The sequence below is a fragment of the Euprymna scolopes genome, chromosome 9, assembly GCF_053919585.1.
Source record: "Euprymna scolopes isolate OS-2025 chromosome 9, ASM5391958v1, whole genome shotgun sequence".
Classification (NCBI taxonomy): Eukaryota; Metazoa; Mollusca; class Cephalopoda; order Sepiida; family Sepiolidae; genus Euprymna; species Euprymna scolopes.
The window spans coordinates 82,810,038-82,954,216 of record NC_136490.1 but is presented as its reverse complement, the minus strand read 5'-3'; the positions used below and the strand labels follow the sequence as shown (position 1 = coordinate 82,954,216).

At 35.6% G+C, this 144,179-nt stretch overlaps 4 protein-coding genes across 4 annotated transcripts in view; 2 read left to right on the top strand and 2 right to left on the bottom strand.

Annotated features, from left to right (window-relative positions):
• LOC145284734 (juxtaposed with another zinc finger protein 1-like) overlaps window positions 1-2,964 on the top strand; it is a 111,842-nt gene extending 108,878 nt beyond the window's left edge. The window contains exon 7 of the mRNA XM_080133677.1: window positions 2,357-2,964. Coding sequence (XP_079989803.1) covers window positions 2,357-2,858 — 502 coding nt within the window. The 3' untranslated portion in view covers window positions 2,859-2,964. The remainder of the gene's footprint in view (window positions 1-2,356) is intronic.
• Window positions 2,965-41,410: 38,446 nt separating this feature from the next.
• Window positions 41,411-121,904, bottom strand: LOC145284997 (uncharacterized). The gene is made up of 3 exons (XM_080134088.1): window positions 121,786-121,904; window positions 84,732-84,872; window positions 41,411-41,926 (listed from the first exon to the last, which is right to left on the bottom strand). The coding sequence occupies exons 1-3, from the start codon at window positions 121,829-121,831 to the stop codon at window positions 41,700-41,702; spliced, it is 414 nt and encodes a 137-aa protein (XP_079990214.1). The 5' UTR covers window positions 121,832-121,904; the 3' UTR covers window positions 41,411-41,699.
• A 3,855-nt stretch (window positions 121,905-125,759) lies between these two features.
• On the bottom strand, window positions 125,760-126,194 carry LOC145284608 (uncharacterized). The gene has a single exon (XM_080133516.1). The coding sequence runs from the start codon at window positions 126,192-126,194 to the stop codon at window positions 125,760-125,762; it is 435 nt and encodes a 144-aa protein (XP_079989642.1).
• Window positions 126,195-130,983: 4,789 nt separating this feature from the next.
• Window positions 130,984-131,658, top strand: LOC145284606 (uncharacterized). Its single transcript, XM_080133515.1, has one exon. The coding sequence runs from the start codon at window positions 130,984-130,986 to the stop codon at window positions 131,656-131,658; it is 675 nt and encodes a 224-aa protein (XP_079989641.1).
• The last annotated feature ends 12,521 nt before the right edge of the window (window positions 131,659-144,179 follow it).

Sequence of the window (144,179 nt, the reverse complement as noted above, 5' to 3'; positions counted from 1 at the left end):
ATTAATTCATTCATGGTGGGTAGTGGTGTTCTTGATAGCTTTGTCACTGACGTTTTCCCTGGAGGACAACTTTAGTAGTGCTTAGCTCATCTCGCCATTTGTTTACCATGGTCTTTGATGATCTCTCCAGAGGTGAACTTAATGGATGCGATCTTGAAGACAGATACCAAAGGTTTTCTTTATCTCATCTGGTGTTGATACTGTCCGCAGCTGTCTTCACATAACCTAAGCCAGTAGTCATTGGTGCACTTGCAGAAGATCGTCTTGTTGCAGGCATCTCTGTATGTAGCTAGTGTCTTCTCACAGTGTCTCTTTTACTCCTACTCCAGAAGAGATGCTCCTTTTGCAGTGATGGCAGGTTCCATCTCCTCTACCCCAGCCTCAAACCAGTCTTTGTTATTCTTTGTCCTTTTCCCAAAGGTGTCAATGAGAGCCTTGTACACAATCTCGTGGATTAAGTCCTATCGCTATTAAGATGATGTATCGACACAGATGACCATTCTGCATCAGCACAGATGATGTATCGACACAGATGACCATTCTGCATCAGCACAGATGATGTATCGACACAGATGACCATTCTGCATCAGCACAGATGATGTATCGACACAGATGACCATTCTGCATCAGCACAGATGATGTATCGACACAGATGACCATTCTGCATCAGCACAGATGATGTATCGACACAGATGACCATTCTGCTTGGAGCGATGGATCAGCCTAAAATGGAGATGCATCTTGTTGCTGACTAGAGAATGGTCAATGTCACAGTTATCACTGTGGCAACTGCATGTAAGGAGCATGTGGTTCAGTTTAAGTTTCTAGGTGATGACAAAATTCAGCTAGTGGCAATATTTGTATCTGGAATGTCTCCAAGACACTTTATGGTGTAGCTTAATGGCAAAGAAGGTGTTTGTAATGTGCAGGTTTTTGTAGGAGCAGAGCTCCAGTAGCCATTAGTTGTTCTCATTGAGCTTGCCAATGCCAAAGTGTCCAATGCAGTGTGGCCAAAAGCTATAGTCTGCATCCACTCGGACGTTGAAATCTTGGAGCAGGTTTTCTTTTTCTGGGGTTAGTCTGATCCTAGCCTCAGGCTCCTTGTAGAAGACATCTTTAACCTTAGCAAGATGTGTGTTGGATCCAAGAATGTGATAAGGTGCATTGATAGGATGCGCTCCACTGATAGAATAGTTGTGCACTGCAAAGCTGACTCCATGAATCCAGTGCCTATGTGATTCCAGGTTTTATGGGAAGAATGGGTAGGATGTTTTAAGATTGCCACTGTTGACTAGACGTTCTCTTGGGGGACAGCAATGTCAATGTTCTATTTGGCCAGCTCACAGCTGATGATGTTTTTCTAACATGTTTGAAGGTCATTGGAGAGGCTAGAATGCATGGTTCTAACATTCCAAGTTTCCATCCGCAAGGCTGATGGTTTCATTTTCTCTTCCTTTGATTTTTGTCTGGTGTTTTTATAGTAAGCCTTCTGACTATCTAAGCTTTACACACCCAATGAATCAAGGAAGTTGTGACTTAGTTGTACCTTATTGCTCAGGGGCTACTCAAGCTAAGGTTGGCAGTGAATGCAGAGTAGTTTCCAGAGATCTTTCCCAGAGTCAGGAGCAAACCTTGATGCCCAGCTCTATACCAATTGGGTATAAAACTTAGCTTATAAATAAGGCTTAAAACTGGGAACTTCTGACTCGTGTTGTTTCTACACTGATAAAGCAAAGCTGGAGATCTCTCCAGGTGCAGGAAACTTAGGTTTGGCCAGTTACTAGGGTCCCCCTCTTGGCAGTTGGTTAGTTACAGCCTCTGACAGAAAGGCAAACCAATACAGTTGGTGCCAGTGCAGCTGCAGGAGTTGTCAGAAAGATGGTGCAGAGCTTCAGTATCTGCCTTTTGGGACTCTAAACACAATATTTGTTGGAATTTACTCTTAGCTTTGCCTTTCCATTGATTGAACGTTAGGGTTATGCCTGTCTTTATTTCTTATTTGTTAGAATTTTTGTTCAGATACTTTTAATGGCTTTAATAGGATATTTAATATCATTTTGGTATTTAAAATTTTGATACTAAAAATTATTATAAGATATTTCATATTATATATTATAAAGATATTAGAAATATTATTATATTATATTATTATAAAAATATTAGAAGCATAGAATTATTTCAATTCTATAAATGTTTCTAATCTTTTTCTGATATTAACGTTCAAAGCTAGAAAATTGTTATGAAAATTATTTTTTCTTTTCACTAAAGTTAAATTTTCAGAATTCACCAAATTTTTGTTTACATTTGATTGATCAAAATTCATATTTTCCAAATCTGTTCATAAATCTCTTTTCAGGGTCAGGAAAGGATACAGATGTCAGTGTGGAAAGAGTTATAAAACTTCACAAGGTTTAAGAAATCACAGTCAACAGTGTTCTACGTTGGATATTCTTTCACTATCTCAACAGCAGCAGCATCAAACGCAACTGCCACAAAATTGCACTCCTCATCTGCAACAACCTCTTGTACAGCAACAACATCATGTAAGACCAACACACTTGGCTGTGACCCCCTCATCAAAGCCCTCCTTAGCACAACTAACCTGTAATAGTGGGGCAACAGCATCCATGAATACACCCCCAATAACGCCAACCAACCTGTCTACAATGAATCCTTCATTAGCAGCCGCATTCTCTCAATCAGGAATCACACAGGCTCAACTAATGGCCCAATTGCCACCACAGCCACAATCATCATCTTCATCCTCCTCTTCATCGTCATCATTGGCGCATATGCAACTTTTAGCCCAGCCGACCACTGCTTTGGTAACCACTGCCACAGCAGCATATGAACAGTAAACCAAAGAATGACCAGTCACAGTTCCCATCTTTTTTTTTTTTTTTTTTTTTTGTGATCCCCATGCTGTCCCTTCCCAATGTTTTCCAAATTCTCTTACCCCCTCTACTCTATACACCTTCCCCTATATACGGTGCTCTTTTAAACAGCACACTGCGTTGTTTTCAGCCTCCTTCTTTGCTCCTGACTTATTTTGCCCTTTCCTTAGTTGCTGTCATAATATTCTTCATACATGCTTAGTTACACTATGTGCATAACACATCTTTATATACTACACTTATATTGTTAACATTGATTTTTTTTTTTTTTTTGCATTACATTTTGAACACGTTTCTATATGTACAAATGTGCTGCTTAGACCTGAAATGAAATATTTCCATGTAGTTTCTTTTTTTTCTTACAAATCTTTTGTCTTTTTACTCTTCTGCTTAATTTGTCTTCTATTAAGGTAAATGCACCAACAATCACTCAATGGCAAACGTCATTTAATGTGAAAAATTAAGAAATGACAAGTTTTATAATCCTGTTTGAAATTCTATTTAGAAACCGGATATATAAACAGATAATTTTAAATTAGACATTTTGATTTTGAGACCTTATGGAGACTACATGGATAAAAAATTTTATAGTTAGTATCTAAGTATTTATTATAAGTGATATTGACTTGAAATTTATTTCCAAGAAAGATTTCTAAATTTGGAATTTTTTTTTTTTTTTTTAATGTTTATAAAAAATTTTATGATAAAGATTAGAAAAAGTTCAGAAAATTTTAAGAATAAACTGGATGAATTTAGAAATAGTGGTGAAAGAATGAATTTACAAAGGAACTTTTAAAGTCTTAAATATTTGAAGCCTTAAATATTTAAGTGCATGTTTTAAAAGTTGAAATAGGATTAATTAAAATAAGATGCATATGTTTCACAATTACTAGCCATAAATTCATTTTTTGCAACTTTTTCTGAGGATAAGAGTTCATCCGGGTGCAGATGAACAAATTGGGATGAAATGTTTAAGATTGTCTGAAAAATATTTCATGGCATTACTTCATGTAATAATGTCCTTACCATAAAATAAACTTCTGATTAAAAGAAATATCTTATTTAATTCTGAATTCATATTTTTATTGTTTAACACAAAACAAATGACTTTATAAAACTACTGATCTGTTTTTACAGTTGCCATTACGGAATATATTCAGTATATCAGAATTACTGCTTATATAAAAAGTATATGACTAGAAAATCTCTTTAGAAACATCCAATGCTAGAGTTTTGATAAAAAATATTTCTTTATAAATTGAGATAATTTGTTGACCAGATAATAGAGCAGCTTGCATTCCGATTTTTATGCAAACTTAGTAAACGAACATTACAGCTAGAGATATGTGTGAAAGCTAAACAGAAACTGCACTTTATTTTCTAACGCCTAGAAATTGCAAAATTTGGGCAATGTCTAAAGCACCATCCATATATAACTGAAAACAAAGATGACATGACTAAGCAAGATTAGATAACTTATTTTATTTTTGGGTCTGTTTTAGATTCCAGTTGGTCTTTTATCTTCTATTCAGTTTATTAATCTGAAACAGTTTCTATAACCTAGAAATCATTAAAGACAACTATTTTCTAAGACCTTTGTAATGCCTTAAATATTAACAATGCAGTTAGAAAAAAAAATCCATTGTTTTGGCTTTGAATCGCAGATTTTGTGTTTGAAAAACTGATTCTTGGTATGTTTATTTTCAGATAAGTGAATTTTCATATGAAATAAAAAGAAACTTATGCTTTGTTATAACAATGGATTTTTTTATTCTGTTCATGAAATGTGATATCAGTCTGATCATTCAATACTTCTAAATTTTGTGAAAATTAAAAATATTTACATTTCCTTAAAAATTCATTTTATATGGTAGAACACATTTTAACAAATGAGTTTATATTTTTATTTCAAGTAGTAAAAATATTTATTTTATTCCTTTAGTTTGAACAATCCATGATTATCAAAGTGATTGCTGATTCATATTCAAAAAAGCAATGCGATGAAAACTTCTGCAAACCATAACTTTATAACATTCAACATCAAATATCTTAAGAAACTTGTATGTCGAATCTGGTGCCTTTTACCAAAAATGGTGACTTGTTTATTGCTTGTTAATATTTATGTTTGCATCATTATAGCCTTACAATCTTAAAACAATTGTTTTTGTTTGTCTTGTTTAGCTTATTTAAGTTTTTCTGAATTTGAATATTTTTTTAAAGTAATTCAGTTTAGATTCTATTGGTCAGTTAAAGTTTCTTACTTCAATATTCAAACCATTATCATACTTTTCTATAACAAACTATACAAAAGAATTATAAGACTGAGAAAATATTTATTGAACTAAAATTTTCTTGCCTTGGGCACAATTTTCTTCATTATTCAATTTTTTAGTAATTTTTTTTTTTTTTTTTTATTACACTTTCACCCCAAACAAGGCAAATTGCCACTTTGGTGTAGGGGGCTACTATCAGGGGCAACAACTACTGGGGTACTATGTAGGGATTTGGGCAGCAAGGTGTCGGTTCACGTTACACTTGAACTTCTGCACGTCAGTACTGTTGGGGAAGCAGGGACCTGGAATGGAATTCCAGAGTCAGGCGGTTCTGGGGAAGAAACTATTGGAGTAAAAAGATTTTTTACATCTAGGGATCTCTACAGTGTGGGGGTGGAATTTAGCAGCCTATCGGGTTTGTCGAGGGTGCTCACGTCGTGGGGGCACAAGTGATTGCAGTTCGTCAGAGCATTCACCACTAAAATACTTGTAGAAAAGGCAGAGGGATGCAACATTTTGTCGATGGGACAGAGGCTGAAGCTTAGATGCCAGTTCAGGGCCTATCAGGTTTGCGACTCTCTTTTGAACCTTGTCAAGGAGCGAGAGACTAGTAGCAGATGCACCAGCCCAGATGTGGCAGCAATACTCCATACATCGGCGAATGGTGGCCTTATAGAGGTACAGGATACTTTCGGGTGTTAGTAGTTTTCTAGCACGGTAGAGAGAGCCCACCTTTCTTGCAGCGGCCCTGGCAATGCCTTCAATGTAATTGTTCGAACTCATGTTTCCTGTGGACTCTCAGATAAAGAGTCGTTGGCCATTGCTATGGGTGGTAGAGAGGGTTTCTTGTAATTATTGAATGAAACTAGTTTAGTCTTGGCAGCATTGAACGCGACCAACCACTTTTGTCCCCATTCCACTACAGATTGGAGGTCTTCCTCTAGTGTTTCTGCCATTTCTTTAGAAATGTGTTCATTCGTCTTCCTGTCGTGCCTGCCATAGAGTGTAGTGTCATCAGCATATATACCCATCTCAGAGGGAATGTTGTTGGGGAGGTCATTTATGAATATCAGGAACAATAGAGGTCCAAGGATAGAACCCTGGGGCACCCCCGCATGTATATCATATTGTTTAGATGTACGACCGTCGAGGACAACCTGGATTTTTCTCTTATCTAAGAAGGATTTAATTATGTTAAGTATTCTACCAGTGATACCGTATGATCTAATCTTCCTGAGGAGACCCTCATGCCATACCCTGTCAAAAGCCTTAGATATATCTAGAGCTACCGCTCTGCCCTCCCCCGCTTTGTCCAGTGAATGGTATATACGTTCAGAGATCACAGTTAGGATGTCTGCTGTGGAACGGGCTTGTCTAAATCCATATTGTTTGTCAGTCAGTAGTTTAGCATCTGTAAGATGATGGACTAGAGCATGGTTAATTATGGTCTCAAATATTTTGGCGAAAAGTGGGAGGAGGCTAATGGGGCGATAATTTGATGGGTCAGTCCTTTCGCCAGAATTCTTGAATACTGGTACAACAGAAGCAGTTTTCCAACAGCCCAGAAAGCAAGCTTCATTAAGTTATTTGTTGTAGAGTTTGGAGAGAACTGGAGCTACTTCGGCTGAGCACTTTTTTAATAGCACAGCTGGGATAAGATCGGGTCCACATGCTTTTGAGGTGTCAAGGTTTTTTATGATAGCATGCACCTGAGCAGGGGTGGTTTTCAGATCGTCTAGTGTGGCGTCTGTCCGCATAGGAAAGTCAGGTAGGGGGTGGTTGGAAGGGTCCAGTGTGGAGTTTGAGGCAAACCGACTGGCAAGCATGTTAGCCTTGTCGGTTGCTGAGGAGACAACCTCGTGATTGTTGGTTAGTGGGGGAATTGTTGATTGCTCATTATTTACTACACTGTTGTAGATTTTCCAGAAGTCTCGACTTCCTAGTTTTTGTGCTTCGATGTGCTTTTTAGTGGTTTCCGTAAATTCTCTCTTAGCTGTCGCTATTTCTTTCTTAACGTTATTTCTAGCTTCTATATACTTCAGTCTGTTTGAACTGGACTGATGTCGGTTAAACCTACGGTATGCATGCTGCTTTTGAGCAATGGCAGTTGCACAAGTCGACGTAAACCATTGGGGAGAGTGGAGCTTACTATAGAATTTCCGCATGGGAACATGCGCTTCGATTGCAGTTTTGAACCAGTCAGTGGTCTCGTTTGCACATTGTTCAGCAGGGAGAGAGAAAATATTTTTCAATGGAGCATCTCTAATTAGTTCCCTGATGGCTTCCCAGTCAGCCTTATTATAATATCTCGTTGTTTTGAGCACTGGCTCTTCAGTTTTGGGTCTAGAGTTTAGGGCGATTTCAACCATTATCACTGCATGATCAGCGTTCCCGAATGGGCTGTGGGCCTTCGTTATGCAGTCATCGGGAACTGTGGTCAAAAACAGATCTAGAAGTGATGCGTGTTGTTCTTCCTGGTCAGGGAAACGGGTTGGAAACGTAACAATTTGTGATAGGGAGTGAGATATAGCGAAGCTATGGGTTGTGCTGCCCGCTGCATCTGTGTGAGTAGAGAATCCAAGCCAGTTTTTGTGGTGGACATTAAAGTCACCAAATACATGTATTTGTGCGCTAGTGTCAAGGGACAGTGCCGTGTCTATGCTGTCAGATACTTTGTTTATTATGGAGCAGTCCTGAGTCAAGGGAGAGCGGTAGAGAAAATAATAGTAGCTAATATTGTGTTGCATGTTTAGTCTAAAGCACATAAAGGCTTGATCATCTGTTTCTAGGTTTGTTTCTCTAGTCAAGGGAAGGGTATTACGAATGTAAACTCCAAGTCTGTGCATATGTCTGTCAGAGTCCTTACGGCAGAGTGGGAGATATCCAGGCATGTTAAAGTGGTTAGAGGGAATGGAGGAGTGTAGGTTAGTCTCACTTAGTGCTAAGATATCCGGGGTATTTGTTAAGAGAAATGCTTCAACATCAGCTAAGTTAGTTCTAAGCCCACGGATATTTGTGAATGAGAGCCTCAAGGGAGGAGGCAAATTGAATTTGTTTGTCCCTAATCCTGGTTTAAGCTTATTTTTAAATTGTACTGTCGTCATATTTTTTTTTTTAAGAGTTTCGGTAAGGGGGAGCTAAACAAGAGGTTATGCAGAGCTTCAGACATGCATCACAAGTAGACCATCAGCTGACCTTTCTCCAATTAAGATTGTGGCCTCAGGAAAGCCCACCGGGGATGAGTGCAGGGTCCCTTTCCATGCGCATCATGGCACTACAAACAACCCGATATTATTCAACTGTTGATGGAGCAGCCGCTCTAAGCGCTACCAAAGAGTTAGGGCACCTGTACTACCAGTCGGGAACAGCAGCCAGGAACTGTCAATCCGGTACCCTCAACCCATTAGAAGAAGGTCAACCCAATCTAATCGCTCAGGCATATCTTATACTCAAGCACTCCCAAATGTTCAGTTTTAGGGGTGGGGCGTGCTGGGAATGGGGAAGAACGGCGTTCGTTGCCCTAGCCAGGAAACAAGATCTACCGCTGGGTGTTTCTGTCGAATCACCGAGATAGTGTCTCTGTGCTTAACTAATAGGCAAAGAAGGAGTATGGAAGCCGGGCGATAGACAGAGCCTATCTACTCCTTAAGCAATTTAGGTTTGCAAACCGGTGAATTTGTTTGAGTCACCAGCTCTAGGAAGGTTGTCATCCAAGACTGAAGAGGCCTCTCTCCCCTTTGGTTTAGTTTCAGAGTTTTCCTTCTCCTAGACGGATGATCTGGGAAGACCTACTGGGTCCGTCAGCCCTGAGAGGGTTTTCTCCGCGCCTAAGTTCTAATCCAGGTATTTCTGCGACCCCGCGTGGTTAGTGTTACTGGGTTAGTTTGTGGGGGATTATATCTCTACTGATTAGTTACACTCCTCAAAGTGATTTAGGGACATGCTATTTACTTGTTAATGGATAAAGGGGGTGGGTGAAGTTCATGCAGTGTAAGCGTCTATGATTGTAAGAGGGCTTGTTAGGGAGGAGATAATGTGATTTTAGTCTTACCCTTTTTTTTAATTTTATTTATGTTAGCTTAGGTCTAGGATAATGTTACAGTATGAGTAGGTATTAAGAATTGAGCTACGAGTTGTGCCCGAGCTATTTTAGATGATAGGAGGGTTAAGATGTAAGTGCAATATAGTATGGATAAGACAGCAAGTTTTGAGTCATGTGTAATTAGGTGAATAGATATATGGGCAGGTTTTCAGTAGGTGCGAATAGAGTTGAAGTTGTAGTTATTTTCTAGTAAGAGTCATGGGGCATTTTGCATAACAAGGAGTGTCGTTTCAATAACGTATTAATCGTTGCAAAACTCGAGGAGACAGTTGTGTAGTGTAGATCGCTTTGTTTCTGAGTACTTTGGCTGTTAAGTACCTGCCTCTGTGTGCATAGGCTGTTAAATCCCTTACTGGATAGGAATGAGCTGTAATGCATGCCTTAGAGGTAGAAATGTATAGATGTTTAGTGATGGCTATTAAAACATTTTGCATGTGAGGATTAGGGGCTGGAAGTTAGCGATTCCACTACAGATGCGGGGCAATGTGGGAGTTTAGTGGCGGATAGGTTGGAAGGAGTAGATTGTTAGCGTTCAAGAGAAGAGGGGTTATTTATTTACAGATAGGTTTCCATTAGGATTTTTGAGTTACAGGTAAGGTTTAGTTTGAAGAAGAGGGAACTTTTTTTTTCTTTTTTTTTTTTTTTTTTTTTTTTTTTGCATGCAGGTAAGACAAACGCAATCGTCTTGGAGGTAAAATATATAAGATTTCGTAGCTAGCTATTAGGTTTTTTCCTCCCAGTTATAGGAACAGCTAGTTCGTTGGGATTTGGAATTGTAGTCATTAAGGTCAGGCGCAGAGTGTTGCATCTACTCAGAAAATTAGCCCTAGTATCACAGCTGGGATTATGTATATTGCAGTTACAAATATAGTGACAGTTAAATTATGAGCCACGTGCAGTGGTTTGGTATGGTATGGGTATCATGGAGGACACTTTAAACAAGACTTTTTTTTTTCTAAATTTGCAAACTAATTAAGAATATATCCATAATTTTTTTTTTTTTTTTTTTTTTTTAATACCTTTTACATTTTTAGTTTCTTGAACATCTTAATATCTGTCTGTTCATCTGAAAATGCTCATTGTGTACGTCAGTCTTCTGTTTCAAACTTTTTAGAACTTCAAACTGAGTGAAATTATATATATATATTTTTTTTTTTTTGTTCATGAAAGAATTATCTCCCTACTCCCCCATTTAATCTATTTTCTGGATTTTTAAACAATCCTTTTCATTTTGTGTTTCGGATTTTTTTACATCATAATTTTTTCTTTGCCCATTTTATCTAATTTTGACTGACTCAAGATAGTATAAAAGTCTGAATTTATACCTGATCATTAAATTTTTGGACTTTGATCACTTTCACTGGTGATCTATGATTTTGTTTTGTTATCCATCTGTGGTCTTGTAGCCCCAGTGTGCTACATTTTGATTGGCTTTCTTCTTGACATGTATCTACATTGGTTTTTCTCTTGCCACTGGGTTTCACACAACTTGATTTCTCTTGAGAAATATTAATTAATGCACTGAATATTGTATCTTCCTTGAGCATTTCTTTTAACTGAGGTATATATGTACACCCCCAACCATTTTTTTTGTGTACCAAGAACAACATGCTATTGTCCAGGGACATTTCATTAGCGATTTAGTTGTTCATGAGATTTTTTTTCTCACACTCTTATAGATTTTCTTTGAGATTTTGAAAACCTAAATATTATGACTCTTATAGTCATGTTCCTGACATGACACTTATAATAAATTTCAAATCACTTTGTTTCTAAATTTGCAAAAAAAAATATAAGTTTAATCTAAGGAACGTTTACATAAATAGTTTTTTTTTATATTTTTAAACTATTAAAAAGTTTTATTTCATTCAAAAAATTAAGAAAATAGAGCTTTGATAATAGATTTAAAATAACTTTTAAAAATTAAACATCTGGAACTTTTCATTCTGAAACTTAAATTTTAATTATCTATATTAAATATTTTTGTTAATTGTAAATAACAAAGACCATTTTAAACAGTCATCTTATTTCATAACTATTAAAAATCAGCACTACAGTAATATGTACAGAGATCAAGATTTTATTAATTTGAGATTGAGGAATTTTAAATAATTGTCTATACACAAACAGTATAGTTTCTATTCAATTTTCTAGAGTAATATTCCTAACAATATCAGCATATAATTCAAGTAAGCAAATAGTTTGTGCAAAAACTGCATTAAATATCAACTTAATCTAAACAACTATTAAAACTGGTGATCATTATAACATTTGTATTAGTTTATAATTAATGAATAACATCCTAATAAATTTGTATTAGTTTATAATTAATGAATAGCGTCCTAATAAATTTGTATTATAATTAATGAATAGCATCCTAATAAATTTGTATTAGTTTATAATTAATGAATAGCATCCTAATAAATTTGTATTAGTTTATGATTAATGAATAGCGTCCTAATAAATTTGTATTAGTTTATAATTAATGAATAGCGTCCTAATAAATTTGTATTAGTTTATAATTAATGAATAGCGTCCTAATAAATTTGTATTAGTTTATAATTAATGAATAGCATCCTAATAAATTTGTATTAGTTTATAATTAATGAATAGCATCCTAATAAATTTGTATTAGTTTATAATTAATGAATAGCATCCTAATAAATTTGTATTAGTTTATAATTAATGAATAGCATCCTAATAAATTTGTATTAGTTTATAATTAATGAATAGCATCCTAATAAATTTGTATTAGTTTATAATTAATGAATAGCATCCTAATAAATTTGTATTAGTTTATAATTAATGAATAGCATCCTAATAAATTTGTATTAGTTTATAATTAATGAATAGCATCCTAATAAATTTGTATTAGTTTATAATTAATGAATAGCATCCTAATAAATTTGTATTAGTTTATAATTAATGAATAGCATCCTAATAAATTTGTATTAGTTTATAGTTAATGAATAGCATTCTAATAAATTTGTATTAGTTTATAATTAATAAATAGCGTCCTAATAAATTTGTATTAGTTTATAATTAATGAATAGCGTCCTAATAAATTTGATTTAAATAAATATTTAAACTGCCAATAATGAAGCATTGTCTTGGAAAATCTCATCAGTATGCCCTGTATTTAAGAATTCAGGTGATCGGTCATCTCCCTCTCAGTACAGACCAATAAGTCTCTTGCACATAATGAGTAAGTTGCTGGAATCTGTTAATATAGAGAAGTAGTCAACCATCTCAGTAAAAATAACCTTAGTGACGTGCAATATGGTTTCTGCTCTGTTAGATCTACAGCAGATGTGCTTACAGTTATATCTTATAGGATTAGTGAATCTCTTGATGGAGGCTTCCTTTCTAGGGCAATTGCTCGACATATCAAAGGTCTTTGATAGGGTGTGGCATAAAGGTTTACTTCACAAGATCTCCAGCTATGGTATAGCTGGAAATGTCTTAATTATTAAATCATTTCTTTCTAATAGGTTCATAAGAGTAGTGGTTGAGGGGCAAAAATCAGAAGCTCACAGTATTAATGCTGGTGTTCCTCAGGGGTCCATCCTGGGCCCAAATCTCTTCTTGATCTACATTAATGATCTTCCAAATCACATCCTTACATCATTCATACACATTTATGCTGATGACACTACTATCTATGGTAGCATATCAAAGGCTGTAAACGACAAGTTCTCTCTTATTCTCTCTTGTCTGATCTTGAGCAAGTGGTACAATGGGGAAAGAGGTGGCTGGTTACTTTTAATGCATCTAAAACCAAGCTTTTATCTTTACATCATCAATGCTCTGATCCACATCTGGCATCAATTGAAATGAATGGCTCTCATCTTGGGGAGGCCTCATGTTTTGGCAAGTTTCTGGCTTGACCTTTACTCCTGATCTAAAATGGAACACGTACATCAAATCCGTTGCCAGGATCGCTGGAAAAATGGTGGGATCCTTCTATCGATCCAGTAGATATCTCACTGCTGATGCAATTCTCTATTTATATAAGACAGGTATGCCCAAGGATGGAGTACTGTTGCCACATCTGGGCAGGAGCTGGTAGAAAGGACTTATCCTGTCTTGATAGAGTTCAAAATAGACTTTGTAGCCTCGTAGATGTCCTTTTCTCTTCCTTGCAACCTCTTTCTCACAGAAGAAATGTTGTGAGTTTGTCTCTGTTTTATCGTTATTTTCATGGCAAGTGCTTATCTGAGCTCCAATCTTGTCCTCCTCACCAAACTTTCACGAGAAACACTTGTCTAGCTGAAAACACTATCAATAATTTCCCCCACTCTTTATCTGTGCCTAAACCTAAACATAGATTCCATAAACAAAGTTTCTTTCTTAGAACTGCATGCCTGTGGAACTATCTTCTGTTTGCCTGCTTTTCAGCTTACTACAATATGGTTGTCTTCAAGTCCAACGTAAACAAGTTCTTGATGAGCCGTTCCATTTCAGTTAACAAATTTACCGAATTTCCATTACTAAGGATTACTATATTGTCCAATTGACTACTGTACACTCTTTAACCCTTATCCTTCAGTGGCCTCTGGTCCTTGATAAGTAGTGATGCCTATGTAAAAAAAAAAAAAAAATCTAGATGAAAAAAAATTTCTTTTTGTACATTGTTCTTCAAAAATTTAGGTTGTTTACAAATTTTTCAGTCGATAGTTTGTATTAACATTTAAACAAACTTTCTAAAATATTTAAGTTATTTTTGACATAATGAAAAGTTTCTTAATGGAAATGAATAAATTCTTAAATATTGTTGTGAAAATATTTGTATACATGCCTAATCAGTTTCTCAAGTGCTACACTTTGTTGTTTCACAGTGCACAGCCACTCAATGACATGTTCAACAAGACTGTTTCTTAAATAAACCACCCAAACTGAAACTAAATTTCACATATGATGTGACAATTATATGCAACTCCAGTTTAATTCATAATGAAAATTGAATCCCATATATATTTTTTTTATTAAACTTATCATTTATTAACATAACTGAAAAGTTATACACATTCTGCAACAATATTTAGGTTAAAATAAATGTATGGTCTGGTTTGTTATATATTTTGTATGAATGTCTTTGTGAAAAACATGCTTTGTTTTATATTTTGTAAACTGCAAACAATTCTTTTATTAGCTGCTTGATCGCTAGTAAGCATAGTAATTAATATGACTCTGTAGACCATAGTGTAAACAAAAATGTGACCTTAATTTATATGGTACTGCTGTGAAGATATTCTAAGTCGAAGGAAGAGGATGTATTACTTGGGGAGGGGGGAGGTCACTTCTCTCTCACACTGAAATTAGAATCAAAGAGAAAATGGTTGACTGGATAGCTGAAATATAAAATTTGCTGAGCATGAACTGAACTTATAATTTCTGTAAACATGCAACAAGAATTGAACATAAGCATTTATAAAGTAGAAGCCTATCTGCAGTTTTGTTTTCTGGTCAATTAAATAAAAATCTGATTTGATACCATGGGCAATCCCTAGAAATTAGACTGTTGTCATTATCTCTAGTTGACATTTTTGCTATAAAATTATGACTTATTTATAAATTGAGAACTGCTTTTCTCTTTTCTGGAGGATAATAACTTTACCATTCATTAGGTTTATTTATTTATTTTTTCTGACAATTTTCATTGTCAGTATAAATCTGATTATGTGTGGGGGGGGGTAGCATTTAGTAATTAGAGGTAAGATTTTCTCAAGTTCATAGCGATATCCATAATTTCAACTTGCATATATCTGTTCCCAAACCAATAGGGAAACATTTGAGAACAAGTCTTATAAGTTTTCTGTACTGCACAGGGCATGGTTTAAGTATCACCCTCAATTATTAGAAGCAATAATCATGTAGCAAACATCTTTGTAAGAAAAAAAGAACATTTTCACAACCTTAACAATGTTACATATCGAGTGATCAATGAAAATATTCTAAATTATTAGGAGGTAATGATGAAAATATTGCAACAGAGTTTGTGTAATAACACATCTTTTATGCAGTTTTTGATCACAATTTATGTAAATTTAAATTAAAAAATTCTAAATGTAAAATATTCTAAAATGAAACTTACAATATAAAATCTTTTGTTTTTTCATTTTCCAAGTTTTAAAAGACGTTTTTTTAACTTCTTCCAGAAAATATTGAAGGTTTTTAGTATTAATCTTGCAGTTATTTAAGTTTTACACATTTTTTTTTTTTTACAACTACAAATCTGTTAATACCATAATTATGATCATGTATTGTTGATTCTCAATTCAGAAAAAAATGAATTTTTACATCTAATTCTTCAACATATTTTTTAATTCATCCTATCCTTTTTCTCTGCAATTTTTTTAGTAAACATGTTTTTTTTTATTTTTATTATTTTTTTTTTGCACTTCACTGCCATTTTCCCCAAATATTAAATTCCTTTCTTTGGTGATAAACCTGATATTTCTAACAATGGTCACTGATAGTGTTGACTCCTGCAGGTTGTGTCGTTTCTTTTTAATTTTGAAATTTGAAAAATTAGAAATGAAATTATGTCATGGATAAATTTTTAAAAATTATTTTAATTTTTTTTCATTTCTCATTTACCTTAAACGTCAAATTTTGAAGAAACTTGATATTTTTGCTGGAAATTCTTGTATCCATTTTTGTTTAGCTTTTGTTGAAATTTCAAATTTGAAATGTGACAAAATTCTTGAAGAAATTTTACAATTTAAGATTATGAAAATTATTGAAGTTTATGTAGTAGTGATCTGCTAAGCAACAAACATTGCTTCATTGCAATGTACCTTTTTATTTATATATGTATATTTATATACATATATAAATAAGGCTAGTGTAGACCAAATGATAATTCGTCTTTAATGAATTGCATTACAGAATTTTTTAACTTTTGTATTTTGTGATGTAATCTTCAGGTTGATTGACCTAGATTATTCTCTCCTAAAATAAAGGTCAATTCATAAAGAAATGTATTTTAATTTCTCTCTCTCTCTCTCTCTCTCTCTCTCTCTCTCTATATATATATATATATATATATATATATATATATATATATATATATATATATATATATATAAATATATATATATAATGGTCCTGGATATGACCTTAAACTATATTCAGTGGTGAGGCCCCAGCTTGCAGGCTTTGGGGAGTATGGAGCAACCCTTTAATTGCCATTGCTCCCAGGTCCACTCTGACCCGGAGTGGTAGTACCTGTTAGGGTCCCAACTATGGGTTAAATAGAAACCGACTTGAAAACAACAAATATATTCTATTAAAAAATTTTTCTTCAAAATCTTTGGATTCGGCATTAAATAACCTGAAAAGGGTTGATATGCCGTAAAACAAAAACAACCAACCAACCTATATATATATATATATATATATATATGTGTGTACACACACACACAAAAAAAAACATGTCTGGTCACTTAAGTTTGTCTAAAACGACATTTTAAGCAATATTTTTCTTTTGTTAATTTGCACTCCATTACTTTTATTTTTTCATTTTACTTTTATTTGACAAACGTTAGTAACTTTTCAAAAATCGAGGGAAATCCCAACAAAAATATACTTTCCTAAAAATATAAGTACATACTTCTAATCTGAAACAGCTTAAATATTTATTGGATGTATTTCTTATGTCACTAAAAATCAATAACACAATTTTTTTTCTCCAATACATGTAAATAAAATGATATTGTCTAAATAAGTAATCATTATAACTCAAATAACATTTCTGCTTTGTGATGTCATCTATTAGAAAATCGCTTTCTGAAAAGAAAATATCCTTTATATAATGTATATTTTACTATAATTCATGAAAGGTAATTCTTATTCTATTTTCTTTATCCTACATAAATGAGTTACTTCCCATATTCCACAAAGCCAACCTTGCCTGCCCACCGGCATTCAATGCGTTAAACCACAACGTTTGAATTATTCACAATTCGTGCATGAATAAAAAAAATAGAAAAACAAAGTCAAATATTGCACTATTTTTACATTTTTTAATCATCTGAAATTCACTCAAAACAATGCAATGACCTCATTTTATGTACTTCGTGTAGTTATCATTGCATCCACTTTTTATTGTCAAAATCATTATTTTTCAATACTTAAGGTCTATTAGTCCAGTTACATTTTTGAAGTTATTTCAATTTTCCATTGAAGCTATTATAATTGTGTCTGGGTAAAATTTATTTTGTTAAACTAATTGCAGCCATGTTTATTACTTTCTTTTTAAAACTAACAAAATATTTCTGAATTAAACTGAAAACAAAAAAAAAATTATGCATTTTCATATTTTATGCATGTTTTTTTCATTCTCCCCCAGAATGTACATAGTTGGAAAAAAAAAACTTATTTGATCTGGCTTGTGTATGTGATGTAATGCTTATAAGCTCAGCTTGGTTTGAGCAATGTCACTTACCACTTGTGCCCAGAGGAAGAGAAGCAACAAAATGGTATTCTAATTCTTTATATTCATCTTTTTAAATGAGTATGTTATAAAGATCTTTGGTGCTATAAGAAAACTTGGCCTTCCTTCCCTTCCCTCTCCCTGCCACTGCCAAAAACAAAAAAAATGTAAAAACACTTAAAAATAAATGAAAACATGGAGAATCTATTTGGCCAAACTAGAACCACTTGCCTTTTTTTTTCTCCAGATGTCAATCAATCTTGAAGGTAACTTCCCCCAACAAGAATTGATCAGCGAATTATTTTTGATCAAAATCCATGCAATTTTTTTAAATTTGCTTTTCAATTTTTTTAATTTTATTTTTTGTTTTATTTATTTTATTTTTTTTAAGCATATTCTCCCACATTTTTTAATCTTTGTCCTAATTTTATTGTTTCTTGAATGTCATTTTTACTTTTCTTCACTTAAAACTTCTGCCTCACATTTTTTCTCCGATGTTTTAGTGAAATCAAAGCATTTAAGTGAACTTTAGAAAAATGCTTTTTTTATTTTTAAATCAAAATTTAAATATTTACTTAAACAATCAAAATAGGTGATGTTCCAATTTTGGACACATTCTTTTTAACACTTGAAAATTTTTTTATTAAAAGAAAATGTGTGGGGATGGGTATAGTTTTAATCTTCCAAATATTAAAGTTTGCAGAAATGAGATAATTCTTTATTTTGCATCGTTATATAAAAATAAACAAATATAATGAATAATTAAAAATTTTAATTTTGATGCACTCACCCCTTTTAGAATTCTTTAGAAAATCATTTTTGTTATCGAATCCAATTAGGATCTTCTGAAATGCATTTATCTAGAAAGTTCAGAAAATATTGTATGACTTTGTGTACAACTGAGATATATATAATATGATAGTAAGAATAAAAGATGCCTCATCTACAAATATTGGTATTCCCGGTGGAAAAATAAATCAACGAAATAACATTTAAATGTGTAGATATTTGCCACCTCTTAAAAAATTGCTTTAATAATTTTGCTACTTTAGCATAAATTTTCAGTGGATTTTTTATTTATTACAATTTTCCTTTCCCAGTTTTCAGGGTTTCTTGCACATCTAATTTCTGTCATAACTTTATAAAAAAGAAATTAAAAAAAAAACAACTTTCTTGCCTTTCAAGGTTTTTTTTCTGCCCTACTTCATCCAATGTTACTTTGCTTTTTTTTGAATCTCTATATTTTATACCCACTTTCTCATTTATGTAGAACAAACTTGTATTTTTCCAAAAGCAGTTGTGATATGTCAATGAATTTCATTGTTGTAAATGGATTTTTTTTTTTTTTTTTTTTTTTTGTCGGACACATGTGTCGGGGGGGGGTATATCAAAGTGGGCTGCTCTTTTCTGTACATGTTCTGCATCTCTGATATATATCACAATTTTTCCTTTTACCTTCATTGCCAATACATATGTATATCCATGAAATCATAGACATCAATAAAATGTGTTTTCTGTTTTAAAGAAATTGTTTTTCTTACATCCTTCCCTGTCCAAAATTATTCAATAGAATTTTCCAAAATTTTCTTAGTTTTAAATATCTTATTTATTTGCAGTTTTTTTTTTTTTTTTTCAATTTAAAAAAATTTATTTTTACTGTTGAGTTTTGACAAAAATATGCACTCTTAAATGCAATTTCCTTCCAGCAGTTTTCTTTCTTTCTTTGCATCTGAAAATGATTCTGGATCTTTAAAAACCATTTCAAATCATATTCGAATCTTATGCATTTAGATTGACATCAACAGGTTTTGATGGATAAATCCCTAAAATGGTCAACATCATTTTTTGTTTTCAATATTCAGTCAAAATTCTTTATATCATGTTGATCATCAAAACTGATAAACTTTAAATTCTATTAACCATTCGCACCCTTTTATTTTTCTTGAATCTGCCATAATTTAAGGTTTTGTAAAATGTATTAAAAACCATCTTCTATATTTTTATAAAGTAATAGGGTTCGTGTGTTTCTGTCTGTGTGTACAGCTCTCCACCATCAACGAAATATAAAGGAGGTAAGAGGGTAGATCTCTCCTGGTAGAGAAACATTAGAACCCATTTTAGGATGTTTCTGTTATAAGAGACATAAGAATCTTTGCCTTATTTCTTTATATACTATTCTACAAACAACCCCCATATCGAATGACTTATGCTCATTTGCATATCACATTATATTAAATCTCTTTAACTAATTACCTCGACCTTATTACATATTGGAAATATTCTAATCATTTCAACTGTACTATTTACAAAATCTATTTAACATTTAATCTATCTTCTATCTATCTATATCTATATCTATCTTCTATATATCTATAAAAACAGAGATGTGTGTGTGCCACAGACGATTTCTGATTGGTTAATCCAATAATCACATCTCCTAAAAAACAATCGTTTCTACGCTCTTACCTTTACCATAAAATATTATGGCTTTATTTATTGTCCATCTTGGAAGGGTTTGATTTTTTAATAACTTGTTATTTACAAATTAAAAAAATACGAAACTATTATACGAAACTAAACTACACGAAATACGCGCACACATGCACACACACACGTTCACTACCGTCACGTTGTTATGGCAACCAAACCCGCTGACTTCTTTTTCTCATTTCACTCGTGGTCTTAAATTCATTTCGGGTTTGTATTACTGTACACATAGATTCGAATAAGTTGCCAAAAAACAAATATATAACAAATAAATGTTATCAAAGGCAAATTTTTCGTGTTTTTATTCAATTTAACATGTTTATTCAGCTCGAAAAGCATACAGTGTTTACCGATGTATTGGAAAATTCAAGATGGCGGCCGATTCTCTCTTTAACACGGTAAGTTTGGAAAAAGGTGTAATAAATAAAAAACCGGTTAAAATACTGTTAAAAACTCGCTCAATATAGGTTACCGTGACATAGGTTGACATATATTCGGCGGGTTTTTAATAGTATTTTGTATAGTTTTTTATTTATAACACCTTTTCCCAAACTTACGGTGTTAAAGAATGTGTGAGACGCCATCTTGAATTTTCCAACACATCGGTAAACACTGTATTCTTTTCGAGCTGAATAAACATGTTAAATTGAATAAAACACGAAAAATATATCCAGTTTTTATCGGTTTTTTACCTTCTCTGCAGAAGTACAAAAAAAAACAAACAAAAAAAAAACGGAAGGTACTTTTACAGAATGTTAAACTAACCCTAACCGATGTTTTATGTTTAGTTTAGGAAAAGTCAGAAGAAATAAAAGTCATTATTGCATGAAATATACGTATTTAGTTGAAGTATTGTTTATGTCAATTCTTTCGAAGAAATTTAGCAAGAATACCTGTAAACCAGGAAATCGGTAAAATGTCATCATGGATGAATACTTGTCTATTATAATTTCTACCCTTGACAAAAACTTAGCCATAACAAAAGAGATTTATTGTTCAGATTGTTTTTGAGATTGATTTCTAAAAAGATATTTTATAAATAAAATCGACTTTAAAATTAAAGACTTAAATTACAATAATTGAATTTAAACATTCTTATTTCAATATTTGGCACATAACACCTGCAAAAATGATCACAATGTCAGGATTTCATTTTATTTCAGAATCGATGGCAAATACTAATATTTAACATTAGTTTATCATTTAAGCCGATAAAAAGCCCTTTTTTTTCCGAGTCATAAAAGGATTTGGAGTTTCCTAATCAACCTTTCGGGTGCAGTTGCACGCTCTCAAAATAACTGAAGTGTTGGCTTTAAAAAAAATTGGTTCATTAAAACTAAACAGGTTTTAATAAAAAAAAAAATTTAAAAAAAATCGCTTTGGTAATTAGATATGTCGTATGGTTATCCCTAATCGCTGAATAAAACCGCTAACGAGTTGAATGATTACGACATAAAATTAAACTCGGGTTCCTGAAACGGAAACTTCGTTTGTTTTTGTTTTTTTCTTATCAATATATTTACATTGTTATTTTGTTTTCATTTTCAATCATTCGAACAGTTTTCTTTTTCAAGTAATCCAAGTTACAAAATTCCCACTGTTTACTATGCTAAAATCACAATGACTAATGTATACCTATTAACCCTTATCCTTGAGTGGCCTCTGGGCCTTGATAAGTGGTGACACCCATGTAAAAAAAAAAAAAAAAAAATTACTCGAACAGTTTTCTTTTTATAATGTACAGTTTTAAAAGTTTAAAAACGATATAGTTTTTACTTCAGGAAAATTAATGGGTCAGTTTTTACGATGTGCCCTGTTAAAATACTGTTAAAAACTCGCTCAATATATGTTACCGTGACATAGGTTGACATATATTCGGCGGGTTTTTAATAGTATTTTGTATAGTTTTTTATTTATAACACCTTTTCCCAAACTTACGGTGTTAAAGAGGGTGTGAGACGCCATCTTGAATTTTCCAACACATCGGTAAACACTGTATGTTTTTCGAGCTGAATAAATATATTACATTGAATAAAAACACAAAAAAGATATCCAGTTAGGTAGAAAAGTAACTTATCTTGCCTTTGATAACATTTATTTATATATTTGTTTTTGACTATTTTTTCGAATCTATGTGTACAGTAATCTTGCCAGGATGCGGAGGAAAATGAATGAAGGGGGAGGGGAATAAAATAAAAACATTTTGGAAACAGAGTAAGTTTGAAAGAATTGCTTTGCACAGAAAGAAATTAATGAAAAAATAAAATAAAATTTCTTTTCTTTCTTGATTTTTTTTTTAGTTTTTTATGAAAAAGGAAGTCAAAATTAAGACTATAAAAAACAATTTTTATTAAGAGCGAACCTCAGTCGTCAGGTCTGTAAAAAAAAAAGACGTGGAATAATAAATGTTTTCTAATACAAATTGTTTTTACTTATGTGTTCATTTGTCTCTTTGAAGTTCGTTTGTTTAATATATCGGTTTGCAATATAATTTTGTCATTCTGTCAGACTCAAATTTTAAATCTATATATCTATAAAAGTGAAAGTGTGTGTGTGTGTGTGTGTGTGTGTGTCTGTGTACATTTCTCTACGAAATAACTCTGTCAATTTTTAGTCTACAGACTCGAAATTTGATATACAGGGTACTGAGATTTGGAAAAATCTATGTGATCGGTTTTTAGCCAGAAATTTGGCGATTAAGGGGTCAAAGTTCAACGATTTGAGCTTTGAGAACTCTACCAAACTTCTCCGACAATTTTGGGTCTACACACTTTAAATTTTAGATATAGCTTCCGTGGACATGGATCCAACTTAATAACTTGATTTGAGCCCAAAACAATAAATTTTCAGGGGTCATAATAGGGGTCAAAGTTTAAAAAATTACCCCCTTTTTTTTTGCTCAGCATACACCTCCAAACACCCGGGAAACGCCGGGCACCCATGCTAGTATTTTATATTGTTGTAAGATTCCTTCATAATCATGAAAGAGTCTACAGAAAATCATTTCGAATAAAATTTATTAAGTCATCTTTGATTTGAGATATTAAAAAAAAAAAATGGTGTAAATGTTGAAATACAGCTGAAGTACATTATAAACTAATCAGGGAAAATAAATCCCTAGGAAAGCTTTCCAGATATACAACGGGATGACCAGAAGTATTCACATACCTAAACAGATGGCAAAGACAAATATGGATATTGTTGGAGAAAAGTGCATTCAAAATGACAATCAAGTGTAAGCAACAACTGAGCAGGACAAGAGATGTTTGAAAATACTATGAGAAATTGTTGAATATGCAGTTTTCATAGAACCAAGAAAATCTAGAAGTTGCAGAAGCAGGTTCAGCTATAAGAATTGAGAAAAATGGTAAGAGTAGCTGTAAAATAAAGATAAGTGTTGTTTTAGAAATATTTGATGCAAAATTCTTGAAAGAACATGGATTTTACTTTGTGGATTTGAAGAAAGCATTTAACCGTGCCAAGAGATATCTTTTAAAAAGTTATATGTAAGAACTGCTATCCACGTGTTAATTTATAAAATTCTGTATATTTTCCAACCAATTAAAATTGCATGAGTTATAATCAGCTTGTCAAAGGAATTTTTAATCTAAATATTAAAAAATCTTTTTTTTTTTTTTTTTTTCTTTGTTCTTTTTCTCCTCCTCCCAAGTCATAGGAAAATGCTAATCTTAGAACACTTGATGTGTGTTTTCGAAAAATATGCATTTTGTTTCCTTCTACAGTTTATTACTTTTATTCTGACCAAAATGTTTCAAATACATAATCCCACATGGAAAGTAAAAAAAAGATTACTCATAAAATTATCTCCTACATCACATTCACTTCCTTATTAGCAGTATTACTCAGCCTTGCTCGGGGGTTGCTTTGATGTCTTTATGCTTATTTTGATATATTTGGTAATTCCAATATTTTATATTTTTTTTAATCCTAAAATTATTTTAGTAAATTTTGGTCATATTGACACCTTACTGATCAACGTAGCCCCCACACAGTGGATGCAACATACCAGCAACAGTTCAATTTCTCTTCCAGCTTGAAACCAACTACTTTGACGAGATTTTGGGAGCCATGATTTCTTGAACCATATGCGAAAGAAACCACAGGATCAACACCGTCTATCTATTCATAAGAATTTATGTGGTTGTCGCTGTATAGTTCTACAATTAGTCAACTGTGTCGAAAAATTCCTTATCTTATGTTGCTGAGCTTGTTCTTGGTTGTTGGGGCCTATGTTTTGCAATTTCTTCAGGATCAGTTGCTTGCTCAATAGATGTTCAAAAACAGAAACATAATTTACTTTTTCACTGCTAAAAAACGCATAAAGTTTCAAGTCTTATAAAATTCTTTACCAGTTAATGAAAAAAATTAAATTTGCGTACGGAGTTTGAACCTACAGACCACGTCATGCAAAAAACAAAAACAAAAAAACACGCTATCAACTATCCACAGAATAATTTTCACGGCCTGTTCTATTATTGTTGCTAAGCGACATGGAAAACAATGGCTTTACTGATGAATTAAAACAATGGTTTCGATTATCGGTAATATTCTGAGACAAAACTTAACTAAGATCACTTTCAAACTGATACACTAAAGTTCTGTAAATTTTAAAGAAAATCTGTTCAGCCGTTTCAGTGTCTGTAAGGAACAAACTCTCTCTCACACATACACACACACACACACACACACATAAAGTTGCATTTATATAATTGTAGAGACAATTACTATAAGTCACGCTTTATTATTTCAGTTTTTCCATCAAATTCGATTACATGTTACCTGGTGTCTTGACTATATTCGTGAAATAATGGAATATCGGAATGGCAATGTCATCTGTTTAATCACCATTCAAAATGTGCAAAAGTACATTAATGACCAACTCATATTATTCACAATGGCATCTTTGTAACTTTAAGTTTGTTTTTGAATAAAACAAATCGGATAGCTACCAACTTTCAGCAACTGTTACTGTTCCTGACCTTTTGGCCATGATCACAGTGTAGTATCTGTTTCGATACTACACTTCACCTTTTCTGACCTTGATCAGTGGAGGAGAAATCCTTCTAGACTGAGGCAATTTTTTATTTTTGCTCCCTTTTTGGGAGCTGGATTTCTCCCACATTAAAAATTGACCTTATGTCTAACTCTTACCTCATGGGAAGGTAAGTAAATAGGAACTTTCAGCAATTGTTTCCATTCTACTAAAAAAAAAAAATTGCTTACTTTTTCAAGGTTTTTTCTTTTCTCGTATAAGCAACTTTAATGTTTTGACAAGCATTAATTTAGATTATATATATTTTGATGTTTTATCTATCTATAATTAATGGTTCCTATATTGTGTTAAATTCTATACTAGGTAGCTGATTGTGCAGTAGTGCATATGTTGGGTAATAATTAGGGCTATGGCAAGAGAATATTCTTTTCATTGTTTTGACTTTCGAGTATATATCAGTTAATCTCTTAAGTGTTTTTAAATATTGATGTAGTTCTCGATTGTGTCGGAGAGTCAAAACAATAAGAATATTCTTTTGTTATAGCCCTAGTGATAATTACCTGAGCAGACCTGGTATAGAATTTAACACAATATTGGAACCATTAATTATCTCTACTTTAATATAAAAGTCACTTTGTACGTGTCAGTGTGTTCCCTATTGACTCTGAAATGTTTGGGTCACTTTTTAAAATTTTTTGCAAATGTATTTTTTTCAGTGGGGAGTCTGTGGCCATGAGCACCAAACCACGGATGTTATATAGTCATCTAGATGTTTGTACAAAACATGAATATTATGTACTGGGTGTATAAGGTGTGTATAAGTAACGTGTTTGTGAGCGTCTAGTATTCATGTATGTTTATATGACCACCTGGTTTTTTTCTAGTGTTACGTCTATACTTGTCAATGTGTGATGACGTGTGATTATCTATATAATGTTCGTTGCACGTTATATATTTGTTATGGTCTAGTGGGGATCATGTATATACAGCTCAACAAATGCGGACATATAACAATTTACAGAGAGTTCTTTACGAGATGAATAAACCTCTTTCAGGCCAAAAATGGGAACATATCTTGTTCCATCAGTTGGTCTTCACTGACTGTAAGCTGCAAAAAGATTTCCTGAGGAAAAGCAATTGACACTTGGGTTATTTTATGTAACTTTATCCCCACCCCCTCCTGTTTTTGGAGTTGCACATTGCTCTTGGTCCCTACATGTTGTCCTGCATCCGCTCTCCAACTCTACCAACCTCTGACTCAATCTCCCTCAAACTATTAACTGGTATGTTCACTGACTCCCTCTTCTCTCTCTAACTGCCTATGTGTATCTTTGCTTAACTCTCTGATCCTATGATCAATCTAACTATTGCTTTGTAGCACAAAAGAACAGTTACCTGTCTATGCATTATTTATGAAAACTAAAATTCCTAATTTTGTTTCTAACATTCCATAGTTGTTTAGCTTGATGCCAAATTTCATCACGGCTAAACATAATTGTTTTTCTGTCCCCAAATTCCAAACCCTATCAAAATCTTGTTTTCATTAACATTATTCTCTATTACATTTTTAGCATTCAAAACCTCTAAATTTCTAATAACAAGATCATAATAATTGTTAGGTCATCCAGCAACACCTGGCAGTTCATAACATTGTTAGATGTCTCCAATAAGTATCAATAATCAGTCTGATTTGGAACAGTATACAGACAACACAACACAAGTGCATTTGAGAAGTTCTATCACTATACAAACATATGGAGCACATTTGAAATTAATGTTTTTGTTTACTTTTGATTTTTAAACATTAACTTGAGTTATTATATAAAAATAATTTTATAAAATCAACAGTAGGTTCTCTACAGTGCAATGTATGCTGCAATGTATTGTGGACTGTCACTAGCATGTGAAGCTTCCTTCCAGTGCACCGTTGTGGGTTCCCAACTAGAGCAGGCAACCAATCGATTTTATTAAAAAATGGGTGATGTCATCAATTTTAATGACAATAAAAGTATTGGAAATGAGGAACATTCATTGCTCCCCATTCAAATTAAATCTAAGACAATGACAAAATCGTTAGAAAATGACCTCCAGACAGTAGTGGAATGGGGCCGCAAATGGATGGTAATATTTAATGCAAGTAAGACTAAACTGCTCTCCTTTAACAATTACAAGACGACTCTCTAACTGCCTATATCCATGATAAGTAACACCCTACCTGAGAATCCTTCCTTCAAACTCCTCGGCCTAACATTTGTGGGCTATATGAACTGGAATAAATACATTGAGGGCATTGCAAAGACTGCTGCAAAGAAGGTGGGTTCCCTTTATCAAGCTAGAAAACTACTCACGCCTGAGAATATTCTGTACCTCTACATTCGCATACCATGCATGGAGTCTTGTTGCCACATTTGGGCTGGTGCATTTACCACTGGCCTCTCCCTTTTGGGTCCAAAAAAGAGTTTTCAATCTAATAGGCCCCACTTTGTCAACTAAGCTCCAACCCCTGTCCCATCGCCACAATGTTGCATCTCTGTGCCTGTTTTACAAATATTTTAATGGAATGTGCTCCAATGAACTTGTTGCACTTGTGCCCTCTTGATGTACATATCACCTACAAACCCGCTTAACAAAATCTCACCCCTTCACTGTTGAGGTCCCTAAATGCCAGAAAGCTTTCTATTCTAATAGTTTCTTCTCTCAAACAGCTATACTTTGGAATTCCCTTCCTGCTATCTGCTTCTCTGGCTGCACTGATATGCAAAAGTTTAAATGTAATGTAAACCAACATCTTAATCTTTCCTAGGCATGGTCCCAAGTAGTAGGCTCTCACGTCCAAGTGCTGATATGCCTTGTCACGGGTGAATGTGAGTAAACAAAAAAATAAAAGCAACGTAGGAGTTTTCGCTCAAATACTATTAGGTTGACCTGAAAGTTCTTGCAGAATTTAGGATTTTGATTTTAAATGATGTATTTTAAAATGAGTTTAAATCTTATACCTTTAGTACTTTATATATCATTTTTAAAAGCGTTCTTCACTCTCATTATTTAAATTTCAATCATATAAAAACAATTGTCTTTTCAGAATATTGACTACAAGATGCGGGGGGGGGGGCAAATTCACATAATTTTCTTTTTTCAATTTAAGCTAGGCTGCTGCAACAGCTCGTGATCTCAATGAAGCGTTTGGCCCAGGAACCATTATTGAACACACAACACAATGGTGGTTTAAGAAATTTTATGACCGCAACAAAAGTCTTGATGAGCATAGTGGTCGGCCATCAGATGGTGAAAACAATCAATTAAGAGCCTTAGTCGAAGCCAATCCACACACAACTGTTCGAGAACTTGCTGCTGAATTAGATGTAATGTATACAACGATTTCCAACCTCTTGAGAGATTACAAAAAAAAACTTGATAAATGAGTGCTTCACAGATTGAACGACAACCAAAAGAAACACTGATTTGCAGTGTCATCTTCCCTTTTATGCCACAAAAAAAAAAACATTTCTCGACCGGGTTATGACTTGTGATGAAAAGTGGATTTTTTATAACAACCAGCAACACTCAGCTCAGTGGTTAGATGCTGACGAAGCTTGACAACACTTCACAAAGCCGGAGTTGCATCAAAAGAAAGTCATTCTAGCTGATGATCTGCAACCGGTCTCATCCATTAATTTTTTGAATGCCGGTAAAACTATTGTGGATAAGTACTGTCAGCAAATGGATGAAATGCATCAGAAATTTTGACAAGAACACCCAGCATTAGTCAACAGAAAAGGCCCAATTCTTCTCCACAACATTGTTCGACCACATGTTGCTAAACCAACTCTATAGAAATTGAATTAGGCTAGGAAATGCTGCCTCATCCATGATATTCTTCAGACCTCTTGCCTACCAACTACCCCTTTTCAAGCATCTTGACAACTTTCTGCATGAGAAATGCTTCTAAAACTTAAGTGATATCAAAAACGCCTTCAGCGAATTCATTGCCCCCAGAACGCAAAATTTTTATGTTACTCGCATAAAAAAACACTTGTTTTGTGTCAACAAGTGTGAATCTGATGGTGCTTATTTCAATCAATAAATTTTTTGCTTGAGCCGAGATATGTTTATTTGAATTTAAAAGTTTAAAACCGCAAGAACTTTCTTGTCAACCTGATAGATAAGTCATAAAAAAAAATCTGTAGTAAGAAATAGTGATCTGTAGTAAGATTATACACCTTTAAAAAATAGGTTAATGGCTCTCAAAATTTATACTAGAATTGTTCCTTAAGGACCCATATTATACTTAGTAAAATTAAGTTGTAAGTTACTTTTCTCGACATTGACGGTTCATTCTTACACTCACAATACAATTGTGACTTATTTAGGACTTCTATTAAGTTATGGCTGATGGACGGGGAGAATGCTAGTATTTCAGATTTGAAAACAGTTTAAAACGTATACATACGGTGGAGTGGGTCATAATGGATTGACTTTTGCAAATTTTGAAAGAAGGAAAATTTTATATCAATACTAATAAAAATGGTTTTTATTAGTATTGATATAAAATTTTCATATAGTATTTTCTTTGAAGTGTACAACACATGCATAACTTCTGAGTTGTTTTTAATAGTTTATTATTCTAGATTCTTACCAATGGTATAAAAATTGGTGAAATTCATTTTTTTCACTTCAGAGAGGTCAGTCTCTTATTTTTTCGGTCAGGGTTTGGTTGGTTGTTTTTCTCCATTTTCAAACTTTAAGTAGTGGTAGCAAAGCAGCAACACTTTCTTTTAAGGAATAGACCATGGCTGGGTTTTTAAGCCTCTTATTTCTTGTTGCTAAATATGATGGGGTTGGAGGGCAAGACCTCTGGTATCAAGGCCTGATGGCTGACTCTGGTTGGAGTCATGGCTGGAGTGTCATTTCCAGAGACTAGAAGGTTTACACCATTGTTTGCCTCTTCCCACCTGGTGTACAAGCAAGTTAAGAGGTCTTTTTTATCCTGGGTGCCGACCTGCCAGTATGTGTTTATTCTTTTCATATTTTTATATATGATGGCTCATTGTCAACAGCTTTTTTTTTTATTCAAGTTTAACTAATAAAGAGGGTCCCCACCCCGTCTGCAACCTGTAGGAATGTGCCTAAGGAAACATTTTCAAATATTTGGTGAGTTTACTTCTAATGAAAAATATCCTCATGTCAGTCTCTGACAAACCTCTTTACAGACCAAGAATACCTGAGGATAGTGTTTAGTAAGCATTCAAGTTCTCTTTAGATGACATTGTGTCTCTTGAATCTGTTTTATCAAAACAAAAAATAATTAGTTTCAACATGGAACATAATCATAATACTTGGAGAGGTACAACGATATACCAAGATTTTAGCCGAAAAAATGCAGATTTCATGAAATATTAACCGGGCGAAATATAGAATAGCATATTAATGTCAAAAGTACAAACTTATTAGTAGAAATCTAGTCAAATTACTATTTTTGCCAACGGAGCTGAATCCGTACCTCATCAATTTGAAGTGATCCATTACACCTCACCTTAGAAAGTAAATTAATATATCAGTAATGTTTTGATCTTAATTTTTGTTGATGTTTTCCAGTTTTTTTCTTCATTGGAGATGAGACAGCTTTATCATAAAAAGAATCAGCAAGTCAACCAGCAGCATTCTCCAAAGCTGGTAACTCCAGAATGGAAAGTATAGGAAGAATTTTGAGTTGGAAGAAAATAGAAGAAAACGGAGTTGACCTACTATGCACTACTTATCCTACAAATAGAAACTTTTTGTTTTTCAATTTTTAGATGTTTTTTAGGGTGGCATCATAGATATTCTTAAGGTAGCATCTGATTAAGCTTGTACTACAAATAAAGTGGATTTTTGGCATTCCGTAACATAACAAAAAATTATACAGATAAAAATAGAATGTTTCTGTATATACACAGGAATCCTTTTTTTTCTTTCTTTTTTTTTAGCATAGGCATCATCACTTATCAAGGCCAAGAGACCGCTCGAGGATAAGGGTTAAAGAGTGTACAGTAGTCAATTGGACAATATGGTAATTGTTAGTAAAGAAAATTTGGTAAATTTGTTAACTTAAGTGGAACGGCTCAAGAATTTGACTGAATGGGACTTGAAGACAACCATATTGTAGTCAGCTGGAAAGCAGAAAAACGGAAGACAGTTTCACAGGCATGCAGTTCTAAGAAAGAAACTTTGTTCATAGAATCTACGTTTAGGTTTAGGCACAGATAAAGAGTGGGAAGAATTATTGATAGTGTTTTCAGCTAGACGAGTGTTTCTTGTGAAAGTTTGGCAAGGAGGGGGGGGGAACATAGATTGAAGCTCAGTCAAGCACTTGCCATGAAAGTAATGATAAAGAGACACTCGCAACATCTCTTCTGTGAGAAAGAGATTGCAAGGAAGAAAAAAGGACATCTCCTACGAGGCTACAAAGTCTATTTTGAACTCTATCAAGACAGGATAAGTTCTTTCCAGCAGCTCCTGCCCAGATGTGGCAACAGTACTCCATCCTTGGGCATACCTGACTCTTATATAGATAGAGAATTGCATCAGCAGTGAGATATCTACTGGATCGATAGAAGGATCCCACCATTTTTCCAGCGATCTTGGCAATGGATTTGATGTACGTGTTCCATTTTAGATTGGGAGTAAAGGTCAAGCCAGAAACTTGCCAAAACATGAGGCCTCCCGAAGACAAGAGCCATTCATTTCAATTGATGCCAGATGTGGATCAGAGCATTGATGATGTAAAGATAAAAGCTTGGTTTTAGATGCATTAAAAGTAACCAGCCACTTTTTAGTCGTGTGTAAGCGACTTTATAAGTCGGTCTGTCGGTCGGTCTGTCCGTAACACTTTTGTGCTTGGCCTTTTTGGTTAAGATCAAAGGTCTGTTGTTAATACATGCTGTTCTTAGCTTTTCAAGCTTTTCTTAGCCAAAAGGCCACGATAACAGATACTACAAGCAAAGACCATATGTGGGGACAATCCCACATATAAGACCTTGGTCAATGTAGGGGCAACCCTTCATACCAATTGTCACTATCCAGCTCCCTTACTCCCCGGGGAGTTGGTCCCCATTTCCCTTACACTCCTCACATTAAAAATCAGCCTTGTGTCTAATTTGCTCGGTGGGGAGCAAATAAACACCCTTTTCTTAGCCTTTTGGCAAAGTTCAAAGTGTAGTATCTGTTCTCCGCCACTTGACCCCCGGGTTAAGTTCAAAGTGTCACTTTTGTCACTTTTGTGACATACTAACATTTGTTAGTGGGACCGACCCCCTTTTTGGGGAGTCAGGAACTACTTTGCTCCCCCCAGGACCGACGCCATTGTGTGGTAGTCTGGACCCGAAACCGATCCCTTCTTTGGGAGTTTGCTCTTTTCGGGACTGACAACATTTTCTTTGGTAGACGCGACCTGGTCGGGTTAGCTTTAGTTTGTTGGATACTTCATTTCCTCCTCTCCTCTGAGGTTGAAATGGTCTATTCTCTCCTCTCTTAATTGCCTGAGCAGCACTCTGACCTGCCAGGCCTAAACTTTGTCTTCCGTCACTGCTCTCCCAGTGGATTGAGCAGACCGGGTTCACTTTCTCGCTTCATTGAGGTTGTTTGTGGGTAGAGTGACGTGGGTAGGGCAAGTGTTTCATTTTTGCTCCCCTCTCTGGGCAGAGACGTCTATCCCCTCTCTCTCTTAATTGCGACGCGGCACTCTGACCCGCTAGCATCCACTGCATCTTCCTTCGCTGCTCTCCCCCTTGTGGGGGGATCTGAGCTGACTAATTCGACATCTCCGTCAAGGGAGGTCAAACCACTTTTTCTTCTGATCTCACCCACTCCCCCCCCCATTTCCCGGCTGACGAGGGAACGAAGCTCAAACTTGGTGGTACCCACCCAGCGACACTGGTTCCACCTCAATACTCGTCGGTCAGAGCAAACACTCCCATTCAGGCTCCCCAAGAGGACCAAGACGAAATGGAAGACACCGGAAAAACGGCTGACGAGGGAATGAGGCACCTGGCAGGTGGTACACACACAGTGACACCTGTTCCACCTCAGTCCTTGCCGGCTGGAGAAGACCTCACCACTCCTGCTCCCCAAGAGGACAACCTCCCGGCAGAAGAGCAAAAAGAAACTGGAGACGAGGAGACTAAAAACGCCACTGATGGACACCACCGGTCTCCCAACCCCTCTCCGGTCACCAAACACCAGCTCCCCAAGAGGACAAATCCCAGACACCAGAAATGGAGGAAGACGAGGATGGTGTTGCCCGCAGAACCAGAGCTCTGTTTAGAGACACCCTAGCATCGCTCAAAATTCTCGGGGGTGGGGGGAATACAGAGCACCTTCACCGCCCAAAGCCTCCCTAAACATGCCAACTCCACCCAAAGTCCTAAAAGGCAACCCTCCGACGACCAAGCCTGCGGAGAAGAAACCCACTCCACAATCCTTGGGCAAAACCAAGGGATGGGGCCAGAGATTGGGCCACAACCAATGCACGACACCCCAGGAGGACTGACCAAGCTTACCCCCAAACAAGGCAACTAAACAGCAGCAGCCACAGCAGCAGAAAAAGAAAGAAACAGCGGCCACTCCTTGTCCCGGTTCGTCCAACGCCAAACAGGATGGAACAGTGACATGGGGCCCACAGAACCAGGAGCAGATGACAATTGAAGAGTATAGGGAGCTCTTCAACTTCACTTACAAGGCCGTCACGGATGGGATTAATATCCAACTCCTTCTGGGACAAATCGAAGAGCTGGAGAAGAGAATTCTCTCCTTGGTCACCTCCGACCTTAAGACCAGGAGCTTAACAGGTGTCGACAAAGTCAACATGGTGGAACTCCTCATTGGACTGAACATACAGCTACGTATGCAGGAGAAGTTTCGCCATGTGGGACATGCTGCTCCCCAGTCAAGAAGAGGCAAAAAGACTGGCCAAGACCGACCACAGAACCAGAAATATTCGGCTCCAGCCGTTATATTTGAACAAAAGAATCGCTTCGGTCTCAGTCTTAAATGTCCCATGCTACATGACAGGAAGGGAGCTCGGGGCCATAATGAGCCAGTACGGCGACATGGAAGTTGTCGTCCTATCCCGTGGTCAACGTGATGACTGGGGATTACAAAGTCCGAATGGTCCTGGACAAGGTTGAATTCGATACCCTTCCAGCCATGCTCAAATTTGGGGACAGGACCATGACACTGATCATGCAGGGGAGAAGGCCGCATTGCTGGAATTGTCAGCAAATGGGACACCTGGCAAAGGACTGTCCTAAAAAACAACCAGCCAGAGCCCCGGGAAAAGCCCCCACCAAAGCACCGGCCAAAACTCCAGCAGAAGCCCAAGCCTCAACACAAATCACAGCCCCAGCCACAGAAGCAGGTTGGGTGACGGTCACTAAGAAAGGCAGAGCCAACAAAAACCTGCCCAAGCCAATATCACACCCGACATCACACTGATGGAAACGCAGGCATCCTCTTCCTCTAACAAAAGGAAGCTCCAAGATTCCGAGGAAGAGATTGTGTCGGACGGAGTAGAGGCGACCACAGACACAGAGGAAATAGCTACAGCAACAGTCACCAAAAAGACAAGCAAGAGGAGGAAGAGCAGGAAGACTTAAAGGAGACACCCCCACCCAAAAAGACAATAGTAAAACAACAGAAGCTGAACTCCCCCACCCCCAATCAGCCAGTAGAACCAACCGCCTCCTGCCCAAGCTCCTCCAGAACAGTTTCACGTAACCTATCCCCAGATAGGGTAGACACCAACCCCCAAAAACCTACACCCCCAACTCCTGTCACTCCTACCACACTCCTCCTCCTCCTCCTCCTCCTCCCCCCGTCCAAGGAAAAACCTACGCCACCAGTCCGCACAGAGCAGATGAAAAAACTCCCTTTCCTATCAGAGGAAAGGATTTGCGAACTGGGCCCTCTGCAACCAATACCTGACCTCAAAGGCCAGCAGAAGGTCCGGTACAACAAATTAAGAAACTTTGTGTATGTTGGCAGTGACAACGTCGCCGACCCAACCAAATTCAAGAACGTTCCCTTGTTGACCACTTTCATTAGGGTCAACAAGGATGCTAGGACTGAAGCTCCCTGGGCTATGATAGATGCAGCAAAGGATGCTATCCCAGGCCAGCAGCTGGTGGATAGGGAGCATCTCTCACTGAACAATATCATATACAAATGCGAGGGAAGAATCCCTGTTTATGCTCACCCCTCCTTTTACAGGGCACTCAAACTCACTTTCTGCTTGGACATGGGAGGCGTGGCCAAGGATGGATTACCCTCGCCAGACTTGCTCACTGGAAGCCTTGGACAGGCCTGCCACATCCTCACCTCCGAGGATTTCAAGCCCATGTGTGACACTGAATAAGGTAGGTGACCATGTCTTTAAACTTGGCTACTTATAATGTGAGGGGCTTCAGATGTCGAAGCAAGGCCACACGCGTGCTGAGAGATCTGGTGTCCCTCAAGGTAGATATTACCGCTATACAGGAGACCCACTTTATTTGTGACGGAGATTGTCAGGTGCTGGTGAGCGACTACGATGTTTACTCAGCATATGGCAATACTTATAGTCGTGGAATCTCCTTGCTAGTAAATCATACCCTACCAGTGTCGGTGAATGTTATTCACATGGACGAGGACGGGTGGACGATTGTCGTCAATGTTGCCGTTAATAGCAGTGTGTTTTGGATAGTCGCAGTTTATGCGCCTAATTCTGCTGTGGAGAGGGCTTCCTTCTTTCAACGGGTGGAGGGCTTTATAGATGATCTGGAGAGGGTAGTCTTAATGGGTGATTGGAATGCTATCCTTGATCCCAAGATAGATAAGGTCGGGGGAACTAGCGGGTCGTTGTTGTGTAACAGCAGTCGGTCTGACCTGATGGCTTCATGCAACCTGGTCGACAGATTCCGCATGGATCACTCGGGGCGGGAGATGTGGACATGGCATCCTAATGTACTTTCCCATCCAAGTACTTACTTGGATCAGATGTTAGTTAGAAGAGGCAATGTAGACTTCCTATCTTGCCCCACGTTCCACTTTTTAGGATACTCGGACCATAAACTAGTTATGGCCCATTTGAACTTGAGCTCTAGGCCTAAACTGGCCGGATACTGGAAGTTCAACAGCACCTTGTTGGAGCTGGAGGACTACCAGTTGAAGGTTACATAGTTAATCCAGCGGGCATTAGTGGGGGCGATTACTGGGAGTAAGTGGTGAGTTAGTCTCAAAGCTAAGATTAGATGCTTCTCGGTCCAGTACAGCCAACGTCTCGCGTTAGATAAGGCTAAGACCAAGAAGTGTATAGAGAATAGGCTGACCTGGGCGGTGGAGGAGGGGGGCCCTAGAGATAGCACTAGCTAAACAAGACCTCAACCGTTTGACTAGTGAGCGGTACGAGGGCCAGATAGTTAGGGCTAGATTAATGAAAGTCTCGAATGAGGCTGTTAACATTGACGCTGTTGAGCGTAAGGCGCGGCTCGGGTGGCTACATTAAAAAAGTAAACAACCTCGAAGGGCACACCTTCGTTTCAACGCAGGAGATCTGCAAGGGGTTTTGGGAGCATCTATTGGAGCGCTTCACCCAACTACTCAGACTCAGGGTCGAAGAGTTTGGCAGATATTTGGACGACTTGCCCCGCCTCATGGCAGCTCAAGCGGCTAGCTGTGATGGTCTTGTCGCGGAACATGAGATCATTACTGCATTGAAGCAGGTCGGCTGCAACAAGTACCCTATGAATTCTACTTGAGGCTGTCCCCCTATTCTGAAGGATATGTTCAACCATTGGTTTGTCCAGGGTTCCATCCCGGGGCAGGTGACCAAGGGAGTTGTTGAGGAAAGGTCAACGGCATGGTGGGGAGGAAGATTTAGATGATTTCAGGCCCTCGACTCTGCTTAACATAGAGTTAAAGATTTTGGCCAAGGTTTTTGCGAATCGCTTGCAGGTTGTCATCACTGACTTGATCGAACCAGACCAGAGCTATGCTGTGAAGGGGAGATCAATACAGGACAATCTTCACTTGATCCGCACGATCATAGAGGGGACAGAAGACGACGCTAAGGCCGCACTGATCAGTTTGGATCAATCCAAGGCTTTTGATAGGGTGGACCATCGGTTCCTGGGATCTGTGCTAGAGGCCGCCGGATTTAATCCGGACTTCCGCAAGTGGATCTTTGTACTGTATGACAGGCCGACGGTAGTGGTGCAGATCAATGGTAAGCTGTCGGAGTCATTCGCCATCTCTCGATCGGTGCGACAAGGTTGTCCACTGTCGCCTCTGTTGTATGTCCTGGCGTTGGAACCCCTCCTTCGCAAGTTAAGGGACAAGGCAACTACACCAGTCATGTGCGGGATACCCCCCCCCATTGAGGCACACTAGCCAGGGATTCCGCGTTCGCCGATGACGTCACCGTGTTCGTGTCTTGTCCCACGGACATTCAAGCGGTTACTGAGGCGCTCACTCGATATGAAGAAGTTACAGGGGCCATCTTCAATCGCAGTAAGTCGGCTGGACCGGAGTAAATTCGCTTCTGGGCATCTTTAGTTGGACCAACAGCCCGGTTCGGATCATCGGTGTGTGGTTCGGACCGGTTCTCCAGCTGGAGAAAAACTGGTCGGAAGTAGAGACCAAGGTCAAATCCACTGTCAAGACTTGGGTTCGAAGAAAATTGTTCTTGAAGGGTTGTGCTACATACGTCTCCCACTCATCCTTTACCGTCTGTCTGTACTTCCCCTCCCTGCAAAACAATGAATCAGCTTACAGAAGCACCTTGACTCATTCTTGTGGAACGAGGGTAAGCATTATGTTTGCAGAGATGTCTGTGTTCGAAATCCGAGCGAGGGAGGTTTGAGACAGCCCGATCTTCTGCGACACAAGCATGCAGAAAAGTTGGCCTTCCTGAGACGTTCCATGGGTCATTGCAGTTGGAAGCTCATTTTCCAATCTCACACCCGACCCCTTGGTTAAAGTTTGGCGGAGACCAAGGGGGGAACAAACACTCTATGCCAAATGCCGGTCCGCACTTAGAGTGTTGCCGGGGACCAGTGTCCCGAACAATCTAGGAACAGGCTTTATCGGGAACTAGTGGGGCGTAGCAAAAAGAAATCGTTAGTGGAGCAGATGGGGATGTCGTTGGAGGAAGTCATTTCCCAGTGGAATTGGACACCAGGATGGGACTTTCTTACCAACTCGGAATTTTCCCTCACCTCACGACTTGCCCGGAACGCACTGCCCCTCTTTGACGAACTCTACTTGCACAAAGAATAGACCCAGGTCTATTGCCTGTGCTGCGACGAAGATATGAGGGAAACAATCGGTCGTGCTTTTTTCCACTGCAGCAGGCTTAAGACACTCTTCGGGTACGTCAACGAGGTAATGGCTCACATCGATGCCAAGCGCCTGTTTGAACTTGACGTGTCTTATTTTGTGGAGAACATTGATCCGCCACTGCCTAGGGAGAAAAGAATTTTTTTCTGGCGATCCTAGCAGTAGCGAGAATGGTCATATGGATCACATGCCTCAAGCGAGTCCGCAAAGGGATATCTGTTCTGGATCAGGATCTGATCGTCTACTTTAAACATCTGCTTAAAGTAAAGATCAGATGCGATTGGAAGAGGTTGCCTCAAGTTGTCTTTGACAGGAGGTGGGTGCATAACACTAGCTTGTGCATCCGACGAGGCACCAAGTTTGAATTTGTGTTACCACCATAGGTATGGCACACACGGTACTGGGTCCCACGGAACCCATCCCGCTAGGTTAGCAATAGAAAATTAAAGAGACTCTTGACTGGTGGCACAAATGAGATCCGGTCCTCCGATTGTTTGTTCTGGCACTAGAGAACCTTCCGAGGCTACCCTACCATTACACCCCCCCCACATCTTTTGTTTTGGCACCCCTGGTCCACCCTTACTCGGAGGTCGCCTTCTACCTTCCCCCTACCCCTTGTTTCTTGATGCTTTAATTATTTTTTCCCCCAATACCCGATAAGAATCCACCCCAATCCCCACTAGGGATCTCCCCGCTTGTTTTCGGTGCCCCGGAAAACAGTAGGTGATCTAACAACTTAGATTAGCTCAGGGAGGGACCTTACTAACAATGCACTAGGCAATTTTATTTGATCATTTTTTCTAGGTTGTTTTCCCCACTCCCCAACACGAAGTATTTGTTACAAAATTAAGAACTTTTATTTTTCAATGAATTGAACTTATTTCACACACACACACACACACACACGCATTTATGTTTAAAAAAAAATGCACACACACACACACAAAAAAAAAAGGTGTAAATATATGCTTTTGGCTAAAACACTGGGAATTCATTAGTTAGCTTTAGATTCCACAGAGTTAATGAAGTATTGTGGTAAATGTTGCCAGTCCAGAGTTAGTCTGCAAAGATTCCAATTTTTACTTTAGTTACAAAGACCCTGCAACACTCCCCTCCCCAGATCTTATAAGGCCTTGTGCCTAAATTTGTTTTGTCTTTTGGAGATTTTACTTTTTAAAATTTTTTAGTTTTATATTGAAATTTTTTAATTGTAATTTTTTCTTTAAACAGAATAAATTAAATATGAAGATCAAAGTGTAGTATCTGTTCTTGCTGTACTTATGTTTGTAACTTTGTGATATAAAGTGGGGATCACTTTCTGTATTAATTTAATGTAAAATGATCACCCACTTTACAACCAGTCAGTCTCAAAGCCATTCAAGTCATTCTCCAGATCATTCAAGTTGTTTTTGAAGGATTCCAGTTATTTTTTAAGCATTCAAGTCATTTTTAAGGTCATTCAATTCATCCTTAATTTCATTAAAGTCATTCTAAGTCATTTACTTTTTATTTATTTAAGTCATTTCAGCCGATTTTTCGGTCATTTTAGTTTATCTTTAAGAATTTCATGTCAATCCTACATTCACACATTCGTTCATTACACGAGAGCGTACGACTAATGGCTATCGGCCTTGTTTCCTCATTGTACCACGTACTCAAGATCAGAGGAGAGAGAATCTGAGAGAACTTGGTCGTTTACAGTCTTAGATGTGCTACCATCTATGGTAGTGTCGTCAGCATAAATGTCTATGAATGATGTAAGGATGTGATTTGGAAGATCATTAATGTAGATCAGGAAGAGAGTTGGACCCCTGAGGGACACCAGCATTAATACTGTGAGTTTCTGATTTCTGCCCATCAACTACTACTCTTATGAATCTATCAGAGAGAAATGATTTAATAATTGAGAAGATATTTCCAGCTATGGTATAGCTGGAGATCTTGTGAAGTAAACCTTTATGCCATACCCTATCAAAGGCCTTTGATATGTCAAGAGTAATTGCTCTAGAAAAGAAGCCTCCATCGAGAGATTTGCTAATCCCATGAGATATAACTGTAAGCATATCTACTGTAGATCTAGCAGAATGGAAACCATATTGTGTGTCACTAAGAAGGTTATTTTGCTGAGATGGTGGATTACTTCTCTATTTAACGCAGATTCCAGCAACTTAGGAGACTTATTGGCTTGTACTGAGAGGGAGATGACTGATCACCTGAATTCTTAAATACAGGGCATACTGATGAGATTTTCCAGGGTGATGGGAAGCAATTCTCCTTAAGACAACGTTTAAACAGTTTTGTAAGTATGGGCGCTAGTTCTAGTTGAAGTTTTTGGAGTACTATAATTGGAATACCGTCAAGGCCGATTGCTTTACTGGAATCAAGGTTTTTGATTAGCTTGGCAACATCATATACAAATATTTGTATATCATACCTAAATAAAAATAATTAGAAAATCCTGTCAGCTGATTCTTTCACAAAAAATATGTGCATCTGAAACTGAATTAAGGCAGTTGGCTCATAAAAGAAGTTAACAAGCGGAGAAAATATTGAGTATTCCCAAGAAGAGTGTTTGGCTGCTTGTTTCAACAAAATTGAAAGTTGAGCTTCAAGTCACGTGAATGTGATCTACAAGTACACTGATTTTGGCCACTTCCAATCATGGAATTTGTGAAAATACATTATGTGGTGTGCATTCCTGCCTTCACAGTTGAGCATGAAATTTGTTGAGTTCATCCATTTTCCATGGATCAGCTACTCTTGTTATAAAAGGAAGTTTATTAAATACGACAGAATTTTATTTTTCATTTTCTTTTTATATTGATTCCACACTTTAGTGTTAGAATATATAATGAACAAATTTTGTTTTATTTCTCCAAAATGTAAATATGCAATATCTTTCCAAATTACCATAATGTTCAAAATCAAAGTTCATATTGGAATGAACCATAAACATGTTTTTGTGTGTATCAACTCTGCAGGAGTTGGCCAAAAAGAAAAAATGATTTTAATAATTTTATTGCCTTTATCTTTTTTCTCCTCAAATCTATGAATAAATATTTTACTTTTACCAAATAAGTTTAACATAGTTTGGAATATGTTCCCAGAACTAAGCACTCAATTTGCAAATGTTTGATGAAAATTAATTGATATCTACTTTTCTGACAAATGTGAAAACGATCAAAGCCAACAAAGTTTGGTCAATAGTAAAACATGAAGAATGATTTTGGGGGGGTCGAATGTCAATGTCATTACAGAAATGATGTGTACATGTGTAATAACAAGTTTCTATATTCCCATTTTTGATGCAAACATTTTTGGGATAACCTTTGCCACAGCCACGAAAATAACTGCGAAGTTCTCCAGTTTCTGAAAAGCAAACAAGAGAAATAACAAAATTAAAATTTCAAGGATCTGTAACAAATTTAGAAATATAATGTTTGGTACATTTAATATTATAAAAAATGATACTCTCTAATTTAGAAAAATGAAGGCAATAATTTCTTTAAACTTTCAATACAAATGTTTCAGTTTGGGCCAAATTTTAGATAGTTATCTCCCTTGGATGTATTCTCTGGCAAATGGAACAAAATTTAAAATGTATTCTATTCCATTTGTGGAAAATTAGTTCTGAGACATCTATAACCCTATGGGCTGCATCGCTCGTCGCCTGGAGCAAAGTTGGACCGCACCTTAAAGATAACCCCACTCCTGACGGCTCGGGGTTACATTTTTAGAAATAAATAAAATAAAAAACCTGTTAAATAAAATTCAATAACTTTCTGTCTGGACCCTTCAAGTTTCCATCGATTTTTAATCTTCTTCAAAACTTTTTGAGAGCATTTAACTCTCCAACTCCTTGCGAATTAAAAGTCTTTAAACTGGCGAAAACTTATTCATAACTCCTTGTCATGGCTTGATTATTTAGTTTTTATCTTTGCCTTCATCTTTTCATCGTCTAGTGGTTAGGACTTAATATCTATGCCAGACTTTCGCTGGTTGCTGGAACTCATCGCTTTTTTACTTGAACACACAAATGCATAACTCTAAGTTCATGTGAGTTCATTTCTTTTATGAGTAAAATTTTCTCATAAGTTCATTTCTTGTGATGAGTAAACTACTTCTGATGAGTTCATTTCTTTTTGATGAGTTCATTTCTTATGATGAGTAAACTTCTTTTGATGAGTTCATTTCTTTTGATGAGTCAACTTCGTTTTTTTGAGTTCATTTCTTTTGACGAGTTCACTTTTGATGAGTTCATTTCTTTTGATGAGTTTTTTCTTTTGATGAGGCAACTTCTTTTGATGCATCAACTTCTTTTGATGCATCAACTTCTTTTGATGAGTCATCTTCTTTTGATGACTTCACTTCATTTGATGACTTCACTTCTTTTGATGACTTCATTTCTTTTGATGAATCAACTTCTTTTGATGAGTTCACTTGTTTTGATGAGTTCGTTTCTTTTGATGAGTTTTTCTTTTTATGAGTCTTTTGATGAGTTCATTTCTTGATGAGTTTATTTCTTGATGCGTTTATTTCTTGATGCGTTTATTTCTTGATGCGTTTATTTCTTGATGAGTTTATTTCTTGATGAGTTCATTTCTTGATGAGTTCATTTCTTGATGAGTTTATTTCTTGATGAGTATTTCTTGATGAGTTTATTTCTTGATGAGTTTATTTCTTGATGAGTTTATTTCTTGATGAGTTTATTTCTTGATGAGTTTATTTCTTGATGCGTTTATTTCTTGATGAGTTCATTTCTTGATGAGTTTATTTCTTGATGAGTTTATTTCTTGATGAGTTTATTTCTTGATGCGTTTATTTCTTGATGAGTTTATTTCTTGATGAGTTCATTTCTTTTGATGAGTTCATTTCTTTTGATGAGTTCATTTCTGTTGATGAATCAATTTCTTTTGATGAGTTCATTTCTTTTGATGAGTTCATTTCTTTTGATGAGTTCATTTCTTTTGATGAGTTCATTTCTTTTGATGAGTTCATTTCTGTTGATGAATCAATTTCTTTTGATGAGTTCATTTCTTTTGATGAGTTCATTTCTTTTGATGAGTTCATTTCTTTTGATGAGTTCATTTCTTTTGATGAGTTCATTTCTTTTGATGAGTTCATTTCTGTTGATGAATCAATTTCTTTTGATGAGTTCATTTCTTTTGATGAGTTCATTTCTTTTGATGAGTTCATTTCTTTTGATGAGTTCATTTCTTTTGATGAGTTCATTTCTTTTGATGTGTTAATTTCTTTTGATAAGTTCATTTCTTTTGATGAGTTCATTTCTTTTGATGAGTTCATTTCTTTTGATGTGTTCATTTCTTTTGATGAGTTCATTTCTTTTGATGAATCAATTTCTTTTGATGAGTTCATTTCTTTTGATGAGTTCATTTCTTTTGATGTGTTCATTTCTGTTGATGAATAAATTTCTTTTGATGAGTTCATTTCTTTTGATGAGTTCATTTCTTTTGATGAGTTCATTTCTTTTGATGAGTTCATTTCTTTTGATGAGTTCATTTCTGTTGATGAATCAATTTCTTTTGATGAGTTCATTTCTTTTGATGAGTTCATTTCTTTTGATGAGTTCATTTCTTTTGATGAGTTCATTTCTGTTGATGAATCAATTTCTTTTGATGAGTTCATTTCTGTTGATGAGTTCATTTCTTTTGATGAGTTCATTTCTTTTGATGAGTTCATTTCTTTTGATGAGTTCATTTCTTTTGATGAGTTCATTTCTTTTGATGAGTTCATTTCTTTTGATGAGTTCATTTCTTTTGATGAGTTCATTTCTTTTGATGAGTTCATTTCTGTTGATGAATCAATTTCTTTTGATGAGTTCATTTCTTTTGATGAGTTCATTTCTTTTGATGAGTTCATTTCTTTTGATGAGTTCATTTCTTTTGATGAATCAATTTCTTTTGATGAGTTCATTTCTTTTGATGAGTTCATTTCTTTTGATGAGTTCATTTCTTTTGATGAGTTCATTTCTGTTGATGAATCAATTTCTTTTGATGAGTTCATTTCTTTTGATGAGTTCATTTCTTTTGATGAGTTCATTTCTTTTGATGAGTTCATTTCTTTTGATGAGTTCATTTCTTTTGATGAGTTCATTTCTGTTGATGAATCAATTTCTTTTGATGAGTTCATTTCTGTTGATGAGTTCATTTCTTTTGATGAGTTCATTTCTTTTGATGAGTTCATTTCTTTTGATGAGTTCATTTCTTTTGATGAGTTCATTTCTTTTGATGAGTTCATTTCTTTTGATAAGTTCATTTCTTTTGATGAGTTCATTTCTTTTGATGAGTTCATTTCTGTTGATGAGTTCATTTCTTTTGATGAGTTCATTTCTTTTGATGAGTTCATTTCTGTTGATGAGTTCATTTCTTTTGATGAGTTCATTTCTTTTGATAAGTTCATTTCTTTTGATGAGTTCATTTCTTTTGATGAGTTCATTTCTTTTGATGAGTTCATTTCTTTTGATGAGTTCATTTCTTTTGATGAGTTCATTTCTTTTGATGAGTTCATTTCTTTTGATGAGTTCATTTCTTTTGATGAGTTCATTTCTGTTGATGAATCAATTTCTTTTGATGAGTTCATTTCTGTTGATAAATCAATTTCTTTTGATGAGTTCATTTCTGTTGATGAGTTCATTTCTTTTGATGAGTTCATTTCTTTTGATAAGTTCATTTCTTTTGATGAGTTCATTTCTTTTGATGAGTTCATTTCTTTTGATGAGTTCATTTCTGTTGATGAGTTCATTTCTTTTGATGAGTTCATTTCTTTTGATGAGTTCATTTCTGTTGATGAATCAATTTCTTTTGATGAGTTCATTTCTGTTGATGAATCAATTTCTTTTGATGAGTTCATTTCTGTTGATGAGTTCATTTCTTTTGATGAGTTCATTTCTTTTGATAAGTTCATTTCTTTTGATGAGTTCATTTCTTTTGATGAGTTCATTTCTTTTGATGGGTTCATTTCTTTTGATGAGTTCATTTCTTTTGATGAGTTCATTTCTTTTGATGAGTTCATTTCTTTTGATGAGTTCATTTCTTTTGATGAGTTCATTTCTTTTGATGAGTTCATTTCCGTTGATGAATCAATTTCTTTTGATGAGTTCATTTCTGTTGATGAATCAATTTCTTTTGATGAGTTCATTTCTGTTGATGAGTTCATTTCTTTTGATGAGTTCATTTCTTTTGATAAGTTCATTTCTTTTGATGAGTTCATTTCTTTTGATGAGTTCATTTCTTTTGATGAGTTCATTTCTTTTGATGAGTTCATTTCTTTTGATGAGTTCATTTCTTTTGATGAGTTCATTTCTTTTGATGAGTTCATTTCTTTTGATGAGTTCATTTCTTTTGATGAGTTCATTTCTGTTGATGAGTTCATTTCTTTTGATGAGTTCATTTCTTTTGATGAGTTCATTTCTTTTGATAAGTTCATTTCTTTTCATGAGTTCATTTCTTTTGATGAGTTCATTTCTTTTGATGAGTTCATTTCTTTTGATGAGTTCATTTCTTTTGATGAGTTCATTTCTTTTGATGAGTTCATTTCTTTTGATGAGTTCATTTCTTTTGATGAGTTCATTTCTTTTGATGAGTTCATTTCTTTTGATGAGTTTATTTCTTTTGATGAGTTCATTTCTTTTGATGAGTTCATTTCTGTTGATGAATCAATTTCTTTTGATGAGTTCATTTCTGTTGATGAGTTCATTTCTTTTGATGAGTTCATTTCTTTTGATGAGTTCATTTCTTTTGATGAGTTCATTTCTTTTGATGAGTTCATTTCTTTTGATGAGTTCATTTCTTTTGATGAGTTCATTTCTTTTTATGAGTTCATTTCTTTTGATGAGTTCATTTCTGTTGATGAATCAATTTCTTTTGATGAGTTCATTTCTTTTGATGAGTTCATTTCTTTGATGAGTTCATTTCTTTTGATGAGTTCATTTCTTTTGATGAATCAATTTCTTTTGATGAGTTCATTTCTTTTGATGAGTTCATTTCTTTTGATGAGTTCATTTCTGTTGATGAATCAATTTCTTTTGATGAGTTCATTTCTTTTGATGAGTTCATTTCTTTTGATGAGTTCATTTCTTTTGATGAGTTCATTTCTTTTGATGAGTTCATTTCTTTTGATGAGTTCATTTCTTTTGATGACTTCATTTCTGTTGATGAGTTCATTTCTTTTGATGAGTTCATTTCTTTTGATGAGTTCATTTCTTTTGATGAGTTCATTTCTTTTGATGAGTTCATTTCTTTTGATGAGTTCATTTCTTTTGATGAGTTCATTTCTTTTGATGAGTTCATTTCTTTTGATGAGTTCATTTCTGTTGATGAATCAATTTCTTTTGATGAGTTCATTTCTGTTGATGAGTTCATTTCTTTTGATGAGTTCATTTCTTTTGATGAGTTCATTTCTTTTGATGAGTTCATTTCTTTTGATGAGTTCATTTCTTTTGATGAGTTCATTTCTTTTGATGAGTTCATTTCTTTTGATGAGTTCATTTCTTTTGATGAGTTCATTTCTGTTGATGAATCAATTTCTTTTGATGAGTTCATTTCTTTTGATGAGTTCATTTCTTTTGATGAGTTCATTTCTTTTGATGAGTTCATTTCTTTTGATGAGTTCATTTCTTTTGATAAGTTCATTTCTTTTGATGAGTTCATTTCTTTTGATGAGTTCATTTCTGTTGATGAGTTCATTTCTTTTGATGAGTTCATTTCTTTTGATGAGTTCATTTCTGTTGATGAGTTCATTTCTTTTGATGAGTTCATTTCTTTTGATAAGTTCATTTCTTTTGATGAGTTCATTTCTTTTGATGAGTTCATTTCTTTTGATGAGTTCATTTCTTTTGATGAGTTCATTTCTTTTGATGAGTTCATTTCTGTTGATGAATCAATTTCTTTTGATGAGTTCATTTCTGTTGATGAGTTTATTTCTGTTGATGAGTTCATTTCTTTTGATGAGTTCATTTCTTTTGATGAGTTCATTTCTGTTGATAAGTTCATTTCTTTTGATGAGTTCATTTCTTTTGATGAGTTCATTTCTGTTGATGAGTTCATTTCTTTTGATGAGTTCATTTCTTTTGATGAGTTCATTTCTTTTGATGAGTTCATTTCTTTTGATGAGTTCATTTCTTTTGATGAGTTCATTTCTTTTGATGAGTTCATTTCTTTTGATGAGTTCATTTCTTTTGATGAGTTCATTTCTTTTGATGAGTTCATTTCTTTTGATGAGTTCATTTCTGTTGATGAATCAATTTCTTTTGATGAGTTCATTTCTTTTGATGAGTTCATTTCTTTTGATGAGTTCATTTCTTTTGATGAGTTCATTTCTTTTGATGAGTTCATTTCTTTTGATAAGTTCATTTCTTTTGATGAGTTCATTTCTTTTGATGAGTTCATTTCTGTTGATGAGTTCATTTCTTTTGATGAGTTCATTTCTTTTGATGAGTTCATTTCTGTTGATGAGTTCATTTCTTTTGATGAGTTCATTTCTTTTGATAAGTTCATTTCTTTTGATGAGTTCATTTCTTTTGATGAGTTCATTTCTTTTGATGAGTTCATTTCTTTTGATGAGTTCATTTCTTTTGATGAGTTCATTTCTGTTGATGAATCAATTTCTTTTGATGAGTTCATTTCTGTTGATGAGTTTATTTCTGTTGATGAGTTCATTTCTTTTGATGAGTTCATTTCTTTTGATGAGTTCATTTCTGTTGATAAGTTCATTTCTTTTGATGAGTTCATTTCTTTTGATGAGTTCATTTCTGTTGATGAGTTCATTTCTTTTGATGAGTTCATTTCTTTTGATGAGTTCATTTCTTTTGATGAGTTCATTTCTTTTGATGAGTTCATTTCTTTTGATGAGTTCATTTCTTTTGATGAGTTCATTTCTTTTGATGAGTTCATTTCTGTTGATGAGTTCATTTCTTTTGATGAGTTCATTTCTTTTGATGAGTTCATTTCTTTTGATGAGTTCATTTCTTTTGATGAGTTCATTTCTTTTGATGAGTTCATTTCTGTTGATGAATCAATTTCTTTTGATGAGTTCATTTCTTTTGATGAGTTCATTTCTTTTGATGAGTTCATTTCTTTTGATGAATCAATTTCTTTTGATGAGTTCATTTCTTTTGATGAGTTCATTTCTTTTGATGAGTTCATTTCTTTTGATGAGTTCATTTCTGTTGATGAATCAATTTCTTTTGATGAGTTCATTTCTTTTGATGAGTTCATTTCTTTTGATGAGTTCATTTCTTTTGATGAGTTCATTTCTTTTGATGAGTTCATTTCTTTTGATGAGTTCATTTCTTTTGATGAGTTCATTTCTGTTGATGAATCAATTTCTTTTGATGAGTTCATTTCTTTTGATGAGTTCATTTCTTTTGATGAGTTCATTTCTTTTGATGAGTTCATTTCTTTTGATGAGTTCATTTCTTTTGATGAGTTCATTTCTGTTGATGAGTTCATTTCTTTTGATGAGTTCATTTCTTTTGATGAGTTCATTTCTTTTGATGAGTTCATTTCTGTTGATGAGTTCATTTCTTTTGATGAGTTCATTTCTTTTGATGAGTTCATTTCTTTTGATGAGTTCATTTCTTTTGATGAGTTCATTTCTTTTGATGAGTTCATTTCTTTTGATGAGTTCATTTCTTTTGATGAGTTCATTTCTTTTGATGAGTTCATTTCTTTTGATGAGTTCATTTCTTTTGATGAGTTCATTTCTTTTGATGAGTTCATTTCTGATGATAAGTTCATTTCTGTTGATGAGTTTTTTCCTTTTTATGAGTTTTTTTCTTTTTATCGGTCAACTTCTTTTTATCAGTCAACTTCTTTTGATAAGTTCATTTCTTTTGATGTGTCAACGTCTTTTGATAAGTTCATTTCTTTTGATGTGTCAACGTCTTTTGATAAGTTCATTTCTTTTTATGTGTCAACGTCTTTTGATAAGTTCATTTCTTTTGATGTGTCAACGTCTTTTGATAAGTTAATTTCTTTTGATGTGTCAACGTCTTTTGATGAGTTCATTTCTTTTATGTGTCAACGTCTTTTGATGAGTTCATTTCTTTTGATGTGTCAACGTCTTTTGATGAGTTCATTTCTTTTGATGTGTCAACGTCTTTTGATAAGTTCATTTCTTTTGATGTGTCAACGTCTTTTGATAAGTTCATTTCTTTTGATGTGTCAACGTCTTTTGATAAGTTCATTTCTTTTGATGTGTCAACGTCTTTTGATAAGTTCATTTCTTTTGATGTGTCAACGTCTTTTGATAAGTTCATTTCTTTTGATGTGTCAACGTCTTTTGATGAGTTCATTTCTTTTGATGTGTCAACGTCTTTTGATGAGTTCATTTCTTTTGATGTGTCAACGTCTTTTGATGAGTTCATTTCTTTTGATGTGTCAACGTCTTTTGATGAGTTCATTTCTTTTGATGTGTCAACGTCTTTTGATGAGTTCATTTCTTTTGATGTGTCAACGTCTTTTGATAAGTTCATTTCTTTTGATGTGTCAACGTCTTTTGATGAGTTCATTTCTTTTGATGTGTCAACGTCTTTTGATAAGTTCATTTTTTTTGATGTGTCAACGTCTTTTGATAAGTTCATTTCTTTTGATGTGTCTACGTCTTTTGATGAGTTCATTTCTTTTGATGTGTCAACTTCTTTTGATAAGTTCATTTCTTTTGATGTGTCAACGTCTTTTGATGAGTTCATTTCTTTTGATGTGTCAACGTCTTTTGATGAGTTCATTTCTTTTGATGTGTCAACGTCTTTTGATAAGTTCATTTCTTTTGATGTGTCAACGTCTTTTGATGAGTTCATTTCTTTTGATGTGTCAACGTCTTTTGATAAGTTCATTTCTTTTGATGTGTCAACGTCTTTTGATGAGTTCATTTCTTTTGATGTGTCAACGTCTTTTGATGAGTTCATTACTTTTGATGTGTCAACGTCTTTTGATAAGTTCATTTCTTTTGATGTGTCAACGTCTTTTGATGAGTTCATTTCTTTTGATGTGTCAACTTCTTTTGATAAGTTCATTTCTTTTGATTTGTCAACGTCTTTTGATGAGTTCATTGCTTTTGATGTGTCAACGTCTTTTGATGAGTTCATTTCTTTTGATGTGTCAACTTCTTTTGATAAGTTCATTTCTTTTGATGTGTCAACGTCTTTTGATAAGTTCATTTCTTTTGATGTGTCAACGTCTTTTGATGAGTTCATTTCTTTTGATGTGTCAACGTCTTTTGATAAGTTCATTTCTTTTGATGTGTCAACGTCTTTTGATGAGTTCATTTCTTTTGATGTGTCAACGTCTTTTGATAAGTTCATTTCTTTTGATGTGTCAACGTCTTTTGATGAGTTCATTTCTTTTGATGTGTCAACGTCTTTTGATAAGTTCATTTCTTTTGATGTGTCAACGTCTTTTGATGAGTTCATTTCTTTTGATGTGTCAACGTCTTTTGATGAGTTCATTTCTTTTGATGTGTCAACGTCTTTTGATAAGTTCATTTCTTTTGATGTGTCAACGTCTTTTGATGAGTTCATTTCTTTTGATGTGTCAACTTCTTTTGATAAGTTCATTTCTTTTGATGTGTCAACGTCTTTTGATAAGTTCATTTCTTTTGATGTGTCAACGTCTTTTGATGAGTTCATTTCTTTTGATGTGTCAACGTCTTTTGATAAGTTCATTTCTTTTGATGTGTCAACGTCTTTTGATGAGTTCATTTCTTTTGATGTGTCAACTTCTTTTGATAAGTTCATTTCTTTTGATGTGTCAACGTCTTTTGATGAGTTCATTTCTTTTGATGTGTCAACGTCTTTTGATGAGTTCATTTCTTTTGATGTGTCAACTTCTTTTGATAAGTTCATTTCTTTTGATGTGTCAACGTCTTTTGATGAGTTCATTTCTTTTGATGTGTCAACTTCTTTTGATAAGTTCATTTCTTTTGATGTGTCAACGTCTTTTGATGAGTTCATTTCTTTTGATGTGTCAACGTCTTTTGATTAGTTCATTTCTTTTGATGTGTCAACGTCTTTTGATAAGTTCATTTCTTTTGATGTGTCAACGTCTTTTGATGAGTTCATTTCTTTTGATGTGTCAACTTCTTTTGATAAGTTCATTTCTTTTGATGTGTCAACGTCTTTTGATGAGTTCATTTCTTTTGATGTGTCCACGTCTTTTGATGAGTTCATTACTTTTGATGTGTCAACGTCTTTTGATAAGTTCATTTCTTTTGATGTGTCAACGTCTTTTGATGAGTTCATTTCTTTTGATGTGTCAACTTCTTTTGATAAGTTCATTTCTTTTGATGTGTCAACGTCTTTTGATGAGTTCATTTCTTTTGACGTGTCAACGTCTTTTGATGAGTTCATTTCTTTTGATGTGTCAACTTCTTTTGATAAGTTCATTTCTTTTGATGTGTCAACGTCTTTTGATAAGTTCATTTCTTTTGATGTGTCAACGTCTTTTGATGAGTTCATTTCTTTTGATGTGTCAACGTCTTTTGATAAGTTCATTTCTTTTGATGTGTCAACGTCTTTTGATAAGTTCATTTCTTTTGATGTGTCAACGTCTTTTGATAAGTTCATTTCTTTTGATGTGTCAACGTCTTTTGATGAGTTCATTTCTTTTGATGTGTCAACGTCTTTTGCTGAGTTCATTTCTTTTGATGTGTCAACGTCTTTTGATAAGTTCATTTCTTTTGATGTGTCAACGTCTTTTGATGAGTTCATTTCTTTTGATGTGTCAACGTCTTTTGATGAGTTCATTTCTTTTGATGTGTCAACGTCTTTTGATAAGTTCATTTCTTTTGATGTGTCAACGTCTTTTGATGAGTTCATTTCTTTTGATGTGTCAACTTCTTTTGATAAGTTCATTTCTTTTGATGTGTCAACGTCTTTTGATGAGTTCATTTCTTTTGATGTGTCAACGTCTTTTGATGAGTTCATTTCTTTTGATGTGTCAACGTCTTTTGATAAGTTCATTTCTTTTGATGTGTCAACGTCTTTTTATGAGTTCATTTCTTTTGATGTGTCAACGTCTTTTGATGAGTTCATTTCTTTTGATGTGTCAACGTCTTTTGATAAGTTCATTTCTTTTGATGTGTCAACGTCTTTTGATGAGTTCATTTCTTTTGATGTGTCAACTTCTTTTGATAAGTTCATTTCTTTTGATGTGTCAACGTCTTTTGATGAGTTCATTTCTTTTGATGTGTCAACGTCTTTTGATAAGTTCATTTCTTTTGATGTGTCAACGTCTTTTGATGAGTTCATTTCTTTTGATGTGTCAACTTCTTTTGATAAGTTCATTTCTTTTGATGTGTCAACGTCTTTTGATGAGTTCATTTCCTTTGATGTGTCAACGTCTTTTGATGAGTTCATTTCTTTTGATGTGTCAACGTCTTTTGATAAGTTCATTTCTTTTGATGTGTCAACGTCTTTTGATGAGTTCATTTCTTTTGATGTGTCAACGTCTTTTGATGAGTTCATTTCTTTTGATGTGTCAACTTCTTTTGATAAGTTCATTTCTTTTGATGTGTCAACGTCTTTTGATAAGTTCATTTCTTTTGATGTGTCAACGTCTTTTGATAAGTTCATTTCTTTTGATGTGTCAACGTCTTTTGATGAGTTCATTTCTTTTGATGTGTCAACGTCTTTTGATAAGTTCATTTCTTTTGATGTGTCAACGTCTTTTGATGAGTTCATTTCTTTTGATGTGTCAACTTCTTTTGATAAGTTCATTTCTTTTGATGTGTCAACGTCTTTTGATGAGTTCATTTCTTTTGATGTGTCAACGTCTTTTGATGAGTTCATTTCTTTTGATGTGTCAACTTCTTTTGATAAGTTCATTTCTTTTGATGTGTCAACGTCTTTTGATGAGTTCATTTCTTTTGATGTGTCAACTTCTTTTGATAAGTTCATTTCTTTTGATGTGTCAACGTCTTTTGATGAGTTCATTTCTTTTGATGTGTCAACGTCTTTTGATTAGTTCATTTCTTTTGATGTGTCAACGTCTTTTGATAAGTTCATTTCTTTTGATGTGTCAACGTCTTTTGATGAGTTCATTTCTTTTGATGTGTCAACGTCTTTTGCTGAGTTCATTTCTTTTGATGTGTCAACGTCTTTTGATAAGTTCATTTCTTTTGATGTGTCAACGTCTTTTGATGAGTTCATTTCTTTTGATGTGTCAACGTCTTTTGATGAGTTCATTTCTTTTGATGTGTCAACGTCTTTTGATAAGTTCATTTCTTTTGATGTGTCAACGTCTTTTGATGAGTTCATTTCTTTTGATGTGTCAACTTCTTTTGATAAGTTCATTTCTTTTGATGTGTCAACGTCTTTTGATGAGTTCATTTCTTTTGATGTGTCAACGTCTTTTGATGAGTTCATTTCTTTTGATGTGTCAACGTCTTTTGATAAGTTCATTTCTTTTGATGTGTCAACGTCTTTTTATGAGTTCATTTCTTTTGATGTGTCAACGTCTTTTGATGAGTTCATTTCTTTTGATGTGTCAACGTCTTTTGATAAGTTCATTTCTTTTGATGTGTCAACGTCTTTTGATGAGTTCATTTCTTTTGATGTGTCAACTTCTTTTGATAAGTTCATTTCTTTTGATGTGTCAACGTCTTTTGATGAGTTCATTTCTTTTGATGTGTCAACGTCTTTTGATAAGTTCATTTCTTTTGATGTGTCAACGTCTTTTGATGAGTTCATTTCTTTTGATGTGTCAACTTCTTTTGATAAGTTCATTTCTTTTGATGTGTCAACGTCTTTTGATGAGTTCATTTCCTTTGATGTGTCAACGTCTTTTGATGAGTTCATTTCTTTTGATGTGTCAACGTCTTTTGATAAGTTCATTTCTTTTGATGTGTCAACGTCTTTTGATGAGTTCATTTCTTTTGATGTGTCAACGTCTTTTGATGAGTTCATTTCTTTTGATGTGTCAACTTCTTTTGATAAGTTCATTTCTTTTGATGTGTCAACGTCTTTTGATAAGTTCATTTCTTTTGATGTGTCAACGTCTTTTGATAAGTTCATTTCTTTTGATGTGTCAACGTCTTTTGATGAGTTCATTTCTTTTGATGTGTCAACGTCTTTTGATAAGTTCATTTCTTTTGATGTGTCAACGTCTTTTGATGAGTTCATTTCTTTTGATGTGTCAACTTCTTTTGATAAGTTCATTTCTTTTGATGTGTCAACGTCTTTTGATGAGTTCATTTCTTTTGATGTGTCAACGTCTTTTGATGAGTTCATTTCTTTTGATGTGTCAACTTCTTTTGATAAGTTCATTTCTTTTGATGTGTCAACGTCTTTTGATGAGTTCATTTCTTTTGATGTGTCAACTTCTTTTGATAAGTTCATTTCTTTTGATGTGTCAACGTCTTTTGATGAGTTCATTTCTTTTGATGTGTCAACGTCTTTTGATTAGTTCATTTCTTTTGATGTGTCAACGTCTTTTGATAAGTTCATTTCTTTTGATGTGTCAACGTCTTTTGATGAGTTCATTTCTTTTGATGTGTCAACTTCTTTTGATAAGTTCATTTCTTTTGATGTGTCAACGTCTTTTGATGAGTTCATTTCTTTTGATGTGTCAACGTCTTTTGATGAGTTCATTACTTTTGATGTGTCAACGTCTTTTGATAAGTTCATTTCTTTTGATGTGTCAACGTCTTTTGATGAGTTCATTTCTTTTGATGTGTCAACTTCTTTTGATAAGTTCATTTCTTTTGATGTGTCAACGTCTTTTGATGAGTTCATTTCTTTTGACGTGTCAACGTCTTTTGATGAGTTCATTTCTTTTGATGTGTCAACTTCTTTTGATAAGTTCATTTCTTTTGATGTGTCAACGTCTTTTGATAAGTTCATTTCTTTTGATGTGTCAACGTCTTTTGATGAGTTCATTTCTTTTGATGTGTCAACGTCTTTTGATAAGTTCATTTCTTTTGATGTGTCAACGTCTTTTGATAAGTTCATTTCTTTTGATGTGTCAACGTCTTTTGATAAGTTCATTTCTTTTGATGTGTCAACGTCTTTTGATGAGTTCATTTCTTTTGATGTGTCAACGTCTTTTGATGAGTTCATTTCTTTTGATGTGTCAACGTCTTTTGATAAGTTCATTTCTTTTGATGTGTCAACGTCTTTTGATGAGTTCATTTCTTTTGATGTGTCAACGTCTTTTGATGAGTTCATTTCTTTTGATGTGTCAACGTCTTTTGATAAGTTCATTTCTTTTGATGTGTCAACGTCTTTTGATGAGTTCATTTCTTTTGATGTGTCAACTTCTTTTGATAAGTTCATTTCTTTTGATGTGTCAACGTCTTTTGATGAGTTCATTTCTTTTGATGTGTCAACGTCTTTTGATGAGTTCATTTCTTTTGATGTGTCAACGTCTTTTGATAAGTTCATTTCTTTTGATGTGTCAACGTCTTTTTATGAGTTCATTTCTTTTGATGTGTCAACGTCTTTTGATGAGTTCATTTCTTTTGATGTGTCAACGTCTTTTGATAAGTTCATTTCTTTTGATGTGTCAACGTCTTTTGATGAGTTCATTTCTTTTGATGTGTCAACTTCTTTTGATAAGTTCATTTCTTTTGATGTGTCAACGTCTTTTGATGAGTTCATTTCTTTTGATGTGTCAACGTCTTTTGATAAGTTCATTTCTTTTGATGTGTCAACGTCTTTTGATGAGTTCATTTCTTTTGATGTGTCAACTTCTTTTGATAAGTTCATTTCTTTTGATGTGTCAACGTCTTTTGATGAGTTCATTTCCTTTGATGTGTCAACGTCTTTTGATGAGTTCATTTCTTTTGATGTGTCAACGTCTTTTGATAAGTTCATTTCTTTTGATGTGTCAACGTCTTTTGATGAGTTCATTTCTTTTGATGTGTCAACGTCTTTTGATGAGTTCATTTCTTTTGATGTGTCAACTTCTTTTGATAGGTTCATTTCTTTTGATGTGTCAACGTCTTTTGATAAGTTCATTTCTTTTGATGTGTCAACGTCTTTTGATGAGTTCATTTCTTTTGATGTGTCAACGTCTTTTGATAAGTTCATTTCTTTTGATGTGTCAACGTCTTTTGATGAGTTCATTTCTTTTGATGTGTCAACGTCTTTTGATAAGTTCATTTCTTTTGATGTGTCAACGTCTTTTGATGAGTTCATTTCTTTTGATGTGTCAACGTCTTTTGATAAGTTCATTTCTTTTGATGTGTCAACGTCTTTTGATGAGTTCATTTCTTTTGATGTGTCAACGTCTTTTGATGAGTTCATTTCTTTTGATGTGTCAACGTCTTTTGATAAGTTCATTTCTTTTGATGTGTCAACGTCTTTTGATGAGTTCATTTCTTTTGATGTGTCAACGTCTTTTGATAAGTTCATTTCTTTTGATGTGTCAACGTCTTTTGATAAGTTCATTTCTTTTGATGTGTCAACGTCTTTTGATGAGTTCATTTCTTTTGATGTGTCAACGTCTTTTGATAAGTTCATTTCTTTTGATGTGTCAACGTCTTTTGATGAGTTCATTTCTTTTGATGTGTCAACGTCTTTTGATGAGTTCATTTCTTTTGATGTGTCAACGTCTTTTGATAAGTTCATTTCTTTTGATGTGTCAACGTCTTTTGATGAGTTCATTTCTTTTGATGTGTCAACTTCTTTTGATAAGTTCATTTCTTTTGATGTGTCAACGTCTTTTGATGAGTTCATTTCTTTTGATGTGTCAACGTCTTTTGATGAGTTCATTTCTTTTGATGTGTCAACGTCTTTTGATAAGTTCATTTCTTTTGATGTGTCAACGTCTTTTGATGAGTTCATTTCTTTTGATGTGTCAACTTCTTTTGATAAGTTCATTTCTTTTGATGTGTCAACGTCTTTTGATGAGTTCATTTCTTTTGATGTGTCAACGTCTTTTGATGAGTTCATTTCTTTTGATGTGTCAACGTCTTTTGATAAGTTCATTTCTTTTGATGTGTCAACGTCTTTTGATGAGTTCATTTCTTTTGATGTGTCAACTTCTTTTGATAAGTTCATTTCTTTTGATGTGTCAACGTGTTTTGATAAGTTCATTTCTTTTGATGTGTCAACGTCTTTTGATAAGTTCATTTCTTTTGATGTGTCAACGTCTTTTGATGAGTTCATTTCTTTTGATGTGTCAACGTCTTTTGATAAGTTCATTTCTTTTGATGTGTCAACGTCTTTTTATGAGTTCATTTCTTTTGATGTGTCAACGTCTTTTGATAAGTTCATTTCTTTTGATGTGTCAACGTCTTTTGATGAGTTCATTTCTTTTGATGTGTCAACGTCTTTTGATAAGTTCATTTCTTTTGATGTGTCAACGTCTTTTGATGAGTTCATTTCTTTTGATGTGTCAACTTCTTTTGATAAGTTTATTTCTTTTGATGTGTCAACGTCTTTTGATGAGTTCATTTCTTTTGATGTGTCAACGTCTTTTGATAAGTTCATTTCTTTTATGTGTCAACGTCTTTTGATAAGTTCATTTCTTTTGATGTGTCAACGTCTTTTGATGAGTTCATTTCTTTTGATGTGTCAACTTCTTTTGATAAGTTCATTTCTTTTGATGTGTCAACGTCTTTTGATGAGTTCATTTCTTTTGTATGTGTCAACGTCTTTTGATGAGTTCATTTCTTTTGATGTGTCAACGTCTTTTGATGAGTTCATTTCTTTTGATGTGTCAACGTCTTTTGATAAGTTCATTTCTTTTGATGTGTCAACGTCTTTTGATGAGTTCATTTCTTTTGATGTGTCAACGTCTTTTGATAAGTTCATTTCTTTTGATGTGTCAACGTCTTTTGATAAGTTCATTTCTTTTGATGTGTCAACGTCTTTTGATGAGTTCATTTCTTTTGATGTGTCAACGTCTTTTGATGAGTTCATTTCTTTTGATGTGTCAACTTCTTTTGATAAGTTCATTTCTTTTGATGTGTCAACGTCTTTTGATAAGTTCATTTCTTTTGATGTGTCAACGTCTTTTGATGAGTTCATTTCTTTTGATGTGTCAACGTCTTTTGATAAGTTCATTTCTTTTGATGTGTCAACGTCTTTTGATAAGTTCATTTCTTTTGATGTGTCAACGTCTTTTGATAAGTTCATTTCTTTTGATGTGTCAACGTCTTTTGATGAGTTCATTTCTTTTGATGTGTCAACGTCTTTTGATGAGTTCATTTCTTTTGATGTGTCAACGTCTTTTGATAAGTTCATTTCTTTTGATGTGTCAACGTCTTTTGATGAGTTCATTTCTTTTGATGTGTCAACGTCTTTTGATGAGTTCATTTCTTTTGATGTGTCAACGTCTTTTGATAAGTTCATTTCTTTTGATGTGTCAACGTCTTTTGATGAGTTCATTTCTTTTGATGTGTCAACTTCTTTTGATAAGTTCATTTCTTTTGATGTGTCAACGTCTTTTGATAAGTTCATTTCTTTTGATGTGTCAACGTCTTTTGATGAGTTCATTTCTTTTGATGTGTCAACGTCTTTTGATAAGTTCATTTCTTTTGATGTGTCAACGTCTTTTGATGAGTTCATTTCTTTTGATGTGTCAACGTCTTTTGATGAGTTCATTTCTTTTGATGTGTCAACGTCTTTTGATAAGTTCATTTCTTTTGATGTGTCAACGTCTTTTGATGAGTTCATTTCTTTTGATGTGTCAACTTCTTTTGATAAGTTCATTTCTTTTGATGTGTCAACGTCTTTTGATGAGTTCATTTCTTTTGATGTGTCAACGTCTTTTGATGAGTTCATTTCTTTTGATGTGTCAACGTCTTTTGATAAGTTCATTTCTTTTGATGTGTCAACGTCTTTTGATGAGTTCATTTCTTTTGATGTGTCAACTTCTTTTGATAAGTTCATTTCTTTTGATGTGTCAACGTCTTTTGATGAGTTCATTTCTTTTGATGTGTCAACGTCTTTTGATGAGTTCATTTCTTTTGATGTGTCAACGTCTTTTGATAAGTTCATTTCTTTTGATGTGTCAACGTCTTTTGATGAGTTCATTTCTTTTGATGTGTCAACTTCTTTTGATAAGTTCATTTCTTTTGATGTGTCAACGTCTTTTGATAAGTTCATTTCTTTTGATGTGTCAACGTCTTTTGATAAGTTCATTTCTTTTGATGTGTCAACGTCTTTTGATGAGTTCATTTCTTTTGATGTGTCAACGTCTTTTGATGAGTTCATTTCTTTTGTATGTGTCAACTCCTTTTGATAAGTTCATTTCTTTTGATGTGTCAACGTCTTTTGATAAGTTCATTTCTTTTGATGTGTCAACGTCTTTTTGTGAGTTCATTTCTTTTGATGTGTCAACGTCTTTTGATAAGTTCATTTCTTTTGATGTGTCAACGTCTTTTGATGAGTTCATTTCTTTTGATGTGTCAACTTCTTTTGATAAGTTCATTTCTTTTGATGTGTCAACGTCTTTTGATGAGTTCATTTCTTTTGTATGTGTCAACGTCTTTTGATGAGTTCATTTCTTTTGATGTGTCAACGTCTTTTGATGAGTTCATTTCTTTTGATGTGTCAACGTCTTTTGATAAGTTCATTTCTTTTGATGTGTCAACGTCTTTTGATGAGTTCATTTCTTTTGATGTGTCAACGTCTTTTGATAAGTTCATTTCTTTTGATGTGTCAACGTCTTTTGATGAGTTCATTTCTTTTGATGTGTCAACTTCTTTTGATAAGTTCATTTCTTTTGATGTGTCAACGTCTTTTGATGAGTTCATTTCTTTTGATGTGTCAACGTCTTTTGATGAGTTCATTTCTTTTGATGTGTCAACGTCTTTTGATAAGTTCATTTCTTTTGATGTGTCAACGTCTTTTGATGAGTTCATTTCTTTTGATGTGTCAACTTCTTTTGATAAGTTCATTTCTTTTGATGTGTCAACGTCTTTTGATGAGTTCATTTCTTTTGATGTGTCAACGTCTTTTGATGAGTTCATTTCTTTTGATGTGTCAACGTCTTTTGATAAGTTCATTTCTTTTGATGTGTCAACGTCTTTTGATGAGTTCATTTCTTTTGATGTGTCAACTTCTTTTGATAAGTTCATTTCTTTTGATGTGTCAACGTCTTTTGATAAGTTCATTTCTTTTGATGTGTCAACGTCTTTTTATAAGTTCATTTCTTTTGATGTGTCAACGTCTTTTGATGAGTTCATTTCTTTTGATGTGTCAACGTCTTTTGATGAGTTCATTTCTTTTGTATGTGTCAACTCCTTTTGATAAGTTCATTTCTTTTGATGTGTCAACGTCTTTTGATAAGTTCATTTCTTTTGATGTGTCAACGTCTTTTGATGAGTTCATTTCTTTTGATGTGTCAACGTCTTTTGATAAGTTCATTTCTTTTGATGTGTCAACGTCTTTTGATGAGTTCATTTCTTTTGATGTGTCAACTTCTTTTGATAAGTTCATTTCTTTTGATGTGTCAACGTCTTTTGATGAGTTCATTTCTTTTGTATGTGTCAACGTCTTTTGATGAGTTCATTTCTTTTGATGTGTCAACGTCTTTTGATGAGTTCATTTCTTTTGATGTGTCAACGTCTTTTGATAAGTTCATTTCTTTTGATGTGTCAACGTCTTTTGATGAGTTCATTTCTTTTGATGTGTCAACGTCTTTTGATAAGTTCATTTCTTTTGATGTGTCAACGTCTTTTGATAAGTTCATTTCTTTTGATGTGTCAACGTCTTTTGATAAGTTCATTTCTTTTATGTGTCAACGTCTTTTGATAAGTTCATTTCTTTTGATGTGTCAACGTCTTTTGATAAGTTCATTTCTTTTGATGTGTCAACGTCTTTTGATAAGTTCATTTCTTTTGATGTGTCAACGTCTTTTGATGAGTTCATTTCTTTTGTATGTGTCAACTCCTTTTGATAAGTTCATTTCTTTTGATGTGTCAACGTCTTTTGATAAGTTCATTTCTTTTGATGTGTCAACGTCTTTTGATGAGTTCATTTCTTTTGATGTGTCAACGTCTTTTGATAAGTTCATTTCTTTTGATGTGTCAACGTCTTTTGATGAGTTCATTTCTTTTGATGTGTCAACTTCTTTTGATAAGTTCATTTCTTTTGATGTGTCAACGTCTTTTGATGAGTTCATTTCTTTTGTATGTGTCAACGTCTTTTGATGAGTTCATTTCTTTTGATGTGTCAACGTCTTTTGATGAGTTCATTTCTTTTGATGTGTCAACGTCTTTTGATAAGTTCATTTCTTTTGATGTGTCAACGTCTTTTGATGAGTTCATTTCTTTTGATGTGTCAACGTCTTTTGATAAGTTCATTTCTTTTGATGTGTCAACGTCTTTTGATGAGTTCATTTCTTTTGATGTGTCAACTTCTTTTGATAAGTTCATTTCTTTTGATGTGTCAACGTCTTTTGATGAGTTCATTTCTTTTGATGTGTCAACGTCTTTTGATGAGTTCATTTCTTTTGATGTGTCAACGTCTTTTGATAAGTTCATTTCTTTTGATGTGTCAACGTCTTTTGATGAGTTCATTTCTTTTGATGTGTCAACTTCTTTTGATAAGTTCATTTCTTTTGATGTGTCAACGTCTTTTGATGAGTTCATTTCTTTTGATGTGTCAACGTCTTTTGATGAGTTCATTTCTTTTGATGTGTCAACGTCTTTTGATAAGTTCATTTCTTTTGATGTGTCAACGTCTTTTGATGAGTTCATTTCTTTTGATGTGTCAACTTCTTTTGATAAGTTCATTTCTTTTGATGTGTCAACGTCTTTTGATAAGTTCATTTCTTTTGATGTGTCAACGTCTTTTTATAAGTTCATTTCTTTTGATGTGTCAACGTCTTTTGATGAGTTCATTTCTTTTGATGTGTCAACGTCTTTTGATGAGTTCATTTCTTTTGTATGTGTCAACTCCTTTTGATAAGTTCATTTCTTTTGATGTGTCAACGTCTTTTGATAAGTTCATTTCTTTTGATGTGTCAACGTCTTTTGATGAGTTCATTTCTTTTGATGTGTCAACGTCTTTTGATAAGTTCATTTCTTTTGATGTGTCAACGTCTTTTGATGAGTTCATTTCTTTTGATGTGTCAACTTCTTTTGATAAGTTCATGTCTTTTGATGTGTCAACGTCTTTTGATGAGTTCATTTCTTTTGTATGTGTCAACGTCTTTTGATGAGTTCATTTCTTTTGATGTGTCAACGTCTTTTGATGAGTTCATTTCTTTTGATGTGTCAACGTCTTTTGATAAGTTCATTTCTTTTGATGTGTCAACGTCTTTTGATGAGTTCATTTCTTTTGATGTGTCAACGTCTTTTGATAAGTTCATTTCTTTTGATGTGTCAACGTCTTTTGATAAGTTCATTTCTTTTGATGTGTCAACGTCTTTTGATAAGTTCATTTCTTTTATGTGTCAACGTCTTTTGATAAGTTCATTTCTTTTGATGTGTCAACGTCTTTTGATAAGTTCATTTCTTTTGATGTGTCAACGTCTTTTGATAAGTTCATTTCTTTTGATGTGTCAACGTCTTTTGATAAGTTCATTTCTTTTGATGTGTTAACTTCTTTTGATAAGTTCATTTCTTTTGATGTGTCAACGTCTTTTGATGAGTTCATTTCTTTTGATGTGTCAACGTCTTTTGATAAGTTCATTTCTTTTGATGTGTCAACGTCTTTTGATGAGTTCATTTCTTTTGGTGAATCAACTTCTTTTGACTAGTTCATTTCTTTTGATGAGTTCATTTGTTCTTATGAATTCGTTATGACTTGTAGTTGTGTGAACTTCAAGAATTTGTCTGTCGCCAGTGGTTTGTGGGTTAAATGTGTAAGTTTGGAAACAGTGAAAACAAAAATATTTATAGAAAATACAGAAACGTATATTGGCTGTATTCCACTCAACTGTAGAACAAAGTTAGGTTACGACCCACTGTTTCTGAGTCTCAGGTCCGGACTGGGTGATCGCAGAAATTGATTACCAAAGTGACGTTGAAAATAGTTTATCATCTGAATCTGTAGGGGTGCCAATGTATTTTTTTAATTGTTGGTAACTATTGTAATAACAATTAAAGGTCGAAAGTTAAATATAATTGAAATCCAATATTTCTTGAAGGAGATTATATAAAAGAATCACAAATTATATTAATTTTAAACACAAAAGATATTCCTTTTTCAAAATAAATGTAATTCACAAAACTACTTGACAATGGCTACTGCTGCCGTTTAGGTTAGACTTATTAGTGCAACTAGTTTAAATTGTTCACTTTTGTTGAAAACTGGTTACAATTTTGGGGGCGACCCTATTTAAAAATATTTCATACTGTTATATCCGGTTTTGACAGTATATAATAACATGACAAAATACGTCCAGTGGAATGCGTAACAAAAGAAGGTTTATTCGTATTTCGAAATAATATGCAATACAAAATGGCTGCTCGCCTTGAAGTTAATATACATGTAAATGAAGGTAAAGGAAAACGGTAACTTAACGTGTGTGAGCGGAACGCTCGTCCTGGGAGCTTGGTAAATCCTGACTACACTTGGAGAGTGTAAGACGCGAGACGGTCGGACTAGTGCGTACCACTTGACTGCCCCCAAGACAAGACAAGACGCTCTTTTATACACCGTTTTGTATCCGGTGCTATACGTAATTATGTCCCTTATAACCCCCCCCCTTGAAGCTGAAATCTTCCTGATTTTAGCTTTAATATCGCTTCCGTTTAGGATCAGGACTTAAACGCCTGACGACTTTCCTTTTATGTGTGCTCTTCCTTTTGGTCAGAGTTTCCTGTGGTAAAGAATTCTGTCCAGCCAATATGGTAAGTTCAGGGGATGCATTCATGGGTCCGTGTATACCCACCGGTTTTGGAATGTCAAATGTGTCGCACAACGTTTCCATTGGGATTTTCTCTCTATTTTCCGAAATTCTGGAACGGATTTGATCAACATGTTTTTTACAGACAAAACTGGGACCTTGAATAGTATAGACCACATTCCCAATTCTTTTCTTAATAATACCGTCCACCCAATGATTTTTCCATTCTGAAAATTTGTAAAATAAATTTTATCTTCTGGGGAATAGCACTTTACATTAAAGTTTTCTTTTCTGGCAACTTTCTTTTTATCCGGTAGGAGTCTATCGAAAATGGATCTAATTTTTCTGGCGAACATAATTTCTGCAGGGGATGAATTTACATCATTGTTTGGATTTGGGGTTACTCTGTAGATCGCTAGAAATGTTTGTATTGTTCGCTCATCCGTGTCAATGTTCATGTTTTTCTTTAATGCCCGCTTAAACGTGTCCACAAATTTTTCTGCTAACCCATTCGACCTAGGATGGTAAATAGGCCTCGTGATGTGCTGTATATCCAGTGAGTTGCAGAATTCTTTAAATTCGTAACCTGTGAATGCTGTACCATTGTCACTCACTATGGTCTTTGGTACACCAAACCGGCTGAAAATTTCGTCAAGTGCACTTACAGTATTCCTTGCTGTTGGATTTCTAATTTTGAATATCTCCGGCCATTTGGAGAAAGAGTCCACTACAATTAAGTAAAAAAAAAACCTTTTAGGGGTCCGGCATAATCAATATGCAGTCGTGACCAGGGCAAGTCCATCTTCGGCCACGGGGTCGTTTTTATAGGTGGATCTCGGGCTGCTAACTGACATCCTTTGCACGCTTTGACACAGTTTTCCACCTCTTTATCAATACCAGGCCAATACACGTAACCTCAAATTAGGGATTTCATCCTTGAAATGCCAGGATGACCTGTGTGAAATTCCTTTAGCATTCTTTTTCGTAATACCTGTGGAATTACGATTCTATCGGCATACATAAGCACATCTTCGCAAATGGAAAAAGGTGTAATTTCTCTTGCCATCTTATTTCTTTCCGCCCGTCCTACTTGATTTTTCATTTTCTTTATAAAAACGTCTTTTGCAGCTTCTCTTTTAATCTCTTCTAGAGTTACCGGGAGTTCACGGATCATACTGCACATTGAATTTGAGCATTCGCTTTCATCTTTAAGAGCTGCAATTACCGTCTCTTCGAAACTTTCATTTCTTTTTGGAATCAACCTTGACAGTGCATCCGCGTGTCCTAACTTTTTTGATGACACATGCTCCATCTTAAACTGATAGTTTAAGAGAGTTACAGCCCATCGCTGTAGTCGATTTGCGGTATGCGTAGGGATGCCTTTCTTTGATCCAAATATCGTGATTAATGGTTTATGATCCGTCTGTAATATGAAGTTTCGTCCATGGAGAAAACGGTTAAACTTTTTGACTCCAAATATTATTGAGAGAGCCTCCTTTTCAATCTGGCTGTAGTTTTCTCAGCTGCAATCAAAGTTCTTGACGCGTGAGTGATTGCTTTTGTTGTTCCATCTTCATACTTGTGGAGTAATGCAGCACCAACTCCGTAATCACTGGCGTCTGTTGCTAGTACCATCCTTTTCTGGATCAAAATGTGCTAATGCCAGATCTGATAGTAAACATTTCTTAATTTTCTGGAAACCAGATTCACATTCCTTTGTCCAATTCCATCTACTGCGTTTTTTTAGCAGCTCGTTAAGAGGAGCTCTCAAATTATGTACATTAGGGATGTATATGCGATATACATCCCTAATTATGTACATTAGGGATGTATATCGCATAGTATTGTACCAATCCCAGAAATGACTGTAGTTTTGGTACTGAGTCTGGGGCAGGCATCTTATCAATTGCTTCGGTCCATTTTCGATCTGGCCTTCGTCCATCTTTGTCAATTATTTGACCCAGGTGTTATGTAATGGATGGATGTTTTGGTTATTATTTAAAAAATTTTTTTTTTTGTGTTTGTATGGAATCCATCGAAAAAATTGTGACATTTAGAACATTGTATTGGAAATATCGATGGACCGACAGACGAAACAAGATTGAAAAAAAAAATGGTTAATGGAGGGGTGTTATGTAATGGATGGCTGGAACCATCCGATACATAACTGAAAAGAAAAAACTTCTTTAATAAAAGATTTAAAAGAGTGGGCATCGAATAATCGATTGTCCACCAGTCGAAACGAGAAAGTGCTTATGTCGTAAACAGAGAAATCGGACGACGATTTTTACAAGGAAACGTGACATACCTCATAACTCTGGAATGTATAGAATTTAGCATGAGTAATAAATTCACGTGTCGGTCAGCTGAAGAGAAATCGGACGATGGTTCTGGGTCAGGAGGCGGTGAAAAATTGTCAAAACGTGACCAACAGAACGCGTGTTCTATTATCGAGCAGTTGATTGACAGATCGCGTGGATTGGAAAAAACCAAGCTAAAATCATGTAAATATAAGAGGTGATTTTGGAGTCTAACCAGAAGAGAAGCAGAAGAAGAAGAAGAAGAAGAAGAAGAAGAAGAAGAAGGAGAGAAGAGAGAAGAAGAAGAGGAAAGAGACGCTGATAGGAAACGTGCGACTGTCGAAAGGATAACGTTTCCGCACATCCCTCTCCATCACTGAAATGAACAGTAAGCCACACTGTTAAATTTTGAACTATTGAAAATCTCTGTGTAAAACGAAAATAATTTCAAAACAAAATATATTTTTATATAAAAAGCCAGTGTGTCTTACGTCTTGATTTGTTATGCTGAGTTACGTCTGACCTTTGTGTGCATATCAAATTCTGGTTAGCCGGAGTCATTATTTTGACAGGTATGACAGCTACAGAAAGTCGAGAAATTAAAAATGCACAGTCAAGGGGGAAATAACTCTGTCATCTTAGCCGTTACCATAACAACTAGACGATCAATAAGAGACGGCTACTGGGTTTTTGTTGCAGCGGGGAACTTACTAATTAAGACCGTTCCCAACCTAGGGGTTCTGGCGCTATATAACACCAGGTATTTGATCCTTTTCATGAATAAATCGCATTTCTCCAGACTCAATCTGAAACCAAACCCCTCTATTCTCTTAAGTACTCTGACCTGCTTCTTGTGCTCTTGCAAATTACTGCTCTTTATCAAGATATCGTCAAGGTATGCCATGGCAAATTCCAACCTGCGAGCTATCTGTTGAAACAGAGCAGGGGCGACCTTTAAGCCAAAAGGAAGCCTCTTTAGCTTGAATATACCCTTATGCGTATTAATGCACAGGTACTTTGAGCATTCATCATTGACCTTGATTTGCAAGTACGCGTCCGAGAGGTCTATCTTGGAAAAATTTTTTTCTCCGTTTAGTTTTGAGAATAGATCTCCTGCCGACGGAAGGGGATAATTGTGGTCCTTTAAACAGTCATTCAGGCCTGTTGAGAAGTCCGCACGGACCCTGATTTTCTTTTTTTTTCTTCACATATACTGTCGGGCTGGCCCAATCTGTATGGTTAACTTTTTCAATAACATCTAACTCCTCGATTGCGTCCATCTATGAAAAAGGTACATTTCTTTTAGATTTGAACACTGGGGTGGCATCTTTCTTCACTTCAAATTTGGCTTCTACTTTCACACAATGTCCAAGTCCTTCAGCAAAAACCCTTGGAAATTCTGCTTTTCCATCGTCCAGAAAGTCTTCCACTTGGTTCGCTTTCTCTGTGTTCAACCTATTACAAAAAGAATTAACTGGTCGTTCCCATAAGTTAAACAGGACAAACCAATCCATTCCAAACAGACTTGTGTTCCTTCCTGGAACCACGTACACTTTGGACGTGCGTGTCTGACCATCAAATGTCACGTTGCACCTCAGTTCTCCTTTAAATTCCAACTTTTTGCCGCACACACTCCTCGCCATCTGGCTGGTTTCCATTAGTTCGGGTCCACCAGTCCTTCTCCAGATATCTTCATCTATGATGCTGATGTCCGAACCATTATCCAGGAGTAATGTTACAGGATGTCCATTTATGTGAACACTGACATACTTACGCCTTTCCCAACTTTTCTCTTTCCTTGTGCGAAGCACATTCACTTTGTCAGTCTTTTGTTTTTTTCTTCTGGTCACAGTACGTTCCCTTGTGGCATTTGAATCCACATTCGTAACATATCTTATTCCTGAACCAGCAGGTCTTTTTGGTGTGTCTTGTACTTCCGCAACATTCACAATTTTGGTACTTGTGCATTCTAGGGGTCCTTTGTCTTTTTACATGTTGTACCTTGTAAACGCTTTTTTCTTCAATGCGGGTGTTGTCTCTCTTGATATTAATGAGACGTTGACATTCCTCGCTAACTTTTTGTAAAGTTATATTTGGGTCCGACTCCATAATTGTCAGGATCCGGGATCTGATATCTTTGTCCCTTGGTGCTGTGAGTCCCTGTACAAAGATTAAACATTTAAATAAATCCGCAGAAATTTCATTTAATTTAAATGATTCACATAAGCAATTTACAATACAAGCATACTCTAAATAGTCTTCAGATTCCGATTTCTGTAAATTTAAACATTTATATCTAGAGTGGAAAAGACTATCTCTTTTATCAAATATTCTAGATAACGTATTAATTGTTTCTCTCCGTCGGTCCAGTCCGAACACCTCTTTGTAAAAACTGTTTCACACCTTCTATAGTATGCTGGAAATGTAACGCCAGTATCGGGAGAGTAGTGAAATTCCGACAAAGAATTTGAAATACGCTCTGCAGAAAAATTCGTTTTTTTCTCAGTTGTCGAGGTTTGAATTAATTTTTCCAAATTCTTTTGTTGTGTCGACATTTGGCATTGAAGTATTTTTGTTTGTTCTTGTTGTGCCTCTAAAGTCTTTTGTGTCATTTCTTGCTGTTGTTGTAATTGTTGTTGCAGCTGTTGTTGTTGCACTAAGAATTGGGACCAAGTAAAGAATAGATACCCTGTAGCAGACGACGCCGCCTGGCGGTGTCCGGCGCACATTTCAACTAACATCGGTGATTCGACCTTGACATTCGCACAAGCGCATAGCGTCGGTTGTTTTTAAACACGTCAAATAGCAAACATGCTCGAATATTCACCAGCATTTTAAAAAAAATATATTTACAAAACTTTTGAAGATTTAAAAGATAAAGTATATATTTACAAAACATTTTTTTTTAAATAAGTAACAAAACGAACGTATTTAAATGAAAGATATTTAAATAAATGGGTGTCTCTGTTTCGAATTTTTGCGACCAAGATTGATTTTTATGTACCGTATTTTGTGGGAGGGGGGGTTCTGTGTGCGTTTTTAAGACAATTCAATATTTATTCTTTAAAACATTAACTTCGGCGACAATTAATATATTTTTAAAATAATATTTTTAAATATTACATTTTGACGAATATTCGCGAGCAAGATTTTTTTTTAAATAAAAGATATTTCAATAAATGGGTGTCTTTCTGAGTGCGTGTTTAATATATTTACAGAACTTTTTAATAACTATTCTTTTTATCAAACAAATATAGAACTTTTATAATGACATATATGTTATGGACTGTTTTTCAAACATCTGTCGTGGGGGCAAGAAAAACTACCTTCCCCCACTCCACCGTTTTTAAGCACGCGTCATCTCTAGCATGAGCGGCGGAAGAAAAGAGAGGAGAATGGACGAATAGCCTCACCTAAAAGGCAAGGCCAGCTGCTGACCTACTTATGTCTCCTTTCCCCCACATTCCGCGCTGTGAAAGGAAATACACATAAAAAATTAATCTTTTACGATTAATAGCTGAATGATTGTCTTTTTGTTTCAGACGGAATGAATTTAAATGCAACTCTCAAACTTCTAAACTAAGTTTGATTTGTAAACATTTCGTCTGGAATTAATGACTTTCATTTATCCATTTTTCGAGACCGACGTCACTGGTAACACCCTGTCTCCACAAAGAAAGCGCCTCTCGGCCAAAAAAAAGTTAATCCGGCTAGGGGGCTACGAGTCCCCTGAATTGGAGATCCACTCACTAGCCGAAGGATCTCATGCGGTAGCAGCAGCGGTCAGGAAACACCCCAGGACCAGAATCAGTGGCGAAGCAGCGACAGCAGTAATTCAAAGAGCCCTTTTCAGGGCTAGGTTCCTACGAAAGACCTACTACTTTGTTTACTCTGTTAGCACCTCCTGCCTCCAGCTTCCTGCATCTCCTGCCTGCAGCCTCCAGCTTCCTGCATCTCCTGCCTGCAGCATCCAGCTTCCTGCATCTCCTACCTGCAGCCTCAGCTTCCTGCACTGCACCCGCATCTCCTACCTGCAGCCTCAGCTTCCTGCACCGCTACCTTGCACCTCTGGTCCGCTACCTTGCACCTGGTCCGCTACCTCGCTTGCACCTCTGGTCCGCTACCTTGCACCTCCGGTCCGCTACCTCGCACCTCTGGTCCGCTACCTGGCTCCCTACCGGTCATCCGTTCCTAGACACTGATCCCTCCGTTCTCAGTGTCGTCCGTTCCGAACACTGATTCCTCCGTTCCCAGTGTTGTCTGTTCCTTTAACACTGACCCCCCCGAACGCTCAGTGTTCATCCTTCGTTCCGGATCGCCCAGCTGACCATTCCATACCCAGCGAGCGCGAGCACCCTTTGAACCACACTACGTCCAGAATACCAGTCCGGACCTCCAGACCTTGCCTCCAGTGACGTCCGACCTTCTAGGCGACCAACAGTGCAAAAATCGTTCAATCCGGGTGCTGGTGACCAGCACCCGGATTGAACGATTTTTGCTTCTATTCAAAAATAAAAGGCAAACCCTCGTCTTTAATCAAACAACCTGTGTCTGTCATTCTTCTTTGCCTTTTTGCTGTTTACCTTTTGCCTGTGTCTATTTTGTTAGTTGTTGGGTCGATTGTCTCCGGATGACCGGCCCCCGCAACACATCGAAATTTTAAAATTAAAGTTAGTTTTATTTAAAAAAACAAAACAAAAAAAAAAACGAGGTGTTTTTTTCAATTAAATTATAAACTTTATTTGAACTTTCAACAAACTTTTACAGACATAAAAATAGATTTTATAGATATTTTATAATAATTTTTAAAAAATATATTTAACGAAAAGTTTTTTTTTTTATCATTTCATTGTTGAATAAAATTTCAAAGTAATAAATGGTGAAAAAAAATATCTCGAAAAGAAAAAACACCTCGTCTTTTTTGTTTTAAATAAAACTTTAATTTTAAAATTTCGATGTTTGAAAAACAGTCCATAATATATATTTCATTATAAAAGTTCTATTTTTGTTTGATAAAAAGAATAAAACAGTTAATAAATAAAAAAAAATAAAATAAAAAAAACAGTTCATTAAGTTCAAATAAAGACTGAATAAAACTTATAAAATACGGTTTGGGCCATTTTTTTTGTACGTTTTTATATTTATTTAAAGTGAGATGTATGACGGTGGTCAGTGAAGGAGAAATCCTTTTAGGCCGAGGCAATTTTTATGCATAATAAAATCACAAGTATAAACAATCGAGATTAAAAAACTATATTATTTTATTCACATATCTTTTTATAACTTTTATTTTTATAAAGATGAAATGTAGTATCGAATTTAGGAAAACTCGTCCCGGGAAAACTCGTCTCGGGAAAACTCGTCTCGGGAAAACTCGTCTCCGGAAAACTCGTCTCCGGAAAACTGGTCCCCTTTCGCTAGGTAGGAAAACTAGTCCCTTATTGAATAAATGTCGATTGAAAACACATTTTATGATCGTTCTTGAAGGAGATATTGTTTTTTAAAATAGACTATAACCCCCATAATATTTAAAAAAAAAAAAATTGGGTTTGTATTACTGTACACATAGATTCGAAAAAGTTGTCAAAAAGCAAATATATAACAAATAAATGTTATCAAAGGCAAGATAAGTTACTTTTCTACCAAACTGGATATAATTTTCGTGTTTTCATTCAATTTAACATGTTTATTCAGCTCAAAAAGCATACAGTGTTTACCGATGTATTGGAAAATTCAAAATGGCGGCCGACTCTCTCTTTAACACGGTAAGTTCGGGAAAAGGTGTTATAAATAATAAACTAGAGAAAATGCTATTAAAAAACCACCGAATATATGTCAAGTTATGTCACGGTAACATATATTGAGCAAATTTCTAACAGTATTTTGTCTAGTTTATTATTTATTACACCTTTTTCCGAACTTACCGTGTTAAAGAGAGTCGGCCGCCATTTTAAATTTTCCAATACATCGGTAAACACCGTATGCTTTTCGAGCTGAATAAACATGTTAAATTGAATAAAAACACGAACATGATATCCAGTTTGGTAGAAAAGTAATTTATCTTGCCTTTGATAACATTTATTTGTTATATATTTATTTTTTGACAACTTTTTCGAATCTATGTGTACAGTAATACAAACCCAGCATTTTCTCTAGTTTATTATTTATAACACCTTTTCCCAAACTTACCGTGTTAAAGAGAGAGAGTCGGCCGCCATTTTGAATTTTCCAATACATCGGTAAACACTGTATGCTTTTTGAGCTGAATAAACATGTTAAATTGAATGAAAACACGAAAATTGTATCCAGTTTGGTAGAAAAGTAATTTATCTTGCCTTTGATAACATTTATTTGTTATATATTTGTTTTTTGACAACTTTTTCGAATCTATGTGTACAGTAATACAAACCCGAAAATTGATTAATAAATTTATTTAGTGATTACTTTTTCTCTTAATGATTGATTTTAGAATTTTTAAGTAAAAATTTTAAAAAATTAAAAATTAGTTAACGAGAGATTGTTAGCACATGGCATCTCTCGCGCCAAAAAATATTTCGTTTTTAATTTATTAGTTAATTTTTGCAAAATTTGACAGGACGACAATAAATGTTGATAATTGATAAAATTATAATTTTAAATAACGCATGAGTGCATTTTGTATGAGAGAAAACAAAAACATAACAACAAAAAAAACTATCATAATTAAAAAAAAAAAAAAAAAGCAACGAAAAATCGAATCGCTGCCTATTTTTAAATTTTTTGGTTTTGTTTTTAATTATTGTTTTTATGACTCCAAAAAACATCGTTAAAATAACAAAAAAAAATTTGTAATTAACTTTGTATGAACATAATAAACGCTTTAATATAAGTGAAACCACTAAGAACTTAGCCAGTTAGGTAGAAAACGGAAACTTAGAAAATCGATTTTATTTAAAAAAAAAAACAAAAAAAACATTAAACAAGTAAAAGTATTTTTTTTAAATATTAGGAGGGGGGCTATAGTCTATTTTAAAAAATAATATCTCCTTCAAGAATGATCATAAAATGTGTTTTCAATCGATATTTATTCAATAAGGGACCAGTTTTCCTACCTAGCGAAAGGGGACCAGTTTTCCGGAGACGAGTTTTCCGGAGACGAGTTTTCCCGAGACGAGTTTTCCGGGCACCGTAGTATCACAAGATAGAAATCTTTTTATGATTTTTATTAAAAAAAAAAAAAAAAACGCACTCAGAAAGACACCCATTTATTGAAATATCTTTTATTTTAAAAAAAAAAATCTTGCTCGCGAATATTCGTCAAAATATTTAAAAATATTATTTTAAAAATATATTAATTGTCGCTGAAGTTAATGTTTTAAAGAATAATTAAATAAATATTGAATTGTCTTAAAAACGCACACAGAAAAAAACAAAAAAAAACACGATACATAAAAAGCAATCTTGGTCGCAAAAATCTGAAACAGAAAGAGACAGACACCCATTTATTTAAATATCTTTTATTCAAATACGTTCGTTTTGTTACTTATTAAAAAAAATGTTTTGTAAATATATACTTTTTCTTTTAAATCTTCAAAAGTTTTGTAAATATATTTAAAAAAAAAAAATTGCTGGCGAATATTCGAGCATGTTTGCTATTTGACGTGTTTAAAAACAACCGACGCTATGTGCTTGTGCGAATGTCAATGTCGAATCACCGGTGTTAGTTGAAATGTGTGCCGGACACCGCCAGGCGGCGTCGTCTGCTACAGGGTATCTATTCTTTACTTGGTCCAAAAAATGCATAAGCACTAAAGAATTCTGTTTTGTTGTTGTTGTTGTTGTTGTTGTTGTAATTCAAATTATATTACCGAGAAAAACAAATATCTGTTTATTTCTTTTTTTTAACATAATAATATTGATTTTCATGTCCAATTTTATTTACAACTTTAAGTTAACTAGAATAAATAATAGGATTTTATTTGATCATTTCATCTGTAAAAAAAATGTTGAAATTTTTATTGACCTACATTTATTTTGTTTATTTTTCATAACATGAAATATGGGGGGGGGTATAACACCTAAAATAAAATATTTCCTCTAATATATTTAACGAAACGTACTTTTATTATGTAACTTTATTTAATAATGAATAAATATTGAAAATTTAAGGAAAATATAACTATTTTTAAAAATTTTTCTAGATTTTTTATAACATGGGTATGTTTACGGCTTCAAAAACATCACTACATAAAAACGCTGTTTTAAAGCGTCGATAATGTAAACACAATTTTTGTCTCATATTTTCATTATTTTTGTATGCTATAAAAATTTGTAAAAAGTATTAGCAGTTTATTTGAAGCTTCTTCTTTTAAATGGTAAAAAAGTTAGGATGATAATATTAAATTACAGTTACATGGTGTAACATACAGGCGGGGGTAAAACTGTGGTGTGCGTTGGAAGTACCTAATCTATACTTATCAAAAAAATAAAACAACTGATTAGGCTATTTTAGCAGTACAAACCTGTTTCTTTTCTTTGACCTTAGTACGGCGCGAGCCTTTTCTAGTCTCACACAAAAACATGCGTTCACATCTCAAGCTATATTACTTGTCATATACATACATCATGCCACTGCTTGCACGCACATCCACCCAATGCACAAATACGTAGACGCTTGCTACTCTGGTGAGTATTACATTCCCCCCTGATCTGATGATCACATAGAGTGCACTGCAGGGTTGGTCTCCTTGTCTGCTTACTTCTGCGAAGGTGCACATTCTTAATTTCTGGTTCTGGTTCTGATTCAGATTCAGGTTCAGGTTTTGATTCAGATTCTGGTTCTGGTTCGGGTCTGGTTCTGATTCTGGTTCCGCCACGTCAGGTGAACTATAATCATCACTCTCTGGTCTGTTGATTTTGTTCATCAGTAGCTCACCACTTGAAGATTCATTGCTCTCCTCTGTAGTTGTATGATGCACCCCAGAAGCCGGGCGAGATCATACACATGGCGCGTGGTTCCATCAACTAGGACCGACTGCTGGCTGATCACCTCAGAGATTCATCCTCGCTTGAATTTGGTGCTGCACCGGTTTCCAGATGGTCTCACCTAAACTGGATGCCCTACCTCATATTTGGCATGTCTTTTCTGGTTGACTGGCTGTGCAGCATCAATTCCATTGAATCTAACACTGTGTATATGGCATTAGTCGGTGCTGTTGTAGGTAATTTCCCATCCTTTGGCGTGACGTTATATCAATATGTGGCCTCCGTAATAGTACATTGCTTTCTGGCAGCAATTCTCTTAATGCTATGATGGCTCGTCTCAGCAATGCCATTCCCTGATGGCACATGAGCACATCGCAGCTGTAGTCGGATGCCCCATTCATCTAACAGCTGCTGAACTTGTTGGCTGCAAAAAGCAGCATTGTTATCCATCAAGATCTCTTCCAGCGCACCTTGCTCAAAAAAGATGGATGACAAGATGCGAGCAACACTTGCCAAGTCCTGTCTAATCATGTGTCGCCATACCACAAACCGTGTGGGTCCACAATCGATAAGAGTTAAAAAGGGTTTACCACTGTAATGGGTAATGTCCACCCGCTGCCACACCTTGACGTCCAATCATCCTTTTCGCCATTGCTCTGGTGCAGGATCAATAGATTCATAGTGCCTGACAATTTGCCTGACATCTGCCTTTGTCACTGCTGGGTGCACACATCTCGCAAAATACACTGTTTTTTTTAAATTTTTTTTTTTAATTCAATTTTCACTCCAAACAAGGCACAGTGCCACTTTGAAGCAGGGGCTACTATCAGGGACTTAATTAGCGGGGTCATTATGAAGGGAGATGAGTAGAAAGATGTTTGTTAACATTACACTTGAACTTCTGCATATCATTGCAGTTGGGAAAGCAGAATCCCGGAAGGGAGTTCCAAAGACCCGCAGTTCTGGGGAAGAAACTATTGGAGTAAAAGGCTTTCTTGCACCTAGAGATCTCTACTGTAAAGGGATGAGACTTAGTAGCTTGTCGGGTTTGTTGGGGGTAGTTACGTCGGGGAGGTACAAGTGTTTGCAGTTCGTCAGAGCATTCACCATTGAAGTATTTGTAGAACAGGCAGAGGGATGCAACATCTCGTCGATGAGACAGAGGCTGAAGCCTAGATGACAGTTCAGGACCTATCAGGTTGGCGACTCTCTTTTGAACCCTGTCTAGGAGCGAGAGACAAGAAGCAGAGGCACCAGCCCAGATGTGACAACAGTACTCCATACATGGGCGAATGGTTGCCTTATAGAGGTATAGGATACTGTCAGGCGTAAGTAGTTTTCTGGCACGGTAGAGGGAGCCAACCTTCCTTGCAGCAGCCTTGGCAATGCTCTCAATGTATCTATTCCAGTTCATATTCCCTGTAAACGTTAGACCGAGGAGTTTAAAAGAAGTACTTTCAGGTAATGTGTTCTTGGCCATTGCTATTGGTGGTAGAGAAGGTTTCTTGTAGTTATTGAAGGAAACAAGCTTAGTCTTAGCAGCATTGAATGTGACCAACCATTTTTGTCCCCATTCCACTACGGATTGGAGGTCATCCTCTAGTGTTTCTGCCATTTTCTTGGATATGTGTTCATTTGTTTTCCCCTCATATCTGTTATAGAGAGTGGTGTCATCAGCAAATATACCCATCTCCGAAACAATTTTATCAGGGAGGTCGTTTATGAATATCAGGAATAATAGAGGTCCAAGGATAGACCCCTGAGGTACTCCCGCATTTATGTCGTATTGTTTGGATGTACGACCGTCGAGGACAACTTTGATTTTTCTATTACTTAAGAAGGATTTAATTACATTATGAATTCTTCCAGTGATTCCATATGATCTAATTTTCCTTAGAAGACCATCGTGCCATACCCTGTCAAAAGCCTTAGATATATCGAGGGCCACCGCTCTACCCTCCCGTGTTTTATCCAATGAACAGTATATACGTTCAGAAACTACAGTTAAGATATCTGCTGTTGAACGGGCTTGCCTGAATCCATATTGTTTGTCAGTCAGGAGTTTAGCAGCTGTTAGGTGCTGGACTAGGGCTTGATTAACTAAGGACTCAAATATTTTGGCGAAAAGCGGGAGGAGGCTAATGGGGCGATAATTTAGTGGGTCAGTTCTTTCACCAGAATTCTTGAAGACTGGTACCACAGAAGCGGTTTTCCAGCAGTCGGGAAAACAAGATTCGTTAAGGCATTTATTGTAAAGTTTTGACAGAACTGGAGCAACCTCGGCAGAGCATTTTTTTAATAGCACATCCGGGATGAGATCTGGTCCACATGCTTTTGAGGTGTCTAGGTTTTTTATAATAGCATGTACCTGAGAAGGTGTGATTTTCAAATCGTCTAGTGAGGCGTCTGTTTGCAGAGGAAAATCAGGGAGTGAGTGGTGTACCGAGTTCAGTGTGGAGTTTGAGGCGAACCGACTGGCAAGCAGATTAGCCTTGTCAGTTGCCATGCAAGCAACCTCATGATCGTTTGATACTGGGGGAATAGTTGACTGTCCATTATTTACTACGCTGTTGTAGATTTTCCAAAAATCCCGGGTTCCTAATTTCTGTGCTTCGATGCGTTTTCTGGTGGTTTCAGAATAATCTGTCTTAGCTGTCTCTATCACTCTCTTACAATTATTTCTAGCTTCTATAAACTTCTGTTTATTTGAGCTGGACTTATGTCGGTTGAATCTGCGGAACGCATGCTGCCTTTGACAAATGGCAGCTGCACAAGCAGAAGTAAACCATTGGGGGGAGTGGGGCTTGCTATAGAATTTCCGTGCGGGAACATGTGCTTCAGTAGCAGTTTTGAACCATTCAGTGGTCTCATTTGCACACTGTTCTGCTGGAAGAGTAAAGATATTTTGCCATGGGGCATCTCTGATGAGCTCCCTGATGGCTTCCCAATCAGCCTTTTTGTAATACCTCGTTGTTTTGAGTAGTGGGTCTTCAGTTTTAGGGCGAGAATTTAGGCTGATTTCTACCATTATCACAGCGTGATCAGCATTCCCGAGTGGGCTGTGGGCATTTGTTGTACAGTCATCGGGAACCGTTGTCAGAAAGAGATCTAGATGTGAGGCATGTTGATCTTGCTGGTCTGGGAAACGTGTCGGAAATGTAACCAACTGAGATAGGGAATGGGATATAGAGAAGCTATGTGTTGCGCTACCAGCTACGTCTGTGTGATTAGAGAATCCTAGCCAGTTACTGTGGTGGACATTGAAGTCACCAAATACATGTATTTGTGCGCTAGTATCGAGGGAGAGTGCTATATCTATGCTGTCTGAGACTTTGTTTATTAGGGTACAGTCTTGGTTCTCTTGACACCTTGATGTCCGTTCTGTGCATGAATCTTCTGCATTTGACATGGCTAATCATGCCAATTGCAACTGCGCGAGATCGAGCAGTGTGCTCCACACCCATCTTCACAGCTCCATACCATCTGCGAGGTACACGGGTTAGTTGGTCAGCATGATTACAATGTGATGTTACCAGCGTTACCCCCACTGATAGTCCATACTCAGAGACCAGCATGTCTAACCTTCACTGGATCAACATCTCGCTGGCTGCCTTAATGCGAATTCTTGTTTGTCCTGAAAGTGTGTCAGACACCCAGTGGTAGACGCAGAGAGAATCCGTGTACAGGTTCAGTTTCTTCGATTGCCATTGCATTGCGAGATTTATTCCCTTTATAACAGTGTCCAGCTCTAAGGAGACTCCCAATGCAAATTAGCGTCGACCCACACATTAACGTGGTCTGCATCAACACACCATTTTCCACCGGCAGAGTCCTCCTTGTTGACTCTCTCCAGAGTCTCAGTTACCATCAGAGTTAGAAGAGCATCATCAAGCACATCGTCCCAACCTGTTTGCTCTGCGTTTGATGGTAAGTATCCAACAAGTTTCTCGCACCAGGAAAAAACGGTCCACCTCATAACAATGTCAGGGATGCCTGGAATCCCACTGCATGACTCCATCCTAGGATGCCGTCTTCCTCACAGACGTCTAATCCCAATACCCACGCTCCATCCCTCAGACGTTCAGGATTCTTGCACTACAGACCAAACAGCCAATTTTTCCCTGACACACGATGCAGATTTTATGTCCTCATTAATGTACACATCGTCAATGTAGGCTGATGTTGCGTCCTCAATGGTCTTTTCTTGAGACAACACCACATTCACAATAGTCTTCATGATCTGCGGTGCCACATTCAAACCAAAGCCAAGTCGTGTTAGGCAGAACCTTTGACCTCGAAACCACACTGTCTGGAACGGGCACAGCATCTCATCTACTCACACCTGAAAATAGGCCTTCCGCAGGTCTAATATTGACACATTGGAGCCCTTCTAGCCCCATTCCCTCAGTTTGCTGCCGCACACATCAGCATCGGCAGTGTAAGCCTCAATGTACTAGTTGAGCTCACGATAATCCAGTACTGGTCTTACTTTTGACTTGTTATGCTGGATAACCGCCATTAAGGGTATCAGACCCGTGGGCGGACCAAGCTTCTCGGGATAAGGATCAGCCATCCATCTCGGATCTACGCCTCAAGCTCTTGCTTGTACTCATCACTAGCCTCGTATTCTGCGACGCGATTCTTTAATTCGGTTGGTGCCCTTCCCTCGGTCCACTTCCATGACTATAGCCTGCTGGCTGTAGTCATAGCCCACCTTAAAGTTAGGGCGATCGATGTGGATTTTAGCACACATTCCTGTCTCTTTCGATGATCACTTCCTCCAGTGTCTTGATAGCATCGTAGCCCAGCAGTATGTCAGACTCTAGCAAATCTCCTCGTGTCACCAACACATTAATTTCTGCGGCCACACCAGAGTCTGTGTGGACCTTCACAGTTCCGGCTCCACAACATACTTGTGCCTCGCCACCTATTATGATGACTTTGATGTTCCTTTTGATCCAGGTCCAACACAATCTGGCACTCATCATGGTATGTGAGCAGCAGGAGTCAAGAAGAGCTGAGCAGGGAACTCGGTTCACGTACCCAGTTATCATAGGTTTGCGCACCACTTAGATCTTGTCTGGGGAGCAGGGCGGCACTGACATCCTGCCCCCTGACTCGTTTCCCACACAGTTTTGGGCTAGGTGCCCTATGCCACCACATTGGAAACAGCGCAGTCGCCTCCACCCCCGCCCTTTGTCAGTGTAGCTTCTCGCAAAATGACCTCACCGACCACAGCAGTAACATCTTCCATTAGTCGCAGGGGTCAGACTGGAAATCTTCCCGACCTCATTCTGGGCTGCCTTTGTCACCATCACAACTGGTTCCCCCAGGTCCTCCTCATCTCTGATAATAGCTCAGGCGCATTCCATCAAGTGCTCCACAGGCGTTGCAGACACACTGGTAGAGGCTCTCAACAATTGCTTAAGACGGGTGGGAAGGCCGGCCACAAATGCATATGCCAATGTCCTCTCCGACACGCCATTGCCAAACAGCACAGTAAGTTTCTTCAATTCCGCAAAGAACACATCCAATCCACGGTTTCTCTTGGCATGAGCTTCCTGGAGGCGAATCTTTCATAAGCCATGCAAGTATCCATTGCAAATGCCTTGTACAGCGCATTTTTTATAGCGGTCACATCAGCCTTCTCGGTGGCACTAAGTTGCTGATACACACTCAGAGCGCCCCCAGACAATCTCAGGGGAATCACAGCGTGCACTCTCTTTACCTCACAGAGATTGCAGGTCAACTCGACCCTCTCAACCCAGTCAACGACAGATGTGGACCCATCAAACTCTGGAATCAGTTTCAGATCAAACTTTGAGTCGGTCATTTCATTTTTCACAGCAATAGCCAAGATAGCTTGTATCCACTTCAACTTCAATCGTCACCAATGCTTGCAATAGTAACACAATAACCTCGTGACTGTAAATGACACTGTCCCTTCCTCTCACTCAAGCTTTTTATGTAGTTTTCACCCTGTCTCATTTGCATGTGTGTCCTCTGTTTTCTCGTGATCTCACGAGACCACAGTTTATAAAACACCAGGCGCCATCTTTTTTCTCTTCCCACCCAACACTTCCCTGCGGCAAGTCCACCCCTCCTCTGTCACACCACCGCTCACACGCACATCCACGCAATGCACAAACATGCGAACGCTTGCTACTCTGGTGAGTATTACAATATTGTTTCTTCCTATTTCACCATTGTTTGTTATTTAAATAAACCATTCTGTTTATAATGTTTATTTTTACAACTTACTTGAAATGGTCACTTTTTTAAATAGCGTTTACATTTATGATTGGTAATGTACAGGTGGCTGCATGGAATTTAGTTCCCTTTAAGGGACACAGAGTTTGATAGTTTTTTTGCCATCATAACTCCAGGCTTGCCAACAAAAGTACCTTGCCCTGAACTTTATCCTGAACCCTGAAAAATACCCTGAGTCTTCCTCCAAATTTTGTGACAACCCCACACCCAAGCACAAAATGGAGTGTTTATTCCAAAAGCAATTTTTAACATAAGGATGTTGAGGGTTGACCAACAACATAAACAACTTATTTTAAATTTTTATATGTGTGTGTGTGTGGGGGGGGTTATACTATCACCAGGCAATGCCGATTAACAGGTCCTGCTAGTTAAAAATAATTTTTAAAAAAATCCACAGATGTTATGGTAGGAATTAATGATCACCATTAACATTGTGTGAACTTTGAAAAAGCAAGTGAGATGATTCAATTTCCCCTGTTTTCGACGATATTATATCAGTATGAAGAAAACAGTAAAATATACAATTTTCCATAAAAATTACTTTTATGTATAAAAAATGATCAAATTTCATAATTTTTGGATGTTATTTTCAAGATGACAATTTACCGAAGCAATACTAGTTTTGCCTAAAAGGGCATATTTAACTGTAGTCTAATTGTAAACAAACACCATAAATGAATGCCTTGAGAAATGATTTCAAAAATAGTGTAATGGCAAAAAAAATTTTAAAAAGCCAAAATGGAAAAATACAAAAATGGGAAAATACAAAATGCAAAGTAAAAAAATGTATGCGTATTGTAGGGTAGGCTATGCTGTCTCATCCCTCTTCACCTGCCTCCATCTCCTTGTAGCTCATCTTTGTTAGCTGCTCATCCCTGTCTTCATGGTAAGTTGGTTACAATTTTATTTTTATTTTTTATCCATCCATCCTGTTACATTAAGACTTAAATATTAAACATTTAGTAAGTTTATTTAATGTCTTTAATTGTGAAGAATCTTGCCCCTTTGTAGTTACTATATCGCGTGTGTGTGTGTGTGTGTGTGTGTGTGTGTGTGTGTGTGTGTGTGTGTGTGTGTGTGTGTGTGTGTGTGTGTGCTTCTCTCCCATCCCCCTCCATGTATGCATCCTATACACTAGCATTTGCTTGGATGCTGAGTACAACTCTATTTTTTTTATTGCTTTTATTAACATTTATTTTTATATAACAATTTCCATGTCATTGGTATATTTATCTTTCTTTAGTAATTGTTGAATGTAATTTGAGCTTGTTTGGGGTAAATTTCTTATCCTTGGAATAGATTAATCCTGTTTTTTTTATTCTTTCAATAGGAATAATTATTTTGAGATACATTTTTTTTCAAGACACATAGGCGGTCATGGAGCGAATTAAATTTGTATCTCAAGACATTACTGTAATAAATTAATTACATTAATTAAAATTAAATAAAAATAGTGGTAAGAAAAAAAATGAAACAGTTTCACATTCAAACTGAAAAAAATTTAATCTTTATATATTAATTATAATGGAAATTCTATTTGATTATGACGTCAAATAACCATAGCATCTTCCCATTAACCAGTGCAAACCTCGTGTCTAATACAGAAAATTCACGTTTTGTTAGACAAAAGAAGAATGTGCAAATGCACAGAAATACTCAACGCTAGCAATGTGTTACTTGGAGAAAATATGAAACAATGTTTGTTTAGTTCTTAAATTCTTTGGCAAAACTGTCAAGTTTTAAAAGGCAGTTCAGACAAACCTCTGTTACAGTGCACTTACACCGTGGTTCATATTTTGCTATGTCAGCCATTTTTTTTCAGTTGTGAACAATCTCATATACACTGCCTGGCGGCAAATAACCCTTTTCTCATGTTGAACTGAGATGAAAGAAATGAAAATTCAATTTTTTTTCCATGAAAATAAATAGCAAAGACTTTGATTCTGAATCGAAAATAAACACAATCAATTTACATGTGGAACTCTTGATTGTATTCAATTTGGCGGAGAATTAATTCTATCCATTTGTTTAGTTTTGACTGACATTACACTTGTTGTAACAATGCCTTCTCATAAATACAATGCATTAGCGGCTGGTTCTGGCAAGTAGGAGAGGGAGCACGAAGTCTTCCGAGATGTGATTTTGATGTTCCCAGTCAAGTCGAGCCCAGCAGCCAAAGGGTTTCCAGCAGTAGCAGTTCAAACAGCCCTTTTCATGGCTATCTTTTTTCACATTAATATGCGATTCTCAAACTATTCTTATGCAATCCACAAACTACTTCCATGTGACTACTACTGCCTGTCTGCTTTCTGAGACCTCCTTTCTTCCACCATCGGCCTCATTCACTCCTGCGTCTTCTGCAGCCTTCCAGCACCACTTGCAGCTTATCATTCTTACTTCCATTTTGTAAATAAAAGGCGATTTGTCGTTTTTAAACTGACTTCAGCTTTTTGTCATTTTTCTTTTTGTTTTGCTGTTTTTTTCTTTTTGTCTCTGTATCTTAATATTTTAGTTGTATGGTTAACTGGTTTAATCACTGGTTGCTCCCCTCTGCAATACCTCCATGAGTTTTAAAAGCATGGTGGTAAACTTAGAAGCAAAATAAGAGACAAAATCTCATGCCAGTAATTAACAGCAAATATCTCAAGGGAAATAACTCTGGCCAAATGTAGATTTCACTTTTCCATTTGAACTTTTATGTTTTAATGATTTGTCTGTTTGAAATTAAGAAACAAGAAATATAAAGAAAATTCTTACAGCTCATTTGTTTTATTACACAAAAAACAGCTCGACAACATTTCATGCTATTAAATTGAACATAGAAATAAATATTGTTTGAGTATAAGTAGGTATATATTAAAAAAATCTGATACCTACCTAAATTGGTTTCACTATGAATAATACATTTGTTTGGGCATTTTCCAATGGTTATTGTGTCATTGAACTGAGAAGCACATTCAATACCTTGCTTGGTCGACGTAATAGTATATTGACAATTGTAACACATTTGGCGTCCAACTGAAATGATGTTTAACAAAAAATAACAATTATGGAAAAAAAGTGATTACATTTTGATTTTGGCATTTTAAACTGAAAATCTCTCTCTTATCAATGTTCGATTGGTGGTCATTTATCCATCTGAACATTCTGATTGTTTAAAAAAAGTAAATTGATCTAACAGGACTGCATAAAAGAGTAATAAAACTTCATACGTTATCTCCCTTGAATAACTCTATTGTACAATAATTTTCCATAATTTTCAATAATTTTCCATCTAAGAATTCTCCCACCTAAAAATAACTATAAATAGTTATTTACATTTATGCAAAAATATTTCAGGTTGAATATCTCTCTCCTTTACTGGTGTGAGTTGATTAGTCTAAAAAATATGTGAGAATGAACAAAACCATTTGATAGAGTTATCCGTGTCTGGACTTATCTGACTGAAATCGAATATTGAATGAAAAAAGCCACCATGTTCCATAGAAAATCAATGTTTTTTTGTTGTTGTTTTTTTTTTTTATCAAATATCAAGTTAGTAAAAATATACAAAACATCTTTTTTTTTTTTGCACAAAATTAATGTTTGCTTACATTTCATGCTACTTTTGTGTTGCCGGCCTCATATATTCTTATTCTATGGTACCAGTGATACTGCTATTTTTTTCCCTCCATTTTTGGTGTTTTTGTTATTCCCATTTCTCATTCCTGTCCTTGCCTGAAAATTTAAAAGTTCATTTCTAGGTCTTTATGTGAAGTGGTGGAATCAGAAGTCCCAGATTTCATCAGAAGTCAGTTAATGTCTGTTTAACATTTATCCGAATGTAAATGATAATTTTTTTTAACTGCAATCTATCCGATTAAGAAATCATAACATCTCTTTAGATGTGGGTTTGATGGTTCAAACTCTGCTTGTAAAAGCAAAGTTGAACCATTATATAACTTTTAAAATTAATTTTTATAAAATTGTCACAAATTCTCTTTTCATTTTTAATTCATAAACTGTGGGGAAAATAGAGAAGGCTTACTTCATGTCTGTCTGCCGTGAGGGTTGAAAAGGAAAAACGAAAAGATCCAACATGGCGACCGTGGTCTTTTAATGGCCACGGTCTCTAACAGTTCTTGAAAAATCACGTCGTCTCACACATAATTTCGAGGTGCACCCAGGCACCATAAAGCATGTTGCTGGGGGGGGGGGGAGTGGGCAGAAAAATTCAGACCTGTGTAAAGCAAACTTTTCCAAACTTATTTACATTGGACTTGAAGGCAACGATATTGTAGTCGGTCAAGAAGTAAGCCAGCAGAACAGTGTGGGCAGTTCTAAGAAAGAAGCATTCAGACATGTGTAGGGTGAACATTGTCATGCGACTCAGACTTTCCGATTCATAGACATATATAAAATCATAAAACATGCAGCGATATGGTCTATAAAGATATTTAAAACTTAAGATTTTAAGCATTTAGCTGAACAAATGTAAATAGTTAGATAGTAAGGAATTTTCTCTAATGGCTTATTTCAAAGTAGAGTTTTTTTATGGTTGATAATATAGACTTGGCAAAGGTACAGTGGATAGAAAAAATACATACCTGGGGTAATCACTACTTTGTATAAGAAGGTCAATGTTCCAGGGAATTCATCATAGGGAACTTGGAACATAGTGAGACAAAAAAATCTATCAGTTGTACCTCTAAAACTATGTAGTGGACAAGCCATGCCAAGAGAACAATGTTTTATGACAATAATGGGTCTAATACACTGATCATTGTTTAGCAGCTGCATGGCAGATCTATTTTGTTTGTAATATCTTGTATTATATTGAGTTTGGGCTCAACTTGGCACATATGCAGTGCTATCTTTTGTAATGCATAGCTGAGAAAATACTTCTGCACCAACTCAACTTCCAATTCACCCTCAAAGAGTTTGGTGCCAAAAACGATCCAGTTCTCGGTAAAATGTTGTGACAATGTCATAAACTGTTCTCATACTTCACTAGAAGCTGCAAGACAAGATGGAACCTCAGAGTGCCACATTCTGTTTGTGACAAAAGCCAGTTTGAGATGAACAACTATTTATCTATATTTTAGTGTTTGCTTGAATAAGGATGATTTATAATTTTAATGGAAATGTTGATATTTTACTTTTCTTATTCAATATTCAATCCTAGTTAGATGCATCCAGACAAGTTTAGCTGAACCATATGGCTATCTTCATCCTCACAATCTTAGTACTAAAATAGCATTTCCTTTGTCTCTAGCAGTGATGAACAGAGTTGGTTAAGTTGGATTCAAGCTATTCATGTTAGTTTCTAAATCCAGTCATCTGTTTGTCCAAACTGTTATCTTTGTTTTCCCTCCAACTAGCCAATAAGAAGAAGCAACAGAGATCACTGTAAAACTTATCACAAAGAATAGAACTTTTATATCTCAATACACTGTTGGTGTCTTCTTGTGGAGACTACAATTCTATAAGAACATAAAGCACGTCATCTTTGCCACAAGTTTCTTTGAATTTCAGAAGAAGCTTCAATTTTCATCAAATAATTTGTGACCTGTTCTCAGTTCTCGATCCATTCAGTTTGGAATTCCTACATCAACATCATTTTCTCCATTCTGAGCACATCAACTCTCATATGCTGGTCACATGATTTGATGACTTTAAAATCTCTATTAGAGATGCATTTTCCATTTTACAAAGAACTTCAAGCAATCTAGATAGTCTGAATATTTCTTGAAGCATGACAACTATTAATATGCCAGCATCAGCTGTTTCATGAAGTGGAAGAGTTTCTGAAGCTAATAGATTTTCGTTAAATGGTCAAGTTTTTTATCCCCAGCGTATTCTGTTCATTTTGCAATTCTGTTCATTTTGCAATTCTGTTCATTTTGCCTCTAATAAAAATAATAAAACGATCCTGTAAAGATTTATTCTTCAAACTAACAAAGGTGGCATCTGAATAGCGAACAATATTCAGATCTGAAAGTTTTCCAATCTGGGAAAAAGGTACAAAGCTTGTCCTTGAATTTAACTTTATTAGGGAATTGTATGTTTGTCTCAAAAATAACTTCACTTTTGGAGATTATACAATATTACTAATTCTACAACTATCAAATGATACATCTAATCGAGTTTGAAACATTTGGCAGAAAGATGGCTTCTTTTACAAAACCCCGAACTATTTTGTTAAATGAAGAACCATATGATAAAAGCAAAAATAATTTGCTGAATAGAAGCACATAGTCCATATTTGCAGTTCTATCTAAAGAGAAACCGGATGTAACAGTATTTTTGTCACTACCACAAAATATGAGAGAATTTGTTTGACATTTTACAATAGCGGATATCAGTGGAACAAATGGAGTGTATATAATTATAGACAAATTAGAAAAAAATTACTTACAAAATGAAAACACAATGGCATATGTGTTGTAGACTCGTGCTAGGGGTTACAAAATGAAAGAAACCACAAGTAGTGTAAAGTGTATAAAATAAAATATGTATTTATCATAAAGAATACAGGAGCCACTAAAGTGGTATGAGAGGAATGTGTTCGTAGCATGCAGTTAAACATGGTATGAATGTCTCCATTTAGTCTCTGAAACCAATGGTATTCAAAGGACTAATTGATTCCACTTAGTTCTGAAATAGGGGTGATTTGTACCTCCACAACACCCCACTCCCGAGCTTTCCATTCCCCTGGGATGATCGTGTAGCTCTTTTTCCTGGGGTTGATCGCTATCAGGTCGGTCATTTTCCTTTTCCTGGAGGGCCGGCATTGTCCGGCTGCTTGTGGTGTTACGAAGTCGAACGTGTCATATATCTGGTCCATTACTTCTTGTTGTTCAGAAGGCGGTTGTCTTTCGTCATTAGTTATACGTTTCCGAATTTGGTTTAAATGTTTCTTGTGTGTAAATCTTGGACCTTCGATAATGTAGACCGTCTACCCGATCCTTTTCTGGACCTTTCCTAGTTCCCACAGCATGCTATTATTTTTGTATACCTGGAAAAATACCTTTTCACCAGGTAAATACCTCTTTTTAGAAACTATAGTATTTGGCGGTTTCACCTGTTTTGGTAAAAGTTTCTCAAAGACCAGCCTAATTTTCCTCATGAACATTAACTCTGACAGCGATGTCTTCAATGGAGTCCTTTCATTTGGTGTAATTCGGTAAACTTGTAAAAACTGTTGTAACGCCTTTTCTGAGAGCGTTCCTTTAGCCTTCTTCAGGGCTCTTCTCAACGTGTCTACAAACGTCTCTGCCTGACTACTCGATCAGGGATGATAGGTTGGCGTCATTACGTGGCTAACCTGGAAATCCTCGCAGAAGCTTTTAAAATCTGCTGAAGTGAATTGTGTGGCATTGTCTGACACTAGATAATCAACCACACCAAACCTAGTGAACAATTCGTGAAGAGCACTGATTGTAAAATCAAAATACCTCAGGCCATTTTGAAAAACTGTCTACCACTATTAAATAATAGTTTCCATCCAGTGAGCCTGCATAATCTACGTGTATTCTTTGCCATGGGTGGTCTGCTTTAGGCCATGGGCTAAATTGTATTGAAGGCGCGCTTGCAGCCAATGCGCATCCCTTACACGACTTTACCGTGCCTTCTATATCAGTGTCCATACTCTTCCAGTAAACGTAGGACCTCATGAGACTCTTCATTCGCAAAGCCCCAGGGTGCCCCGTATGAAAATCCTTCAGAATTCTCTTTTGTAGTGTAGCTGGGATTACTACTCTTTCTTAGTACAGCAGTACCTCATTGCACATAGAAAAAGCTTCCGCTGCTGATTCATCCGATTTAATTTTTTGTTTCATTTCTTTAATGAAACTATCTTCTTCAGCTTCCCTTATTATATCTTCGAAAGGGACTGGTAGTTCCTGGATCGTATTGCATAGTATTTGTGCATAGCCCTTTTCACTTTGTAGTGACGCTATTACTGTGTCTTCTAGCGGTTCCCTTGATATTGGGATTAATCGTGACAATCCGTCTGTGTGACTTCGCAGATGTAAGAAATTCCATACTGAAATCGTAATTCAGTAGAATGGTCCACCATCTTTGCAGTCTGTTAGTTGTGTAAGTTGGCAGACCTTTTTTAGAACCAAAAATGGTTATACGTGGCTTATAATCAGTTTGCATTTTAAACTTACGACCGTATAAAAATCGGTGGAATTTTGTAACACCAAATATGATTCCAAGTGCTTCCTTTTCGATTTGGGAGTAATTATTCTCGGCAGGAAGTAAAGTTCCTGACGCATGGGCGATCGGCTTAGTGGACCCATCAGGCATCTTGTGTAGAATGCATAACCCGATCCCATAAGAACTTGCGTTAGTTGCGACAATAATCTCTTGTTTCGGATTCAAATGACTCAGTTAATACATCTTTTAATTTCTTAAAACCTGCATTCAGTCCCATTTTTTGTCCTTTTTTAATAGTACATTCAATGGCGCACGCAATTCATGCATGTTCTTAATGAACGTTTGATAATAGTTCACGAGCTCTAAAAAACTCAACAATGTAGTTACATTATGAGGTTCTGGCATGTCTTTTATAGCTGTGGACCTATCCGAATTGGGTTTCCTCCCGTCCTTATCTATGATATGACCCAGGTATTTAATTCATTCCAAAAAAAATTTGCATTTTGCTTCCTTCAACGTGAAGCCGTATTCTTTTATTCTGTCAAACACTTGAAATACATGATCTCTATGTTGCTCAACATTTTGACTATGCATAAGAATATCGTCCAGATAGCCTATTGCGAAATCCGAACCGCTTAGCAAAGTATCAATTACCTGTTGGAAAATTGCAGGTTCTACTTTTATACCAAACCCATATCTATTGAAGTTATAAAGTCCTTTGTGTGTTGAGATACACAAGCTATCTAGGTACACCTCACTTAAGTCTCTTGTGGAAAAATATTTTCCGCCATCTAACTTAGCGAATATTTCATCTGGGTTTGGTAGTGGGTAAGTGATGGTCCTTGAGCACCACATTCAATCTGGTTGAAAAGTCCGCGCATACTCTAATCTCTTTAGATTTTTTTTTTCACGTATACGGTGGGGGCTGCCCACTCACTATAGTTAATAGGGGTTAAAATCCCAGTGTTAACTAGTTTTTCCAATTCTTTTTCAATTTTTTTCCCTCAAAGTGAACGGTATGCTCTGTGGTTTTTTGAATATTGGTTTTGCTTCGTCCAGCAATTCAAATCTCGTCTTTATTTTTGTGCAGCACACAGGCTTTTCAGAGAAAACACATGGGAAAGATGTTTTGAGATCTTTTTGAGTTTGTCGGCTTTTGTAACAAAATAGACTTCATAGCCTCATAGGGGATGCCCTTTTCTCTTCCCTGCAACCTCTTTCTCACAGAAGAGATTTTGCTAATTTGTCTCTGCTTTATCGTTATTTTCATGGCAAGTGCTCGGCTGAGCTCCAATCTATGGCCCTCTCTCATCAAACTTTCACAAGAAACACCCGTCTAGCAGAAAACATTATCAATAATTTCCCCCACTCTTTATCTGTGCCTAAACCTAAATGTAAATTCCATGAACAAAGCTTCTTTCTTAGAACTGCACGCCTATGGAACTGTCTTCCGTTTTCCTGCTTTCCAGCTGACTACAATATGGTTGTCTTCAAGTCTAACATAAACAAGTTTTTGATGAGCCGTTCCATATAAATTAACAAATTTACCGAATTTTCATTACTAATATTTCTATATTGTCCAATTTCTACTGTATACTCTTTAACCCTTATCTTCGAGTGGCCTCTTGGCCTTAATAAGTGGTGATGCCAATGTAAAAAAAAAATCACTCATTGGCGAGTCCCATAATTCAAATTCCTGAATCCAATCGATCCCGAATAAGTTTGTTGCGTTCCTTAGAATGAACACTTTTAGCTTTTTGTGTCATTCTTTTTAGTGACACATTAATAACTACCTCACCCTCCAAATTTATTTTTTCACCAGTTACCGTTCTTGCGACTTTATTCGTCTTTGTCATTGTGGGCTTTCCTATTCTCTTCCGCATGTGAAAATTTATAATTGATAAATCCGACCCTGAATTGAGCTGCAATTTTAATTCTTTATTTCTGATTCTCACCGTAACATATTTCCTTATGTTCTTTGTTGGTGAAGGGTCCATTTTTGCAGTTTTTACGTAACTCCTTTTTTGCTACTTTCACTCTGCAATATGAGGCCTTGTGCCCTGCTCGCTTGCATAGGTCACATGTTATTCTCCTTCAGTACTGACATGCATTGTACCCATGAGGTCCTCCACATTTACTACAAGGGGTCCCAGGATTTTGTCTATCCTGATAATTTTGTGAAGGGTTCTTTTGCCTCTTCATTGGTAATTGCTGGATGACGGGTGTCCTTTATTTTTTAAACATTTTTTTAATGAGTGATACCTGTTTCCTCTGTGTTTCGGAAATCTTGCTTCATTGCAACGAACCACTGACAATCTTCAGCCAGTTTCTGAAGCGTCAAATCAGGTTCTAATTCCAATTTTTTTAAAGCACGTCTTATATCAGATTCTTTTGTGGTTATCACCCCGTGTGTGATTATTAAGCATTTGAAATTGTCCGCCGTTAATGACGACAGTTTGAAATCGTCACAGTGCTTATTTACTATAGACACAAAAGTCGTATAGTCCTGACTCTCCTTAAGTGTAAGATTCATGCATTTCCATATTTTATGAAAAAGGCTTCTTTTTGGAGAGTATAATCCATTAATAGCTTGACTGCCTCGTCAAACGACAATTCGTTGGTTTTTCTTGGTAAAATATAGTCCACGAATTATTTATGTTCGGATGTACCTAGCTTTCGTAGCAATAAACAAACCGCAATCAATTTTAAAAAGATCTTCAAATCTTTTGAAATATGCCTCAAACGTTAGGTCTTCCTCGGGAGCATAGTGAAATGTATCAATAGCTGACCAGATCGCATTTTCCACTGTCATCATTCACTAAAACTTGTGTTATCAAATCCATTTTTTATCTGACTGGTTTTGTTGCTCTAAATGTAATTTTTTCAATTCCAATATTTGTTCATTTATTTCTTTCCTTTCTCTTTCCTGTTTTACTGTGAAGAATTTCATTAAATCTAACTGCTTTTCCAATATTTGTTCTTTCATTTCTTTCTTTTCTCTTCCTCGTTTTTCTTCGAGATATTTTATTAAATTTAACTGTTTCTCTTCGTTTTGTTTCTGTATTGCCAATTGCTCTTCTTCTTCTTCTTCTTCTTCTTTTTCAAGTTCTAATTGTTGAGTTTGTTAGAATTTCACCATTTCTATAATTTGTTTTGCAAACTCGTTCATTTTGATTTCTTTTTTTTTTTTTTGGACGGTATGGAATTACTTACTATGACAAAACGACCTAATTCGTTGATTTACTTTTCCTATAGTACCAATTCTATAGAGAAAAAAACTTTGTAAAATCCGTTCCTGGTTATTTAACGAATATTTCTTTCATATAATTATTTTCTTATGTGGCAATTTTTCTGAGAAAATAATTCGGCGTTTGCATTTATACAGAAAACAGTAGGTTTCATTTGTCATTATTCAATTTTCGCAATGTGTATGCACTGGCTTCAATTCCTTGTTGATCCTACACATTTTTCCTCTTTTTTCTTTAAAAAGAAAAAGTTACTTATCTGTGAAAGACAGTTTATAACATTTAGTTAATATTGGCTATTCTTTTTGATCTCTGTGCGAAAAAGAATGTCCTTTTCTCGTTAACACTTTATTTGTCGTGCTTAGCGAAATCGTTTCTTTTTCTTCTTTGACGTGCAGTCCCATCGACCAGTGAAAATTTTATTTTAATCAGATTAAAATCCGACGTCTTTTTGTGCAAATACTCACTTTAGCTAATAAAATAAAATATATCATTTACTTTTGCAGAAGTTTTTTCCTTTTTCCAACGCTAATGCCTTTTAACCATAAGACATATTAGCAAGACATGCTTTTTAGAACGACAAAGTTTTTTTGTATTTACTGAAAACTTGGTCTTGTTAATTCAGTAATAATAATTCTCCAAGCAATTCGTTTTATGAGTTCTATTTCAGCTCGTAGTTTCTGTTTTAGTAGCTTATTTAACAGCAAGATAAGGCTTTTTGACAACGTCTTTTTAAAATCCTTTTTTCGACAAGAAGTGTTGTCCTTTTTTCGGAGTGTTCTTTATCCCGTATTTGTGGATTTTTACGCTCGAATGTTGTTCCCTCCCCCTCCCCAATTTACACAAGTAATTTTTCCCGTTCTTCACGGAACTTTTGAAAAAATAAATACTTTTGAAGTTTCGAATTTCCCCCGAGTGTAGGAAAAAATTATTTCGAATATCCGTGTGTGTTCTTTTTCTTGAATCCTTTTGGTCGTCAAATGCTGTCTTCCAATGGCTGTTTTATTTTTAGAGTGAATTCCTTGCCCGAATGTTTGTCATTCAGTTGTTGTTAGCAATTATTGTAGATTGATCCGGGAAGTTCTTAAATCATCCTCGTCAGCCAGTTGCTGTAGACCCATGCTAGGGGGTTACAAATGAAAGAAACCACAAGTAGTGTAAAGTGTATAAAATATAATATGTATTTATCATAAAGAATACAGGAGCCACTAAATTGGTATAAGAGGAACGTGTTCGTAGCATGCGGTTAAACATGGTATGAATGTCTCCATTTAGTCTCTGAAACCAGTGGTATTCATAGGATTGGTTGATTCCACTTAGTTCTGAAATAGGGGTGATTTTTAACCCACAACAATATATCATTTGAGGTGTTTTATTCTTACAAAAGCGTCGCCAAAGTTGATATAAATTACTTTATGTATAATATGAATTTCTGTATCAAATATTACAGAAATTTGGAATTATTCTGACATTAACCTTGTGTTATATTAATAATATCACGTTTGGTATCCACTTCTAACCTCCTAAGTGGTAGAATATAATGTCTAAAAGTCGTGACTTGTAATTTAATATATCTGTAAAAAGGCGAAAGCTATCATTTTAAAAATTTAATCGTATTCCTGCAGTTTTTATTGCTTTGTAACTTAATAATAGAAGTAAATTATTTTTGATGATGTTAGCCTCAATATTATCTCTGACACTTTTTATACTCCATATTCTTACAGGAAATTTAACTGTCTTACAAAATGTTTTGTTAGAGCTAATAGTTTACACTAACTGCTTATCTTAATTATTTAATGCCAAATAATATAATTAATTAATGTATAAAATATATTACTCTTTATTGAACAAAATAGGTGGGGTTTTGTAGGAGAAGCCATCTTTTTGTCAAATGTTTCAAAACACAACGATTTCAAAAGAACATAATTTCTCATCATACAAAACTAGTTAGCTTATAGCATAAATCCAGTCATGGGTACACGTCCATTTGTCCAAACCAGCATTTTTGTTCTCCTAGTTAATAACCAACTACAAGCGAGATCACACTAAAACCTTATCACAAAAGAACTAAGAAAGATAACTTAACAACTTGTATCATCTATTGATAATCTCATTAGATATAATCTCAGAAGAGATAATGCATGGAATCACATGACAAGCTATAAGACAAACTACAAGTCATGTTTTGTTCAAATTTCTCCTTGAAAAATTATTCACAGCAAAAACAAACTTCAAAGTTAAATAAATAATGTTCAAGAAGGAGTTGACCAAAGCATATCTAGAATGCATCAGAAATGCTAATGACTGTGTCAAACTAACAAACATTATTTGGCAGCTGAAAACATGAAACGTTGTTAACAAACATTAGTCACAAACAAATGAGATGCTTCCTATCATAGGAAAAGATTAAACCCGATCTCACTAAATTCATTCTACAAGCAATACTCTAGAACTATGAAAACTCCTAAAGGTTAGTCATCACATCAGCATTAACCCATACAGGAAGCAGCCACAACATTTAAAGTAAACAAATATGAGGAGTCTGATTGATGATCCACGTACCAATAGCTACATGAGAACACTATCCGAGTCGACAGCATATTTAGTTTACTAACACATACTAATGCCTTCAGTTTGGATGTTTCATATTATGATAAGTTCTTTAAATGCACGGCCACGTTGTATCAAGTATTTTGTGAATGTGGTGGGATGAGAAAAGTAGCATTATTTCATTTATTGAATCAGACAATATGTCCGAATTTAACTTAACAGCCAAATTAGATGCATACTAGAACCTGTAAAAACCAATTGCATATAACTATTTACAAGTAAGACAAGGAGAAAGAAGAGGAAGTTAAAACCACTTGAAATAATTATAAACTTTTATTTAAAGAGGGAAAAATAGATTGAAATGGGACAGTGAAAAAATAATAATAAAGTTCATCTTTTAACCGAATAAAAGACTGTATTTTGACTGCCAAAAAAATGTCCCCTTTTGGCGAACCTTAAAGGTTTTAGTAACAGTTCAGAAGAGAGAAAGAATATAATTAAAAGATAAGAAAAGATAAGAAAGAGGCAAAACTTTGAGGTAAGAATAGTTTTTTAGAAGCAAGGATAATTTATACAGAATTCTTTTTTTTTAGAGAGAAGAATTGTCATTCCTGCTTGAGATAGCATAAAAATAAAAATGTCTCGTTGGATTTTCTTTTTTATCAAATAAATCTGCATCTTCTTCAACTTTCTTTTATTCATATTTGTCGGCTTTTACTTGGGGAGGGGGAAACATTACTTGACCTGATGTAGCTTCGACAGCTTAGTCGAACGAAAACTTTTTTCTTATTAGAGAAGGCTCTTTCTTTTGCTGCACCATTGAAGATTATACATTTTCCTTTTCACTTCGAATATTTTCTGAGGAACAAGAAAATTATTGTTGTTTGCAACGTCACTTTTTTCACTCGTCTGAGGTTTAACATTTGCACTTATTTCTTTTCCTCTAGACAAGACTTTTGACTTGATTTTTTAAGACTTTTCTGTCTGAACTCAGCCGGCATTTTTCTTTTCATTTTCGTCAACTAGACGAAAATTTAACTGACGAACTAGAACCTTCATCTAGAGCCTCCAGATGTCTCGCCACAATGGGTTACTACATCCAGGTCCGACATTTTCAAACAACGACCTTTCACGCCCAAAGGCCAAGGCAGCAACTGCTTTTTTCACTTCGATTTTTGATTAAATCAGCAAAAAATCACTCGACCAATCGTCAACCAAGAGACAGTCACGTGTTATTAGTAGCAATCTACAACTACTTGCATAAAGGGGTGAAAGAAGAAAAGAAAGAGAGAAAGAAGGGTATATGGAAGAATTAAATTCTGACAGATACTAGGAAACTAAAAATTAAGGAAAATTAATTGACAGAGCAAGGCGACCTAATACAGAAAAGAGAGTGAAATGTTCTGCCAACTGGAATTGTTATAACAAATATTCCTGAGGTAAGTTGGAATCTTTTTTATTAAACATCTAAAAGAGAGTGCCAAGTTTCCTCCTACAGTTGGTGTTTTTGAAAAACGATTGAATGCGAACACGTACAAAACAAAGTGGGTTTCCTAGCCACCAAGATGTGGCTATCATCAAAAAAAAAAAGAAGAAAATAGAAGAGTTGTTCATGTGTTAGTGTACAATGAAAAATCTGTGATTTGCACAAATTTTGTCATGAAATGACTGCAAAAATGATGCTAAAAATGACATCCAGAACAATGTAAAATAAAAACAGATCATTGATAGATTTATACTTTAATCTAATAACTAATGAAGCTAATGTCTTGCTTTATAATATATGAGGGACGTGCAATAAGTAAAGCCCCTGACCCACTTCCAGTTGTCTGATCCAGCTAAAACTTTGCATGTGCAATGTTTTACATCTCTACGGGTTATGTGGCAAATTATAGCTCTGAACTAATTGTGGTTTCTGTTTTGCAAATAGAAATAAACAAAGGAAACAAATAGAAATAAACAAAGGAAGCAAATAGAAACAACCAAAGGAGACAAATAGAAATAAACAAAGGAAACAAATAGAAACAAACAAAGAAAACAAATAGAAACAAAGGAAACAAATAGAAACAAACAAAGGAAACAAAAAGAAACAAAGGAAACAAATAGAAACGAACAAAGGAAACAAATAGAAACAAAGGAAACAAATAGAAACAAACAAAAGAAACAAATAGAAATAAACAAAGGAAACAAATAGAAAGTAACAAAGGAAACAAATAGAAATAAACAAAGGAAACAAATAGAAACAAACAAAGGAAACAAATAGAAATAAACAAAGGAAGCAAATAGAAATAAACAAAGTAAACAAATAGAAATAAACAAAGTAAACAAATAAAAATAAACAAAGGAAACAAATAGAAACGAACAAAGGAAACAAATAGAAACAAAGGAAACAAATAGAAACAAACAAAGGAAACCAATAGAAATAAACAAAGGAAACAAATAGAAATAAACAAAGGAAGCAAATAGAAAATAACAAAGGAAACAAATAGAAATAAACAAAGGAAACAAATAGAAATAAACAAAGGAAGCAAATAGAAACAAACAAAGGAAGCAAATAGAAATAAACATCAGAAGAAAATAGAAACAAAAAAAGGAAACAAATAGAAATAAACAAAGGAAACAAATAGAAACAAACAAAGGAAACAAATAGAAAGTAACAAAGGAAACAAATAGAAATAAACAAAGGAAACAAATAGAAACAAACAAAGGAAACAAATAGAAATAAACAAAGGAAGCAAATAGAAACAAACAAAGGAAGCAAATAGAAATAAACAAAGTAAACAAATAGAAATAAACAAAGTAAACAAATAAAAATAAACAAAGGAAACAAATAGAAACGAACAAAGGAAACAAATAGAAACAAACACAGGAAACAATTAGAAACAAACAAAGGAAACAAATAGAATTAAACAAAGGAAACAAATAGAAATAAACAAAGGAAGCAAATCGAAACAAAAAAGGAAACAAATAGAAATAAACAATGGAAACAAATAGAAACAAACAAAGGAAGCAAATAGAAATAAACATAAGAAGCAAATAGAAACAAACAAAGGAAACAAACAGAAATAAACAAAGGAAACAAATAAAAATAAACAAAGGAAACAAATAGAAATAAACAAAGGAAACAAATAGAAAGTAACAAAGGAAACAAATAGAAATACACAAAGGAAACAAATAGAAACAAACAAAGGAAAAAAATAGAAATAAACAAAGTAAGCAAATAGAAACAAACAAAGGAAACAAATAGAAATACACAAAGTAAACAAATAGAAACAAAGGAAAAAAATAGAAACAAACAAAGGAAACATATAGAAATAAACAAAGGAAGCAAATAGAAACAAACAAAGGAAGCAAATACAAATAAACAAAGAAAACAAATAGAAATAAACAAAAGAAACAAAAGAGAAATAAACAAAGGAAACAAATAGAAATAAACAAAAGAAAAAAAAAGAGAAATAAACAAAGGAAACAAATAGAAATAAACAAAGGAAACAAATAGAAACAAACAAAGGAAACAAATAGAAATAAAAAAAGGAAACAAATAGAAATAAACAAAGGAAACAAATAGAAACAAACAAAGGAAGCAAATAGAAACAAACAAAGAAAACAAAAAGAAATAAACAAAGGAAACAAATAGAAACAAACAAAGGAATACAATTGAAATAAACAAAGAAAGAAAATAGAAATAAACAAAGGAAACAAATAGAAACAAACAAAGGAAACAAATAGAAATAAACAAAGGAAACAGAAAGAAACAAATAAAGGAAGCAAATACAAATAAACAAAGAAAACAAATAGAAACAAACAAAGGAAACAAATAGAAATAAACAAAGGAAACAAATAGAAACAAAGGAAACAAATAGAAACAAACGAAGGAAGCAAATAGAAATAAACAAAGGAAGCAAATAGAACCAAACAAAGGAAACAAATAGAAATAAACAAAGGAAACAAATAGAAACAAACAAAGGAAACAAATAGAAATAAACAAAGGAAAGAAATAGAAACAAACAACGGAAACAAATAGAAATAAACAAAGGAAGCAAATAGAAATAAACAAAGGAAACAAATACAAACAAACAAAGGAAACAAATAGAAACAAAGGAAACAAATAGAAACAAAGGAATAAATAGAAACGAACAAAGGAAACAAATAGAAACAAAACAAACAAATAGAAACAAACAAAAGAAACCAATATAAAATAAACAAAGGAAACAAATAGAAAGTAACAAAGGAAACAAATAGAAATAAACAAAGGAAACAAATAGAAACAAACAAAGGAAACAAATAGAAATAAACAAAGGAAGCAAATAGAAACAAACAAAGGAAGCAAATAGAAATAAACAAAGTAAACAAATAGAAATAAAAAAGGAAACAAATAGAAATAGACAAAGGATGCAAATAGAAACAAACAAAGGAAGGAAATAGAAATAAACAAAGGAAGCAAATAGAAACAACCAAAGGAAACAAATAGAAATAAACAAAGGAAACAAATAGAAACAAACAAAGGAAACAAATAGAAAGTAACAAAGGAAACAAATAGAAATAAACAAAGGAAACAAATAGAAACAAACAAAGGAAACAAATAGAAATAAACAAAGGAAGCAAATAGAAACAAACAAAGGAAGCAAATAGAAATAAACAAAGTAAACAAATAGAAATAAACAAAGTAAACAAATAAAAATAAACAAAGGAAACAAATAGAAACGAACAAAGGAAACAAATAGAAACAAACACAGGAAACAATTAGAAACAAACAAAGGAAACAAATAGAATTAAACAAAGGAAACAAATAGAAATAAACAAAGGAAGCAAATCGAAACAAAAAAGGAAACAAATAGAAATAAACAATGGAAACAAATAGAAACAAACAAAGGAAGCAAATAGAAATAAACATAAGAAGCAAATAGAAACAAACAAAGGAAACAAACAGAAATAAACAAAGGAAACAAATAAAAATAAACAAAGGAAACAAATAGAAATAAACAAAGGAAACAAATAGAAAGTAACAAAGGAAACAAATAGAAATACACAAAGGAAACAAATAGAAACAAACAAAGGAAAAAAATAGAAATAAACAAAGTAAGCAAATAGAAACAAACAAAGGAAACAAATAGAAATACACAAAGTAAACAAATAGAAACAAAGGAAAAAAATAGAAACAAACAAAGGAAACATATAGAAATAAACAAAGGAAGCAAATAGAAACAAACAAAGGAAGCAAATACAAATAAACAAAGAAAACAAATAGAAATAAACAAAAGAAACAAAAGAGAAATAAACAAAGGAAACAAATAGAAATAAACAAAAGAAAAAAAAAGAGAAATAAACAAAGGAAACAAATAGAAATAAACAAAGGAAACAAATAGAAACAAACAAAGGAAACAAATAGAAATAAAAAAAGGAAACAAATAGAAATAAACAAAGGAAACAAATAGAAACAAACAAAGGAAGCAAATAGAAACAAACAAAGAAAACAAAAAGAAATAAACAAAGGAAACAAATAGAAACAAACAAAGGAATACAATTGAAATAAACAAAGAAAGAAAATAGAAATAAACAAAGGAAACAAATAGAAACAAACAAAGGAAACAAATAGAAATAAACAAAGGAAACAGAAAGAAACAAATAAAGGAAGCAAATACAAATAAACAAAGAAAACAAATAGAAACAAACAAAGGAAACAAATAGAAATAAACAAAGGAAACAAATAGAAACAAAGGAAACAAATAGAAACAAACGAAGGAAGCAAATAGAAATAAACAAAGGAAGCAAATAGAACCAAACAAAGGAAACAAATAGAAATAAACAAAGGAAACAAATAGAAACAAACAAAGGAAACAAATAGAAATAAACAAAGGAAAGAAATAGAAACAAACAACGGAAACAAATAGAAATAAACAAAGGAAGCAAATAGAAATAAACAAAGGAAACAAATACAAACAAACAAAGGAAACAAATAGAAACAAAGGAAACAAATAGAAACAAAGGAATAAATAGAAACGAACAAAGGAAACAAATAGAAACAAAACAAACAAATAGAAACAAACAAAAGAAACCAATATAAAATAAACAAAGGAAACAAATAGAAAGTAACAAAGGAAACAAATAGAAATAAACAAAGGAAACAAATAGAAACAAACAAAGGAAACAAATAGAAATAAACAAAGGAAGCAAATAGAAACAAACAAAGGAAGCAAATAGAAATAAACAAAGTAAACAAATAGAAATAAAAAAGGAAACAAATAGAAATAGACAAAGGATGCAAATAGAAACAAACAAAGGAAGGAAATAGAAATAAACAAAGGAAGCAAATAGAAACAACCAAAGGAAACAAATAGAAATAAACAAAGGAAACAAATAGAAACAAACAAAGGAAACAAATAGAAATAAACAAAAGAAGCAAATAGAAAACAACAAAGGAAGCAAATAGAAACGAACAAAGGAAACAAATAGAAATAAACAAAGGAAAGAAATAGAAACAAAGGAAAGAAATAGAAACAAATAAAAGAAACAAATCGAAATAAACAAGGAAACAAATAGAAAGTTACAAAGGAAACAAATAGAAATAAACAAAGGAAACAAATAGAAACAAACAAAGGAAACAAATAGAAATAAACAAAGAAAGCAAATAGAAACAAACAAAGGAAACAAATAGAAAAAACAAAGGAAACAAATGGAAACAAACAAAGGAAGCAAATACAAATAAACAAAGAAAGCAAATAGAAACAAACAAAGGAAGCAAATAGAAATAAACAAAGGAAACAAATAGAAACAAACAAAGGAAACAAATAGAAATAGACAAAGGATGCAAATAGAAACAAAGGAAGGAAATAGAAATAAACAAAGGAAGCAAATAGAAACAAACAAAGGAAACAAATAGAAATAAACAAAGGAAACAAATAGGTACAAACAAAGGAAACAAATAGAAATAAACAAAAGAAGCAAATAGAAAACAACAAAGGAAGCAAATAGAAACGAACAAAGGAAACAAATAGAAATAAACAAAGGAAACAAATAGAAACAAACAAAGGAAACAAATAGAAATAAACAAAGGAAGCAAATAGAAATAAACAAAGGAAACAAATAGAAACAAACGAAGGAAACAAATAGAAACAAAGGAAAGAGATAGAAACAAACAAAGGAAACAAATAGAAACAAAGGAAACAAATAGAAACAAACAAAGGAAACAAATAGAAACAAAGGAAACAAATAGAAACAACCAAAGGAAACAAATAGAAATAAACAAAGGAAACAAATAGAAAGTAACAAAGGAAAAAAATAGAAATAAACAAAGGAAACAAATAGAAATAAACAAAGGAAACAAATAGAAACGAACAAAGGAAACAAATAGAAACAAACAAAGAAAACAAATAGAAACAAACAAAGGAAACAAATAGAAACAAACAAAGGAAACAAATAGAAATAAACAAAGGAAACAAATAGAAACAAACAAAGGAAGCAAATAGAAATAAACAAAGGAAACAAATAGAAATAAACAAAGGAAGCAAATAGAAACAAACAAAGGAAGCAAATAGAAATAAACAAAGGAAACAAATAGAAATAAACAAAGGAAACAAATAGAAACAAACAAAGGAAACAAATAGAAATAAACAAAGGAAGCAAATAGAAACAAAAAAGGAAACAAATAGAAATAAACAAAGGAAACAAATAGAAACAAACAAAGGAAACAAATAGAAACAAAGGAAACAAATAGAAATATACAAAGAAACAATTAGAAATAAACAAAGGAAACAAAAAGAAACAAAGGAAACAAATATAAACAAACAAAGGAAACCAATAGAAACACAGGAAACAAATAGAAACAAACAAAGGAAACAAATAGAAATAAAAAAAGGAAACAAATAGAATCAAACAAAGCAAACAAATAGAGATAAACAAAGGAAACAAATAGAAATAAACAAAGGAAACAAATAGAAACAAACAAAGGAAACAAATAGAAATAAAAAAAGGAAACAAATAGAAATAAACAAAGGAAACAAATAGAAACAAAGGAAACAAATAGAAACAAACAAAGGAAACAAATAGAAACAAAGGAAACAAATAGAAACAAACAAAGGAAACAAATAGAAATAAAAAAAGGAAACAAATAGAAACAAACAAAGGACAAAATAGAGTTAAACAAAGATAACAAATAGAAATAAACAAATGAAACAAATAGAAATAAACAGAGGAAACAAATAGAAATAAACAAAGGAAGCAAATAGAAATAAACAAAGGAAACAAATAGAAATAAACAAATGAAAAAAATAGAAACAAACAAAGGAAACAAATAGAAATAAGCAAATGAAAAAAATAGAAACAAACAAAGGAAACAAATAGAAATAAACAAAGGAAACAAATAGAAACAAACAAAGGAAACAAATAGAAAGTAACAAAGGAAACAAATAGAAATAAACAAAGTAAACAAATAGAAACAAACAAAGGAAACAAATAGAAATAAACAAAGGAAACAAATAGAAATAAACAAAGGAACCAAATAGAAACAAACAAAGGAAACAAATAGAAATAAAAAAAGGAAACAAATAGAAACAAACAAAGGAAACAAATAGAAATAAACAACGGAAACAAATAGAAATAAACAAAGGAAACAAATAGAAATAAGCAAATGAAAAAAATAGAAACAAACAAAGGAAACAAATAGAAATAAACAAAGGAAGCAAATAGAAACAAAAAAAGGAAGCAAATAGAAATAAACAGAGGAAACAAATAGAAATAAACAAAGGAAACAAATAGAAATAAACAAAGGAAACAAATAGAAATAAACAAATGAAAAAAATAGAAACAAACAAAGGAAACAAATAGAAATAAACAAAGGAAACAAATAGAAATAAACAAAGGAAACAAATAGAAATAAGCAAATGAAACAAATAGAAACAAACAAAGGAAACAAATAGAAATAAACAAAGGAAGCAAATAGAAACAAACAAAGGAAGCAAATAGAAATAAACAAAGTAAACAAATAGAAATAAACAAAGGAAACAAATAGAAACAAACAAAGGTAACAAATAGAAATAAACAAAGGGAGCAAATAGAAATAAACAAAGTAAACAAATAGAAATAAACAAAGTAAACAAATAAAAATAAACAAAGGAAACAAATAGAAACGAACAAAGGAAACAAATACAAACAAACAAAGGAAACAAATAGAAATAAACAAAGGAAACAAATAGGTACAAACAAAGGAAACAAATAGAAATAAACAAAAGAAGCAAATAGAAAACAACAAAGGAAGCAAATAGAAACGAACAAAGGAAACAAATAGAAATAAACAAAGGAAACAAATAGAAACAAACAAAGGAAACAAATAGAAATAAACAAAGGAAGCAAATAGAAATAAACAAAGGAAACAAATAGAAACAAACAAAGGAAACAAATAGAAACAAAGGAAATAGATAGAAACAAACAAAGGAAACAAATAGAAACAAAGGAAACAAATAGAAACAAACAAAGGAAACAAATAGAAACAAAGGAAACAAATAGAAACAAACAAAGGAAACAAATAGAAATAAACAAAGGAAACAAATAGAAAGTAACAAAGGAAACAAATAGAAATAAACAAAGGAAACAAATAGAAATAAACAAAGGAAACAAATAGAAACAAACAAAGGAAACAAATAGAAACAAACAAAGGAAACAAATAGAAACAAACAAAGGAAACAAATAGAAATAAACAAAGGAAACAAATAGAAACAAACAAAGGAAGCAAATAGAAAACAACAAAGGAAACAAATAGAAATAAACAAAGGAAGCAAATAGAAACAAACAAAGGAAACAAATAGAAATAAAAAAAAGGAAACAAATAGAATCAAACAAAGCAAACAAATAGAGATAAACAAAGGAAACAAATAGAAATAAACAAATGAAACAAATAGAAATAAACAAAGGAAACAAATAGAAATAAACAAAGGAAACAAATAGAAACAAACAAAGGAAACAAATAGAAATAAAAAAGGAAACAAATAGAAATAAACAAAGGAAACAAATAGAAACAAAGGAAACAAATAGAAACAAACAAAGGAAACAAATAGAAACAAAGGAAACAAATAGAAACAAACAAAGGAAACAAATAGAAATAAAAAAAGGAAACAAATAGAAACAAACAAAGGAAAAAATAGAGTTAAACAAAGGAAACAAATAGAAATAAACAAATGAAACAAATAGAAATACACAGAGGAAACAAATAGAAATAAACAAAGGAAACAAATAGAAATAAACAAAGGAAACAAATAGAAATAAACAAATGAAAAAAATAGAAACAAACAAAGGAAACAAATAGAAATAAACAAAGGAAACAAATAGAAATAAGCAAATGAAAAAAATAGAAACAAACAAAGGAAACAAATAGAAAGTAACAAAGGAAACAAATAGAAATAAACAAAGTAAACAAATAGAAACAAACAAAGGAAACAAATAGAAATAAACAAAGGAAGCAAATAGAAACAAACAAAGGAAGCAAATAGAAACAAACAAAGGAAACAAATAGAAATAAAAAAAAGGAAACAAATAGAAACAAACAAAGGTAACAAATAGAAATAAACAAAGGAAGCAAATAGAAATAAACAAAGTAAACAAGTAGAAATAAACAAAGTAAACAAATAAAAATAAACCAAGGAAACAAATAGAAACGAACAAAGGAAACAAATAGAAACAAACAAAGGAAACAAATAGAAATAAACAAAGGAAACAAATAGGTACAAACAAAGGAAACAAATAGAAATAAACAAAAGAAGCAAATAGAAAACAACAAAGGAAGCCTCTGTCAAGAGACGAAAAGAGAGCTGAACCTTGCTAAAACAACTATCAAGGTCCAGCGACCATGTGACTGCTACTCGTAAGGAACTCCATAGGAATCTAGTAAGGGGGTGCCGCCGCCGACCCACTATGCCCGCGTTTGGGTTGGCAGCAAAGTGAGATCCACTCTGTGTGGAGTTGGACGCCGTGTTCAAGTCATCTGAACAATTCGGAGTTCTCTCTGACCTGGCGATTGGCTTGAAATGCACTTCCACTTCACAGCATACAATGCACTTCCACTTCACAGCATACAATGCACTTCCACTTCACAGCATACAATGCACTTCCACTTCACAGCATACAATGCACTTTCACTTCACAGCATACAATGCAGTTCCACTTCACAGCATACAATGCACTTCCACTTCACAGCATACAATGCACTTTCACTTCACAGCATACAATGCACTTCCACTTCACAGCATGCAATGCACTTTCACTTCACAGCATACAATGCAGTTCCACTTCACAGCATACAATGCACTTCAACTTCACAGCATACAATGCACTTTCACTTCACAGCATACAATGCAGTTCCACTTCACAGCATACAATGCACTTCCACTTACAGGATACAATGCACTTCCACTTCACAGCATACAATGCACTTCCACTTCACAGCATACAATGCACTTCCACTTCACAGCATACAATGCACTTCCACTTCACAGCATACAATGCACTTCCACTTCACAGCATGCAATGCACTTTCACTTCACAGCATACAATGCAGTTCCACTTCACAGCATACAATGCACTTCCACTTCACAGCATACAATGCACTTCCACTTCACAGCATACAATGCAGTTCCACTTCACAGCATACAATGCACTTCCACTTCACAGCATACAATGCACTTCCACTTCACAGCATACAATGCAGTTCCACTTCACAGCATACAATTCACTTCCACTTCACAGCATACAATGCAGTTCCACTTCACAGCATACAATGCACTTCCACTTCACAGCATACAATTCACTTCCACTTCACAGCATACAATGCACTTCCACTTCACAGCATACAATGCAGTTCCACTTCACAGCATACAATTCACTTCCACTTCACAGCATACAATGCACTTCCACTTCACAGCATACAATGCACTTCCACTTCACAGCATACAATGCACTTCCACTTCACAGCATACAATGCACTTCCACTTCACAGCATACAATGCAGTTCCACTTCACAGCATACAATTCACTTCCACTTCACAGCATACAATGCAGTTCCACTTCACAGCATACAATGCACTTCCACTTCACAGCATACAATGCACTTCCACTTCACAGCATACAATGCAGTTCAACTTCACAGCATACAATGCACTTCCACTTCACAGCATACAATGCAGTTCCACTTCACAGCATACAATGCACTTCCACTTCACAGCATACAATGCAGTTCCACTTCACAGCATACAATGCAGTTCCACTTCACAGCATACAATGCACTTCCACTTCACAGCATACAATGCACTTCCACTTCACAGCATACAATGCAGTTCCACTTCACAGCATACAATGCACTTCCACTTCACAGCATACAATGCACTTCCACTTCACAGCATACAATGCACTTCCACTTCACAGCATACAATTCACTTCCACTTCACAGCATACAATGCACTTCCACTTCACAGCATACAATGCACTTCCACTTCACAGCATACAATGCACTTCCACTTCACAGCATACAATGCACTTCCACTTCACAGCATACAATGCACTTCCACTTCACAGCATACAATGCACTTCCACTTAACAGCATGCAATGCACTTTCACTTCACAGCATACAATGCACTTCCACTTCACAGCATACAATGCACTTCCACTTCACAGCATACAATGCACTTCCACTTCACAGCATACAATTCACTTCCACTTCACAGCATACAATGCAGTTCCACTTCACAGCATACAATGCACTTCCACTTCACAGCATACAATGCACTTCCACTTCACAGCATACAATGCAGTTCCACTTCACAGCATACAATTCACTTCCACTTCACAGCATACAATGCAGTTCCACTTCACAGCATACAATGCACTTCCACTTCACAGCATACAATGCACTTCCACTTCACAGCATACAATGCACTTCCACTTCACAGCATACAATGCAGTTCCACTTCACAGCATACAATGCACTTCCACTTCACAGCATACAATGCAGTTCCACTTCACAGCATACAATTCACTTCCACTTCACAGCATACAATGCAGTTTCACTTCACAGCATACAATGCACTTCCACTTCACAGCATACAATGCAGTTCCACTTCACAGCATACAATTCACTTCCACTTCACAGCATACAATGCAGTTCCACTTCACAGCATACAATGCACTTCCACTTCACAGCATACAATGCACTTCCACTTCACAGCATACAATGCACTTCCACTTCACAGCATACAATGCAGTTCCACTTCACAGCATACAATGCACTTCCACTTCACAGCATACAATGCACTTCCACTTCACAGCATACAATGCACTTCCACTTCACAGCATACAATGCAGTTCCACTTCACAGCATACAATTCACTTCCACTTCACAGCATACAATGCAGTTCCACTTCACAGCATACAATGCACTTCCACTTCACAGCATACAATGCACTTCCACTTCACAGCATACAATGCACTTCCACTTCACAGCATACAATGCAGTTCCACTTCACAGCATACAATGCACTTCCACTTCACAGCATACAATGCACTTCCACTTCACAGCATACAATGCACTTCCACTTCACAGCATACAATGCACTTCCACTTCACAGCATGCAATACACTTTCACTTCACAGCATACAATGCACTTCCACTTCACAGCATACAATGCACTTCAACTTCACAGCATACAATGCACTTTCACTTCACAGCATACAATGCACTTCCACTTCACAGCATACAATGCACTTCCACTTACAGGATACAATGCACTTCCACTTCACAGCATACAATGCACTTCCACTTCACAGCATACAATGCAGTTCCACTTCACAGCATACAATGCACTTCCACTTCACAGCATACAATGCACTTCCACTTCACAGCATACAATGCACTTCCACTTCACAGCATGCAATGCACTTTCACTTCACAGCATACAATGCAGTTCCACTTCACAGCATACAATGCACTTCCACTTCACAGCATACAATGCACTTCCACTTCACAGCATACAATGCAGTTCCACTTCACAGCATACAATGCACTTCCACTTCACAGCATACAATGCACTTCCACTTCACAGCATACAATGCAGTTCCACTTCACAGCATACAATTCACTTCCACTTCACAGCATACAATGCAGTTCCACTTCACAGCATACAATGCACTTCCACTTCACAGCATACAATGCACTTCCACTTCACAGCATACAATGCACTTCCACTTCACAGCATACAATGCACTTCCACTTCACAGCATACAATGCACTTTCACTTCACAGCATACAATGCACTTCCACTTCACAGCATACAATGCACTTCCACTTCAAAGCATACAATGCAGTTCCACTTCACAGCATACAATGCACTTCCACTTCACAGCATACAATGCAGTTCCACTTCACAGCATACAATGCACTTCCACTTCACAGCATACAATGCAGTTCCACTTCACGGCATACAATGCACTTCCACTTCACAGCATGCAATGCACTTTCACTTCACAGCATACAATGCACTTCCACTTCACAGCATACAATGCACTTTCACTTCACAGCATACAATGCACTTCCACTTCACAGCATACAATGCACTTCCACTTCACAGCATGCAATGCACTTTCACTTTACAGCATACAATGCAGTTCTGTTTTTTTTTTGAGTGGCCTGCTGTCCCTGTTGCGGAACAACAGCCATAAAAATGACCGATCATGCTTTCTTCGATTGCCGTGAACTCTGACGGTACTAGTCAACGAGGTGATGGCTCACATCGATCCTGAGCATCCTCCCTCGATTACCGTATCCAATTTTGTTGACAACATGAGGCTTCCGTGGGACTGGGAAAGACAAATGGTCTATATTACAATCCTGGCTGTGTCGAGAATGGCGATTAGGATGTCGCGACTGCAGGGTGGCCAATGGGATGTTGTCTTTTTCTAATCAGAATCTGATAGCTTTCTTTAAACACCAACTATGGGTGAAGATCAGATGTAATAGAAGACTGATCTGCACAGCATTTAACAGAAGATGGATATATGTAGCAAGTCTGTGTGCACGAAAAGGGGCCAAATTTGAATATGTGTTCCCTGCCTAGGTGTGGAACGCACAGTTCCGTCAAGTGTAACTAAATAATTAGCCTCTCAGCTAGCCGAGTGAGTGCTCCCCACCAACTAGGAAGCCTCCAATATCCCCACCCCCTCCTATCTGCAATTTTCTTTTAACCCCTCCCTCTAAATTTCACCCATCTTGCAGAGAAAGAAATCAATCACTAACACCACCAACAATTTTTCTTTTCTCCATTTCATTCCATCTAGAGGGCATCCCCACTTAGAGACTGTCCCACAGTGGGGAAGCCAGTCAGAATGGTGAGCATTAAAGTCACTGAAGACAAAGAGCTTGACGAATGAAGTTGTAATGCATTATCAATACTGTTGGATATAACATCAATAATAGAACAGTCATTTTCAGAAGGGGAGCAGTATAAAAAGAACAAATAGGAAGTGGACGGCAACAAAGACAACCTCAAACAGATAAAAGGACATTCATGAGATTCAAGACTGGGGACACATAGAATGGGGGGTCCTTGCAAATAAAAATAGCAAGACTGTACAAATGCGTGGAAGAGTTTAAATGGATTATTTGCCACATGTAAATCATTGCGTTTAATAGAAAAATCTAAATTAGTCTTACAAAGAGCAAGAATGTGAGGATATTTCTAAAAAAAAAAAACCCCAAAAAACTGAACATAAAATTTGACCCAAGAATTCTGATGTTACTATAAGAAATAGTAAAGTACTTATTGTTGTGTGGATTTGTAGAAGACATAATAAATAAATAAAAAGGAGATGAAGGTAGAATCACTTCAAGACAAAGCCTGAAAGAGACCCAATCAATCTTCTGGACTCCAAACAGATCAACCAAAAAAGATAAGTCCTTAAATCAACAGAGAGTATTGCTTTTAAATGTAATTTGCAAACTATTAATCTGATTGGAATCCAATTTTGATTCTTGGAGATCTAAAAGGTAATTCCTAGATCTTTGTCTAACTCCACCCTTAAAGTGACCTGATCAAAAGCCCCAGATTTAAAAACTCCCAAGACAAGTCTTATGTACCCAGTTTGTCTGTGAGGAAGAAACAAACACAACATGATTTTCTTTATTGTAGTTGTACCGACATGATCTAAGGATTTTGTGTATTTAGTGACTTTGTTGTAAGATCTTTTCAAATCAAGGTTGGATAAAGATGAAGTTAATGTCACAAGTTGGAATTGGCCAGCCTGTGAATCACACCAGAATCATATTACATCACATATGTTTTCTTCCATGCCAGGAGCAGAAGTGAAAAAAAGGATCAAGTAAATATGGTTGATGAAGGTCATTATCAGAAAAACGTGTAGGGAAGGTGACAATTTGGGACAAGTCAGAAAAGTGAAGGCATATTTAACCAGCAAGATCTGTGCGATTAGAGTGGGGAAGCCAGTCAGAATGGTGAGCATTAAAGTCACTGAAGACAAAGAGCTTGACGAATGAAGTTGTAATGCATTATCAATACTGTTCGATATAACATCAATAATAAAACAGTCATTTTCAGAAGGGAGCAGTATAAAAAGAACAAATAGGAAGTGGACGGCAACAAAGACAACCTCAAACAGATAAAAGGACATTCATGAGATTCAAGACTGGGGACACATAGAATGGGGGGTCCTTGCAAATAAAAATAGCAAGACTGTACAAATGCGTGGAAACGTCTACATGAACAAGGGGAAAATAAACCTCCGCATTACTTTCTTCACAGGACTTTTAAATAAGGTGAACTTTGCCAGTTAAACACAAACCTTAAAATAAGGACATTGTTTGCACACAAGACTTTTACCTTCTAATCTTATTAATTCCATGAAGGACTTTCATCTAACATTCTAATCATAATGACTTCGCAAGAACTTTCACCGATTGGACCTTTGCTTATTCACATTGTTGTTTTTGTTGAAAAATAAATGCGGTGCATTTTAAACGAGAAGGAGGTGTCAGTTTGTTTTATTCTTTTTTTTTTAATTATTTTGTTTGGGGTAGAAAGATTTCATTTCACTTAAACTTCAGATGTGGTAAATAAAGTGAGAATTAATTTCCTCACGTGCTTTAGAACTCGACAGAGAGCAGAAAAAAGACAACGGATAAAAGCAAGCCTTACCTGAGGTGATGAATTTCAGTCTTCTTTGGTAGAGGTTGCAAAAAATATGTCTATTTCTCGCGTCTCTGAGAGTCTGGTAGTTTCTTCTTTTTTTTTTAAGTGTTAAATTGCTTCTCTTCGGAGAAGCTAGCAAAAGGGAGCAGAAACCATTTTTTATGGTATCTGGAAGAATAAAACTACATTAACGGAGCCGAACTATTTTAATTCTAGGGGAGATAATATTCGTCTAAAAAAATCCTATCACAACAGGAAAAAGGAAATGGACCTCCAAGCATGGTTGACCTTGAGGCAGTTCATTTAGGGAGATACTTGATATAGCATCTTGGCTCAAGCAGGAGGCTCTAGCAGGAGGGGGGGGGCGGTTACGAAGGGCGCGAAAATGTCAGTGTTAAAAACTGCGCACATGAAGTTTTCGAACGGTCCAATCAAAAGCCTGAAAATAAAACATGGCATTCAGCGCCTCAACAAATGAGGCTCGCCTTTCCCCCGTATGTACAATATCCAACAAGAAATGGGCTTTGATGCTGTCGTTTGTGTTTAGTGTGATCATTTATGTTCTATTGACGAACGGGGTTTGTCCTAGTGTCGCCATTATTATCGCCGTCACTGTTCCTGCTCGTTTCTGGCTTATTCATGTAAATATGGAGGGATAAGCGATATAACACCATGTAGATTATTACTATTAATAGAAATTTTGAAGGAGCAAGAATGTGAGGATATTTGTGCAAAAGAAAAAACATCGAGAAAGTTTGACCTGAAACCTCTGATGTTACGATAAGAAATAATAAGTTGCTTGTTGTGTAGATATGTAGAAGGCATGGTAAAATAAATAAAAAGGAGATAAATGTAGAATCCCTTCAAGCCAAATAAAGCCTGAAAGAGACCTCACCACTAGCATTCTAAACATGCTAAATAAAAAGATAAGCCCTTCAAGAAACAAACAGAAAAGGAAATCTATTCCCAACTAGTTAATGGCTAACCAGAAACTGTGTAATAATAAAGAGTTACTTGCCCTTGGTTAATATCAGGGGGAGTCTAAATAAAGTATTTGATGTGAACGGACGCGTTTCTGGTTCTTTCCTTCCTCCTCTAAAATGTAGTAGCAGCGGTCACCACGTGGTAGCATAGAAATTACAGGGACCCGACGAAACATGGTGTCAGATTGGGATACATTTTTTCTTTGGGTAAGGAAACCTTATAACGAAAAAAAAAAAAAAAAAAAAAAGGATTAACGTCAACTATTTCACAAATAAATATGTTTAGACTTCAGCCCCCAGAGCGTTTTGACTTTACGCAACCGAACCAGTGGAGGACATGGCGAGAGCGATTTCAACGTTTTCGGAGTGCGACAAAATTATATGAAGAGTCGCCTGATACACAAATTAGCACGCTTGTGTATTGTATGGGACCGGACGCCGAACAGATATATAAGTCGTTCTCTTTCAAGAAAAAGGAAGATGAAAAGAGTTTCGACGTGATACTGAACAAATTTGAAGGCCACTTCATGCCGAAAAAATATATTATGCACGAGCGCGCAAAATTTCACCTCAGAACACAAAGGGAAGGCGAATCGATAGAACAATTTATTCGGGGACTTCACGAACTATCGGAAAACTGTGATTTTCCACACAAAAATGACCAAATAAGAGACAGGCTGGTCATCGGGTTAAGAAGTGGAGAACTATCCGAAAAACTACAACTTAGAGACGACCTAAGCTTGGAAAAGGCTATAGAAATAGCACGCAGCTACGAACAAGTGAGAGAGCAAATGGCTGAAATGAAGGAAAAATCGGTTGACGCAGTAAAACGAATGGAAACAAAATTATCCACAAAAAGAAACGCAGCAACAGAGATGTGGAAAATGTAACAAAAAACACAAACGGCAAGATTATTGTCCAGCGAACGGAAAACGATGTCGAAACTGTGACAAAATACATCACTTCACGATATGTTGCAGATTCAAAGCCCATAATGTCAGACAAGTGGAAAAACATACGACAGAGGAATACTTTCTTGGGGCTATTTATAAAAGAAAAGAATTCAGAGAAAATGCAATAGACCCATGGCACGTGCGGTTAAAGGTATGTGAAAATAATTTAATTTTTAAAATCGACACCGGAGAGCGGACATAAATGTTATCAGTTACGAAACGTTTCGTAGCTTGAGAAAAAACCCTGTTTTGAAACCAGCATATGGCATATACAAAAGCCCCGGAGGTATATTGAACTGTATAGGGAAGTTTACGGTTGATACGAGACATAAGGATAGCAGATACTCATTCGAAATACATGTTATTGATAGCAGTACAGACAACTTGCTATCGAGAGAAACAGCGTCGACGGAGGCAACCTTTCTAGGGCAATTGCTCTTGACATATCTAAGGCCTTTGATAGGGTATGGCATAAAGGTTTACTTCATAAGATCTCTAGCTATGGTATAGCTGGAAATGTCTTCTCAATTATTAAATCATTTCTTTCTGATAGGTTCATAAGAGTAGTAGTTGAGGGGCAAAAATCAGATGCCCACAGTATTAATGCCGGTGTCGCTCAGGGGCCCAACTCTTTTCCTGATCTACATTAATGATCTTCCAAATCACATCCTTACATCATTTGTAGACATTTATGCTGACGACACTACCATTTATGGTAGCACATCTAAGACAGTAAACGACCAAGTTCTCTCCAATTCACTCTCCTCTGATCTTGAGCACGTAGTACAATGGGGAAAGGAGTGGCTGGTTACTTTTAATGCATCTAAAACCAAGCTTCTCTCTTTACATCATCAACATTCTGATCCACATCTGGCATCAATTGAAATGAATGACTCTCGTCTTCAGGAGGCCTCAAGTTTTGACAAGCTTCTGGGCTTGACCATTACTCCTGATCTTAAATGGAACACGTACATAAAATCTGTTGCCAAGGCCGCTGGAAAAATGGTGGGATCTTTCTATCGATCCAGTAGATATCTCACTGCTGATGCAATTCTCTATCTATATAAGAGCCATGTACGTCCAAGGATGGAATACTGTTGCCACATCTGGGCAGGAGCTGCTAGAAAGGACTTGTCCTGCCTTGATAGAGTTCAAAATAGACTTCGTAGCCTCGTAGGAGATATCGTTTTTTCTTCCTTGCAACCTCTATCTCACAGAAGAGATGTTGCGAATTTGTCTCTGATGTATCGTTATTTTCATGGAAAGTGTTCGACTGAGCTTCAATCTATGGTCCCCCTCGCCAAACTTTCACAAGAAACACTCGTCTAGCTGTAAACACTATCAATAATTCCCCCCACTCTTTATCTGTGCCTAAATCTAAACGTAGATTCCATGAACAAAGCTTTTTTATTAGAACTGCACGCCTGTGGAATTGTCTTCCGTTTTCCTGCTTTCCGGCTGACTACAATATGGTTGTCTTCAAGTCTAACGTAAATAAGTTCTTGATGAGCCGTTCCATATAAGTTATCAAATTTAACAAATTTTCATTACTAATGATTATTATATTGTCCAATTTCTACTGTACACTCTTTAACCCTTATCCTTGAGTGGCCTCTTGGCCTTGATAATGTGTTGATACCTATGAAAAAAAAAAGAAAAAGTCCAATGTGAACAAGTTCTAATTGAATCGTCCCCCTAAGTAATCCAAGTTACAAAATTCCCACTGTTTACTATGCTAAAATCACAATGACTAATGTATACCTATTAACCCTTATCCTCGAATGGCCTCTGGGCCTTGATAAGTGGTGACACCCATGTAAAAAAAAAAAAAAAAAATTGGTTAAATTCGTGTCTAATGTAAACAAAGGGGAGGTAACTGGAGTCATGAAAACAGACCCAGTGGAAATAGCGTTAAAAGACGGTGTGAAACCGTATTGTACCCCGACGGCTAGACGGATAGCACTTCCCATTATGCCAAAAGTAAAGAAGGAACTTCGACGTTTAGAGGACGATGGTGTGATCGAGAAAGTCACACAACCAACGGATTGGTGCAGTCCAATCGTTCCGGTGAGAAAACAAAACGAAGAAGTACGGTTGTGTGTCGATCTAAAAAAATTAAATTCAGCAGTAAAACGCGAATATTATATGCTGCCGAATCTGGAGGATATATCACCCAAATTGAACGGCTCAGTGATATTTTCGAAACTGGACGCAGCCAGTGGGTTTCACCAAATTCCATTGGCAAAAGAGAGTCGGTTGCTTACGACTTCCATAACCCCATTTGGGAGATATTGTTTTAAAAGATTGCCCTTTGGAATATCATCAGCACCGGAAATTTTTCAACGGAAAATGTCCAAGCTTCTAGAAAATGTGGAAGGTGTTCACGTCATAATAGATGACATATTAATTCATGGGAAAACGATGGAGGAACATGATAGAAGGCTTACAGTAGCACTAAAAATAATAGAGCAAGAAGGAATAAAATTAAACAAAGAGAAGTGCGAATTCAGGAAAAGTATTATAAAATACTTCGGACACAGCATATCAGCTAAGGGGATACAACCCACTGAAGAACGGTTAGAAGCGATAAAAAAGTTGTCTGCCCCTACATCAGTCACAGAGCCCAGAAGATTTTTGGGAATGAGTCAGTATCTAGGGAAATTCGTGCCTAACTTAGCAGCGGCATTACAACCAATGCTGGAATTATTGAAAAAAGATACGGTTTGGGCTTGGAATGAACCTCAAGAAAAGTCATTCCAAAGCGTTAAAGAACTACTGACACAGGCATTGATATTGACTTATTATGATCCAAAAAAGCCCATCACGATTAGTGCGGATGCGAGCAGAGCTATGGACTTGGCGCTGCCATTTTCCAAGAAGAAAATAAAATATTAAGAGTCATAGCTTATGCCTCTCGTACGCTGACACAAACAGAACAAAACTATGCTCAAATTGAAAAAGAATGTTTAGCGAGCGTATGGGCCTGTGAGAAATTTGACAGATACATTGCGGGACTAGATCAGTTTTGTCTTCTAACTGATCATAAACCTTTGGTACCGTTGATAAATACTCAGGATCTGAATAACACTCCTTTGAGATGTCAAAGACTGTTGATGAGACTTAGGAGATACAATCCTATAGCAGAGTATGTTCCTGGGAAACTTTTGCTGCACTGTCTAGAAGTCCAACCGAAAAAGCAGAAAGCACCATGGAGAAAGATGTAGAAATGTATATAGACACTATCATAAAGACCAGATCAGCTACTGATAGAAAATTAAAAGAAATTAGGAATGCTACATCTAAGGATTCAAAACTACAGGAGATTATCCATTTAACATCAAATGGTTGGCCGAGCAAGGAGGATAGATTAAACAAGGGAGTTAAACCCTACTTTAACTTTAGGAATGATCTATCAGTTCATCAGGAAATTTTATTTTATCAAGATCGAATAGTGGTTCCACAAAATCTCAGAGCAGAAATATTACAAGCAATACATACAGGACATCTGGGGGTTAAACAAATGCCGAGAACGAGCCAAAATGTCAGTATGGTGGCCGAGAATATCACAAGAAATAGAAGATCTCATTAGACGATGTGATTTTTGCAATAGTCATCGTGCTGCAAATCCCAATGAAACATTGAAACCAACTACTTTGCCAGATAGGGCGTGGCAGAAATTGGGGACAGACATCCTACAATTGGAGGGAGAATATTACTTAGTCGTAACAGACTATTTCTCCCGTTACTTGGAAATCGCGAGATTAAATCCACTAACCAGCAAAACGATAATTGGGAAATTACGAGAAATATTTGCTCGATGGGGAATACCTGAGGAGATCGTAAGTGATAATGGAGGACAGTTCACAAGCACATATTTCAAAGAATTTGCAAAACAATATGGATTCACACACACCACAGTTAGTCCGCATTTCCTTCAGGCGAATGGAGCTGCCGAAAGCGCAGTGAAGATTGCAAAAAGAATATTACGACAGCCAGACATATTTCTCGCATTAATGGCTTACCGTAGTACACCAATAACTGCTACGGGAGTTAGCCCAGCAGAACTCTTGATGGGTAGAAAAATTAAAACAACTTTACCCAGTCATCCAAATAAATTAAAACCCAAATGGCCAAATTTACGAAAAGTAAAAGAGAGAGATGGGGTTTACAAAACAAAAAGTAAAATAAATTATGATAAAAGACATGGAAGTAAAGACTTGAAACCACTAAGAGTGGGAGACAGAATCCGAGAGAAAACGGATGAAGAGAAAATGTGGAGGAATACTGGTATAGTCACAGCAACAAATAAGAAAAATAGGACATATACAGTAAAGTTGAACTCTGGAGAAAGTCTAAAAAGGAACAGAAAACATTTACTACCTATTTTGGAAAACGTAGAAAACTCCTCCAGAAGAAGCGAAGTTAAGCAAAAACAGGAGACAACTATATCAAGCAGAGGACGATTATCAAAAAAACCGAACTACTTGAAAGACTTTGTTTGCAAAGATAATAAATGTTACTGTTTGTAAATAAAGGTTAAAACTGTTTGTAAATAAAGAAGAAGAAAAAAAAGGATCTCGACAAACGGAAATGTGTAATAATAAAGAGTTACTTGCCCTTGGTTAATATCAGGGGGAGTCTAAATAAAGTATTTGATGTGAACGGACGCGTTTCTGGTTCTTTCTTTCCTCCTCTAAAATGTAGTAGCAGCGGTCACCACGTGGTAGCATAGAAATTACAGGGACCCGACCCGGTGTTTTACCATGACATAATCACTCTCTAACAAAGGCTAAAGATGGCATTGTCTCCCAACATTTGAAATACCAAAGTGGCATTCAGAAGATCCAGTGTCAAGAAAATAGAAAGAAAGACTTTGTGTAAAGAAGGAACAGGAACACGATACAGTTAAGGAGGATAAAAAAAAAATAATCATAATAAATGTAACAAAGTTGAGACAATACAAATGGTTTCTGGTAATAAAATCAAAGAAATCAAACTTGTACGATCCGAGTAGTGAAGCAGAAATGATATTGACGTCTTACAAAAATTCTGTTAAAGGTTTGAAAAATTGAAAATAGCAACAATTGTAATAGACGGATGTGACCACTGACTAGGTCATAATTGTGGTCCCCTATTCACGTTATATCATAATAAAATGCCAAAAAAATACAACTGACTATTAATAGTGCATTTCTATAACTTTAGTTTGAGTCTCAAAACATCATATTCGCACATTCAGTTTATGTTTCGAAGTTGACAAAGTTATATAGTGCAGAAAATAGGGTCATATTTCGGGGATTGATTAGAAGAAAATGAATTTACAGTCATTTCTATTTCCAAAATAGAATCTGGTATCCCCATACGGTCACCCATCTAAGTATAGGTTAGATTCAATGTTGTTTAACTGGTAATCTAGTGAGAACTCATGTTTGAACATAATATCGCCACAACTATTTTCTTTCAATTCAGCAAACATTTCATAATGACACCTATTCTTCTATTTAAGAATTACTCATTTTTGTTTGCGTGATATTTTCATAGATTTCAAAATGCTTTAACATTTCATCAAAGGTACATTTGCTTTAATTTTATCATTTTAAAAGCTCAAGTCAGCAAATGAAGTTTGCTCCATGAAAGTTATATCTAATGATATTATATAAATTTGTATATAATTAATCAGTAATGTTATATGAATGTTTATCGAGTGATATATATATATATATATATATATATATATATATATATATATATATATATATATATATATATATATATATATATATATATACTATAAATGTAAAAGACATTAACCGATGCAACTGCTGTTGATGTTGATTCTTATAAATTAACTTTTCTAATATCTTGAATTGATATTTGTATTTTCTAATATCTTGAACTGAACTGATAACTATATTTTCTAATATCTTGAATTGATAATTGTATTTTATAATGTCTTGAATTGATAATTGTATTTTCTAATATCTTGAATTGATAATTGTATTTTATAATGTCTTGAATTGATAATTGTATTTTCTAATATCTTGAATTGATAATTGTATTTTCTAATATCTTGAATTGATAATTGCATTTTCTAACATCTTGAATTGATAATTGTATTTTCTAACATCATGAATTGACAATTATATTTTCTAATATCTTAAATTGATATTTGTATTTCCTAATATCTTCAATTGCTAATTGTATTTTCTAATATCTTGAATTGATAATTATATTTTCTAATATCTTGAATTGATTATTATATTTTCTAATATCTTGAATTGATAATTGTATTTTCTAATATCTTGAATTGATAATTGTATTTTCTAATATCTTGAATTGATAATTATATTTTCTAATATATTGAATTGATAATTGTATTTTCTAATATCTTGAATTGATAATTGTATTTTCTAATATCTTGAATTGATAATTATATTTTCTAATATATTGAATTGATAATTGCATTTTCTAATATATTGAATTGATAATTGCATTTTCTAATGTATTGAATTGATAATTGTATTTTCTAATATTTTGAATTGTTAATTGTATTTTCTAATATCTTGAACTGATAATTGCATTTTCTAATATATTGAGTTGATAATTGTATTTTCTAATGTATTGAATTGATAATTGTATTTTCTAATATCTTGAATTGATAATTGTATTTTCTAATATCTTGAATTGATAATTGTATTTTCTAATATCTTGAATTGATAATTTTATTTTCTAATATATTGAATTGATAATTATATTTCCTAATATCTTGAATTGATAATTATATTTTCTAATATCTTAAATTGATAATTGTATTTTCTAATATCTTGAATGGATAATTATATTTTAATACTGAATAAAAAAGAGTGTATAAACTCACCTGCAAAGGCAAAAAACATGTTTACAAAACTCAACCTTATGATCATATTTCTAGTGTTTTTTTTGTTTTTTTCCTCGTCAGCCACTTGAATATGTTTTGTATTGGAGAAACGAACTTGAAATGTGTTTCTCATATAAATTCAGTCGTTTTTTGGCCAACAGAAAAGAAGTGGGTGTATTGAAAGCCTATGTGTTGACTGACCGGTTACTCAGAAATGTTTACACAGAATACTAAATAAACAGAAAATCCTTTACTTGGGATTTTGTCATTTTCAGTTTGTTTTATGTGTGTTCGCCCTTACAAAGCTTTGCACTTGGAAAATGTTGGCTAGACTTTGCAATTCTTCTTCACACAAAAAACTAAATCTGAATGAAAATATAGCAACTATGAATGTTTACCAGAGAAGTATCGGCTCAATAAAAAAAACAAACAAACAATTTTTGTGAAATTTTCCAGTAGTAAAAGTTGATATATACAAGTTATAAGTCTGCAATATACAGATGTAGTTAATATCCAAGATTTAAACTGATTTGAAACTGTATATTAGCGTCAGGATAGTATTGTTGTAACTAAAAATATGAAAGAAATGAATGCTTTAGTATTGTTAGCAGTGAGTGCTATTTCTATGGATGATGTTTCTTGTGAATATCAAAAAAGCCTTCGATTTATATATAAACTAGTGGGGGTGCCCGGCGCTGCCCGGATGTTTGGAGGTGTATGTTGAGGAAAAAAAAAAAAAGTCATAGTAGATAGACAGGCTCTAACCTGTACCGCGAAAGAGGAAAAGAATATGAAAAAAAAGAGTTGGTAATTAACCTGGGTGGAGGATATTGGCTCAAAGACGAAATAAAAAAATAAAAATGGAGAGAGAGGTGAAATCGAACTCGAAAACGTAGGGTAATTAGTCTTTCTCACTAACCATCACGCCATAGTGGATCGCGAAATCAATGAGTTGGTAATTAAGTTAAGAATCACGCAGGCACAGAAATGAATTTTGCTTTTTAAATCTGGCCGCAGCCCAGTTAAGTTTCCCGTTTACTGCCGTTTTATTTATTTGTTTCCCCACGAGGTTGGGGAAAACCAGCTCTCTCCAAAAAGAGGGAGCTCTGGCAGTGTGCAAATGAATAGCAATTGTCTGATATGAAGATCATTGATCAACCTAATTGAATTCGAAACGTCCCGTCCCGAAAGGCCAGGAGGCACTTGTGTTTGTTTCAAATAGTTTCGCTTTATTTATATGAGAAAGGCAAACAAACACTCGAAACGAGTGAAATTTTGTTAAACGATCAAAAAAAAAAAAAAGAGAAAATATCCATTTGCAAAAAGATAGAGAAAATGCCCATTTGTAAAAAGATAGAGAAAATGCCCATTTGCAAAAAGATAGAGAAAATGCCCATTTGCAAAAAGATAGAGAAAATGCCCATTTGCAAATCCGAGATATTATGATATAGGAAGTATAAGGAAACTTCTCGCGAAATCTAACGATGTGAGAAGCTGATGAAAAAAGCCTTTTGTGGACATACACAAATGCTTGCACCCATTTTGCCTTTTATATAATAGACTAACTTGGGTGCCCGGCGTTGCACGGGTGTTTGAAGGTGTCTATTGAAAGAAAAAAAAAAGTGGCAGTAGGCAGGCAGGCTCAAACCCATATCGCGAAGGAAGAAAAGAACATGAAAAAAAAAACGTGACATCTTTGCTGTTGCATCCATTGCATAACCGGAAGTGACGAATGTCAAAAATTAAGGCTAGTCAATCGAAAAGAATGGATGACTTTCGGAAATATTGGCGAAAAAGCGACCCCCCCCCTGTAGAAAACTACCCTGTTGAAGATGAAGGAATTAATGTTTTTGGCTAATTTTTCGATATTTGTCAGCCGAAAGTTTGAGCTTTAAAATGATACTGGTTTTGTCACGTTTCGACGCATATGTCAAAAGTTTTAGGCATACATACATACATTTAAACAGCCAAGTGAGATTTATATTATAGAAGATTGAGTTTTCTTTTGTTTTTTCTTGTATTGTTGAATATATATATTTTGTTTTTATCTCGTCATAAAAACTTAATTTAATATATATTAAATAATATAATAATATATGCTAGCAATTATGTTTCCTGTAGAAGCATATTTTTTTATCTAGAAGGATGGCATAATGGTGGAGAAACATACTACACTAACTCCCAAAGAAGGAGATAATGACTGAGAAGATGGCATGATGATGAGCCCCTCTCCCCTCTCTGAAAAAAAATAAAGGAGGAGTTAATTACTGGAAGGATGATATCATGGCAATATAACAGAGAGTACACTTACCCTCCCCACCAAAAAGAAGGAAGGATAATATCATGAGTAATGAACATAATCTATACTTATATCTAAGAAAACTATGATTAGTTGAAAGATCATCTCATAAAAGAAGGATGTAATACCTAGGAGGATGGTATCATGACAACAGAATAGATACTACACCACTCCTCCAAAATAGAGGAGGTAATACCTGCGATAATCCCCCTATAAAAGAAGAAGATAATGCCTGCAAGTATGGTATCAAAGCAACATAAACGATATGCGATTGTAGCAGCCAACACTCTCTACATCACAGGCAGAAGCTAATTCTCACGATTTGAGATTTGAAATCTGTTTCCTTCTTGCTTGTCCAATCACAAGCCAGCTCTTAATCACGTGACCGAGTACATAAAAGGCGAAGTCACGAACCTTTCTTCCTCTCTTTCCTCCTGGCTTCAGCTGGCAGCACACATTAGCTTGGGGCAAAAGTCCCAGGCTGAACGTTAGTACTACAAGCTAACAATGGCTCTTTTTAAACTCCCTTTTGTTTCCATGTGCGGTAACCAAACGAACATTCTTTATAATGCCTAAGAACATACACCGACACCCACGACAACACCTTAATACACTGAAGACTTTGCCCTTTCTTTCTCCTTTAATCGGCTTTCTCCATCTCGATGACTACTAGCCATAAACACGTGTACATGAACTATTCTCTCCTTCAAACATGATATTAAATCTATCTTTACACAAGAACACTTCCACCTACTAATCCATTTCTCCCTGTTGTACACTCTATTAACGAAGAAATATCTAAGGAGCCAGTAACTTTTCTCTTTTCTTTTCCAAACAATAACCAATGAGGATGGTCGAAGGACAATCCAACAGAAGCATTGCACTAATAACACTCAAGATGAGAACACTAGTCCGATCAATACAAGTAATATAAACAATCAGCCCTCATCTAAAACATTCAGAACTTTAAACATAAAAAATATACATGAAAAGCATATTCTAACTTAATACTAGTTCTATCTGTTTTTGATTAGTCATTGAATGAAGTTGAAATATGTATGAAGTATGTGTTACATTTATGGAATATTATTCCGAAGAACCGTGAATAATTAACGTAACGAATATTAGGCTTTTAATTTTATTATTTATTGCTAATTTGTCTACAGAGCAAAATCACACATGTCCTCCACATCTTCTTGTGTGTGTCCAAGAGAGAGAAAGAAGTAGAGCTAGCAGTTCTTGATTTTTGAATACGAAAATGTCTTTTCGTATTTTTGTATGATAAAATAAATGATTTTATTTCTGAGGTTGTTACACTACTCCCCCACAAAATAAAAGAGTTTGTTTTATTTTTTAAAATTTTATTATAGCCTTTTACTATTATCATTATTATTGTTGTTCTTTTAATCGTAAACAACTTTGTTGTCTTTTCTCCGTGTCATTGTTCTACCTGAAGTTTTCATATTGTGCCCCTGTACTTTTTTTTGGAAGTAAACTTTTGGGCTTGTCGTTTGTATTTGTAGTTGTATCGTGTGTATGTTTTTGTTTGTTTTCAATGTGAGATTTCTTATTTGTATTTGTAGTTGTATGTTGTGTATGTTTTTATTTGTTTTCAAACAATCTAGCGAAACTTGTGTGTGTTTTGATTAATTTCTACTAAGCAATATTTTGGTGTTCATTTGATCACGGTGTAAGGACCTGAATAGGATGCTTCTGGCGGTTTGCGAACACGATCAATGCTAATCCACACATTTGAACAAGTTTGAAGTTGATCTGACATGCATGTATTTTTTGTTGATCTTGCTCTGTTTAAAAAGTCTGTAAGATCCAATTTAGCCATAGTTTTGTGTAGTTCTCTTGTAAAATTTTGCGTACTCGGTTTGGTGTTTTCCATATCAATCATTAGCTGTAACACCGACATTTTTGCACCTGTAACAACACAAAATGGGGAAAAGTTGGAACAGTTCGGCACATTCTGAATTCTCAAGAGAATTATTGGTAGTGCTGAAATCCAAGATTCCTTTTGAGCCAGGATAGCTGCTTTAATGGTTCTATGATCTCTTTCTATGAGACCGTTGCATTGTGGGTGATAGGCTGTTGTTCGTAGCATACAGAATCCAATAATCTTTGATAACTCTTGAAATAAGTCACTTTCAAATTGGGTGCATCTCTCTGTTATAACATGTAGCAGAATGCCAAATCGAGTGATCAATGTATTTACAAAAGCTTCTGCTACGGTTTGTGCTGTAATATCTGATATAGATTGTGTTTCTATTCAGTGACTTGCTCTATCTATACATGTTAAAATGCACTGATATGGACAGATGTAGGGATTGTTTGAGCATTTTGCGGGTGGTAGAGGTCCAACTATATCAATGTGTATGGTGTGGAATCTTGATGATGGTATTTCCAGTGTTTGTACAGGCGATTTAGTATGTCGGTATATCTTTGCTTGTTGGCAAGATGCACATGATGAACATAATTCTTTGATGGTTTTGTCCATATGTGGCAAGTAAAATCTAGCTTTAATCATTCTGATGGATGTTTTTATTCCAGGATGTGAAATGGAATGTAAACTATCAAAAATAGATTTGTGCAGTGCGGATGGCACAAAAGGTTTTGGGTATGACATTGACATATCGCACAACACATATTGTTCTTCTCCGGATAATGTGAATTTCTTTAATTCTAGAAAGGACTATATTCTGGGGTCCAATTTTTGTACATCTGCCAGTACTGGTAGGTCATACATATCTATCTGTACAGCAAGTGCTGGGTGGGACAGACAGTCTGCAACTACATTTTGGCTACTTCTCACATGGACTGTGGGAAATTAATTCCATAATGATAGCTAGTTGTCTTTGTTGTTTGTCTGATTTGGCAGATTTATAGTGAGCCATTTAGACCTGCCAAACTTGCTTTGTCTACATCGAACACACAGACACAGAACAAGCTGTGTGCAGTAGCACACACACCTGGAGTGGAGTGCTCGCAGGCATCACACGGCTTCCGGTGACCTTTGACAAACCTTCCGTTTACCTCCTTTTTCTCTCTCTTTATCGTTGGACGCCAAGCCATGCACACGTATAAACCACACACGTCATAAGCATGCACTCGGAGAGCAAACAACAGAAACATGAGGTGGGCTCGCATAATTTTCATATGGATTGTTACTTGTAATATGGTATAGAACTAATGCGATATGAACAAGTCAGACTGTTATAATTAAGCTATATATCGCTCGTGTAAAGTATGAACTATAACATCTACTTGTGCACACTTCCACAGAGGTCAACACGTACAAGCCACAAACACACATTCTTACATGACTACCCAATTATGCACTAATGTATAAACGTTGTTCTGTTTTAAATAACTAATGCAATTTTATATATATACTGGTATAATGGCTTTCTTTATTGCTAAGTCGTGAACATGCTTTATATAACCTCGCAACAATTGGTAACTCTCGACCTCGACTGACAAAACTTTTCATTCCTTATACCGAGTATCAAGTCAAACAAAAGGGAAGCATTTTTACACCAAAATACCTTATATTCCTCTGTGAGAGCGATAAATACACCAAGATCCAACACCCATGCCTAGCCACATGTTGTAACCTTTAACCTGTCTTTCGTCTGTTGTTTATTTTTTTTTAGTCCACGTGCGCACAGAAAAAACACAATTACTAATAACAACATTATCCAAGCAATCCAAAAAAAAAATAAATGAATAAAAAAAATAAAATAAAATAAAAGTTTCATATTTTCCTTTAAAAAAAAAAAAAAAAAAAGTTTTACATATTCTTTTTTCCCCTCACAAAATACACAACTTTCGACTGAGAATATTAGATAGTATTTTTTTATCCCTTTTTTTGCACCACCATGACCGAGGATAAATCTGCTGCTAGTGCTGTGGAGCGCTTAGTTTCTTTCAGGATGCCTGCCTTTAATTCTCGAAAACTACACATATGGTTTTTTCAGACAGAGGCTATTTTTGCAAATAGGAAGATTACTTCCTCAGTGCAAAAGTATTATTATTTGATTGAGGCATCGCCAGCAGATATTGCCGAAGAAGTAGAGGACATTTTTAGAGCACCTCCTGCTGAAGATCCATATACAGCACTTAAGCAGGCCATTCTGGAACGGACGAGTGTTTTGGAAACAGCCAGGTTGAAACAACTCTTCAACGAGTTAATCCTTGGCGACCGAAAGCCTTCTGAGACAAATGTGAGGTTTGCTCAGTGCATGCACGATGAGCGACAATATCTTACAGCAGCTTTGGTTGAAGAAACTGCCTCCACAATTATCCCACAGAGACAGACGCTCATCACAAAGACGCAGGTCTTCCTCCCGATCTCCCTGGTGCTACCACCACCATCATTTCAGGAACAATGCACGCAAATGCGAGCAACCCTGCACCTTCAAGAAACCTGAACATTTAAACGGGTAGACCAGTGGGATTGCGCGACAAATTCCACCCCATCTCTCCAGCCGTGTCGCCTACTATACATTTTCGACACACTCTCTCGTCGAAAGTTCCTCGTGGATACCGGCACTGCTGTTAGTGTAATTCCTCCTACACGATATAATGATACAACAGCAGACCCATTTTCACTACAAGCTGCGAACGGCAGTTCCATCCGAACCTATGGTACCTCATTCCTCACTTTGGACCTTGGTCTTTGATGTCGTTTTCCATGGATATTCATCATCGCTGATGTGAAAACACCCATTCTTGGTGCTGATTTCCTTTCCCATTTTCAACTTTCCGTTGATCTAAGAAAACGTTGTTTAGCTGACACAGTGACATCTCTTTCCGTCCACTGCAGTATGCTTTCCTGTGATACACCAAGCATCTGCACAGCAAGCCCATCAAATTTTTGCAGATCTGTTGAACCAATTTCCTGAGCTCACCCAACCCTTTTCTCACACAGAGAATGTTAAACATCATGTGCGACATCACATTACAACCCGTGGTGCTCCCGTACATGCCAAGCCTCGACGATTGTGCCCGGAAAAGTTGGCCCCAACCCGCTCAGAATTCCAACACATGATAGACCTTGGAATAATACAACCTTCAAGCAGCCCATGGTCATCTCCACTCCACATGGTACCTAAGAAATCAGAAGGAGACTGGAGACCCTGCGGAGACTACCGCGCTCTCAATGCAGTGACTGTTCCACACCTGCATGACTTCTCAGCTTCCTTATCCGAATCAACTGTTTTCTCCCGGATCGATTTAGTCCGTGCATACAATCAGATTTCTGTCGCTGAGGAAGACATTCCTAAGATGGCGATATGCATGCCATTCGGACTATTCAAGTTCACCCGCCTACCTTTTGGACTGCGTAATGCTGCCCAGGCATTTCAACGATTTATCGATGAAGTCCTTTGTGGACTGCCCTTCGTCTTCGTGTATATTGACAACATCCTCATCGCAAGTTCCTCACAGGAAGAACACCTGACTCATGTCATTGAAGCTTTTCAACGTTTGCAATCCTATGGACTAAAAATAAATGTTGCGAAATGCGAATTCAGTGGACTTTCTCGGACATCGGATCGACAAATCTGGACTTACACCCTTGCCTTCGAAAGTGCAAGCAGTCCAGGATTTTCCAGTGCCTACTTCCTTACGTCAATTCCGTTGTTATGTTGGACTTGTGAACTATTACCACCGTTTCATTCCAAACTGCTCACATCACTTGTCCAAGCTCACGGATTCTCTTCGCACGCAAAAAAAGACTCCCTCTCTCTCAGACGAAGCTCTCTCATCCTTCTATGCATCCAAGGCCGCACTGGTGAACTACACTAAACTTTCCTACATCAACCCTGGCCCGGCAGCTAAGCTTTTTCTTTCAACGGATGCTTCTGATATGGCTGTTGGGGCTGTTCTCAACCAGATAGTTAACGGTGAAACGCAACCTTTGTCTTTCTTTTCTGCCAAACTAAGTATGACCCAACAAAAGTACAGCGTTTTTGGTCGAGAACTGCTCGCCATGTACTTAACAGTAAAACATTTCCACTACATGTTGGAAGGGAGACAATTCACGATTTTCACTGACCACAAACCACTGGTTGCTGCTCTTATGTCATCTATTTCTCGGAAACATACACCACGTGAATTACGACAGATGGACTATGTCACACAATATTCTGCTGATATACAGTATTTACCTGGTAAAACGAATATTGTGGCAGACACACTCTCACGTTTTTGCGATCTCAACAGTCTTGAGAAGCCCCTTGACTTTGACTAAATCGCAACCGAGCAAGAACGTGATGTATCACTCACAGACTTTATGTCGACTTCAACAATTCAGCTAGAAAAGACACCAGTCCCATTCTCGGACAAGCTCATTTGGTGCGATAAATCTGTTGCACATCCACGACCTTACCTCCCTCCATCGTGTGGGAAGCGCATTTTCCAGCATTTCCACGATCCCACACACCCCGGTAAGTGCGCAACAGTCAGGCTCATCGCAGCTCGCTTTTTCTGGCCCAGGATGAACATCGACATATGCAAATGGACTCAGGCATGTATTTCTTGCCAGACTACAAAAGTACATTGCCATACCTAATCCACTCCAGGCAACTTTTCTGTACCTGACACTCGATTTTCACATGTCCACCTGGATATTGTAGGTCCACTGCCACCTTCCGCTGGTCATCGCTATATGTTCACCATGGTAAACCGTTTTACATGTTGGCCAGCAGCAATCTCTTTGCACGACATTTCAACAGAAGTCGTAGTCTGCGCATTTGTAGAGAACTGGATCTCTAACTTTGGTTACCACCGACAGAGATTCTCAGTTTACATCACACACCTTCTGAGAACTTTGCAAATCTTTCGGAATTTCCCACATTGCAACCACCGCCCATCATCCTTCTGCTAATGGTATGGTAGAACGTTTTCATCATCGACTAAAAGCTGCACTAGCTGCTCAGCCCGAACTGCATCGCTGGAGTGAACATTTACCGCTCGTTCTTCTAGGACTCCAGTCTATTATTAAAGAAGACTTGAACGCTACACCAGCAGAGATGGTTTTTGGAACCACTCTTCGCCTTCCTGGGGAATTTTTCACAGTCGACAGGTCTATACCTGCAACCGCCTCCGGTTATGCTGACTGGTTAAAACTCGCAATGTCTCGAGTGATGTATACACCACCATGCTCGGTCACTTCCAAACCATATTACCCACCTAATCTCCATTCATGCAAGTATGTCTTCGTCCGCATTGACTCGATACGACAACCTCTCCAGCCACTCTACGATGGACCATATCTCATTTTAGAACGTTTTGAGAAGTATTTCGTCATCGATCGCAATGGTAAGCATGACACGATCACCATAGATCGCGTAAAACCCGCCTTCTTAGAAAGCTCGTATGATTCTAATTTTCCTTCTGCCAGTTTTTCAGATTCAGAACCAGTAATCATATCTAACTCTTACCCGATCATCACACCAGATTCAGACGTTGTCATTACGCCTGCTGCTTCCACACCACATAATGAACCAGACATACACTCCCCAGACCCTGAACCTGCACCTACACCTGCAACTTGCACGACTTGAAGTGGTCGTCATGTAGTATTTCCACGCAAATACGCAGACTTCGACATCCCTTAAAAAGATTTTTTTTTTCTCTCTTTCCTCTTCATTCCAATACTCTTGATCCACATACATCTGCACGCTCTTTTCCATTTTTCTTTCCTTTTAGCTTCCAGCTATCTGGGGGGGAATATTATAGTGAGCCATTTAGACCTGCCAAACTTGCTTTGTCTGCATCAAACACACAGACACAAGCTGTGTGCAGTAGCACACACGCATGGAGCGGAGTGCGCACAGGCGCCACACGGCTTCCGGTGACCTTTGACAAACCTTCCGTTTACCTCCTTTTTCTCTCTCTTTATCGTTGGATGCCAAGCAATGTATAAACTTTGTTCTGTTTTAAATAAATAATGTAATTTTATATATATACTGATATAATGGCTTTCTTTATTGCTAAGTCGTGAACATGCTTTATATAACCTCGCAACAGATTTAAGACTGTTGAATGCACTGTATATCCGTTTGTGGTCTGTAAGAAGTAATACTTGACGCCCCTCTATAAGGTGGCAGAAATGCACCACAGACAAATATGCCACCAACAGCTCATGATCAAAAGTGGACTATCTAGTCTGTGCTGCAGTTAGTTTCTTTGAAAAGAATCCTATTACTATTGGATTTCCATTTATGACCTGATGCAAGGCAACACCTACTGTGTCTGTATCTTTCTTGTGAGAATGTTCATTATCACTGAAAATTAAAATATCGTTTATGTATATAAAAACACATGACCTGATGCAAGGCAACACCTACTGTGTCTGTATCTTTCTTGTGAGAATATTCATTATCACTGAAAATTAAAATATCGTTTATGTATATAAAAACACATGACCTGATGCAAGGCAACACCTACTGTGTCTGTATCTTTCTTGTGAGAATGTTCATTATCACTGAAAATTAAAATATCGTTTATGTATATAAAAACACATGACCTGATGCAAGGCAACACCTACTGTGTCTGTATCTTTCTTGTGAGAATGTTCATTATCACTGAAAATTAAAATATCGTTTATGTATATAAAAACACATGACCTGATGCAAGGCAACACCTACTGTGTCTGTATCTTTCTTGTGAGAATGTTCATTATCACTGAAAATTAAAATATCGTTTATGTATATAAAAACACATGACCTGATGCAAGGCAACATCTACTGTGTCTGTATCTTTCTTGTGAGAATGTTCATTATCACTGAAAATTAAAATATCGTTTATGTATATAAAAACACATGACCTGATGCAAGGCAACACCTACTGTGTCTGTATCTTTCTTGTGAGAATGTTCATTATCACTGAAAATTTAAATATCGTTTATGTATATAAAAACACATGACCTGATGCAAGGCAACACCTACTGTGTCTGTATCTTTCTTGTGAGAATGTTCATTATCACTGAAAATTAAAATATCGTTTATGTATATAAAAACACATGACCTGATGCAAGGCAACACCTACTGTGTCTGTATCTTTCTTGTGAGAATGTTCATTATCACTGAAAATTAAAATATCGTTTATGTATATAAAAACACATGACCTGATGCAAGGCAACACCTACTGTGTCTGTATCTTTCTTGTGAGAATGTTCATTATCACTGAAAATTTAAATATCGTTTATGTATATAAAAACACATGACCTGATGCAAGGCAACACCTACTGTGTCTGTATCTTTCTTGTGAGAATGTTCATTATCACTGAAAATTAAAATATCGTTTATGTATATAAAAACACATGACCTGATGCAAGGCAACACCTACTGTGTCTGTATCTTTCTTGTGAGAATGTTCATTATCACTGAAAATTAAAATATCGTTTATGTATATAAAAACACATGACCTGATGCAAGGCAACACCTACTGTGTCTGTATCTTTCTTGTGAGAATGTTCATTATCACTGAAAATTTAAATATCGTTTATGTATATAAAAACACATGACCTGATGCAAGGCAACACCTACTGTGTCTGTATCTTTCTTGTGAGAATGTTCATTATCACTGAAAATTAAAATATCGTTTATGTATATAAAAACACATGACCTGATGCAAGGCAACACCTACTGTGTCTGTATCTTTCTTGTGAGAATGTTCATTATCACTGAAAATTTAAATATCGTTTATGTATATAAAAACACATGACCTGATGCAAGGCAACACCTACTGTGTCTGTATCTTTCTTGTGAGAATGTTCATTATCACTGAAAATTAAAATATCGTTTATGTATATAAAAACACATGACCTGATGCAAGGCAACACCTACTGTGTCTGTATCTTTCTTGTGAGAATGTTCATTATCACTGAAAATTAAAATATCGTTTATGTATATAAAAACACATGACCTGATGCAAGGCAACACCTACTGTGTCTGTATCTTTCTTGTGAGAATGTTCATTATCACTGAAAATTAAAATATCGTTTATGTATATAAAAACACATGACCTGATGCAAGGCAACACCTACTGTGTCTGTATCTTTCTTGTGAGAATGTTCATTATCACTGAAAATTTAAATATCGTTTATGTATATAAAAACACATGACCTGATGCAAGGCAACACCTACTGTGTCTGTATCTTTCTTGTGAGAATGTTCATTATCACTGAAAATTAAAATATCGTTTATGTATATAAAAACACATGACCTGATGCAAGGCAACACCTACTGTGTCTGTATCTTTCTTGTGAGAATGTTCATTATCACTGAAAATTTAAATATCGTTTATGTATATAAAAACACATGACCTGATGCAAGGCAACACCTACTGTGTCTGTATCTTTCTTGTGAGAATGTTCATTATCACTGAAAATTAAAATATCGTTTATGTATATAAAAACACATGACCTGATGCAAGGCAACACCTACTGTGTCTGTATCTTTCTTGTGAGAATGTTCATTATCACTGAAAATTAAAATATCGTTTATGTATATAAAAACACATGACCTGATGCAAGGCAACACCTACTGTGTCTGTATCTTTCTTGTGAGAATGTTCATTATCACTGAAAATTAAAATATCGTTTATGTATATAAAAACACATGACCTGATGCAAGGCAACACCTACTGTGTCTGTATCTTTCTTGTGAGAATGTTCATTATCACTGAAAATTAAAATATCGTTTATGTATATAAAAACACATGACCTGATGCAAGGCAACACCTACTGTGTCTGTATCTTTCTTGTGAGAATGTTCATTATCACTGAAAATTAAAATATCGTTTATGTATATAAAAACACATGACCTGATGCAAGGCAACACCTACTGTGTCTGTATCTTTCTTGTGAGAATGTTCATTATTACTGAAAATTAAAATATCGTTTATGTGTATAAAAACACATGACCTGATGCAAGGCAACACCTACTGCATATTTGCTGCTGTCTGTGACCAGTTGATATTGCGTACAAGCTGGTTGGGGATGCGATAATTCTGTTAGTTTTATAATATTAGAGAAGGATTGTGTTTCTAAATTATTTAAAGTAATCAATCCTTTCGGTGTTAGTCGCATTCTCTCAGATAAAGGCAAAACTAACTTTGCAAATCCTGGTATTAATTTTCTGTAAAATCCTACCAAGAAATCTGCATAGGCTTTTAGCATCTTTAGGGCACGGGAAAGATTTTACTTCCTTTTCTTTATTTGCAGTTGGTGTAATTCCCTTTGAGTTAATTTTAAAGCCTAAGAAGTCAAGGGCAGTTATGTTGAAAATCGATTTGGGTGTTGAGATTTTTAAGTTATTTTCTTGTAAGATCCTAAAAACTGTGTATTTTTCTTGTGAGAATGTTCATTATCACTGAAAATTAAAATATCGTCTATGTATATAAAAACACGGTCCATATCCCTAAAAATTTTGTCCATGTATCTTTGAAATGTTGCCACAGCATTTTTTAATCCAAACGGCATAAATTCATAATGAAAAAGGCTCATTGGAGAAATAATAGTTGTTTTGGGAATATTGTCTTAGTGTATTTTGATTTGATGGTATGCTGAAATTAAATCTATTTTAGAAAATTGTTGTTTATTTGCAAGTTTCGTGACAAACAAATCTATATTAGGTATGGGGTATCTATCACATTTGGTTATACTATGTAATGTACAGTAATTGCCACAACAACGGTATCCTCCGCTTTGCTTGACCATTCACTAGCTGATGGAATTGCCACACCTTCATTTAGGAGTTTCTTAAATTCCTCTTCAGTCGTTTTTAATTTTTTAGCAGGTAATTGTTGATGCAATTTTATTTTTTATCGATATAGTCGCCTTCAGCAATGCAAAGGGAGGTGGGAGGTCAGCAATCTTGGTTAGCCTATGACTTTCATGTTACCCCTTCCCTTCTCTTTTGCCCCCCCCACCCCGTGTCATCCAGCAGTTATATGAACTGAAGGGCCTTTCTGTGGACGGTTATGTGTGTGTGTGTGTGTGTGTGTGTGTGTGTGTGTGTGTGTGTGTGTGTGTGTGTGTGTGTCTCTCTCTCTCTCTCTCTTCTCTCACCCTGTCTCTCTCTCTATCCCTTTCGCTCGCAGGATAGTTGCCATGTGTTGATCTTTGAAAAGTGGAAGAAGCTTGTTAGTGATTAGCTGTTCCGGAAACAGTTCCAGAAACCTTTTTTTTGCACGTTCTTTGAATCAGTTCCAGATTTATATATTAATGAATTAATCCTAACCAAATAAAAAAGTTCAATACAAACACAATATCAAAAAAAAATCATTTGATTTGATCAAGTAGTCTTTTTTTTACAGAGGAAAATCAAATGTTAATGAGATCGATTGTGTCATGTCCATCTTGCATATTTTGTGGACAAGGAGATAACTCCAATCCAGGGGAAATAATTCCGATCACCGCTTAAAGTTTGTCAAAATTTGACAAGATTATTTTGAACCGTAGGCAGAAAAAATATTTAGATAAATATTTTAGTTTTTTCACTTATTTTACAGAGTGTCTCTGTCCTTTTTAATCCTTTTTTCATTTTGTCCTTTTGCGAATAGTTTCATTAATTTCCACAGAAAGGCTTGACTGGCGTCTCAAAAGAGACTATGGCAGACCTCCTGTGAGACCATGAGATCTCTGCTCAGTATATATGCCACAGGAGTTATGCCATGTGGGATATTCTCTTTCCTAATCAAGAAGATGCCGAGAAATTGTCCAGGGCCGACTTGAAATGGAAAAATATGTCTCAAGCTGGAGTATGTCAGCCGATGATGTACTGTCCTCGGTGTCCCCTGTTATATCAATGCAAAGCAAATAGGTGCTGTCTTTAGTCAGTACGGAGATGTCGAATCAGTTATCCCAGTCCATGGTCTCTGTAACCTGTTGGTAGAAGATTACACTTTAAAGACGAGACTTGACCGGGATGGCTTTAATAAAATCACGCCATTGCTCAGGTGTGATAACTGGACAATCAGCATTATTGTTGAGGGCAGGAAGCCCCATTGCTGGCATTGCCAGCAGCAGAGACATATGTCTAAGGACTGCCCGAAGAAGAACCACTCAAAAGCCCTTGCAGTTCCAACCCCGGGCGGAAAGACAACATCTGCAGCTCTCCAAAAACAACCAGCAACGATAGCAGCTTCAATATCAACTAACAAGGAGGGCTGGAACACAGATACCAAAAGCACTTTTAGCTCCAGCCAAGTCCCCCAGCAAGAAGTCCTTAACCAAGAAGTCCCCCTCCAAAGAGATGCAACCCCCATGGCTTTCTAAGACTACTAAGATACCCACCAAAGAGCCAAATCTAAAAAGAAAGCTATCACCCCTCTCCCTCCCCGGCATTAGACTCAGAAGGGGATCAATGTATGATAACCGAGCAGATGGTGGAAGAAGCCAGCAAAGCCAACAAGAAAGTAAAGGAGGCTGGGTCCCATTCCCCCTCCCCCCAAAGAAGGATAAGACTCAGATCCCTCAACCACAACCTCAAACCTCTACTTCTGAGCATAGCACCCTTTTCTTTACTCCCCCCATCAAAACAAAGGAGAACAATGGCTCCTTCACTACAAGCAATGCTTCTCCGCCTTCTATTAGGACAAAAAACTTGTAAACTCCCCTTCCTACAGGGGATAGAATCTGCGAGGTAGACCCCCAGCATGCCATAGCAGATATCACTGCTCAACAAAGAGGCATTATCAAATCACTGCAACTTTTTACTCAGGCTTGGGGATTAGATGTCACCAATCCCAAGAACTTTACAGATGCCCCCCCCCCTCCCCCAGTAACAACTTTTGTGCTCAAAGGAAAAGAGGGCTGCCGAAAACCCTTTGGGAGAGGGGTGATCCTGAGGCTGAAATTGATGAAAGAGGGGCATAACTCTCTGACCCAGCTAAAACTCTGTTGTGAGGAAAGGGTCCCTATATTCATCCACCCGTCATTCTATGGGGCCCTCAAACTAATTTTTTCTTTGGATGTCAGAGGTATTACCCGAGTCAGATGAGTTTTGTCTGACCTGCTTCTGTCAGTGTCGGCCAATCTTTCAATATCCTGACAGATCAGTGATTGACACTGATTAAGTAGAATGGCCACATGCTTGAACTTGGGTAGTTTAAATATGGCAGGCATAAGGTGCTGAAGCAAGCAAGGCTGCTCGCGTGCTAAGGGCCTCATGTCTTTAGACATAGATGTGGCTGTATTACAGAAAACTCACTTGATTCAATTGACGATCATTGACTGCTGTCGGGGTATTTTGATGTGTTTTCAGCATTTGGTAATTGGCAAACTAGAGTGGTGTCTCTATTACGCACCCTGCCTGCAATGGGAAACATTGTGCACACTGATTCTGATAACAGACTGGTCGTATCCGATGTTGCCATGAATAATAGGAAGTTTCAAATCATCACGGTTTATGCACCTAATTTAGCTTTGGAGAGGGTCCTCCTTTTTCGGCAGTTGGAGGTGTTTCTTGGTGGTTCGGTTAATTTTAGTTGGAGATACAGCAATTAGGTTGATAGATTTCACGTTGATCATCCAGGGTGGGAGATGTGGATCTGAACCTCTACGGCCTTCAGTACAAGATCTTACTTTGACCAATTATTAGTTAGAAGAGGTAGCGTAGATTACATATCCTGTCAAATATTTCACTGGCTAGGGTACTCTGACCATAGGTTGCTTATGCCTAGATTATTGTTAGATAGAAACATTAGCCTAGCTGGGTACTAGAAGTTAAATGCCTCCTTACTGAAGTTATCTGACTTCCAGGAAAAGCTAGAAGAACACATAGTAAAGGGCTTAGTGGGGGTTACAGAGAGTAGATGATGGGTAAACACTAAGTCTAATATTAGGAACTTTTGTGTCCAATATAGGCAGTGCCTCGCCTTAAAAAGGATAAGGCAGAAAAGCGTTTAGAAGATGTTGGCCCAGTTGGTGGCTGTGGGGATCCCCTAGTGATAGAACCAGCTAAGGAGGGACCTGAAATGCACGACAAACGAGCGGCATGAGGGTCACATAGTTAGGGTTAGGTTGGATACAGTGTCTAAGGAAGCCATGAATGCTGTAACAACAGAGCATAGCTGGTGTCGGACAATTAGATTCGTAAAGTTCAGAGCCCAGAAGGACACAAACACCTATCGGCTCAGGAGATCTGTGAGGGGTTCTGAAAACATCTTGTAGATTGCTTCATTCAGTTGGCTAGACTCCACGGCCAGGAGTTTGGCAACTATTTGGCTGGGTTGCCCTGCCTGGAGGAAGCTTCAGCAGCTAGTTGTGATGGTCGTGTTACAGAGTGTGCAGTAGTTGCTGCACTGAAGCAGGTCGGTTACAACAAATCTCCAGGACTTAACTACGAACTCTACTTGAGGCTGTCACACATATTTGTCCTGATTCTGACAAGTTTGTTTAACCACTGGTTTAACACGGGTTCCATTCCGGGTCAGGTTACCAAAGGAGTGGTCACACTTCTGAAGAAGAAGGCCACATATGTCGGAGAGGCTAGATGATTTTAGGCCCATAACTCTGCTAAACACAGAGTTAAAGATTTTAGCCCGCGTTCGTGTGAACCAGTTGCAGGTCATTATCACTTACTTGGTCGAACCTCATCAAAATTATGCTGTGAAGGAGAGATCAATTCAAAACAATTTGTATCTGGTCTGCATAGAGAGCTGTAGCAGCCGACAGCCGCTACTAACAAGCAACATCTCACAACTGTGAGATTTGAAATTCATTTCCTCCTGGCTTGTCCAATCACAAGTCAGCTCTCTATCACGTGACAGAGTATATAAAAGGCGAAACCTGAAACTATTAACTCTTTCGGGTCCTGACCCTGCCTGGGAGCAGACTTTGCCTAGGGCTGCTGCCTCAGACAAGATGTGAGTACAACGAGCTAGCTATATCTCTTCAAACTCCTACTTGCTTTCACGTGCTGTATCCAAACCAACATTCTACGAGAACATCTGTCTCTTTCTTTCTCCTTCAACAGGCCTGACCTATATCTAATTGTCGGATATTTAATCTTTGTTCCCACACAACGAACTCTTCATGACTTCTATAAATACATATGCGTGTACGATCAATGAACTCATCATATTAATCCGTTTCTCTCTAGTACTCTTCTAATAAAGGTGCTAATGAAAGTACCAAATATAGTTTATTAATATAGAATGAAACTTCCATTTCGTTATTGTCTCATTTCTATAGGGCTTAGAAGACAACACCAAAGCCGTGCTGATCAATTTAGATGAGTCTAAGGCTTTTGATAGGGTTGATCACGGCTTCTTGGGATCTGTTCTAGAGGCTGCCAGTTTTAATCCAGGCTTTTGCAGATGGATCTCCATTTTGTATACTTGGCTGAAGGCAATTGTAGAGGTGAATGGGATGTGTTCAGAACCTTTCATTATCTCTTAGTCGGTATGTCAAGGTTGTCTGTTGTCTCCCCTGCTTTACATCCTTACTGAAACCCTTCTTATGCAAAATGAAGATGGGAGAATTGGACTAGCCCTATGTGGACTAGCTACCTGGTGGTATGTGCACTAGGGTTTCTGCATATGCCAATGATGTGACGTTTCAATTGGACTGACAGCCCGATTCAGATCCTTGGCATGTGGTTTGGACCAAGTCTCCAGTTGGACTAGAATTGGTCAGAAATACAGGCGAAAGTCGAAGTGTCTATAAGAATTTGGCTTCAAAGGGGTCTTTCCCTTAAAGGTAGGGTCGAGGCATGCTTTACCGATTGCCTGCAAACTGCTTGACATGTTCCCTCTTCTTGCTTCTATGTAACGAGGGGAAGCCATCTGTTTGTAGACAAGTCTGCACTCAACGTCTGATTGATGGGGGCTTAGGAATGCCAGACTTGGCAAGCCATAAACATGCTGAGAGATTACTATTCCTGAGTAGAACTCTGACAGAGGAGTGCGTGGAACTCCGGAGCAATTTTCCCCGGCCTCATTCCTGATCATTCAGCCGAATGCCATCGTAAGCCAAGGGGTCAAACACAGTTCTTTAATGAATGCTGAACTGAGCAGGATTTAGTGTGGGGACTGCTTCGGACCTTCTCATTACAATCTGATTTCATATTTTAAGCACCAACTTGAAATCAAAATCAGATGTATTTAAACGTAGGTGGATTCACACCACTAGTTTATGCGTATTTGTTCAAGACAGGTTTGAGCATGTGATCGCTGCCTAGGCATGGCACTTGCCAACCTTAGGTCTTAAAAGTAAAAGACAAAAAAAAAAACATCCCTTAGTTGTGTGAATGAGTCACGTCTCTTATTTCTTTTAGGTGCTAGAATATCTCCAGAATTCGCTTTCTCGGCCCACACTGATGGTACTTATTCCGGAGGTCACCACATACCCCAAGACCCCCTCCCACCTTTCTTTTGCCCATAAACTGCCCACTCCCTTTTAGGAAGTGTCTATAGAAATGAGACAACAAAATGGAGTTTCATTCTATATTAATAAACTTTGTCATTTTCGTTAGTAAAAGAGCGAGTTCATTGTTCATATGCGCACATGTATAATAGTAGTTGTGAAAAGTTCCTTGTCTGGAGACGAAGATTAGACATCCAACAATTAGATATAGGTCAGGCCTGTTGAAGGAGAAAGAAATATATTCAGTGTATATAAAGATAGATTTAATATCATGTCGGCAGGTTAAAAAAGAGAGAGGTGCAATTTACACATGTAACTGTCGCTACAAAGGAAGCTGGTTAAAAGAAAGAAAGGGGCAAGAGTTTTCCATGTCAAAGAATGCACGTGGAAATAAATGTAAGTTTGAAGATAGCCATCGCCAGGCAGAAAGAGAAAGAAAGGTTTGTGATTTTGCCTCTTATATACTCGGTCACGTGACTGAGGGCTGGCTTGTGATTGGACAAGCCAGGAGGAAATGGATGTCAAATCTCGAAGTTGTGAGATGTAGTCTCTGCCTGTTTGTAGTGGCTATCGGCTGCTACATGTCTTTCTTGTTTTCAGCAACAGGCGGAAAACAGCGAGTAGTTCAACAACTACCATGGGTTGGGAGGGCCCTCTGTGTCATTATCTTTGGGTTGGGAGGGCCCTCTGTGTCATTATCTTACTGAGGATGTCAATCGATTAGAAAAGACATAATGATCGATCGGTTTTTACATAATGGCGTCTTTATTTATCATTTCTAAACAAGCCAAACGTACACCGGTAAAGGACGCAACTCAAGATGGTGAAAACTCTTATTAGTCCCTCATGCAACATCTTCCTTTTTCTCAATGACAAAACAGAACAAAAAAAAAAGTCTAAGAATGAAAACAGAGTCTATAAAATAGTGATCTAGGCATTCACTGGGCTGACTACCCTCATACCTAATAGGGATTATTTTGCCCTTTCACTTATGTTGTAAAATCCCTGAATCTCACAGGATCTCTTACTATTCTTCCCGTCCGTGTTGTCCACAACCTTTTTAGGTTTGGTTTTGTTGGGGATGAGGTCGGATTTTGGCTTTCTCTTATTTCACCTTCATATTAAGGTGGTTCTGTGGTGCATATCTCTTTTGTATCCCACCCTGCATTCTTGGGTAACTCTCTCTGCATTTCATATGGCTGGTGTATTACTGATGTGAGCGGGCGTGTCTCTGCAGTTTTCTTCAAATAATTCCCCATCCACTTTTATATGGTATGATCGCTCATCCAGTTTCTGCCCTACCACTGCTTTCCTCCACTCTTTTTGATTATTTATGTGTGGTTTAATCCGTACGACATATCCAGGATACAATGGTTTCAGTGGTTTTACTTTGTGGTTGAAAAAATGTTCTTGCCTCCTGCTGTCTTGCTTCACAATTTTTCTTAGATTTTTTGGCAATTCTAGTTGGGAGAAGTGTTTGGGCAATTCTAGTTGGGAGAAGTGTTTTTGTTCTCCTTGACATCAGCTTCTAACAAGAGACCCCTGCCTGGTGTATTCCTGGTGATCCAACTTTGCAAGGTATGGGTCAGCCTTATCTTCCATTGCTTTCCGGAAAAGGTTTTTTGCCATCTTTACTGTAGATTCTACCTTACCATTTGCCTAGCTATTGTATGGACTGACTAGTGCATGTGTAAAACACCACTTTTTTGCAAAGGTATAAAATTCCTGGTTACTAAACTGAGGCCCATTATCAGTTACGTCATGCATAATAGTGTTTCCGTTTAGTTATCACTGTCTTCGCTTGTGTATTGAGAAGATGATCAAGTTCCCAAAAGTTGCTCATGTAATCAACTGAATTATGTTCATATTTCGTTCTATCTCCTCTGGGATCCCCCGACCACTCCGTTATATCAGTTAAGATAAAAATGAAATGTAATAAGTCTTCAGACGTACCTCTCCATCGAACTGTATACCGAGACTCTATGGCTGACTGGGATAGCTTCCGTACATTCATATCTGATCTACCTCTGCATTCCATGTTTACAAAGGATGTGTCCTCTATAGTGTCAGACCTGACCGAATGGTTTATTATAGGCATAGACCGATTCATACCATCCAAAAAATTCCAGCTGGAACCTAACAGCCAGCCATGGTTCTCCCCAGTATGTGCTGCTGCCATCGCGCACAGAAATCACTTTTTCCATAGCTACCAACATAATAGATGTACCGAGACTAAAGCTGCTTTCAGGACTGCCAGCAACCACTCTAAAAGAGTAATAAAAAATGCAAGAGAGCTTTATGCCCAGTCTGTTAGATACAAAGTAGCTGAGCAGTGGCTTGGTTCCCACCAGTTTTGGTAAATAACAAATAGGATCCTGAACAGAAGCGTGCGTTCCATCCCAACCATTATCAATGCACCAGAGGTCATCTCGTCAGCATCAGACAAAGCCAAACTATTTGCCAAGAACTTTGCAGCTAATTCTACCCTATGCAACCAAGGCTATCAACTTTCCTCCTATAACACACAACACGCTAGGTAATATACAAATATCTGTGCGTGAGGTCGCCAAGCTAATCAAGAACATTGATTCCAGTAAAGCAACTAGCCCTGACGGCATTCCAATTATAGTGTTGAAAAAGCTTCAAACAGAACTTGCCCCCAAGACAAAACAAAACTGTTTAAGCGTTGCCTTAAGGAGAAGTGCTTTC

Coding starts and splice junctions, on each gene's coding strand:
- LOC145284608 (XM_080133516.1), bottom strand. CDS start 126,194: ATGCTACGAACAACAGCCTATCACCCACAATGCAACGGTCTCATAGAA.
- LOC145284997 (XM_080134088.1), bottom strand. CDS start 121,831: ATGATCATAAGGTTGAGTTTTGTAAACATGTTTTTTGCCTTTGCAG. Junction 84,873..121,785: donor CATGTTTTTTGCCTTTGCAG/GTGAGTTTATAC, acceptor ACATCATTTCAG/TTGGACGCCAAATGTGTTAC. Junction 41,927..84,731: donor TCATAGTGAAACCAATTTAG/GTAGGTATCAGA, acceptor TTTGCTTTTCAG/AAACTGGAGAACTTCGCAGT.
- LOC145284606 (XM_080133515.1), top strand. CDS start 130,984: ATGGTAGAACGTTTTCATCATCGACTAAAAGCTGCACTAGCTGCTCAG.